Source organism: Trichosurus vulpecula, chromosome 6 (assembly GCF_011100635.1).
Source record: "Trichosurus vulpecula isolate mTriVul1 chromosome 6, mTriVul1.pri, whole genome shotgun sequence".
Taxonomy (NCBI): Eukaryota; Metazoa; Chordata; class Mammalia; order Diprotodontia; family Phalangeridae; genus Trichosurus; species Trichosurus vulpecula.
Genome location: NC_050578.1, coordinates 194,166,164 through 194,307,493, shown reverse-complemented (window position 1 = coordinate 194,307,493; position 141,330 = coordinate 194,166,164). Strand labels below are relative to the sequence as shown.

Below are 141,330 nucleotides of genomic sequence, written 5' to 3'. Positions count from 1 at the left end.
GGAACTAGTTAATTTCATCATGTTTGTAATCCACATTTCCCTTAAATGTTTATCTTTCTAATGCTTCTAACCTGTGATAAAAACATTGGCTAATATAAATTCCAGTTCTCTGTTGTATTTTAATTAGTGTTCATGTATCTAGGTGAAAGGATAAGGTATATGGGGAGGTAGAGTTTCCTTTTCAGAGATGAAAGACTTAGAGATGTCTAATTGAACTAAGCTGGGAGCTTGTAGTCAAAGTTCAGACTCACTGAGGGACAAAATGGGAAGGCTGAAATTATATTTGGCATACCTAACAAAGAACTTGAGACTAGGGCAAACAGTAAAATTTGAGTCTGTTAAAAGAAAGTCCCAAGAATGAACAAAGTTGGGGCAGTCATATTGGTACTGTGATTTTGAAAAGAAAACCATAACTCTATGAAAAGAGGGATGAGGGAATTCCCAAGCGTGTTCAGACAGGGCTTCTGGCTCAGGGCACAAAGGACAGCTCAGACTGCCTTGCTCACTGATGCCACTTGGTGGCTTATACTTGACACAGAGAAGTTAAAGCTCTGTTCTTACTTGATATGTTTTTTTCCTGCAGAGAATGATCTTTGGATAGGACCAAAATGGCTAGCATAATGTTGACACCTATAATGACACCTATAATGTTGACACCATAATGTTGAAATAATAAGGACATCCCTTGAGGAATTCACATATCCACGCCCAAGGTACTAAAAGAATCAGCAGATGTGACAACTGAGTCACTGGTAGTGATCTTTGAAAGCTTTTAGGAAATGCTGCAACACCAGAAAAGGACAAATGTCCCAACTTTCAAAGAGAAAATAATGGAGTCTGCAAACTATGGACCAGTGAACTTGACTTAGATTACTGGAAGAATTTTAGAACGTGTTATCAAACGGATGGTTAGAGAACATCTAGAAATGTTACAAAGAAGGATGAATGGAACAATAATGGGCGGGGAGAACTGGTTGTGCTGACAGGACAAAAGCTCTTCTTGGCTTCAAGAATAAGTTATGCCAAATTAATCCATTCCTTGGGCCTATAAACATGACTAGATCTGTTATTTTTTCAAAAACATCCTTCACTTAGGAAGAATACACACGCATACAGTTGGGTACATTTCATTCAACAGGGAAATAGGAGGGAAATGGGAGAAAGGTAGAAGGAAAATTAGGGGGATGTTAGATTAAGGGAGGGATCAGGCCCAGGCAAAATAAACTAACTGAGGAGGGAGAAAGCTATTTTTAGCTCTTTTGAGGTAACAAAGAACGAAAATCTGAGGGAGTGCCATAGACTGGAGAACTGATGGACAAATTACAGTATGTATATGTGATGGAATACTACAGCCTTATGAGAAAAGATGAAGGAGGTGTGGTTTCAGAGAAACCTGGGAAGATTTGTATGATCTGATACCAAGTGAAGTGAACAGAACTGAGAGAAAAATTTATACAATGACAGCAATTTGGTAAAGGCAAACAACTTCGAAAGAATTAGGAACTTTTGTCAACATAAAGACCAACCGGTATTCTAGAAGACTAATGATGAAACATGCTATCCTTTTTTTTAAAAATAAATTTATTTTTTATTTTTAGTTTACAATACTTGCTTCCACAAGTTTTTAGGTTTCAAATTTTCTCTCCCTCCCACTCCTTCCCCTAACCCCCCAAGATGGCATGTAATCCAATGTAGGTTCTACATATACCTTCACATTGAAATTATTTACATAATAGTCCAGTTGTATTGAAGGATTTATAATTGAATGGAATGAATCATGAGAAAGAAGAAATGAAACCAAAAAAAGAAGGGAAATGAAAAGGGAGAACAAAAAGTTTGCCTCAATCTGCCTCCAGACCCCATAATTCGTTCTCCGGATGTTTCTATCAAGAGTCTTTTGAAGCTGTCTTTGAACCTTGCATTGATGAGAGGAGTGAAGTCTATCAAAGTTAGTCCTTACAGATACTGGGTGTCTGTAATCGTGTATAAAGATCTCCTGGTTCTGCTTCCCTCACTCAGCATCAGTTCATATGTGTCATTCCAGGTTACAATGAAGTCCATCTGCTCCTCATTTCTTATAGCACAATAGTATTCCATTACATTCATATACCACAATTTGTTTAGTCATTCCCTAATTAATGGGCATTCCCTTGATTTGCAATTCTTTGCCAACACAAAAATAGCTGCTATAAATATTTTTGTACATAGGGGTTCCTTTCCCACTTGTGTGATCTCTTTGGGATATAGCCCTGGAAGGTATGCACATTTTTATAGTCCTTTGGGCATAGTTCCAAACTGCTCTCCAGAATGGCTGGATCAGTTCACAACTCCACCAACAATGTAACAATGTTCCAATTTTCCCACATCCTCTCCAGCATTTATCATTTTCCTGTTTTGTCATGTTAGCCAATCTGACAGGAGAGATGTGGTTTTTTGATTTGCATTTCTCTAATCTAAACAAGAGTTGTTTTGATTTGCATTTCTCTAATCAATAGTGATTTAGAGCATTTTTTCATATGACTATAGATATCTTTAATTTCTGCTATCCTCCTTTTGATAGAGGTGAAGGACTCAATGCAGAATGGGACAAACAACTTTTTTAGACATGGCCTATGTGGAAATTTGTTTTGATTGACAATATATGTTTGTAATAGGGTTTGTTTTTCTTTAGTACTCATCCATTAGCTGCCCCTTAATCCTGGGATGGGGGGGAGGGTGAGAGGGCAGATTTTGCTGACTGAAAAAATATATGATCAAAAATATAAAAATCTTTCACTTGACCCCCATCCACTAAAGCTATCATCTTTGTCCACCCTTTCCAAGCCAGCAACCAAGAGCCATCTTTGTGTTCATCCTAACCTGTTGTTTCTACTTCCTCACTTCCTAATCTCTTATCAAACTCTCACAAATCTGGTTTCTAATCACAACCCTTTCTTGAATCTGCTCTCTCCTAGATACAAATGATTTCTCAACTGCTAACCCTCAATTCTCATTCTTCTTTGGACGCTTTTTTCCCCCTCACTCATTCATTCTCATGCTTGTCTTTCTTCTCTCTCCACCTCTGTCCAGGTATTGGATGTTAAATTCTAAGGGTACAGTGACCAAAGAAAAAAATTTTTGCTGGAGGTAATTCTCCTTGACCACTTGGTAAATTTTTTATTTTTGGAGAGGGGAAGGCAGGGCAATTGGGGTTAAGTGACTTGCCCAAGGTCAGTAAGTGTGTCAAGTGTCTGAGGCTGAATTTGAATTCAGGTCCTCCTGACTCCAGGGCTGGTGCTCTAATCACTGCACCGTCTAACTGCCCTGACCTCTTAGAAACCTGGTGATGCTGACAACCCTATTTTTCTTGATACTCTTTCTTCATTCAGCTTCCAAGTCAGTGTTGTTTCCTGATTCTCCTCCTACCACTCTGACTGCTCCTTCTCAATGTTCTCCTTTGCTGGGTCATCATCTGTTGCCAACTTCCTAATCCTAGGTGTCCTTCAGGGCTTGGTCTTGGACTCTCTTCTCTCTATGCCCTTTCTTTTGTTGAGCTCATTTGCTCCTAAACTCTAGTTCTACCAACATTTGTATGCCCCGTAGCAACTTTAAATTCCAACATGTCTAAAATTAAACTTATCTTCTTCATAAATTCCTCCCTCCTCCAAATTTGTCTCTTTGCGTTGAGGGCACTATCATCATATGTCATAATTGTTCAGCCATTCCCCAATTGATGGGCACCCCCTTGGGGACCAGTCCTTTGCTACCACAAAAAGAGCTTCTGTAATATTTTTGCATAAACGGATCCTTTCCTTGGCGTATAGGGAAATAGGCCAATTTGGAAGGATTGTAGTGCTTGAAGGCGAGAAGGTGAAATACATCTGGAAAAACAAACTGGAGACCGATTTTGAAGGAACCTCTATATCCAATGACACCAAGACACCTATGTCTCAGTTAAGAAGAGAGGACTGGCACAATATAGAAAACTTTTGCCCATTGAAACTTAGATATGTTCTTTGAACTTTTGTAATAGCCTATCTGTGAAGGTGTGTTTACAAGAGGTAGAAAGTTCTGCTGAACTGCTGGTGGAGAGAGGGACAGGAATTTCACTCTCCCTCCTCTACCCCATCTCCATATTTGGAATGTGAGTATCTTTAGTCTTTTTAATCACTCCCATTCTGCTCCCACAGAGCAGTCACTGAACTGGCCTCCACTCCACAGAGGAGTTTCTCTGAGCTTACCTGGAGTAGGACAATGAGGGAGAAGCTAACAGCGAGGAACTCCACAAGCCCTACCACCACACAGTGTGAAAAGGCATGCCACATTCCATGAGAAGATGCCCTTTTGTTGTCTTCAAACTATGGCTCACCTATGTAACCTCATCGGGTAGACTAGGGAACCATTTCAAATAATTAATGGCTTCTCCGCTAACCTCAACTTACAGAGAAATTAAGTGACTTATGTCAAGTCACAAACCTAGTAAGTAGCAAGCTAAGACAACTGAGAGCTTCTGACTTTAAGCTCCTTCCTCTTTGCAACTACATCCTTATATCACAATAATAGGGTTAGAAATCATGATTACAGAGATGTCATGGACTCAGGATACAGAATGAGACACATTTTTGGACAGGGCCAATACCTTTTATGCTTAACAACATACTTGTTATAGATTTTTAATAGGGAAGGGGGAAGGGATGAGGGGAGAGAGAGAAGAGAGAGACAGACAGAGAGAGAGAGAGAGAGAAAGAGAGAAGAGGAGAGGAGAGGAGAGAGAGAGAATAAATGCTTGTTAATTTTTTTAAACCAATAAGCTGGTCAAATTTATCATTTCCTTCTATGGCCAGTATATTTCAGAGGATACTGAATTTGAAATATAACATAGTAATTTTTATCCTCTTTGATGGTACAAAACACTTCTCAGAGTCTAAGCTGGCATCCCACTGTAACTTCAAGGTTAGGGTTGCCTAGAAAAATGCTACAAACAGAATGATTCCTAAACAAATACTAGTTGAATTTGAGGGTTATTGAGAGGTCCTCCCTGTTCCAAAGTAACTCCCTCATCAAGCCATACCCGAATTTGTTATCTTGGAGGGGATAACATTAGTAATTTACTGGATCTGGGTCACAAGAGTTGAGGCAGAACTAGTTTCAAATTCTGCTTCTGAAAATTGATTGTTAATTTCGTCAACTGCAAAATGGGCACAATTAATATCTAAATATCTAGAAGACTTCTTTGATAGGACTGTCATTAGGACCAAATTTAGAAAAAAACCATAGAGCACTTTGCAAGCCTTAAAGTGCAACATAAATCCAAGATGTTATGACTTTTTCACATACGTAGCTATTGTGTCAGAAGTTTTCATGATATGAAAGGTGTGGGGTTTACTTTAAGGAATTTGTTTACTTTTGACAGGTAGCCCTCATCCAGAAGATTCAGAAAAGTCTTTACCTGACACCAGCCAGTAGGCTGGCATAAATCCCCCTTACAAGCACCAGTTCACAGAAAGAACAAACTGACTACAGATTTCCTGGACTTTAGCAGCACTTTTCAATGAACCATTGATTCCTATTGTTTTGTATGGTCTCAGTCAGAGGAACAACTAAGAAGGTCCCAGGGGAGCTGCCTCCTCATTGAGTTCAGTTATGTCTGACATTGCTCCCTTTGCAACTCCTTCTGCAGTTTCCCATAGTTCACACAAGGTGGCATCAGGCATCACTCATAGACGTTCCAGCCTTTGCCAGAGAATATTAGGGGTTTGCATCATGGAGTTTTGCTCTGTCCAGTGCAGACAAGATCTCCAGAACACTCCTGCCTTTGAATAGAAACTTCTTCCTGAATCACAGTTTTCAGGTGTTTAAGAAGGGGAGGAGGGCACCTTTTGCTATTGTGACCTCTCATTCTCTCCTATTCAAAAGCCAGAGCTTGGTTTAGTGGTTGCAAGTTCACATAGCCCAGTGCTATTCATGCATGCAAACATGCATGCATTTATTTATTCATTCTCCTGTTCCAATATCCCTCCAACACTCAAGGGACTTGCAGACATCATTCCTCTTCCTTCCAGATCACTCAGTTATAACATTTTTAAAATAGCAAATTTTTCTTTTTTAAAGTATATATTAAATTTAACAAGATAGTAACAAAATTTCCAGTTTGTGTCTCCTTGTGTTTTAAAAAATGTTTTATTGATACTTCTTCCTTCCTCCCTCCCTTCTTCCCTTCTTTCCTTCCTTCCTTCATATCATTATGCAGTCACCTCCTTCTTTTCCTTTTCTTTCTTTCCTTTATTCTTTTTCTTCCTTCTTTCCTTTATTCCTTTTCTTCCTTTCCCCCCCCCTTCCTTCCTTCCTTTCTCCCTCCCTCCCTTCCTCTCTCTCTGTCTGTCTTTCTCTACCACTACCCACTAACTCCTGTTTGCCCCTCCCCTCAAGCCCTCTCTTAGTTCTTCATATCATTATATAGTCATTTATATGCTCCAGAATCACTCCTGGTCCTTAGCTGGGCAAAAGTAGCCTATGGGAGACACCATTCATCTTTGAGTTCATGCATGTATCTAAAGCCTCTCTCGTTCTGTTGGCATCAGTTATGATTCTTCTGAAATGTTATTTCCCCCTGTCTTCTCTGGTTCATCCAAATTCCCAGGAAACTAGTTCCTAGATAATCCACCCAGGCAATGTAGCCACATCTCTTATCAAGTAAAGGGAAGGGAAAGACCAGAAATACAGTCACTGTTCCCAGCCTCCCTTAAGATACCAGGTGCAAAATCATACCAACCTTAAGCTACCAGGTGCATCATCAGACTCATCAGTCAATCTACCAGCAAACATTTAGTAAGCATCAACTACGTGCTAGGCACTGAGTTTGGAAATGGGGAAACAAAACTAGAAAAACAGCCTCTGCACTCAAGGAACTTATTTGTAGCAGGGAGGAGACAGCACGTATGTGCACCATGTACAGACATATCAAAACAGAAGTGAAATAAATACAAGGTGCCTGGAGGGCCAAGACACTTGGGCCTGAGACTGTTTTTCCCCAGAGCTGTATCACCCCAATCCTTTAGCCAGTTTAAGTCCCTGGCCATAACTAAGAACTAGCCCCTCTGGAGCTCATTTTATTTTAGGCAGTAAGTGGGAACAGTGGTTAGTGCTGGACTGGGAGTTGGTATAGACACGAGTTCAAATCATACCTCAAGCTTACTAGCAAGACATTTCTCTCTCAGCCCCATTTTCCGCATCTGTAAAATGGGGATAATAATAGCACCCACCTCACGGGGTTTTTGTCAAAGTGCTTTACAAGCCTTAAAGTCCTCTGTAAATGTTAGCTACAGCACCTAGCTAGGGATCATGCACAGAGTAGGTGCTTAGCAAGCATTTTTGAATTTTAGAGGGACCTCATCTCAGTGAAACTATCCCATTTGGGGACCACTTCTGTTGAACTATAACCTTACAAATTCTTACCTAGGGAATAGGAATACTGGCACAATCTCCCAGAGAGACCAAGTCACCAAAGCCAGGTTAGAATATGATGACTATAAATTATCCATTCTCTCTCAGTAACCCAGCAGGATGGCTCTGGCCCTTCCCCCACCTTTTGACCAGAAGATCAAATTTTCTAATTAACAATTAACTAATTTTCTAATTAACAAACATTTATTTTCTCTCCTACGTTTCCTCTCAACTGAGAAAAAAACAAACCCAACTCTTACAAATATGCAAAGTCAAGAAAAACAAATTCCTGGATTGGCTATACTCAAAAATGTAAGTCATCTCATTTTGTATCTTGAGAGATTATTTTCAATACAGTGATGGGGACAGAAACCTAGGTGGCAAGTGTTAAGTGAATGGGTAATGGGTAGAGGAAGTAGAAAGCACAGACACCATTTTCTAAGTGCTTGGTGGTGAAAGGGAAGAGAGAAATAGAACTATCGTCTTCTACAATCTCTGTACTCATAATGGCTATCTCTCATGCCTAAAATACACTCCTTTGATCATCTCTACCTATTAAAATCCTTGACTTCCTCCAAATCTCAGTTTAGGGGTTTAATGCCATCATTTCACCCCCTCCCCTCAACATATACACTTTAAAGTAATCTCTACCTCTTTGAATTTTGATTTAGTTCTATGTCTACACCATTTCTTTGCCTCCATTACACTTCACCTTATACTTTATTTGCCCACATCTTACATGCCCCCAGCCCCTATTTGACTGTAAGTTGCTTGTGGGCAGTTACCATCCTGTTTTTCATCTTTGTGTTGCCAAAATCTTGCATGGTACCTTGTATATTTTGCTATTTTGTTGATTAGTTGTGTCTGCCTCTTCATGACTCCCTTTGTTTTTTGTTTCTGGTTTTTTTGTTTTTTGCAAAGATACTGGAGTGGTTTGCCATTTCCTTCTCCAACTTATTTACAGATAAAGAAACTGAGGCAAACAAGGCTAAGTGACTTGCCCAGGGTCATTCAGTAGTAAGTGTCTGAGATCACATTTGAACTCAGGTCCCCCAACTCCAGAGCTGTCCCTAGGTACTTAATATATTTTGATGAGTTAAATTGTATGGACCCTTCATTTTACAGGTATTTTAGATTTATGTAGCTAGATGGCTAGAGCGAAGGCCCTAGAGTTGGGAAACACTGTGTTCAAATCCAGCATCAGATGCTTACTGTCTGTGTGATCCTTCTCATCTGTAAAATGGAGATTATAATAATACCTACTTCCTAGGGTTGCCTGAGGATAAAAGGAGATAATGTTTGCAAACTGCTTTCCAAACCTGAAAGTACTTTATAATGCTCATCACCACCACCATCACCACCACCACCACCATCGCTACTACCACTACTACCACCACCACAACTACTACTAGTACTACCACTACTACTACTACTACTACTGCTGCTGCTACTACTACTACTACTACTACTACAGAAGCACCAGTTAAGAGATATATTCAGTATTATGAAGGTGAATAAACAGCAAAGCATAAACTCAGAAATTAAATCTTCTAACTCCAAGTCCAGTAGTCCACCGCAATATAGGATAAAGATTGGGTAATTTTGTTGGATAAAAGGGAGATGAGGAAGAGGCGGCCCCTGCAGAGGGAGACCCTAGATGTACAGAAGGATAGAATCAGAGCATTGGGGAGACATAGAATACTAAACTTCTTTGACTCCTCAATTTTGCCTTGGACAAAACTTGCTTCCCAGAGCAATTTCCTGTCTGCAAATTGGGAATGAAAATAATACCATGGACCCAGTGAGGTCATGTATATGAAACACATTGTAACCATAAATGTATTATTATTATTATTTCTATTCTTGTTATTCTTGTGGTCTTTAAACAGGGGTGATAGGCTAGGAGGAATAGGGAACATACAAACATCCTTTGTATTTATGCTACCTAGGTAACAAGCAGGCTTGGGTCCAGATATTCATTCACTGTCTGCTGGGCTGTTGATTAAACAGTTGCTTTTTTGAGTTTGGTGAAATAAAAAAAAATTCAACATACTTCTGCCTTTAGAAAATCAGGATACAGTCCACTGATGAAATCACCAGACTTGATTCAAGGTAATTTCACTGTACATGACATCTATTTTTCTTGTCATTGTGACACCTGATTTTTTTTAAATAAAATTTTATCTATGTAATTTATTTTATATCACCTAAGTTTCCCTTTGCATCCCCCTTCTGACCCTTATTACACTGTTTTTTTTTAAAGAAGAGGAAAAAATCAGCAAAACCTATCAACATCTCAGAAAAACCTGACATTATATGCAATCTTCCATATCTGCTTTCCACCTCCACCTCTAAAATGACGTATTAGGTGGAGGTATGGTTTCATATCTCTTCTTTGGGACCAAGTTGGTTCTTTGTAAGTTTTCAGCCTTCATTTTCAGTTGGTTTTATAGCTGTTCTTTCCATTTTCATTGCTCCGTTTATCACGTATAATGTTTTCTTGGCTCTGCTTACTCCACTTTGCTTTAGTTCATCTAAGTCTTTCCATTCTTCTCTGTTTTCATTGTAGTCCTTATTTGTTACAGCACAGTATCCTTCCGTTACATTCATACGCCTCAATTTGTTTAGTCATGCCGCAGTTAACTGGATATCTATTTTGTTTCTAGTATTTTTTGCCACAACAAAAAGTGCTGCTATAAGTACTTTGGTGTACATGGAGCCTTTCTTTAGAGGTGGAATCTCTGGGTCAAATCGTTTGGACACTATAGCTGTTTCATTTGCATAACTCCAAGCTGATTTCCAGAATGGTTGCATTAATTTGCAGTATGCCAATTTTCCACAACACTTCCAACATGACACCTAAAATTAAGAATTCCTTTCTCACTTTTACCAAAGTGCTTTCTCATGTATAACTTTAATTTGATATGCTGTGGATTCTTTGGTATAGCTTCATCTGTATTAGAAATTGAAATAAGTGTAGGAGCCTCCCTGCTGGCTCACCACCCCCGTTCCCCCTCCCCCTGTCCCCCGTCCCCTTCCCACACTCTTAATAAACTTGAGTAGCTTACAATTATCATCAAGATCAAATATAAAGTCCTTCATCAGGCATTGAAAGCCTTTCATAACTTGGTATCTTCCTATCCTTCCAATCTTCTTAACATCTTTCTTCAAGTACTTTACAATCCAATTAGATTGGCCTACTACTGTTCCTTGCATGTGACACTATATTTCCTGACTCTATATGTTTATACTGACTGTCTCTCATGCCTGGAATGCTTTCTCTCCTTACCACTATCGAACTGTCTTGGAATCCTTCCAGATTCAGATCAGATACCACCTTCTATGGGAGGCCTTTTCTAGTCTTTCTGCTGCTAGAGCCTTCTTTTTAAGATTGCCATCCATTCACTCTGTACAGACCTTATAAGTCATCTCCCAGATTCATCTCCCAAATTTGATTGTGAACTTCTTGAAGTCACAGTCTGTTTTTGTCTTTCTTTGTATCCTTAGCATTTAGCACTGTATCTAGTCCATTGTAATTGCTTTAATAAATGCTTGTTGACTGTTATAGACCCCTCCTCCTATGCCTCATTTTGGTGGAAGTGGTACTGGGTTCTGGAAATCTATGACAGTTGGCATATTCAACAGTTCAAATTCTAATGAGTTCTCCCCTGCTGGAATGGTTTCAAGTATGACCCCAAGAACAGACTATGTCTCCTTTTCAAGGCCAAGTCTAGCAAAATATGGTGAGTATCCAGGTCCAGCAGATAGCAACCAGTGAATCAAAGAAAAAAAGTCCAATTAGCACTCAGTTATGAGTGCATTCTTTGCTTTGGAGATGACAGCTGCTTAATGACAAGGAAGGGAAAAGAGGGTACCGATAATCACCCAATTTTTAGACTCTCTATAACATTAACTGTTGGTGCTCGAAATCTGAGATTTTCATTCCATGACCAATGAGTGGATCTGCTATTAGAAGAAATGACATACCAATCTTGACATTCTCAATGAAACCCTAAGACAAAAGAAAGTTCCATTTAAGGAGGAGGATGACTCACAGGTTCTCTTTGGAGTAGCAAATAAAGGAGTCTCTTCACCTGTACTACTTATTGTGTTCAGTGGTTTCTTTTGATCCCTATATTCAGCCTCAGTACCTGGTTTCAGACTTTGTGCCAAAACAAGGCTCCACCTCCTCCCATACCATTGGATGGGGCTGGTCAGGCACCGATTAGTCCCTATCTGATTTCCAGGGTCTCTTGCTACTGTTTTTCACCACTTTTGGCTTATCTTTCTTCGAAGTCCTCTGTATCACTGGTCAGAGATATGTAGTTTTCTTGGGTTCCTGTGTCATCCCCGGTCAGGGAACTGCAATCTTCTTCTTGCAGTGGTCATCTATGATGGAAGCACTTATGACTGGCCCAAAGTATTCCTGTTCAGAACTCTGCTGCAAGTGTCAGGACCTGGGTTCACATTGACTTTCCTCATGGTACCTCTCTTGTAGTATCCAATGCTTCTGGCTATCTTTTTATGCAATCCTGGGCTGGATCAAAGGACTTACTGTTGTTTCTATTCTAATTTCTTGATCAATATTTGTTCAGGTACCCTTTTAGATCTTTATTTGTGTATATGTAGGCAAGCTAGACTCCTCACCTTTTACATTACTCTCCTGACCAAAGGTCTACCATCTATTCTCAAGATATTTGAAAGAGGGAAGGATAGCATGTTTTGGGGTGGCCCAGGGTAGGAGGATACACAGAAGTTATTATTGTCCCAAAAAGGTAATTTAAAATGAATAACTACCACCCATATGACTCTCTCTGTAAAGTTTTTAAATGAGAATAATATACATATATTTCCTGAGCATCCTTGATGAAGGTATGAGAAAGAACAACGCAAATTTTTGCAAATGATGTTCTACAGCAAGTCATGTCTTTTAACTCTTAAAATTGACTGAAGAGAATACATGATACTGTGATAGTTATTGCTTGTTAACTTTTTTTTAGAATGCCTGTGATTTGATAGAGTAAATTAACACTTTAAAGGCTCTACTCCAGCAAGGTATCCCCTAAGCATATATCAAAGTCATACAAGATTCCTTAAAAGATGTAACCACAGAGGTAATTGTTCAACGATATTCTGATTATAAATATCATGCAAGGCATAAAACAGGGAGATTGATTCTCATCATAGCTATTTGCAACTGTCTTAGCCAATGTCTAACAAAGACTCCTAAATGAAGAAGGATTTCCAAAGGATATTTCTTTTTGTGGATTACATGGTACCACAACATTGGAGAGCCTCCTAAATGAGCTCTATAATTATCCAAAAGAATACAGACCCACAAGAGGAAAATCAGTGGATGAAGAGTCATAATTGCTCAAGTTGTAATGGAGTGCCCAACCTATAGACCTGGTCCATCAGTATCCCTAACTTGGACAGATGTTTATGAAGGATGATTAATTGGATCCAGATTTGAATAAAAGGAGGAGAGGAAGCTAGATTGCCACAATTACTCAGTTTTTTTATTAGCCCCAATCCTCTCCATGAAACCAAGATCCATCTTTTAACATCAGTATTCTTCTGGTGATGCCATACAACTTTGAGTCATGGATTACTACAGTTTCTGAAGAATTCAAATTTCAAGTCACGCCAAGGGCATGGAAAGGCTCATCACTGATGTGAGTAGGCTTCAGCATTTTGCCAAGGTAGATCTATACATGACCAGAAAGGGAGGTAGGTTGGTCATGTAGTAAGAATGAAAGATAATACAAATAGATGGCCACATGATCCATTGGTATCCATATCATGTCAAGAGATTAAGAGGAAGGCCCTCAGTATGTTGTATGGATCCCTGGTGGATGATTTATAGAGAAGAATCATACAGAATGAAAAGGTATGGATGAGTTGCAGTCTGTATGGCTGAAAGGCATATTCACATTGATGAGATCACAGATTTATGAACATAAGTTTGATGATCACCAGGTTCAGTGTCTTCAGACTTTCTTCTTAAAGAAAATAATACTGATATACTAAAACGAAGTTATTGGGTAATCAACAAATATTTTCCCCAGTTTAAATTTTTTCTTTTGTATTATTGAGCAATAGAATGAAAAAAAATAACTTTTAGATGTTAACATAGTTGTCATCTAGTAAAGTGTTCTAAAGGTCAGTCCTAGAGGCAACTTCAACAGGAAAATTTAAAGAAATGTTGGTAGGTTGCCAGTCTGATTCTTCTTGTACCATGTACATATTTGCTTTGTTTTTTTTCCTTCTTCCCTATCCTATGATTTTCTTTCTTTCATTTTTTTTAAATAAAGAAAAGCAGTGGTCATATTTTATAAACTACAATAGGATTCCTTGTGTCTGGGTAGGAAGAAATATTTTATGACTAGATCTTTGTGGTGGATTTGGGGTCAGAGGGCCAAGATTAAAATCCTAGCTCTCCTACTTACCATCTGACATATTGGGTAAGTCACAGTCTCTGAGACCTTCTGTTTCCGCATCTGTAAAAATGAGTGGGCTAACCTAGATGAAGTAAATTCCTTCTAGCTTTGTATCTATGATTCTACAATCCTTTGGCTTCTTTTGTTTCTTAATCCCAAATGTTATATATTTACACATATTAATTTCTTTTTTTTTTTGAGAGGAGAAGGCAGGACAATTGGGGTTAAGTGGCTTGCCCAAGGTCACACAGCTAGTAAGTGGGTCAAGTGTCTGAGGCCAAATTTGAACTCAGGTCTTACTGACTCCAGGGCTGGTGCTCTACTCACTGTGCCACCTAGCTGCCCCATACATATTAATTTCTTAACCCCAAACAACATATTATATATCTATCTATAACTATATATCTATCAATATCTATGTCTATCTATCTATCTATCTATCTATCTATACAGAGTGTATATATTTACAATCCTATCCTATCATAGTATATATTGAAAATGTTGATTTGGTTTGGAGGATCATGTCACATTCTTTTTAGAACTTTTCTACTTCTTCATTCTCTGTGGCAGGTGTTAGTGTATAAACCATAATGGTCATTTTGCCTTTTCTAATTATGAACAGGGTTTGTTGAGCTAGATGATCAAATGCTCCATGACAATGGGTTCGAAGTCATCTGAGAAGACTTGTAGGAACTAATACAGAGTGAAGTAAGCAGAACCAGGAAAATAATTTACACAATAAACATCATTATATAAAAGAAAATAACTTGGAAAGATTTCAGAATCTAAATAATGCAATGACCAACCATGACTTCAAAAGACTGATGATGAAACGTGCCTCCCACGTCTCTGAAGAGAGGTGAGGGTTTAGAGTTGCAGTTCAAGATGCAAATTTTCAGATTATAGTCAATGTATTATTTATTTGTGTTGCTTTGTCTGTATTTCTTTATCACAAAGGAGAAACTATGGGGGAGGGGAAGGACATGGACAGGAGATGGTATATAGTGATAGTAATATTTTAAAAAAGATGAAAAGAAATAAAAGTGTAAAAGAAAGATGACAATACACAGAAGAGAACAGAAGGAAGAAGAAGAGGGCACAGACAAGCAGGACAGCTTTGTTCAGTTTAAGGTTAAATTCAATATACATTTTAAGTAAGACAAACTGTAATAGAAGTTCATACTTTCATATACAATCCTCATTTCTTTTTTTATATTAAAATGTTCATGTTTGTTTAGTTCATAATAAAAAAAAAGAAAATTTATATTCAGAAAATGCTTCATGATGCAATGTTTCCTGTTGGCCTTAGGTGCCTGATGAAAACTACTCCATTAATTAGCTTCTCCACAGAGGATTTGAAACTTCTTTTTTGCCTCTTAATTTAATTTATAGCATTAATTCCAATTGTAGATTTGGTTTAGTTCTTCCAGTATTAGAATATAAGCTCATTGCTAATAGGGATTGTTTAATTCTTTTTATTTTATTCCCAATTTCTAGCACAGTTCCTGTTAGGCCCATAGCAGGTGCTTAAAAATATTTGTTATTTGGTTCTAGTAGTGTATCAACTCATGGATCATTGGAGAAAGACCTCACATTTAGAGTCCCAACAGTTAAATTAACATTCATAGATAATTTTAAAATCTGTGGGTTTTTTTTTTTACATATTCTCCCCCTTTTCCGTCACTGTCATTGTGAAAGACAAAGGAGACTATCCATTTTGAATTTTGATCTGTTTCCTTGGCCAAAGAATCCATCGCTTAGTAGCCAGACTTGTGGTATTGAGTCTTTCTATACTGGTTCTTGGATAACAGATATAATATGTCACCAGGATTACCCAAAGCCTTTCTACCATGGTAGAACTGCATGTATTATCCTCTTTTTACAGAGCAAAACATTGAGGCACTGAAAAGTTAAGTGGTTACTTAATGGTTACTTAATTAGCAAATGTCAGAAGCAGGATTTGAATCTAGGTCTTTCCAGATTCTGAGTCCAGTATTCTTTCTGCCACACCACCCTGTCTTTCACTTTCTAGTACATCACATTGCCAAGTCAACAGAACTTAGCGAGTCATTGGATATGGGAAGAGACGGAGAGTGAAAAATCAAAGATGACTGCCAGGTTTTGAACCTAGTTGACTTGGAGAACTGTTGTTGTCATCCAAAGATATAGGGAAGCAGAGGAGTACAGATTTCACAATATTTTTTGAGCAAATATCCATCCCTCATCTCCCATGTATCCAAGAATGGAAGTGATTATACTTCCAATTTTTTTTTGCATTTTTTGTTTTTTCTCAAGTACATGTAAACAAAAAATTGTAACATTCATTTTTAAGAATTTTGAGTTCTAAATTCTGTCTCCCTCCCCTGTTCCCTCTTTGAGAAGGCAAGCAATTTAATATAGATTATACATGTGCAATCATGCAAAACATTTCTATATTAGCCATGTTGCTAAGACTCCCCCACCTCAAAAAAAGAATAATAAAGTAAAAAAATATATATTTCGATCTGTATGCAGACATCATCAGTTCTTTCTCTGGAGCTGGATAGTATTTTTCGTCAGAAGTCCTTTGGAAGCGTTTTGGATCATTGCACTGCCGAGAATAGCTAAGTCATTCACAGCTGTTGATTGTACAGTGTTGTTGTTAATGTGTACCATGTTCTCCTGGTTCTGCTCATTTGTCTTTGCTTCATTTTATATAAGCCATCCTAGGTTTTTCTGAAAGCGTCTTGCTCATCATTTCTTATAGCACAATAGTATTCCAACATGGTCATATACTACAACTTGTTCAACTCTTCCCTAATCGCTGGGCATCCCCTCAATTTACAATTCTTTGCCAGAAGTGGTTGCATTTTAAAAAGAAATAAAGATTTTACATGAATATTCTCCAATTTTCCGTTTCCGGTTCATTCCAAGTCACCTTTATGGGCACTTCAGCGTCTACATCCAATTGGGAAAGCCACCAGGATCCTCCCTGTGATGGGAATGGCTTGTTTGCTAGTGTTCTATTTGCTTATGATTTAGGTTGCAGATGCACTCAGGAAACTCTGCCCAGAGGAGCTGCAGGGAACATTCAGGAGGTGATATACACTCATGAATTGACTTAGTTCTAAATACTGCCAGAAATGGAATACGGCCAACACATACCTCACTGCACAGCTGGCTTTCCTACTAAAATCTGAAACTGGAAGCCCTTCAAGGTTCTGTGTTTTTCCAGATGTTTTAACTTGGACTGTCACATGTTGGCCTATGTTGTTGTTGTTCAGTCTTTTTTTAGTTGTGTCCAACTCTTCATGACACCATTTGGGGTTTTCTTAACAAAAATATTGGAGAGGTTTGCCATTTCCTTCTCAAGTTCACTTTATGGCTAAGGAAACTGAGGCAAGCAAGGTTAAGCGACTTGTCTAGGGTCACATAGCTAATGAGTGTCTGAGGCCCGATTTGAACTCAGGAAGATGAGTTTTGCTGACCCCAGGCCCTGGCTCCAGGCTCTGACTCCAGGCTCTATCCACTGTGCCAACTAGCTACCCCTATGTTTGTCTACGGCTTCTCTCAAATGAAATGGTTTATGAACAGATAACAAGTATCTGTACAGCCTGGTAATTACATCTCAGATTTCTATGGCATTTTTTTTTCTAATTTAAATTTATTTATTTAACATATTTAGTTTTCAGCATTGATTTTCACAATAGTTTGAATTACAAATTTTCTCCCCATTTCTACCCTCCCCTCCACTCCAAGATGGCATATATTCTGGTTGCCCTGTTCCCCAGTCAGCCCTCCCCTCTATCACCCCTCTCCCCTCTCATCCCCTTTTCCCTTCCTTTCTTGTAGGGCAAGATAAATTTCTACACCCCATTGCCTGTGTATCTTATTTTCTAGTTGCATGCAAAAACTTTTTTTTTTTTTTGTTTTTGAACATCTTTTTTTAAAACTTTGAGTTCCAAATTCTCTCCCCTCTTCCCTTCCCACCCACCCTCCCTAAGAAGTCAAGCAATTCAACCTAGGCCACATGTGTATCATTATGCATAACCCTTCCACAATATTCATGTTGTGAAAGACTAACTATATTTTGCTCCTTCCCAACCCATCCCGCTTTATTGAATTTTCTCCCTAGACCCTGTCCCCTTTCCAAAGTGTTTGTTTTGATTACCTCCACCCCCATCTGCCATCCCTTCCATCATCCCCCCCCCTTTTATTTTTTTTTTTTATCTTCCTCCCTCTTCTTTCCTGTGGGGTAAGATACCCAATTGAGTATGCATGGTATTCCCTCCTCAGGCCAAATCTGATGAGAGCAAGGTTCACTCATTCCCCCCTCACCTGCCCTCTCCCCTCCTCCCACAGAACTACTTTCTCTTGCCACCTCTATGTGAGATAATCCACCCCACTCTATCTGTCCCTATCTCCCTCTCTCAGTATGTTGCTTTCTCATCCCTTAATTTCATTTTATTTCTTTTAGATATCTTCCCTTTATCTTCAACTCACCCTGTGTCTGCTCTCTCTCTTTTATATGTGTATATATATACACACACACACACACACACACACACACACACAGAGATATATACATACATACACATTCACCTATATATACATAAACATATATATATATATATATATATATTCATATTCCCTTCAGCTACCCTAATACTGAGGTCTCATGTATCATACACATCATCTTTCCATGTAGGAATGTAAACAAAACAGTTCAACTTTAGTAAGTCCCTTGCAATTTCCGTTTCTTGATTACCTTTTCATGCTTCTCTTGATTCTTGTGTTTGAAAGTCAAATTTTCTATTCAGTTCTGGTCTTTTCATTGAGAAAGCTTGAAAGTCCTCTATTTTATTGAAAGTCCATATTTTGCCTTGGAGCATGATACTCAGTTTTGCTGGGTAGCTGATTCTTGGTTTTAATCCTAGCTCCATTGACCTCCGGAATATCATATTCCAAGCCCTTTGATCTCTTAATGTAGAAGCTGCCAGATCTTGGGTTATTCTGATTGGGTTTCCACAATACTCAAATTGTTTCTTTCTGGCTGCTTGCAGTATTTTCTCCTTGATCTGGGAGCTCTGGAATTTGGCAACAATATTCCTTGGAGATTTCTTTTTGGAATCTATTTGAGGAGGCGATCGATGGATTCTTTCAATTTCTATTTTGCCCTGTGGCTCTAGAACATCAGGGCAATTCTCCTTGATAATTTCTTGAAAGATGATATCTAGGCTCTTTTTTTGATCCTGGCTTTCAGGTAGTCCAATAATTTTTAAATTATCTCTCCTGGATCTATTTTCCAGGTCAGTGGTTTTTCCAATGAGATATTTCACATTGTCTTCCATTTTTTCATTCCTTTGGTTCTGTTTTATAATATCTTGATTTCTCATAAAGTCACTAGCTTCCACTTGCTCCAATCCAATTTTTAAAGTCGTATTTTCTTCAGTGGTCTTTTGGACCTCCTTTTCCATTTGGCTAATTCTGCCTTTCAAGGCATTCTTCTCCTCATTGGCTTTTTGGAGCTCTTTTGCCATTTGAGTTAATCTATTTTTTAAGCTGTTGTTTTCTTCAGTGTATTTTTCAGTATTTTTTTGGGTCTCCTTTAGCAAGTCATTGACTTTTTTTTCATGGTTTTCTCGCATCCTTCTCATTTCTCTTCTCAATTTTTCCTCTACTTCTCTAACTTGCTTTTCCAAATCCTTTTTGAGCTCTTCCGTGGCCTGGGACCAGTTAATGTTTTTCTTGGAGGCTTTTGTTGTAGGCTCTATGACTTTGTTGTCTTCTTTAGGCTGTATGTTTTGGTCTTCTTTGTCACCAAAGAAAGAATCCAAAGTCTGAGACTGAATCTGGGTGTGCTTTCACTGCCTGGCCATATTCTCAACCAACTAACTTGACCCTTGAGTTTTTCAGTGGGGCATGACTGCTTGTAGACTAACGAGTTCTATGTTCCACGTTTGGGGGGGAGGTGCCAGCTCTGTCACACCCGCACTTCTCCTTCCCCAAGAACCCCCAGTCCGGACTGGGCTTAGATCTTCAGCAGGCTGTTGCACTCCTGCTCTGATCCGCCACTTAATTCCTCCCACCAGGTGGGCCTGGGGCCAGAAGCAGCAGCAACTGTAGCTGCCCCACCTCTGCTGCCCCCGGGGCTGGAAGCCCAACCGGGAACTCCTTCCACTCCCGCAGCTTTTCCCACTAACCTTCTCCACAGTCTTTGGTGTTTGTGGGTTGAGAAGACCGGCAACTGCCACAGCTCACCGACACAGGGCACCAGGGCCCACTCCGCCCGGCTCCTGGTCTGGTTGATCCACGCTGCTCAGGCTGGGCTCTGCTCCACTCCGTTCCCAGCTCCCAGCTCTGTGTGCAATAGACCTCACCCAGAGACCATGCATGCTGTCCAGGGCTGGAGCCCTGCTTCCCTCAGCTGTTCTGTGGGTTCCGCCGCTCTAGAATTGGTTCAGAGCCATTTTCTATAGGTTTTTGGAGGGACTCGGCAGGGAGCTCAAGCTGGTCCCTGCTTTCCAGCCGCCATCTTGGCCCTATGGCATTTTTTTTAATTTAATTTTTTTATTTTTAGTTTACAACACTTGGTTCTACATAACTTTGAGTTCCAGATTTTCTTCCCTCCCTCCCCCCCTTCCTCCCCAAGACGGCATGGAATCCCATATAATTTCCATGTATAAGTTTGCATTGAATTAATTTACACACTAGTCAAGTTATGGAGAAGAGTTATGACCAATGGAATGAATCATGAGAAAGAAGAAACAGGACCAAAAAAAAAAAAACCCAACCCAAAAACAAAAACAAAAGAGAGAAAAAGAAAAAAAAGGGGGAGAAAAAAGGCTAGCATGAAGTGTGCCTCAATCTGCATTCATACTTCAAAGTTCTTTCTCTGGTTGTAGATAGCATTCTCCATTGTGAGTCCTTTGGAGTTGTCTTTGTACTTTGTGTTGCTGAGACTAGCAAAGTCTGTCAGGGTTAGTCCTCACAGAATCTCTATGGCATTTTTTACAAGGCATTTTTCTCAAAACATCCCTGAGTGGTAAGGAAGCTCAAATTAATTTCCCCATTTCAACATTAATATCCCCATTAATTATTAATTAATAATTAATTAATATCCCCATTTTACAGGTGAGGAAACTGATGATCAGTGGGATGAGGGTGGAGCAATTTTCTGGCATTCACAGCATCACAAATCTAAAGCTAGAAGGCACCTCAGTGGTCATTGAGTACCACTCCCTCATTTTAACAGATGAAGAAACGGAACCTTGGGAACTTATATGCATTGCCATAGGTAACCAAGGTAGGAAGCATCAGAGACAAGATTTGAACCCAGGTCCTTTAATTCCAGAGCCAGACCTTCTTCTATGGATCTAGGTCGGGGGCTGGATGTCCAAGTTCAGGTCTTTATGCCAGATCATAAGGGAATGGTGAGGAGAAGGAAAATAAAGGCTAATGAAGAGCTGGTGGGCAGCTCACTTAGATAGGGGGAATAGGTCCCAGATTCCCCTTCAGGTGCAATAGTAACTCAAAAAGTTGTTTTTACGGTGTCTTTAAATGATTTTAAGTTTAAAAAAAATTCAAAGAATTAAGTGACTAGTAAATGAACCGAAATTATAGCAATTCTGGCCTCTATTTATTTTGGCTGAGGCATCTGACCTACAGTTTGTCTCATTGCTAACAACTCTGAAGACTGTCAGGAAAGCAAGAAGAAATCTCTGCCGAGTCCAATAAGGTTTTATGGGAATAAATTCCCTCTCAATGTTTTCTGTAAAGTAATTGACGAATTGTAACTCCCACAGAGTATTTATGAGTTTTCTTAGCTCGAGGATCCAAGTGGCAAGTCGATCCCAATAAGCTTCTCCGTTGTTTTTTTTTAAAATAGTTCTCTGTTCTGTTATCTTTTCCTCTAGGAAGATAAAGGCCAATGAATAAAACAAAGGGCTATGTTGCCCCTGCGTTTAGTTCTTCTCATAACATCATCTTGCAGGTTTTAAAAATAGACTCAGAGCAGCTGAACATGATCTGCAAAATCATTAAAGATGGAACAGTGTTCCAGGAAGAACATTGTTATGCAGCCTGCTCCCTCCTTCAGCTACACTCCTGGGATTTTTAAAGTGGGGAAACCAGGCTAGCAGGCAACACTGTTCCTAGGAGCCAATATCATTGGAATGCTTGACTTTGAGGCTGTTCTGCTTCGTTTGGGATTAGTGTGGTATGACAGAGACAGCTTGGTCTGGCTAGGGAGTCAGACCAAGGACACAGGTTTGTATCCCAATTCTGCCACTTATTATGGACAGTTAAGTGGCACAGAAAATAGAGTACTAGGCCTGGAGTCAGGAAGACTCATCTTCCTGAGTTCAAATCCGGCCTCAGACACTTACTAGCTGTGTGACCTGGGCAAGTCACTTAACCCTGCTTGCCTCAGTTTCCTCATCTGTAAAATGAGCTGGAGAAGGAAATGGCAAACCACTCCATTATCTTTGCCTAGGAAACCCCAAATGGGATCGTGAAGAGTTGAACACAACTGAAAAGGACTAAACAACAAAAACCTGCCATTTATTTGTGTGACCTGGCATAATTCTCCCAACCACCTGGGCCTCATATTTTTCATCTTTATGGCTTTGGACCATATGCTTTTTGAGACCACTTTCAGCTGTAGATCTTTGATCCTATAGACATAAATACAAGCACACAGTCTTTCTGCCATATGAATGAATGAATAAAAAGATAGGTAGATAAATAAAATATTTGTTAAATAGTTAACTATGGGCCAGGCACTGTGCTAAATGCTAGAGATACAAATACAAAAACAGAGAGTCCTTGTCTTTAAGGATCTTACATTGTCATGGGGAAAACCACATATATGGGATGTGGTGACCAAAAAAGGGAGTTATGATCTAGGTCAGAAAAGTCATGAAGATGTTGTTTGCTGTTGTTTAGTTGTTTTCAGTCTTGTCGTACTCTGTGACCCCATTATGAGTTTTCTTGGCAAAGATACTGGAGTGGTTTGCCATTCCCTTCTCCAGCTCATTTTACAGATGAGGAAACTGAGGCAAACAGGGTTAAGAGACTTTACTAGGTTAAAGCAGCTACTATGTGAGGCTAGATTTGAAGTTAGGAAAATGAGTCTTTCTAACTCCAGGCCCAGCACTCTATGTACTGTACCACCTAGCTGCCATCATAAAGATGGGGTGGGAGTGGGGGGAATAAAAATAGTCACCTGTTAACATACTGTTACACAGATGTTAATGGTAGTGGTGATGTTATTATAATTCTTAGAAAAAAGAGATGGAAAAGGGAGTAGATGGCATATACAGGCCTTTAAATGGTCTGGGTGAAGATGAGGTCCCATTGAGGCTTAGCTTTTCCTGGGTATGGTTTCTGTCAGTTCTGCTTGGAAGGCTGATCAGTAATGGCATCAGGGGCAGGGCAGAAAATGGTTGAGATGAAGATGAGGAGGCATGGTGCCAGGGAGAGCAGAGACTCTCAGGCATGGCCTTTGGTAGCCCATGGAATGGATAAGTGATGAATGAAAGAATGAATGAGAAGGCATTTATTCAGCGTATTCTATACACCAGGCACTGCGGTAAGTGAGGAAGATACAAATCACAAATAAGTAAAAGAATTTCTGCCCTCAAGGACCTTACATTCAAATGGGAAAATAATGCATCAAGGAAGGCTAGAAAGGGGGTGGGATGGTAGGATAAGAAATAGCCAGAAAGTGACAGGAAGTCCTGGTTCTAAGCACACTTACCCCAGCCCAGAGGTCCAGGAGCTTGGGCCAGGGAGTCCTTGTGGGAAGCGAATGAGGACGATGAGGATCATGGTTTGGCTACATCCAACAGTGCCCTTTGGGTTTAGAAATATTCCTTCCCTCAGAGAACCAAACTCTGCTGGAGACAAAGTTAATTGGATATCAGGTCCTGCAGAACAGAGGACAGTTTCACTATGGGAGCAGCTGGGATGGGGGAGGGGTCTCAGCCCTCACCCCTAGGAATTAGGGAAAAGGAGGAGGCAGTCACTGGATGAGAGAGCCCTGAGGATGGCAGTTGTGTGTCTGCCCTCTGAGCAGACTGAGAAGACTGTATTATGATGTGTCTTAATGTCCACCTCTCCGTATCTGTAGCTAGGACAAAGCCCCCAGCTTATGGCTCTGCTTTCCACTAGCCCACATAGTCCCATCCTCTAGAACTGGAGGATGTCACACAGGATGATCTCATAGGAGCCTTCCAAAACTAACATCCTGGGCTTCAGAGTTCCTGCATTTGTTTTTGTTCTGAGATACTCACAAACAAATTTAAATGGTTGATGATTAGTATTTTAGTCCTACTGCGAAAGAATTTGCTTATGGGTATTAAGCAGGAAGTACAGACTCTTTGCAGAAGCCTGACATCTATTACTGCCCATGTACCTCAAAGAATGCGTGATCCTTTCCCTTTTATTCCCTCTAATGCTCCAAACCAGCACTTCTATTCACTTTGGATACTGTCCATTCCACCACCCCACTCAAGACTGTTTATTTACTTACCTTTTTCTAAGGGATAAAAGAGCATATTGCAACTGGTAAGAAGTAGTTTTGAATTAACGTTCAGAATTGTTTGTTGAATGTACATTATTCCCTTTTCTTTTGCTGGGGGGCCCTACGGGAGTCAGGAGAGCCAACGGTAGTTAACTCCTTTTAATAGAAAGGGTTCATTTTGTTTCATGTTATGTATTATCCCCACTGAAACACAACTAGGCCAGAAGCAATTTGTTTTTGATGGAGTTACAGAAGGAATAAGAAAGGCTCAGATCAAAGAAATAAATGTTGGTCTTCATTATTAATATTGGACGCAAGTGTCTGTTGGGGGAAGTATATGTTGGATTCCAATTCCTTCCATAATCTGGCACTCTCCTGCCTCTCCCGCCTCATTACTTCATGCCAGCAATGTGGATCCGGTCTGTCTTCCTCAACACATATGCATTCTCCTGCCTCCATGACCTTTATTCCCAATGGCTGGAATGTTCTTCCTCTCCACCTCCAACTACTGCATTTCTATGCATTCTTTAGATTCTATTTCAAGTGCTTCCTCCCCCCACCCCTGGGGATCCTCATAACACCCCTAAAAGGTAGATGCTATTATCATCTGAATTTTACAGATGAGGAAACTGAGGCAGACTGATATAAAGTAACCTGCCCAGAAATCAAATAGCTTGATAAAAAAAAAGTTTGCGGTAGGATTTGAACCGAGCTCTTCATGACTCCCAAGTCCTGCACTCGATCTGGTACACCACCAAAGCTGTCCATTTTATAATTTGCCCATGCACTTATATTTTATTTCAGTGGCGTCAAACTCAAACAGAAACTGATCCTTTCAGCTCGCTTATTGACTTGGAAAGCCACACATTAACATTATTTATGTTGTATTTTGATTTATTTTGTTAAATATTTCCCAATTACATTTTAATCTGATTTGGCTCTGCACTTGCAAGTTTTGTCTGTCAGGAGTTTGATACCTCTGTTTTTTTTATCACATATTATATTTATGTTTATATGGTATCTTTAAAAATATAATGAGAGTTTGATCTTGTATTCCCCATATCTTTCAGTTAAGGTTGTGATGTTAAAGGTGTGATTTCCTGGGGAATATCACCTGGAAAAGCCTGCCTGTTTCCTACAAACATCCTCATTGAAGAGGATGAAGAGATTATGTGTACATAAAAAAAATTTACGTAGTTGAGAAAGTAAGTATATAAGTAAGTAATGACTTCTCAGTCACCCTTAAAAAGTTTTAGGTATTAGTAAAGTCTGAGATTTTTCCATGTCTTTATTATCTTCTTTAGATCCCTTGACTGCAAGATATGCGATGTTATACTCTAAAGATTGACTAGTATCTTTCAAATACACACTTGGCTTCACCTATTCAGCACATGGTTAACACACTAGAACCAGTTACGGAATGTCTATCTACACACGCCCCAAAGTCTGTCTAAAACTCTTCCATTTGATATCATCATAACTTTCCAGGGAGCAGGCTCTCCAGTCTCTTTGACATGGGGCATGGCATCAGAGACACTCTTCCTATGCTCTTAAGGTCTGGGCTCATTGGCCAGTCCCCTGTTATATGCGTAAAGCACAGTCTAACTGATGTACTATTGATGTCAGCTGGTACAGTATCCACACCTGTTGCTTCATCACTTGCCTGTCACCATAGGACTTTGAAGTAGGGGTCAAAATGGTGGGTGATGCCTTTTGATTTGCACATAAAATAGATTTAAGTGAAGCAGAGTTACATAAAGTCATTGGCCTTACTTTCTCTCCCAAAGTCACCAAAGTCCAGTGACAAGACAAAAGTCAAGACAACTGGAATGGCTCAGAATGGAATGGATGACCTTGGCGTCTTTGATGTCTGACCAGGCTCTAAGCACTCCACAATGCCTGCTTTGGCTACCTTTATGGCCCATTGGAAGAGATTGTTCACATCCGCCCATCCTGCTGGGGGAAGTCTTCATGTGCTTGGGGTAGACACCTCAACTCACCAATGGGTTTGAAGTCTGTTGGTTACCCTCAACCTGGTTTAGCTCATCTGCTGAAATGGTTTACTGGGGTGTGGCCCCTCCACATGCTACAGCTTCTTGGAGCTACAGGCAAGAGTTGGGTGGCAAAAGGACACCAAAAGTGGAAAGCAGTCCTGTAACGGGCTCAGCAGCCCTCACACCAGAGGTACTAATCTTTCCTGCCACCCAACACCCCACAATTAGAACTACATCAAAACTCAATTTCAATCAAGTCAAATCCATAAACATTTATTATCCACTCTATAATGCCATTATAATTTATAATCCTTCAAATCCACATTTAATAAATCATGCCGTTAAGAATTCTAATGAATAAAAATGCAAAACATAGAAAAAAGGTTTAGAAGCATGACCATGTTTTGCCAAGCCATTTTCTTATCTAAAAGGATTTAAATTGCCTTTGTCACCAAACATATAGGGCCAGGATGAGATGTAGACGGGGAAGGAAGCAAGGAATCCTCTGTCCAAAGCAGGCAAGCTAGGAAAGATGGGGGAGGCAGGAATGGATAATTGTTGGAATATCTGTCTCTTAAGTTAGTTCATCCCACCTTGGAATATTTCCAATAGGAAGTTTTTCCTGACATCCTAATTTTACTTCTTCACCTTCCCCACTCATCGCACAAAGTTCTGCTTCTAAAGGCCAGAAAAAACAAGTCTAATCCCCTTTCCACATGCCTGCTCTTCAAATACTTGAAGATTGCTATCACATTTCCCCTAAGCCTTCTCTTGTCCAAACTAAACAGTTTGGTTTCCATATCCATTTGTCCAATGGCACATTCTCCAGAACTCAGAATCCTAGTCATCTTCTTTTGTCCCTGTTCACACTTACTGGTGCCCTTCTTAAAATGCAGTGCCTAGAACTGAGCTAGAATTCTAGACAGGAGCTCGCTAGAGCAGAGCAGAGAAGAATTAGGACCTCTCTTCTTCCGGACACTGGTTCCCTTAACACAGCCTAGAATCCTAGAATCGATTTTTTTTTTGGTTGCCATAGTGAGCTGTTGAGTCAGACTGAGCTTTCATTCTACTAAAATTCCCAGAACTTCTTCACAGGGGCTATTGTCTAGCCATGTCTCCCACATGCTATACTTGTGCTGTTTATTTATTTTTACTTAAGTGTAGACTTTTATATCTATAGTGATAAAGGAGTGAAGTAGGTCTGCAATCTGTTTCATCCCTGCGGGGATTGGAAGGGCCCTGAGCCTGCAGGACATTGAAGGCAGGAGACTCAATTCAATATGGTGATAAAATCATACAAAAGATTGGGAGACAGGACATGAATGCTGTTTTTCAACTTGGCTCTTTCATCTTTTCTGTTTCTGGGTTTCAATCTGGAGAGAGATCACCAGTTCAATATTCCATCCAAGTCTTTCCATGTTGATGGTCCATCATTCCATTCCATTCCTCCTCCTCCTCCTCCTCTTTCTTCTTCACAACTGGGATTAAGTGACTTGCCCAGGGTCACACAGCTCGTAAGTGTCTGAGGCCACGTTGGAACTCAGGTCCTCCTGACTCCACTGTGCCCCATCATTCCCTTTCTCGCACATACCTGGGAGCAGAGATTGAGAGCTCTCACTGCCCCTCTTTGGGAGATATTTGCTACATGTAGCTTCTGACCTTAGTACTGAGGCTCTGCATGGTATAGACAGAATCAGACAATAGTTATGGGCTGAGATGGAGACCCTGGAATGGTGATGGGGGTCAAGGCTTTGGGTCTTCAAACTAGTGACCAGAAACAGAGATGGAGCAGGATTGGTCTACAAGCTCCCGTAAAAACTGAACCAATGGTGACATCAGTCAGGAGAACAATTCCCACCCCTGATGTTTCCCTCTTTCCCCCTCCCCCCTTTATCTAATTATCTGCAGAATCAATTTCTGCATTTTGCAAACAAGCGGGCCTTTCCCTTTTTCTCTTCCCAGATTCACCTGTTGGGAGGATGGTGGAAAAGATCAGGTGAAACAATATCTTTATAGGTTCCCTGTATTATGAAATAGAGTTGGACAGGTAAGAGTGATTGGGTCCTTGTCTAGATCCCTTCACAACACCATTCCAGCTAGGAATTCTGTTACCGCCTCCTCACTTCTCTTCATCTAGTTTTTAGAGGTTTTTGTTTTTTAACCTTTGCTGGTAGGAAGATTATCTTCATTGGTAGAGAAACCTCATCATTCATTATTATTGCTCCATCTGACCTTTCTGATTTTATTTTCTGTCCCCCACTCCCCTGATATAAGTCAAAAGGCCTTTTCTTCACCTTTATCACTCCTTCAGTTCGTTCTGAGATTTAGTGCCTCTGACACTATTCTCTCAGTATTATTTTGCTCTTTTAGACTCTTCCTCAATCACCTGCTCCCAAATCAATTTCTTGTATATGTCCTTTTAAAATTTGCAACTATTTTTGAACCTCCATCGCAGCTGTATTAGTCTCTTTAGCTGCCTCCTGTTTTTCTTCCTCAATGGATTTGTGCAATGGCCTCATCAGGCTTTTGCTCCTGGGAACCTCACCTCTCTCTGAGGCTCAGATCATGGGGTCCTACCTATCTTTTCTCTGAACCCTTCGAACTTTCATGCCATTATAATAAGTATTGGGGCAGCTAGGTGGTGCAGTGAGTAGGGCACCGGCCCTGGAGTCAGGAGGACCTGAGTTCAAATTCAGCCTCAGACACTTGACACACTTACTAGATGTGTGACTTTGGGCAAGTCACTTAACCCCAATTGCCCTGCCTTCCCCCTCCAAAAAAACCCCAAGTATTCTCTGGCTTCCTCTGCCAGAGTCCCTTGTTGCTGTACTTGTTCCTCAGATTTCTTGGGTATGCTGAGAGGCTAAGGTGTGTCTTTTCTTTTACTATCATTGATTCAAGTCTCCAACTGATTATGTTCCCCACCCCTCCCCATTGTTAGGGACCAATGACTAGCACCCTTAACTTCATTTAACCACTTAATATCGATTAGCTTTTACAGCAAGAACAGAAGGATTGACATTTACTCCCAACATCTCAAGGGCAATATACACCCCTACACAACCCTGCTTTCTACCTAGTGGGGGAGGAGGCTCAAACCTTAGCTCAATTCCTACACAGCATCAGTGCCACCAAGTTCATAACCAAAGGCAGCATCACTGCTGGATGAGTCCTTTTCTCAGGTAAAGCTCGGATAGGGTCCTGAAGTCACTCCTTGCTCCTGGAGCCATCAATATTGTGCAGACTCCAAACTCTGAAGTGCTAGAAGTTCAGCTACCATATATATCATTCGTACTCACAAACTCATAGGTTTCACTACGTTTTCTGGTTGCTATTAGCAAAAGAGCCCCTGAGCTCCCGCAAGACCACAGTTGCCAAGCGGCTAGAGGCTAAAGGGCTTTGTGAATGCCTCTGTACCAAGCAAATAAACTTCTCTTTGCCAAATGAGAGACCATTTACAAAATGTCTCGGCATGCTGCTCCACATTCTATCCAAATTCCTTCCTTCCCACATCACAACTGTCCAAGAAGTAAGAAGCTGACCTCTCAGAGCCTCAATGCGGTATGGTGCCAGTAGAGATACTCTATCCATGCCCCATACACTCACAAACCACATGACCTTGGGTAAGTCACTTAACCACTGCTTGCCTCTGTTTCCTCATCTCTAAAATAGAAATAATAATAACACCCCCCAGGGTTGTTTTGAATATAAAATGAGATGATTTGGGGTAAACATTTTGCAAACTTTACAACTTTATAAAAATGCTAGTTTATTATTATCTTTGTTTATTCCATAATAAGGGCTTAAATGGAGGCAGAACTCAGAGTTCTTTAGTAAAAAAATAAAGAAACCCATAGAAATGAAACTGTCCTAATTTCCCCTTCTCTTTTAACTTCTACTCACACTGCAATCTTCAAAGAAGTCTTTGTTTCTAAACAGTCAATTTGAAATAGAAAGCATTTGTGCCTGACCTTTATATTAGTTATTGAAAGAAGTAGAACTTTGCAGGTTACAAAAAGTCAAAACACAAAAACTAAACTACAACATAGACTCAAATTCGTTGCAATAACCAGCCTTGGTCCCAGAGAACAGATGATGAAACACTTACCTTCTCTTGATAGTGATAGGGGTTGACAGAGATGAAATGCACATTCTGTCAGATGTGATCGCTTTGTCCGTTGTATTGGCTCACTTTTGCTTTGTCACAAAGGAGGGTTCAATCATGTGAGGTGTGGGGGTGGGATGAGTCAGGGATTATATTGGGAAATGACTGTGATGTTCAAAAATGATCAATAAAACTTAAAAAGAACCCAGTGCCAATGACCAATTAGTGAGGGTGTTCAGTAATCTTTTTCAATATTTTCACAGTTCACTAAATTCTTACTGTATTGCTTAGCATGAAGTAAAAAAAAACTGTAGTTTCAAAAAGCTTCACACAGTTGCCTCCTGAATTGTTAAGAATATGTCCCTTTCCCTGGTAGAGTTATTTGATTTTTATTCTCTTTGTAAGAAAATAAGAAAGGAAAAAAATCACACAAAATAAACCAAGCATACTATTTATAAGATAATTTGCTCAGGAAATTCTGATCTTAAATGTATAAAGTGTGGTAGCTGGAAAGAAATCCAATGATTAACGTCCACATCTTGGCCATATTAGTAGAGGGGAAGAGAAGGAAATGAACATTTATATAGAGCCTATGATGTGCCATGCACTGTGCTAAGTGATTTTTACAAATATTATTTCACTTTATCCTCACAGCAATAGTGGGAGGTTGGAGTTATTATCATCCCCATTTTACTGTTGAAGAGAATGAGGTAGACAGAGGTTAAGCGACTTGCCCAAGGTCACAATTAATAAGTGTCTAAGCCTGGATTTTAACTCAGAATACTGGCAAATTATTTGTCTTGTCATGTACCACATTTAGTAGAAGATGTCTTTATGATCCAGAACTCAGGATTCTCATGGGTAAAGGTGAAAATTATATTTAGGTTATGGTTAGGACCATCTTTCTCCTTTATCACTTCTGGTTTTTGGTCACTCAGTTTGTTTAATATTAGCATTTGTAAGTTTTAAATTCTTGTGTTAATATAACATTTAATAATAATAACAATTAACAGTTTATATAGCACCTACAATGTGGTAGGCACTGTGCTAAGTGTCGTGATAATGATGACAGCTAACATCTATATAGTACCTACAATGTGCTAGGCACTGTGCTAAGTGTCGTGATAATGATGATAGCTGACATCTATATAGTACCTACTATGTGCTAGGCACTGTGCTGTCATAATAATGATGATAGCTAGCACAGTGTTAAGCACTGTGCTAAGTGTCATAATAATGATGATAGCTAGCATCTATATAGCACCTACTATGTGTTAAGCCCTGTGCTAAGTGTCATAATAATGATGATACCTAACATCTATATAGTACCTACTATGTGCTAGGCACTGTGCTAAGTGTCATAATAATGATGATACCTAACATCTATATAGTACCTACTATGTGCTAGGCACTGTGCTAAGTGTCATAATAATGATGATACCTAACATCTATATAGTACCTACTATGTGCTAGGCACTGTGCTGTCATAATAATGATGATAGCTAGCATCTATATAGCACCTACTATGTGTCAGACACTATGTTAAGTGCTTTACACATATTATCTCATTAGATTCTCACAGCAACACTGTGAGGTAGGCATTAATATTATCTCCACTTTACAGATGAGGAAACTGAGGCAAACAGAAGTTAAATGATTTACCCAGAGTCACAAGCTAGTAAGTATCTGAGTCCATATTGGATTCTGTTCAGATTTGCCCGTGACACATATGTGGTACTGTGTGGTCCTGGGCAGTCACTTAACCAATCAGTACCTGAGTCAGCTACGCAAGACTGTAAGCTCCAGAGGAGGTGCTGACTTGCACCGATAAAAGAAATTTCTCCCTAGCATCTTCCTTCGCCAATATAGGTCCAGTCCCTAGCCCGGTATCAACGCTACTTGTTATATTTTAATCCTTCAAGGATCTGTGATTTTGTTAACACAGATACTTTCTCCACCATTGTAAATTACCTGTCTATAATATAGTAGCCAGTCTTCAAGAGTGACTGTGGCTCACTGATCCATCCTGTGGCTCATCTTGCGATGATATGAATTTAGCTTTGGTCCTCGAATGACATACTCAAAGGCTCTCCAACTTGGTGGCATTTGTCCGAGATTTTGCTCTGTCTTGGAGACCTCAGGGCCACACTACGAGAAAGCATCAGAGAGGTGTGGATTATACAGAGTTTTCAAAACTTGAGGTGAAAATCTGCAGAGGGTGTGAAGTGAGGGAAGAGGAAAATTTCTTCCAGTTTCCTCTAGTGTACATGGGCAAAATTCATTCATTCAGTACATTTACATGAGAGGTACCATGGAACACAGTCTGCATACTTAGCATTGGACCAGAGGGGCCACCCTTTGGCAAAATTATGAAGTCTGCAAAGTCAGTTTCTAGTTACACACATACACACCCACGGTTTCCCCATTTCTGCTGCTCTTTGTCATTCTCTCTTAAGAAACGTGCAACAACTTCAGGTGACCTCCTGGATATTATGTATGGCATGTATACTCCCAACTGAATCAAGGGGAAAGCTTGTGAGTCATTCCAAAGGACACAGGTAGGTCCAAGTAAAGGCCAGTCTATGACCTTAAATCTTCAAGTAAGCAAATCCCCTCAATTCCTAACAAGTCAGCAGAGCAAAGAACCTCATTGTTTCTTGCCTAAGCTATGGGAATTTGGCTGCATCTTTTGGTTCTGAATCACAATTTCTCTCTGAGCCCACAGCTTCATTGCCTATGACTGAGCAGGCTAGAGCTGATGTGACTAGCATGCTACCCACCCTGTCTTGGACTCGAGGCAAATAGCAAGATCTCAAAACTCCTTCTCCCATCATGTTTTTCCTGACCCTGCCCTGCGGGTCTCCAGGTGCCTTTTGAATCTCTGTTTGGCGCTTATAATCTGTTTTGTTCCTTCGCCTTGACAAGTTTTGGTGATCAGGATTTGCTGATAGGCTGACTAGTAAATTCCTTAATTCGATCTTTGGACCACATTAATGCCCATCATTGATTTATTGCTTCTACTACTGCTGAGGCTCATGCTTAATTCCTTGACAAGGTAATCTATTCTGAGAAAGGAGGCAGGTGGTACAATGGAAGAAGCAATATATTCAGAGTCAGAGGACCTGGATTCAAATTCTGCCTCTGACACTCACCATGTATTGGGCAAATTCCTTGACCTCTTTGATCCTCAGTTTCCTCATTTGCAAAGTGAAGGGGTTGGACAAGATGCCCTCTGAGGTTCCTTATAGCTCTAAATCTATGATCCTATGAACTCAACAGGCTGTTTTAACTTGACTTCCCTGTACATTTATACTACACTTAAGTGAACAGCTTCAAACTGCACTAAGACTTTTGGGACACCCTCTATATATGCACTCCATCTCTCAACTCTGTGCATTATCACAGTCTGTCCCCCATGCCTAGAATCCTCTCCTTCATTGCCTCCACCTCTTGGCTTCCCTCAAGTCCCAGCTAAAACACCACCTTCTAAAGGAAACTTTTCCTGATGTTCCTCAATGCTAGTGCCTTTCCTCTGTGATGAAGTCCAATTTATCCCATATATCTTGTATGTACATAGTTGTTTGCATGTTGTCTCCCCTTCAGACTGTGAGCTTCTTGAGGGCAGGGACTGTCTGTTGTCGTTTCTTTATATCCCAAGCATTTAGTATAATGCCCGGCACACAGAAAGTGCTTAATAATTACCTGCTGACTTCACTTAACTTGATATATGTGTGTGCATGTGTGTGTGTGTATGTATGTATGTATATATACACACACAAAGTGCATGACTACTGATAAGAAGGGACTGGAGCAGGTACAAAGATAGTCATGTTATCGATGAAAGGAGCTGAGGAACTCTTTCCTGTAGGGTTTTAGGGAAGATAGGGACAAGAATCACACAGCATGGAAGATGTTGACAGGTTCTGGAAGGACTAACCACGTTCACAATGTCAAGGATCTGCTGAAGCTCTGAAGTAATGCTTAATATTTGCTAATGTTATAAATACAATATATATATATATAATATGTATAACTAATCTAGGAGCTCGAATCATATTAAGAGATGTAATATATGTACACATATAAAGCCTTATATGTGTATAACTATGTAACTAAAATTTTACCTATCTATATAGTTACATATTATGTATATTTGTGCATATATTACATATGATATATATATAATATATTCATGCATATAAGGCTTTATATGTGTATAACTATGTAACTAAAATTCTATATATCTATATAGTTCTATATTATGTACATCTATAGTGTATATATGTATATCTAATACATGCATACATATAAAGCTTCATATATGTATATATGCACATATATATGTATATATAAATAAAATTCTATATCTCTATGTGGTTATATAGTATGTATATTTATAGTGTGTATATGTGTATATATATGTATGTATGCCTATACACACATACACGTATATATCCATACAATGCATATACACATACATGCATATGCATGTATGTGTGTGTGCGTGTGCGCGCATGTGTGCGTGTGTATATCTCACTTTCCTCACACATCTGTGAGCTAGGTACTAGATCTTCTTTTCAGTGATAGAAAGAATTGAGCATATATACATCGCTAGGGAACTCCCATCATTCCCATTTTGTGCTCTTTTGTTTCCCAGACTCAATGATGCTCTTTTCTCCCTTGGGCTCAATTTAAGCTCTATATGAGGCCTTTCCTGAATTCCCCAGCTGCCAAGGTCTTCATCACAAAATTATCTTGTATTTTCTTATGTATGTGGTAAATAAATGACAGATAACAGTTTATTTTTTTTACTTCTTTTTTTAAATTGACCTTAAATACCAGAAAAAGAACATTTCTACAAAAAAGTGGAAAAAATCAAGAGGATTATATTTAAAAGTATAAATATCTTTTATTTTTTGATTTAAGTTTTATTTCATATTCTGAACTTTAACAACAATAAAACATACATTTCTATGAACACAGTGTAACATCAAAAGAGGATTATATATAAAACCGTGAATCTTTATTTCATACCTTTTGCTTCTTAAATATGTATATATATATATATATACATATACATCTGTCCATCTATATCTATCTATAAAATAAGTTATATCATATAACATATACATAAATATACACATATATATACACATACATATCTATCTATTTATCTATAAAATAAATTATTATATAATATCACATCCAGGTGCGGGGAGCCGGGGAGCCTGTTGCCTTGAGGCCCCATGTGACCTTCTAGGTTCTTGGGTGCAGCCTTTTGACTAAGTCCAAGTTTTACTGAGCAAATCCTTTTAAGGGGATTTGTTCTGTGAAGTTTGGATTCAATCAAAGGGCCACACTTGAGGACCTGGAGGGCCACATGTGGCTTCAAGGCCTCAGGTTCCCCACCCCTGAATATACATAAATATGTATATACAAACATATATATCTATTTAAAAAGTTACTTTCAAAACTGCAGTGCTTGTCCGAGTTTCCTTCTGAACTTCCTTCTATGCTCTTCTGTTCATTAAAAAAATGTTTCCTATGTTCTGCATGACTGCACGTGTATAATCTAAATCAGAGTGCTTGTCTTCTCAAGGAAGGGAGAGGGGAGGAAGTGAGGGGAGGAATTTGGAACTTTTTATATGTAATTGAGAAAAAATAAAACAAGAACATTCTTTGAAAAATGTTTCGGTGATCCTCTTTTTTTTTTGGCATCACTGTTACTAACCCCTCCTTTTCTTTCCTATCACCCCCTTAAAAAATTAAAATGTATAAAGTGCTTACTATAAGTGCTGGTGATATAAATACTAGTAAAAAGATAGTCCCTGACTTTACGGAGTTTATATTAAAAAAAAAAACATGATGAAGGGGAGGGAAGAGGAAATAAAAGGGGTGTGGTTTTGAAGTCCAGAGAGTCAAAAACAGGGCAGGGAGGGGAATAAAGACTGGTTGGTCTGCACCTCTTCGTAAAATGGAACCCTCCGATGGGAGAAGTGGGGCAGGCCATGTGGACTGGTATCCTAGCATGAGCAGTTTGCACGTAGAGTAGGACTGTTTCAGGGTGAGAAGGCCCCTGGAGCTAAAGGAAGTTCTAGAATGAGAGCTCATTAAAGGCAATGGTTTTGATATTCAGAAAGGAGGCTCCAGGGGGAACTCACCAGTGGGCCAACCTTATGGTGGGAGATTCCAAGGCGAGCAGGCTGTTTTAGTTCATGGACAACCCAGGTTCTGAGGAAAGAACAGAAGCCCAAATAATCATAGTCAAGCAAAATGAATCGATGCAGCAGCCATGTCCAAAGACATATGTCTCTTTCTGCACCATGGGTCCTTCACCTCTCTTTCAGGAGAGAGATGGTGTGCTTTGCGATGGGTTCTCTGGATCCATAGCTAGTCATTATTTTGACCAGAGTCCTTGGGCCTTTCAAAGTTTGATTTTTTTTTTAAATGTTGTCCATGTAGAAATTTTTCTTTTGGTTCTGCTCATTTCACTTCACATGAGTTCCTACTGCCCAATACACTCTTAAATCGTCATTCCTTACGGCACAATGCTATTTCATTACCTTCACGGATCACAAATTGTTCACTCATCCCTCAATCAATATTTTCTTTCCTTTCCTCTTGTATTTTAATATTTCCTTTGAGATTAGTAAGTTTGTTTTGCTTTTGACTGTTGCCTCCTTGATACTTTCCTCCCTCTTCCCTACCTCCTCATGCTCACCACCTGTTTCCTTGTTGAATTAACTCGTGTGTGTGTGTGTGTGTGTGTGTGTGTGTGTTCAACTCTCTTTCAGATGAGAATGAGGTTCACCAGGTGCTCATTCTCCTCACTCTTTTATTATGTTTGTATATTCTTCCTTCTCACCTAATTATGAGAAATAACAGGTTCCGCCCCTTCTTCCTCCTTTTACCCTCCCTTCTCTTTCCCTTCTTAGAGCCTTTAGAACAGAACCAGTCTACCCCCTTCCCCACCCTCTTTTCCTTAACTCCCTCTATACTCTTTGAAGACTTTAAGGTTCCGAGGGGGCACAATTTCTCCTTCCCCATAGTAATATTAGCAAAACAACACCATACTTCCCTTTCCAATTGTTCAAATAATTTACCTTTCTGGGTTTCTCTTTCCTCTTTTGTTTGTATTTCAGAGTTCCCACTCAGCTCATCAGGAATGCTTGAAAGTCCTCTAATTCAATGAAAAGTCTGTTTTTCCCCCTGTGGTATTATATCCCACTTTGCAGTTTTAAGTTATCCTCAGAATTTGTCTTTTGGAATTTGCCCTTTGGAATACTATGTTCTTAGATGTCCTCTCTATAGTAGAAGCCACTAGGATGCAACTGTGATCCTGATTGGTACTTAGACTCTTTCTTTCTAAATGCTTGTAATATTTTTTCTTTAAAATGAAAGCTGGATCTCAGTTATGATGTTCCTAGAACTTCCCCATTTGAGGTTCCTCCTAGGAGGTGACCGGTGGGTTCCACCTGTACTTTATCCTCCAATTCCAAAATCTTGACATTTTCATTTATGATTTCTTCACAGTCCAGACTTGAGGTGGTGCAGGAGATAGAGTGTTGGGCCTACAGTCAGAAAGTCCTGAGTTCAAATCCAGCCTCTGACACTTATTAGCTGTGTGACCCTGGGCAAATCACAAACTCCATTTACCTGAATTTCTTCATCTGTAAAATGGGGATAATAATAGCTACCCTTTATGGGAAGTCTGAGGGAGTTGGGGTAGAGAATAGAGCCTTCCCCACCACCTAAATTATAGGGGGTCACTTGGTCAACTTGCAAGGCCAAGTATGAGACACTGCAGAATGCCGAAGAATGGTTTACATTTCTAAAATACTCTCCTCACAACAACCCAGTGAAGTAGGTAAGTTTTTTGATTTTTATTCTTTTAATCTGGACCTGGAATTTTATCAGGATGGTAGAGTCTGGGTGGAGAGCCAACTGATCAGTGGCGACTGTAACATCCAGTCTGAAAGCGATGAGAATCAGCTTGACTAGCTTAGGGTCACAGAGCCAGTATGTTTCTGAGGTTGTATTTGAACACAGGTCTTTCTGACTCCAAAGTTTACTTTTATCACATCAAGCCATATGTCTCTAAAGAATTATTACTCCTATTTACAGAGGAAAAAATTAAGACTTAGACACTTGCCCAAGGTCGTACTGGGCCCAGGTAAATTGGAAAGCTAAGATTTGAATTCAAGTTCCTCAACTCCAAGACCAGAGGTCTTTCCAATAGGCCATGCTGCCCCTTCAGAAGTAAAATATATGTCTTCCAGGAGCTTTAAGCCCAAGTAGATGGTATGACCTAGGCTAGAGTGGGGGCTCTTAATTTTTTTAATCATGGCTCCTTTTGGCAGTCTGGTGAAGCCTATGGATTCCCTTTTAGAACAATTTTTTTTAATTAAAAAATTTTTTTTTGTGTTAACATTCACTTTTATAAGATTTTGAGTTATAAATTTCTCCCCTCCCTTCCATCCTCCCTCCCCATGATGACATTCAATCTGGCACAGGTTATTCATGTACAATCATATTAAACATATTTCCACATTAGTCATGTTGTGAAAGAAGAAAGAACAAAAGGGAAAGACCACAAGAAAGGAAAAAAAAGAAAGAAAACAAAATAGTATGCTTCAGTATGCATTCAGACTGCATAGTTCTTTCTCTGGAGATAGATAGCATTTTCCATCTTGAGTCTTTTGGAACTGTCTTAGATCATTGCATTGCTGAGAAGAGCTAAGTCTATCAAAGGTGGTCATGGCACAATGTTACTGTTACTGTGTACAATGTTGTCCTGGTTCTGCTCACTTCACTCAACATCAGTTCATGTAAGTCTTTCCAGGTTTTTATGAAATCTGCCTGTTTACCATTCCTTATGGAACAATGGCATTCCATTACATTCATATACCACAACTTGTTCAGCCATTCCACTACTTGTGGGCATACTCTCAAATTTTAATTCTTTGCCACCACAAAAAGAGCTGCTATAAATATTTTTGTTATGTGTGAGTCTTTTTTCCCGTTTTTATCATCTCTTTAGGATACAGACCTAGAAGTGGTATTGCTGAGTCAAACAGCATGCACAGTTTTGTAGCCCTTTGGGCATAGCTCCAAATTGTTCTCCAGAATGGTTAGATCAACAGAACAATGTTTTTAAAAGCATAAAATAAAATACATAAACTTACAAAGAAAACCAATTATATTGAAATTTATTTCTATATGCATAAGTATATATGTATGTGTTTATGTAGATGTACATATACAAGTATATATGTATACATAAATGCGGGCAGCTAGGTAGACCTGGAGTCAGGAAGACTGCTCTTCCTGAGTTCAAATCTGGCTCACACTTACTAGCTATGAGACCCTGGGCAAGTCACTTAACCCCATTTGCTTTAGTTCTTCATCTGTTAAATGAGGTGGAGAAGGAAACGGCAAAGGACTCCAGTATCTTAGCCAAGAAAACCCCAAATGGGATCAACTGAAAAATGACTGAAGAACAACTTACATATATAAATGACCACTGCTGTATAGCATCATTTTCTAGCTCAGAGGTTCTTAACCTGGATTCCATGAACTAGTGTTTTTATATGTGTGTATGTGTATACATACATATATACATACATACATGTATATATGCATATATACATACACACAGGTGTATGTGCATTAGCATATGTATATACATACACATATATATGCATACATATAAAAACAAATTCATAGACTCTGGGTTAAGGACCCCAGGTCTAGAGTATGATGCTATAGAGCACGGCCTGATGTAAAGTTTTTAATTCTCCTGGACTTTGTCTCCAAGGGCACGATAAAGATAACATATTTCAAAAGCTGGAAGAATATAACCTGAGGAAGTGACAGAAATGTTTAGTTGTCACTAACTCGGTTCTGTAGTTAAAGTTCAGAACATCTGAGAAGCAAACATCTGCCCAAAGAGTGTGTGTGAAATATTCCCCGACACTGCCAGCAACCATTTACTCTTCAATTCACAATACTGAATGAGCCGTCTGTACATCATGAGCCTACTTTCTGTCATCCTTTCTTGTTGTCGTTCAGTCTTCTTTTTTCAGTCATGTCCTACATTTTGTGACCCCATTTGGGGTTTCTTGGCAAAGCTACTGGGCTGGTTCGACATTTCCTTCTCCAGCTCATTTTACAGTTGAGGAAACTGAGGCAAACAGGTTTAAGTGACTTGTTCAGGGTCACACAGCTAGTGTCTGAGATGAGATTTGAACTCACAAAGATAAATCTTTCTGATTCCAAGCCCAGTGCTCTATCCTCTGCATCCTAGTGGAAGTTATGTGTCTAGAGTGTGGAGTAGGGGTCTCTCTTCTTCTACCAAATTGATTAAGAAGATGAATACAAAGATGCTGCTTGTGTTTCTGGAGGTTGGGGGGAGAGAAGGGTCAGTGTTTCATAGAGTTCAATTAGAGCTAGAGGTGGTCCATTTTTCACTTAGTGCAGAACCACCACTGGGTCTTACTGGTAGTTGTAGAGAAAACTTTTCAGAGAAAAACACAATCAATTTTTTGTTCCCCAAAGAACCTATTACTGAGTCATGAAACATGGCCAGTATTTAATAGCCAAGTCAACAAACTCTTGTTGCATGCCAGGCTCTGAGCTAAATAATAGGTTGATGGATCCTGGTTAGTAATGCTGCAAGAGATGCTGTCTTAGCATAGCAGAATTGCATTTTTTTTATTCAGCACTCAATAACTGGAGATGTATACTCTGGGTCTTCTGTGTTCGGAAAGATCCTCTGATTCCACAGTTACACAAATAATAGATCTCATTGCTCTAGCTAAGGCCTTTAGTGTTTACATAGTGCCTTCTCTCCAATTCCTGATGTAGGTGTACGCTTTATTCTTGTTTTACAAATGTGTGCATCGAGACTCAAAAAGATAAATAGCTTGTTCCACAGCTAATAAGCCACAGAGGTAGGATTCTAAGTTGGTTCTCCCGAATCCAGGAAGAGTGCTTTTTCCATCATCTTTGCCTTTTATCCCAAACACAACATACTGATTCCTACCCTCTTATCTTTTCTTATGCTGTTTATTGGATCATAGAGTATGTGGAGGGGAGTCAAATGAGAGAAGATTCGAAATATAGGAAAGAGCTAGGCTCTGAGAGGCTGTAAAAGCCAAAGAGAGGATTTTCAGTTTGGTCCTGGAAGTAACAGGAAGCCAGTGGAATTTCTTGAACAGTGATATGGGGCAGACTTGTGCTTTTGGAAGATCACTTTGATGGCTGAGGGGAAGATGAACTGTGGTCTAGAGAGACTTGAGGATTGAGGTCATCCCCTCCCACATTTAGCTAAATGATAGATCCATGCTCTTGGTCTTAGACCCAGACTTCTACCTCCCTTCAAGGCTTAGGTCAAGTGCCAAGTATTTCAAAAAGTCCTCCCTAGCTCCCCAGAGTGTTTAAAGTCTCCCCAGGTCGATCATTTTGTATTTACTTTGTATATGGTCTATTTATTTTTCTGTTCACCTAAGACATCAAAAGTGGCATAGTGTCTCCTTGAGGGTAGGGACTGTTTTTCTTTTGTATTTACATCCACGTCACCTGGCCCACAGGGATTAGGAACTGAACCTGTGATTTTACCAGTACAGGAAACTCCTTGGAAAAGAAATTTTCTCTATCCAGTGGGAGTGGGTATCTCATCTTCAACTTAACAGTATTAGAATATGTACTTCTTGTCTCCAATAGAATATAAGTTCCTTTCTGAATAGGGATTGTTTCATTCTTTGAACTTAGAGCCCCAGAGACCTGTACAGTCAACCAAAAAGCCTTTATTAAGACCTACTATGTGCAACAACTTGTCAAGCACTCATTAAGCACCTACTATGTGCTAGACAGTAGTCTAAGAACTGGGGATACAAGAAGGGCATAGTCCCTGGTATATAGTAGGCACTTACTATTTTTTTTTTCATTTTATTTATTTATTTTTTTGTCTGGGTATTTTTACAGCTGTTTCAAGGAACTAAATTACCTGTGATTATGCTGGTATAGGAAGTGATACCTCTCAAAATGTTGAAATTTCCCCCTTTTTCCCTCCCCTTTTAGGCTCTGATTCTGGCTCCTCTGATTATCAGCTTATGTGACTTGGGCAAGTCACCACTTCATATCTCTGGGCCTGTTTCCTCAACTGTAAAATGAGCAGTTGGATTATTGATCTCTTTAACTTTAAATATGTGATTTTATTGCTATAGAATGTTCTTTTCCAAGTTAAATTGTATAAGAGAAATAGTTCTTTTACGTCTCTCCCCTTCTTCCCAAACTCCTTTTCCTTCAGAGGACTTAGGCTGGGCCTGCAACAAGCAGGCCTAAACAAGCACAAACCATGATCTTCTACGCCATAGGCAGACAATGAATCTTAACCTACTTCTTGCTTTAAAGCAACTAACTAGTTTGAAAGTCTTTCTCCACCACCTCATCACAGCGAGAGCAAACTGTGGATTCTCAAAAGTTCTGTCAATGGAATCTCAGTTCTGCTAGGTCCCATCAAGATGGAATGGCTTACAGTCAGGTAGTCAGTTGAAATATAACTGTCCTATGACAATTTAGTCAAACTCTGTTGGAAAGGCTCACAACCAGAATGACCACAGAATAGGTGGCGAAATTCTGTACCACATAGCAACTCTTTTTTTTTTTTTACGTAAGAAAGTACTGAGGATTTATTATGCAGGTGTGCTACATTTAGCCACAAGGAAAACAATCAGTCCAGAATGACAAAAGTCCCATGACACAGAGTCAAGAGTCAGGCTGGTGGAATTTTCATTAAATGATGGCATGTCCTTCAGTCAGGTAGGTGGTAAGATGGTGGTAAGAGTCCTTTTTCCAGATGGTGATGTCTCCTGATGGTTTCTGCTTTCCTGAGAATGTCACCAAGGGTCATTACATCTCTGCTCCCGTGGTTAGCACAGTCTGGTTACTTGGACCTCTGCCTCATCTTTCTCCTTTTGCGTTTCAGCCTACGCATTCGCTTCTTCCTCCACTTGGCTCTCATGGCGTAATGGAAGTCGACAAGATGGCGCTAAGAAGAAGCCACATAGCAACTCTTAAAGATACTCTACTCAGTCCCAGAGGGGCTACAATCTGCTTGGGTGAATGCACACACAAGGATGAAATCATAGATTCCTCAAGTATTCAGATAACAGTAACGAAAGATCATCAATGGTGAATGTATGAGAAATGAAGCACATGTCTATGCTGGTTCAAATTCATCGAACAGGGCAAGGACCATGTTTTAAATTTCTTTTTGTGCTTTCAATATGCATCATTGGAGAGAACTTTCAAATCAATGTGATCCCACAAGAATTTAAATATTTAATTAGGTCCCATATTGCTTGAATCGGCCTAAGCAATTCAATATAACATTTATTAAGTACTGGCTGTGTGTAAGATACCGGGCATAGAAACACAGAGAGTGAGCAACAAATACTTGTTGAATTAGAATTTGAAGGTGCTGCTTCTTCCAGCAAGTGGAATATCTTTCATGTGCCTAGGTGTGAAAAATCAAACATCATTTGCGGGGCTGTATTTTTTGACAGTATCTGATGACTAACTGGTGGTGATGAGGATTCTATAGCAAAGGAGAAGTTATGCTTGAAAAATGAAAATTTAGGAACAGGAACTGAAGAAGGAAGGGAGAAGCAGGGTGGACTGGATAAGGAACTGGGCCAGCAGGTGGGCTCCCTGAGTTCTAATCTTAATGCAGTGATCCTTTGCTTTGCCCCTGCTGTGAAATGAGGAGGATAATCTTTGCCAAGTACCCTAAGTTCCTCCAATGTAAGATTTTATGAGCCTGGTTCTCCTCTTGCTCCTAGAAAAATCATCTGTTTTGGCACTGCTCTAGAAAGTGAGTCAGAGCTAGGATCAATGTGAACTTTCAGTCTCTTTTGCCATTCGCTATTGACCTTTCTTGAGGTTCAGTGGTGTTTTAAGAAAAAAAAGGAGGAGGAGACCCATTCAGTTTGCTTATGATCATGAGAATGTTTGTTTAGACCAGGGTTGTTGGCCGGTAAGCCAGATCCTTTAAAGGAAAGAGGGGAGGGGCTGGAGAGAAGGGAAGAGAAACATAGGAGATAAGGCAGGGGTGAAGTTTCACACTGGCCAAATTGCTTAATCCCTCCTTCCCCCTCTTACTGCCAGAGTCTTGGGGACAACCAGGTTCCCTCTGCTTCACTCACCTTTCTTTTCCTCACCATGGTCAGAGAAAGAAGCTCACACTGGAATCAGAAATGTAGGTGTCTCCTGCTGGGACTCACAGTCATCCTAATCCTTGGGGCTGTTGTGGTCTTTGCTGCTGTGATCTTGGCCGGCAGGAGGGACCCACCAGCTGAGCTTCCACAGTGGAAGGGAAGAGGATCCACAGCCAATTTGGAAGAAATCATTCTGGGGAGATGCTTCATTTATACCAGGATAGTAAATCCAGAGCTGAGGTAAGTAGGGGGACCCTGCTTTTAGCCATTGGCAGAACCTCAGGCAAACAGCTCTGGCAAAGGAACGGTGCAAACTTCTTTGAACAATCAGCCTACTGTTTGGGATCAGCTGGAAAGGAGGAGGGGAGGCAGGCACCTCAAACGTTTAGAATTCTGCACTGGACATTATAAATTCTTGTCAGCCAGCTTGAAGGTGGAGGGAAGGAGGGCGGAGGGAGGTGTGTGCCAGTGTGATAAGGCATGCCTGCTCAGGGGATGAGACTATTCTAGATTTTACTCACGGAAACCGCCCCTCTTCCAATCCTAACCATGTGCTATCGGCAGAAAACCTGAGTTCAAAACCTAGCTCTGCCACTTACCGACTCTATGAACTTGGACCTTCACCTCTGGGGCTCAGTTTCCTCGTCTGTAAAATGAGGGTGTTGGCTGAGATTCTTTCTAAGGTCCTTTCTAGCTTGAAAGCTGTGATTCTGAGTTCTGAGTCACTGATTTGCCTTTCACGTAGCATCAAGAAGCTTGATGGAGGTGTGGGATGGGGGTAGAGGGCCAAAAAGGAGAGTTGCTTCATTTTGGGTTGTTGTCCAACACCATGTTTGTGTTCAGAGTGTACATGTGTGCGTGGAGTTGAAAATGATGTACACATACTGAAGTTTGGTCACTTTGTCCTTGAGTGTGTTCCCATTTTTTTTGTTGTTGGGATTCAGTCCTTCAATTGCATCCAAATCTCCATGACCCTGCGGACCGCGGTATGCCAATAGTTGTCCATGTGGGATTTTCTTGGAAAAGATACTGGAATAGTTTTCCATTTCCTTCTCTAGTGGATTAAAGCAAACAGAGGTGAAGTGTCTTGTTCAGGGTCACATAGCTAGTGTGTACCTGAAGCTGGACTTGAACTCAGATCTTTCTGACTCAGGGCCCATTACTGTATCCACTGAGCTACCTAGCTGCCTCCAAAAAATTTTTTTTTCAGTTGTGTCCAACTCTATATGACTCCATTTGGGATTTTATTGGCGAAGATATGGGAGAGGTTTGACATTTTCTTCTCCAGATCATTTTACAGATGAGGAAACTGAGGCAAACAGGGTTAAGTGACTTGCCCAGGATCTCACAGCTAGTAAGTGTCCAAGATCAGACTGGACTTTTGTTTTCCTGACTCCAAGCCCAGTGCTCTATCCACTTAGCTGCCTGTATTTTTCACAGTTAACATTAACCAAAATGCTCGGAGCAGTGGGGAAGTAACATGAGATTAGCTTGTATTGTCAAAATGCTTCCAGGGCTCCTGCAATCAGGAAAAACTATATGTGGAAGATGCTTATACACCTCTGTCCACTAGGAAGTGGAGGGAGGCTTAGAGTATCACCTTCCATCCCAAACAAATATGAGCAATTGTTATAGAAAGCAGGGTCTTCCTCTTCTTTTTTTAAATTAAATTAATTAATTTTTAGTTTACAATACTCAGTTCCACAAGCTTTTGATTTCCAAATTTTCTCCTCCCCCCTCCTCTGCCCAAGACAGCATGCAATCTGATATAGTCTCTACATATACCTTCACATTAAACATATTTTCACATTAGTCATGTTGTGAAGAAGAATTATAACCAATGGAATGAACCATGAGAAAGAAGGAACAAAACAAAACAAAAAAGAGAGAGAGAAAGTAGTTTGCTTCAATCTGCATTCAGACTCTGTAATTCTTTGTCTGAATGTGGATAGCTTTTTCCAATGCGAGCCTTTTGGAGTTGCCTTAGAACCTTGCGTTGCCAAGAGGAGCCAAGTCTATCGATGCGTGTATCATCACAAATACAATGAGTCTGTAATTGTGTACAATGTTCTCCTGATTCTGCTCCCCTCACTCAGCATCAGATCATATTAAGTCTTTCCAGGTTTTTCTGAAGTCCGTCTGCTCCTCCTCTCTTATAGTACAATTGTATTCCATTATATTCATATACCACAACTTGTTCAGCCATTCCCCAATTGACAGGCATCCCCTTGATTTCCAAGTCTTTGCCACCACAAAAAGAGCTGAAAAGCAGGGCCTTCTTTACCTGATTGACTGGAGGCAGTGTGGTGTATTGGACAGAACACTGGACTTGGAGGCAGGAAGACCTAAATTCGTATCTCGTCTCCCTCAGGCTCCAATTGATCATCTTACCCAGGACAAATCACTTAATCCCTCTGTGCCTCAGTTTACCAATCTATAACACCAGGGAATTGAACTCAGTGACTTCTGAGGTTGGTTCCAGCCCTAACTCTCCAACTGTTCACCATGCTATATTGCTGTGTGCCGTATCACCCCCTTTTCCAACTTCCCATTATGTGTCGTCTTTCTCCATTAGGATGTAAGCTCCTATAGCGCAGGAACAGTTTTGTTTGCTTGTATCTGTTTCCCTAGGGCTTATCACAGTTACTACCACATAGTTAAGTGCTTAATAAATGCTTAGAAAACTCTATCCTATAATCCTATGTTTTTAGTACTACATAACATTGGGAAAAATCTAATTATCTGCACCAGTTAGTTCATGGTGTCAGGGACCTTGAGACAGTTTCCCTGGACCAGGACACCCACATATGGCCTCCAGGCCACAGGTTCCCAACCCCTGCCTGGACACTGACCCAAGAAAATGAATTGGACCGACATAAATATGAGGTCACAGGGGAGGTTACATCCATCTGGTCCAAAGAGGAGCCCTCTTCCTATTCTGATGGTGGAACATTTCCTCATAAGACTCTTAAGCATTGGGATACACTGTAGGTAGCCCATAACTTAACTTCCTCATTTCACAGACAAGGAAACCGAGGCCCAGAGGGGTTAAATAACTTATTGTCTGAAGTCACACGTTGGGACTGCCAAAGCTAGGTCTCCTAATTCTACATTCAGTGTTTATGAGACCATATAGTGCTTCCTCCCTAACCTATAGCAGACTTAGATGATTTAGAAACAGTATGGTGGATTCAGAATAATTGAGTCTGGGTTGGAATCTTGGCTCTACTACTTAACATCTGGGTGACCTTGGTCAAATGACTTAAGATGCAAGGGTTAATGATTCCAGGGAACTAATGATGAATTACACTACACACCTCCTAACAGAGAGGTGATGGAGTCAAGATGCGGAGAGAGATACATGGTTTTTGAACATGGACAATGCAGAAATTTGTTTTGCTTGACTATGCACATTTGTTATAAGGATTTTGCTTTAATTTTTTTCTTTTAAACTTGAGGAAGGGGTGAGAGAAAGAGAAAATAAATGTCAGTTGAAAATAAAATATAATGTGATTTAGAGAAATAAAATACAAGGATTGGACTGGATGGTCTCTGGAATTCTCCCCTCTCTCACCACCCAGCTTTAACTCTGTGAACCTACCCAGCTCTGGAATGCTGGAATGCTCTCTTCTCACTTCTGCCTCTTGGAACCTGTGGCATCCTGTAAGACTCAGCTTCCATGCCACCTTCGGTAGAGGCCTTTCCTAGTGTCTCTAGCTTCTAGTGCCTCCCTATCTACTTTATATGTATATTGACTATACCTATTTATGTAAATATTATCTCTCCCATTAGGCTGTAAGCTTCTTGAAGGCAGGGACTATTTTCACTTTTAAGAAAAAGTGCATTCCCAGGGCTTAGTATGTTGCCTGGCAGAGAGCAAGCGCTTAATAAATAATTATTGGTTGATGTATTAATTGGTAATTCCTGAGCTAAGCAGAACAACCCTAATGCCTTAGTGGAACTAGACTCCTCTAGGCAGTTCAGAATCCTTTCCAGCTGGGATAACCACTCCCCACTAGGTAAAGTTGGAAAGTCTTAGATAATCCAATTAAAAAGATTAAGTCTTGCGTTGGCAGTCTCTGATCTGGGTCAAGAGCCTGCTTCTCTCTAGGTTTTTATTCCTTGACTGAGGTGTTGACTATGAGTCTTCTCTTCCATCCACACAAGTCTCTCACGTGAGATGTAATCCAGGAACGGTTGGTTATACAAAGAGTAGTGATTGTTCCCCTTCCCCTACTTAAAGATACTGAAGCAGCTATTTGAGGAAGTGACAATGAGACCCCTTCGGGGAGCCAGCCAATTAATCAACCAGAATTTCTTAGAGCAGAACGAGTTTGTACAAAGACACAACACGGTAAAGAAAAACAACTTGAAAGACTTAAGTCTGATCAAAGCAATGACTGGCCACGCCTGCAGGGATGCTATGCTGAAGTGTACTACACATTTCCTGAAAGAGAGGTGACGGACTCAAGGCACAGAAAGGGATGTGTGTCTTTGGACATGGTTATTGTGTGGATTCATTTTGCTTGGCTATGAAGATTTGGTAAAAAGCTTTTTTTTTCTTTCTCTTAGTTTTTAATGGCAGGGATCTCAGAAGGGAAAGGTGGGGTTAGTAATTGTGATTAAAAAAAAAGAACCACTGAAACTTAAAAAAAATACACAAAAGAGAACAGAAGGACATACAGCAGGAAACCCAAATAAGCAAGACATTTTTTAAAGTAATGTATGGAATTTATTATATAATGTCTTTAAAGCAAAAGTTATAAAATAGATTCCCTGTTTTATATACAATCAGGAGTGTGATGGTAAATGTGTAACAACTGGCAAATACTCTGGGAAAATGTACATAACAACACACTTTTAAGGTAAATCTGCATTATTAACATTTTCTCTTTCACTTTCTGAAGTGTAGACAACCAATAATAAACCAAGCCCTGATTTGTACATTCATTCTGATTTCTGAGGTGTGAATGCTCACCCAGCATGCCCCTTCCAATCCTCTTTTTGGATTGATTGGACAGAAATCAAGGGAATTCTTTAAATATGAAAAACAAACGGGCAAATGGGGGAAGCCTAGGGTCTAGGGAGAAAAAGGAATAGGTTTTTGCAGATCAGAGAGGGGAAATATGTTTTTCAGACTTCTCATAGGATTGGGGGTCTAGGAGGTTCAAGGCCTACACGGTGAGTTTGCAGTGACAATTCCTTGAAGATCTACTGACAAAGTTTTGAAGCTGAACAGCTGAGACAAGGCCAGGGACCCGCCACTGCAACTGACACCACCACACTGTCATTATTTTGTCTGGCCACATTGATCTCAAAGTAATCCTTCTATCCCTGGTGTGTGTGTGTGTGTGTGTGTGTGTGTGTATTCTGCTGTGTATATAAAAATGCTCCTTATTGGTGTTAAGAATTAAACATTTTTGTCTGGTGTCAGAAGTAAACATGAAAATTAAACCCCTACCCCTAAGCATCTATTAAATGCCTTCCATGGGCACAAAGACAAAAAAAGAAAGAGATGTTTCCATTCTATGACAACACACACATAAATATGTGCAACATTCATTTTTTTTAACTAGTTTAGGGATGGAGGCCACTAATAGCTGCAAGAGTAGGGAGGGCATCAGCAAAGGCCTCATATAGAAGGTGGTTTTTGAGCTGGGCATTGAAGGCAGTAAGGGACTCTATTGTGAGACAGAGCAGGGCATGCATTGCAGGCTTTCAAGAAAACTCATGCATGACCAGCAAATACATTCTGGCAGGGGAGAAAGTGCTCACTAAAATTGGGAACTCCCTCTTGATCATTTTGAATGGGGCCAAGGAAGAGAGGGGAAGCCTCCAGCTGGATACTCATCTTATTCTGGGATTCTCCACTAAGACCATCAGAACCATCCTTGCAACCCTGAGGGTTGGGGGGATAACTAACTGCCCACTCTGGCAGGGTCAGCTCCTTCAGTTAGTGTGTGATGTGTGCCCAGCTACTTCCTCCCAGCTCCACAGTTAAAGAAAATCAGTCTTATGGCAATAACATGTCATTTCCTCTTTGGTCCTTTGTAGCACATCCTTCTAGCTTTATCTGAAAATAGAATGGTGGGAATGCTGATTCTCACTCTCTCTCTCTCTCTCTCTCTCTCTCTCTCTCTCTCTCTCTCTCTCTCCCCCTTCCTCCCACCCTCTCTTTAATATATTTTTAAAAAATGTTTCCTAATTACATATAAGATTTTTTTAACATTAATTAAAAGTTTGAGTTCCAAATCCTCTCCCTCTCTCCTACTCCTCCCCCACCCCTTGAGAAAGCAAGCAATATGATATTTATTATATAGGTGAAGTTGCGCAAAACATTCCACATTAAGCTACCTTCTCTTAACCTCAGCTAACATCTACTTAAGACTTTGGATGCCAGCTTCCTGTCCGCTTCTCTGGCCAAAGCAGCTTTAGGCTGCAATAATTCATCCAAGTAGTCAGTTGTGTCTCTGAGTCAGTAAGGCACAATTCTGCCTTTTTTCTCTTGACCTTTCTCTTACTCCCCATCAGCAATTTCTAGGCTGTTCTACGGCATATCTTGAACATGTCTACCTCTAACCACCTTAACCGAGAAATGAAGTAGTCATCAATTCTCAGTCAAAGTGGAAGTGAGTAGGGGAGATAGACATAGTGAAGGGGCTTAATCTGATAAAGAAATTCAAGATCCCAAGGTGACTATAGTTTTACTAACTATACTTTAAGCCAAGTCATTGAAACTCATGGTGATTTTATGTGGCAGGGAGATGGTGATCTTGAGAACCAATTAGATCATAATGGAATGAGGTAAAGGTTGGTGAAGGTGACATTTTTGATGGAGTACTGAGTGTCCAATTGGCAGACAGGTGATGCTATTGGAAGTGACAGCTGGTATGTTATGTCCTTTGTTGCCTCCAAATTTATGCATATCTTCATAAGGCCAACTTTCTCTGTGGCCCATGAACCAGATGCTTTAAAGTCCTGCTCTGTAGAGATGGTAGCTGCCTTCTTCCTTCTTTTACCTGGCTTTTTCCACTATAGTTTTTCCCTCCTGCTTCCTGCTGAATAACCTTTATGTCAAAGATCTGATGTGTCACAAAAACCTGGAATGAGTGCCCAAGGTCAAAGCTCTCTCCATGAGGTCATTGCTCACCTGCCTGAGACTAGTTCCCTCAGGATGACCTGGATTCAAAAAGATTTGAGGATTTCGTTGATGATTGATGATAACACCTGTTTTTCATCACAAGCCTTGCCAACTGAGGAGAATAGTGCTAGTAGTTCAGGACAGATGTTGACACTCTTTGGGGGTGGGGATTGTTTTATTGGTGCTTTTTAAAAAAAATAATGCTGTCACATCCCAATGATTCCCTCCCCCATCCCCATCCTCTCAATCAAACCCTCCTTTGTAGCAAAGAAGTACAGTTAAGCAAAACAAATCAACACATTTGTCCACATATGAAAAGATATCCTATATTCCACAGTTATAACCCACCACTTCTCTGGCAAGGATTGGGAGGCATACTTCCCCATCAGTCTGCTATGGTCATGATTGGTCTATATGTTGATCAGAACCCTAAAGTCTCTTTAGTGCTGCTTTCCTTCTCGTGATTATAGTCATCATGTAATTTGTCTTCCAAGTTTTGCTTTATTCAACACAGGATCAGGTCACTCAAATCTCAAGTTTCTCTGAGTTCTATTTATCATTTTTTATGGTGCAATAATATTCCATTACATTCATACTTCGAAATTTCCCCAATTGATGAGGACCTACTTTTCTTCTAGTTCTTTGTGACTCCAAAAAAACACTGCTATAAATACGAGAGACCTTTCACTCTGTCTTTAACCGCCTTGATGGATATGCCCAGCCATGGTATTACTGATATATATTTTCCTAATATTACTTCTAGAATCTTGATTCCATGTTGAAAAGGGAGTCCTTATCTCAGTTGTAGATGTCGGGTTTGTTGAACACTAAGCTACTATGTTCAATTGCTTCTGGGTCTTACTTACATTGTCTGTTCCAATGACCATGATATTGACATTTTATAAATCTTTGTTATCAGTGATTACTGATTTGTTCCATGGCTGGAAATGGTAGTCAAAAAATTTAATTTTTGGACTCAGTCTCTTTCTATAAAATGCCTTGCTCTCATGGAATCAGTCAAAAGTTATATATACACATATTTTATATTATGATATAACTATTACATTGTAAGTATATAATTATCTACATGTATAATCTGATATATTTTCAGGAACCCTGGACTGTCCTAGGATTTTTCACATAGGCATCTTAATTAAAAGTCCTCTTTATTCTTAATTCCTCATTAGAATGCAACCTTAAGTTATATATGAAAAAGTAATTGTTTTTAGAGGGTAGCTAGATGGCACAGTGCAGAGGGTGCCAGGCCTGGAGTCTAGAAAAGCTGAGCTCAAATCTAGCCTAAGGTACTTACTAGCTGTGTGACCCTGGGCAAGTCACTTAACCCTGTTTGCCTCAGTTCCTCATTTGTAAAATGGGCTGGAGAAGGAAATGGCAAACTACTCTAGTATTTTTGGCAAGGAAATCCCAAAAGGGGTCATGAAGAGTTGGACATGATTGAAAAATGACTAAAATGCCAAAAAAATCATTTTTAGAATGAAGGCACATCTAAAGTATTATGCTAAGTTTTGGGAAAACACCAATGAGATGGAACATATCCGGAGAAGGGTGGTTAAGGTAATGAGAGAATTAGGGACTGTGCCATAGGAAGGAACTAGGGATGTTTGGACTGGAGAGGTAAATATTTTGTAGGATGGGATGGAATAGGAGGAAATAACATCAATCTTTTTTTAAAAAATGTTTTATTAATGTAATCTTTTATCCCATAGACACTTAGCAACAAACATCTCCTTCTGTTCCTTTATCAGAGTGAAAAAAAATAAAAAGTAAGTAAAACCATTAGCTGCAGAGACTGTGACTGACAGAGCCTATATCATTTCATATCAGCTCTACTTTGAGAAAGGCAAAGTGTTGCAAAAAATCATGTATCTATCAGTCTTTAAACATTAGAAGGTCTGTCATATAGAAGAGAAAATTGATTTGATTTGTGTGGTTTTAGAGGACAGGGCAAAAGGACAATGGTCTTAGATCACAAATCTAGAGCTGGAGGGGCCTTGGAGGTTATCTAGTCTGACTATCTTATCTTGCGGGTGGCACAACAACAATCAAGAGATAACTTACTAAAATATAGAAAAAATACATAATATATGTATATATGTAACTATACACTCATTATATACATATGTATACACACACACACACACACACACACACACACATATATATATATGTATAATAACTCGTTCAAAGACAAACAAGTAGCAAGCATCAATGTCAGGGTCCCAGCCCAGGTCCTCTGAATTCAGATTCAGCATTCTTTCTTTCTTTCTTTTTTAATTTTATTCTTAATAGTATTTTATTTTCCCCAATTACATGTAAAGATAATTTTAAAAACTCATTTTAAAAAGATTTTGAACTCTAGATTTTCTCCCTCTCTCCCTCCCTTCCCCCATCCCTAAAAAGGTAAGAATTTTAAATAGTTCATATATGTGCAATCATGTAAAACACATTTCCCTATTAATCATGTTGTGAAATAAGAAATAGACCAAAAGGAAAAAAAATCAAGAAAAAGATAAAGAAAGTGAAAATAGTATTCAGCTTTTTTTCCTGTTGTACCTCACTGCCTTCCTGGGATCATGAAAACAAAACTTGGTCCAACTCTTGCAGGTGGTGGTTGTGGTAAGTAGAAGACCACATCATGGATCTGATTAGGGCCTTATGGATACACTGTGATGCCATTTGAATGACAATGCACTTGGCAATATATCAACAAATGATGAAGGATATCTTTGGAGACCTGCTTTCCAGATCAATTTTGATAAAACTTGGTCTCAGCATCAGATCCAGCATGTTACCCATGACTGAATAACCCTACCTCACTTCTGTCTACTAAATTATATGCCAGGCTTAAGTATATGTTTAACCTGATAGAAATTTCTTTGGGATCACAATCCCTTTATAATGTATCCAGATGGGTCCCCATCAGGATCATATTGTCCTTTGCTGACAAGTCCCTTCAAGCCTTGAGAGCTCACAGCACATACTTGGAGCCACAGGACACTGCCAGCAGTTCATGCCTTTAATTTTTTTTCTTTGTTTTTTCTTTAAACTAAAATTTTTTCAATTAAATGCATTTTTTTTCTCCTCTCTCCCTTGACTATTAAAAAAGAGGGAGAGAGGGAGGGAGGGGGAGGGAGGAGAGAGACAGAGAGAGAGACAGAGAGAAACAAACCCTTGTAACTAATATGCATAGTCAAACAAAACAAATTCCCCCATTGTCATGCTTTATCATTCAATCCAGCTTCTACCTGCCATTGAAGAGCCATGCCTTCTCATTTGCCAAACTTTCTTTTAAGCTCTAACAAAATAATTTTCTTTTGCCCAGGTCTTAATCTTTACACAAGTGACTTTTTACAGTAGAAATAGATGTTTTAGATATAGCAGTAGGGCAGTACTATCCTCCACTAAAACCAACCAAATTATATGTACTGTCCTAAAAACTGACCCTTAGGGAACACAATTATACCTTATGGAAAGAACTCTTACCCATTAGGATGAAATTTTGAACCTCGTGGAGGCAGTGAACCAGACACCTTTGTTATTGGGCTGGGCATGGATCACCACATTTCAGTACATATCAGAATACTTATAGTTTTTAGAGATCAGATTTGTGGGCCACTCGTCTTCTTTTTTGAGTTCACGATCTATAAGAGACTGAGGTCCTATAACTCCTAGGAGGCTGAGACCCTTTCATAGAATCCCTAGTATCAGATCCAACCTGAAGCAATTCAATTCGATTAGCATTTACTACAACCATATGTCTCAGGCTTCAAGGGTCTCCAGATGCCATTTTGTCCAGTTTCCTCACATTGCAGATTTACGCTTTACAGATTAGGGGACCGAAGGAGGTTGTTACTTGCCCACAGGCGCACAATTAGGTAGGCATCAGAGGTGAAATTTGAACCCACATCCTCTGATTCCAGAGTCAATCCTTTTCCACTTTATCATGCCACTTCCCTAATATGTACCATGAACTATATGAGGTGCTTCCCCCCTAGTATAGGAAAGAAAATGTAGGCACTACCTGACATGCACTCTAGATTTAGGGGAATCGATTTCGAAAGATTCAGAGGAAAGATTAGCAGGATTCCACAAACTAAAATTCTAAAGGGGAAGTCAGCCTTGCAAGGGATGGGAGATGCTCAATAATTAAATTGAAAGATGTCTACATTTAGAAAACTACTCAAATGAGGAATTTATAAGTGTAATGGAGATAGCTGCAAACCCTTTCATGGAGCACGTGTGAAGTCGAACTGAGCTTCTCTGGCTACTTCTGGCATATCACAAATGCCGTGACCCAGCACTGAAGGATCTGGCCCTTTGGGGGTAATATAGTAATTCTTTGGCTTCCATTATAGTAGCAGGGATGGGGGAGGAAGCGCAGAAAGAGATAAGCTAGGAAGAGCTGTCTATTCAGTGCACTCCAGCACTGAAGGATTTGGCTCTTTGGGCTCATACAGAGATTCTTTGGCTTCCATGATGGCAGCATGGGAAATGAGATGTGTAAAACGGGGATTAACTACTTAGCTAGGAAGAGCTATCCACTCAGTGCACTTAAAAGGGAGAAATATTTTCTCTTCCTATCTTTCCCTTCCCATATACTAAGTATGTAGGAACTCTGTGAGGAGGGGTATGAGGAATTCTTCTTCCACTCCTCTCCCCCACCTATAGTGGCTACTTGCACATGCTCATTTAGTTGAGCCTCAGTTGAAATCTTAAGGACCTAGATTTTTGTCAGGACTTTGTCAAGGTCCTCTGCTTAGTATTTCTTCCCCTGAGCATAGATAGGTGACCAAATAGCAATCCTGAGATGGACATTTCCAGTCTTAGAGACCACTGTGAGTTTGAGATTAGGTGCTCAAGTCCCTTAGCTGGAAGCAGCAGGAGCTTTCTGCAATTACCCTTTTGTCAGAGAAAATGACTGCTACCTGAAGGATGGGTCCAACCACTTACACCTTTGTGGAGTTGTTCAGAAACTGCAAAGCCAACATAAAGGTGAAACGGTTATTTGGCAGTTCCACAAAAATGCTTCATTTTTTGATGTGTTAAGTGTCTGCCTCCAGGAAAGTAAAAGAGGAATAATGAGTTAATCATTAATGCATGCTTATTCAGCTTTCGTGTGTTATGTACTTTTGTGTGGAGGAAATAAATGACTATCTATGTCTGATCTCCATTGTACATTGGGTACCTTTTTAGTTTCTTTCGTGGGATATATGCAAGAAAGTACATGGTGCGTAGAGAAATCACCATATTTGGTAACTTATTGGCTATGTGGGGTGAATAAGAATGAGGAGTCAAGAACCCAATATAAAACTCCTCTTCCGTTCCTACTTTTCCTAACCTTAACCTTGTCCTTATACTCCTCTACATAGCACTTGATCCAATGACATGGGCCTCCTTGCCTCCCTCATTCCTGGGACACTCTCCTTCCTCATTCCTGCCTCCCAGCTTCTCTGGCTTCCTTCAAGTCTCATCTACGAGAAGTCTTTCCCAATTCATTTTCATCTTAGTGCCTTCCCTCTGAGTTTATCTCCAGTTTACCCTGTATATATCTTGTTAGTGAAGAATTGTTTGCCTCTTGTCTTCCTCTTCAGATTGCGAGCTCCCTGAGAGCAGGGGCTGTTTTTTGTCTCTGTACCTCCAGTGCCTGGCACCTGGCTGGCACTTAATAAAGATACTTGACTTGACTAGGTGGTTTGTGATTTGGTACTGGAACTCAGTGGAAAGACTAGGGGTGGCTATATAGGTCTGGGAATTATTGATATAAAAATTATAATTGACCCCCTGGGAGGTAAATGAGGAGAGGATGCAGGGCAGATGTAACTTAATAGTTACAACCACACTTGGTGGGTACAATGTGGAAGCAGATCCAGCAAAGAAGACTGATAATGAATGGTAAGAAAAAAGAAAAGCAGTGACCCAAAAACTCTGAGGAGGGGAGACAGTATTCAGAAGGAAAAGAAATGATCAATGGGAGCGAGATCCTGAAAAAAATTGGGAGAATATGGAATCAAGGGCACACGGAGAGGAGTAAATGGGATGTTATAAAAAATAAATTTGACAGTCAAGCCAGGCTCCAAACATCAATGTCCTTCTACAAGAAGCCTTTCCCGATCTCTCTTAATTCTAGCACCTTTCTATTGATTACTTCCTATTGATCCTGTATATAGTTTGTCTATACATATTTGTTTGCATGTCTTCTCCCTCGTTGATGTATAATGTCCTCAAGGGTAGGGACTGCACCTTTTGCCTTTTGTTGTATCCCTAGAGCTTAGCATAGTGTCTAGCATATAGTAGGTACTTAATCAATGCTTATTGACTGACTTTTCCCAATTCAATCACCTTTGCCCACATCCAATCAATCACTTACTACATCTTGTTGATTCTTCCTCTGAAATACCTCTGGTATCTATTCTCCTTTCTTCTACTTCCACTGCAACTACCCCAGTTTAGGGACTTTTTTTTACTTCTCAGACCATTTTAAGAAAAAGAGAAGATAGTTTCTTCCCTCAAGGAACTTACATTCTAACTGGAGAGATAAACTATACATACATAGGTGTGTATATATATATGTATATATGCATGTGTGTACACACACATATACATACATGTACACACACATATACGCACATACACACACACAAATACATACATACACATACACACATATACATATATGTACATACATATATACACACATACACATACACATACACATACAAGCTACATACAAAACAGACACAAAGTAACCTTAGAGGCACAGGCACTGGTAGCTAGCTAGAAGTACTAGGAAAGGCCTCCTGGCTTGCCTTCCTATCTGTAGTCTATCCTCTTTAGTCTTTCACTATGATACTTAAATTATTTAATATACTGTTTTGATTAGATTACTTCTCTGTTAAAAATATTCAATGGCTCCCTACCTATTGAATAAAGTATAATTTCTTCATTCTGACATTCAGCCCCTCCCAATCTCTCTCTTTCTCTCATCCCCCAAACCAGCTGCAGTCTAATTTTCTGATATCTCATGTTACTGCATTTCATTTATTCAGAATACTAGAAAACTAACTGTATTAAGGCATGACCTTTATAGATCTTATTGTCCCCTATTCTTGCCCCGTTCCATTTCCAGGCCTTTGTTCCCTGTGTTTCCTATTTCTGGAATGGATTTCTTCCCTTTGTGATGGCAGATACTTGATGTGAGTAATGCTTTTTTAGAATAAACTATCATTTCATTATAAACAGGTAGTCACATCTAATCCCTCCGTTTTTGCCTTCCTTTACTCCAATTTTTATGCAAGGACAATCAAAAGACAGAGGATGCCTTGTCCGGAATTTACATTATTTAGCTTGTCATCTAAAGCCCTTTAGAATTGGCCTGAAGCCCACCTTTCCTGGAATGTTGTACACCACTCCCTTTCATGCCCTTTCTGTCCAGCCAAACCAGGCCACTTGATTTTCCCCTAACTCAGTGTTCATCTCTTAATCTCTGTGCTTTGCACAGACTGTTGAATGCACTGTTTCTTTATTGCTACCCTTTAGAAAATCTAGCATCTCTCAAGGCTCAGTTCATGTGCCATCTCTTCTGGGAAGTCTTTCTTGATACCTCTGTTTGTTAGGACTATTTCTCTTCTTGAAATATCACACATACTTATCTATTTATTTCTTATATCCCTTCAATAGAATGTAAGTTTCTTGAGGGCAAGGGCTGTTTTGCTTTGTCTTTGTATCACTAGAGCCTCACACAGTGCCTTGGGCATAGTGGTGTTTAATAAATGCTTATTGGATTAGAATGGAATAAGATTTGTACTTTATCCTAGTGGTAATATGGAACCATCAAAGATCTTTGAGCTGAGAAGTGATATGGCCATATATGTGCTTTATGAAGTTATTTTGTGCAGAAAGAAGCATACTTTTCTTTACTTTACTTTTTTTTGTCTGTATTTTCTTTCATACCATGACTAACATGGAAGTGTGTTTTTCATGACTGCAAAAAAATTATTTTTTATCTGTGTATAGGATAAAATGGAGAGGGGACAGACTGTACAAAAGAACATTTAGGAGCCTAGGAAAGAGGTGGCTATTAGGGAGTTGGTACCCAAGATAAGCAAAGTACTAATAAGAGGGTATCTCACTATTCTTGATGGAATTCACGTCCCCTGGCCCAGAACTCATGGAACATAGAGTACGTGAAGGAGAGAGTGTAAAATAAGTGTTGAAAGGTAAGTTAGAGACTCATGATGGAACTACATCCTTGGAGACTTAAAAGAACTGATGGATATGAATACTGAGCCATCTTTGAAATATCATGGAGAATTGAAGGAGTGCTGCATAATTGGATAAAGTCAAATATTGTTCTGAGTTTTCAGTCTAGAAACCAGGGAACTTGACCTAAATTCCTGAAAGCATTCTGTAACATTAATCAAGTGATAGGGATTTAGAGTGGGGCAGAGAGGTGGCATAGTAGATAGACTACAGGACCTGTAGTCAGGAAGAGCTGAGCTCAAGTCCATCCTCAGACACTTACTAACTGTGTGATCCTAGGAAAGTCACTTAACCCTGTTTGCCTCAGTTTCCTCACCTGTAAAATGAGCTGGAGAAGGAAATGGCAACCATTCCAGTATCTATGCCAAGAAAACCCCAAATGGGGTCACAAAGAGTGGGACATGAGTGAAAACAACAGAACAACACCAACAAGAAGTGATTTAGAGAAGGCTACAGTAGTCCAGTCCAGTCTAATGCAACAACCATCTCTTACACACTTCATACATACAAAACACTGTATCATATAAGAGACAAAACAAAAATAGTTTCTGCCCATAAAGTACTTATATTCTACTGAGGAAATGCAGCATGTCATTAGATACATATATACATAATAACAAACAAGCATGTCTTATTTTTTTTCCCCTAGATCAGTGGAATGGATGCTGTCAATAGAGTTTATCTAGATTTTTAGCAAAGCATTTAATAAAATTTTGACTATGCTTGTGAAAAAGATGGAAAGATATGGGTTAAACAATTGGGGTACAAATTGGTTGAATGACTGGACACCACAAATGGTGTTTGTTTTTTTAATTATTACTCATTTATTTTTAACATTTCTTTTCTTTTCAAATTTTGAGCTCCAAATTCTATCTCTCCCTCCCATTCCTTCACACACCCACTGAGAAGGCTAGCAACATGATATCAATTATATATATGAAACCATGTAAAACATATTTCCATATTGGTCATATTTTCAAACAGTAGGAAAAATAAGGAAAGAACATTATATTTCATTTTCCACTCAGAGCTCGCCAGTTCTCTGGAAGTGGATAGCATTTTTTCATCATGAGTTCTTTGAGATTGTCTTGGGTCATTGTGTTGATCAAAGTAGATAAGTCTTTCACAGCTGATCATCATTACAACATTGCTGTTACTGTGCACAATATCAGGTTCTTCTCAGTTCACTTTGCATCAGATCATATAGGCCTAACCATGTTTTTCTGAAATCACCCCCTTCCAACAAATGATCATTAATGGTGCAGTCAACTTGACATAAGGTCTCCAGTGAAGTGCCCCCAGGAATCTGTATGCAACTGTGCTATTTGACATTTTTGTCAATGACTTGGATGAAAGCATAGACGGTATGCATATCCAATGTGAAAGTTATTACAAAGCTGGGAGGGAAAGCTAATGCTATGAACACTAGAATCAGGATTCAAAAAGATCTTGTCAGGCTAGAACATTGGGATCCATCTACCAAAATTGAATTTAAAAGGAATAACTTTGGGGATTCCAAAAATCAACTTGGTATCATTTGCAGTATGACTATGTAGCAGCCCATCTAAAAAAGATCTGGGAGTTTGAATAGACTGCAAACCCAGTAACGACGAGTACGGTGATGTAGCAACCATAACCTCTATGAATGAGGCGGTGATAGTCTCAAAGGCTTTGCCCTGGTCAGATCACATCCGGGGTATTGCATTCAATTTGGGGCAATACATTTTAAGAAGGACATTGGTAAATTAGACAGCATGCAGAGGAAGGCAGGCAACGTGGTGGAGGACTTTAAGATCATGCTCTGCATGGATTACTTGAACGAACGAATGGGCTGTTTGGCTTAAAAGGATTAGAAGCCTCAAACTGGCTATGATAATTGTCTTTAAGTACTTGAAAGACCATCATGCTGGGAGAAGACTTTTTTGTTGTTCTAGAGGACAGAATTTAGAGAAATGGGTAAAAGTTTTAAAGAGGCAAATGTATTTATACTGACATAAGGAAAAAAATTTCCTAACAATCTGAACTCTCCTATAACAAAAGTGGAATGGGGTCCCTTGAGAGGCAGTGGGTTTCCCATCCCCTAAGTTGTTGGAGGCCGGTTTGGAAATTCAGGTTTGGGATTCTAATGGAAGAAAATGCCTTATGGTTCTGACAGTTAACATAAGGAGGTTTTCTTAGTCATATCAGGGAGAGTATTTTCAACAAATATTGATTCAGCTGAATGTTTGCATTGGTTAAACTGTTCTGCTGGACAGAGGGATGGGCTTCTGATTCCTCAGGAACTGCCCTCTGGAAGTCCCACTATCCCCACCCAAAACAAAATGTATCAAGCTTTAATAAAGATACTTTTTATTTAAAAAATCATGGTAATTCAGGTAGGATAAGGGCTACAATTGTCACAAGTATACAAATTTCAAACTCCCGTTCTCCATGGATTACCAAAAATGTGATCACTATAAAAGCCAATAAAGAATCTTCATTTTGTACCTTATACTATGGGAATGCTTAGAATGAGGGTAAACACTTGGGCATTGAGCAAATACAACTTTTTACAAGCCTACTCTGACTTTGAGGAAATGAAATAAAAACTGCAATATTCTTCATTGGAAACATGATCTCCAACATAAAAGGAATAAAAATTGTTCTGGGAAAGTGATCTCATTTGGGGAAGCTATTATTGAAATCCAGATTGCCTGAAAGACAATGGCGGAGGGCTGGGAAAGGGAGGGGGGTGGAGAAGTGTCCTTTGTCTTTGAAGGAGTAAAGTGGATGCTAATGGCAGCCAGGGAAGGAAAAGTATACATTTTTGAAGTTACCCACTCCCATCTTCACTAGACAAGCTGTTTACACCAGTGCTTACGCCAATGCATCTCATATGTACTCTATATGTGTAAATGTCAGAGAACTATCTCTTTGTATTTAAGAGATGTCCTCTCAAAAACTGGGAGGAGAAGAAATTCCCACCAATTTCAATTCAGATTCTAAGACATCCTATCTGTGACATCTGTTCAGTCCCTTCAAAACTATAAAGTGTTTAGTGTATTCACAATGTAACTTTAAGAAAAAAAAGGAAAATGAAATTCTGCTTTTTTTAAAAATGTGATAGAAAAAAACAGAACTGTAAAGTCATCAGAAATATAGTTATTAAAACTTCACACACAATTTACTTCTCATTTCTAGCACTGTCAGTTTCCTATTCCTGATCTGCTCTGGCTTCTTTTCCTGTGGATTTGTTAGAATCTTTACGAGCTTCAGTCTTTTCCCTTTTCTCTTTCGGCTTCTCTCTTCTTTGGGTTTGGGTTCTGAATTTCAAGAGACATGCATAGCAGATAACTATACCAATATCTTCTGTGGTTCTTCCTTGGCCTTAATTTTATCTCCCTTGGCATCTTTTTCAGACTTTTTTTTTTTCGCAATACGGTGGTGATGGACCAAGAGCAGTGACAGCAATGGAATTTGGGCTGAGGATGTAGGGTAGCATGTGGAGGGACATTCCTGCCTCTTCTTCCTCATCAATTACATCTTGAAGATAGTTTCAATATGTTTTAAGGAGAAACTAACCTAGCCTACATGGCAGATATTGCTTCTACCCCAGAGGTCTTCAAACAAAAGCTGAATGATTACCAAGTGTTGTAGTCAGTTGTAGTAAATGATTTCTGAGGTTCCTTCCAACTCTGAGATTTCATGAAGGCAAGGTGATGAAAGCCTCAATTAGGATGGTAGCTGTGTGAGTGGTGAAAAGGGAATGGATAAGAAAAATGATGCGGACAAAGAGTTGACAAAACTTGGCAACAATTGCTTATGAGGGGTGAGGAAGAGTGAAGAGTTGAAAGAGGCTTCTGTTGATATTAGTTGAGGTTAGTGGAAAAATACTAGTGCCCTTAAGAGAAACAGAAAAATTTGGAGGAGAATCAGGTTTATCAGAGAAGAAAATGGGGTCAGTTTTGGCCATGTTGACTTTGAGAAAGATGCCTAAGCTAGATCCAGTGGCAGGTCATAATATGGAATTTAGCAGAGATTAGACCCTTGTCTGAGAGCCAAAGGCATGGAAATGATTATTGAGCCTATGGCATTTATTGAGCTTATTTAGGGAGAGTGGGGAGAAAAAGACAAGAAGTGGGCCCAAGAAAGAGCCTTGGGCACACCTACTATAAAAGGCAGGGGATGGATGTTGACTTAGCAAAGGAAAGTGAAAAGCAGTTTATCAGAGAAGCAGAAAAAGAACAAGAAGAAAAACAGGGCAGGTTAGCCTTTAGACTTTCATATATCAAAGTAGCCATACATCAGTTTATTGGTGCATCATCCATGCCTTTATCACTCTATAAATTCTCCAAAGAGAATCTGTGAAAGATACTGGAGACCTTCCTTTAGTTCTTTTAACAAATGCTATAGATACGAGGGTAATATGGAGGCTCTGTATTTGTTATCCTTCCCTCCCTTGATATTTCTGTCCTGCCCTTGTTGATAGATTTTATGACTCTTTTTATCTGCAAATCATCATTGGCAATAGGCTGCGGCCCACTTACATCCGCCATTTTTGTCTTTCCATTGCCCTGTGGGTCACTTGCAATTTTGACCCTTTAGAGATTGTTTGTTCTGTGATCATTGCCCCTTCACCTCCTACTCACTTCTCATTCTGCTGTAATCTCTCTTCCAATCCCTTCACTCTACTAAAATTGCTTTCTCTAAGGCTGCCAACAAACTCATTCACCATTACATCTATTGGCTTTTCATCAGTTCTCTTTCTTCTTGAACTATCTGTACCTTTCGGATCATATCAGCCACCCCCTCCTCCTGGATAGTTTTCTCTATCCCAATCTTTCGCAATATTGTTCTCTGCTTATTTCCTCTCTCCCTTCCTCCCTTCCCTTTTTTTTTGAGGAGGCAGAAGGGGAAGGTGTGAAATTGCCTTTATTTTGAACTAGACAAAATGCTTAAGATGCTATGGACTCACCAGAGCCCATGAACAAATAGAGAAATTCGAAGCACTTGAAAGCCCATCAGCTCTCCTCAGATGGGAACTGAATTTGGAGCTGCTGTCACGATAACCCTCAGTCAACCTCTCATTCCCACAGTGTCCTTCCTACACAATCTCCTCCAGACTTATGAAACCATCTTGTGAGTTAGAATCCCTCTGAAACGCAAGCATTGCAGCTGCTGAAAAAAGCAATTCCCCTTTTCACTAGATCTATGCTGTCATTAATTTTTCAAATTGAATTTTATTTTTTCAATTAACAAGCATTCATTTTTTTCTCCTTTCCAACTCCCTCTACTGCAGAAAAGAAAAATAAAACCCTTGTAATAAACATGCATAATCAAGCAAAACAAATTGCCACATTGTCCATGTCCAAAAATATATGTTTATTCTGTGAATACACTACATCACTCCTCTGACAAGAGAGAGGTCGCATTCCTATCATGGTTAACCATTTCATTTCCCCGAGTTCTTAAGATTTTCAAAGACCAGTATAGACTAATATCTTTAATTTTCTTTGATGCAAAAATTTAAATACAATATTAGCAAAAAGGTTACAGAAACATTTAAAAAGATTGTACACTATGACCAGGTTGGATTTATTGCAGGAATGCTCAGTTGGTTCAATATTAGGGAAATTATAATTAACCATATTATTAAGAACACCAAAAAATGATTAATATTATCAATAAATGCAGAAAAAGCTTTTGACAAAATGAAAGATCCTTTTCTGTTAAAAAAAACCCACTAGAAAGCATGAACAATAAATAGATATTTTCTAATATTTTTCAAACTGCATTTAAACTATATTTCAACTGGCCCTCTCTTTCTGAATCCCCTTGACTTCCTCTGTATAAATTTATCTTTCTTGCTATGTCTGCTAAAAGTTCTTCATCTTCGTTTTTTATCTTGGTTTTTCATTAATCACTCTTGCAGGTAGAAATATCCATTTTTCTCTTTAAAGCTTTTGGCTTTCCTTCTTCCCGTAACAGACTTTTTTAAATCACTCTTTAATGGGTCTCACAACTCTGATCTCTTGAAAGGAGAACTGAGGTTCTCTCCCCTTGATCCCATCATTTTTATCATACTTTTAAAAACTTTTTCCAGTTCCGATAGGAATTTGCTCATGCTCCATAAGTCTCTGCAAAATTTCCAGGGTTGTGAAAAGCAAATTCCAGCTGTTTATCCTTGCATAATCAGAAAAAGGTGGTATTCCACATAATAATTGAAAGGCATTGAGGTAGAGCAGTAAATAGAGTGCTAGATCTGGTCAGGAAGACCTGAGTTAAAATCCAGCTTCAGACACTTACTAGCTGTATGCTCCTGGGCAAGTCACTTAACCTGAGTCAGTCTCAATTTCTTCTACTATAAAATGTGTGTAATAATAGCACCTACCTCCCAGGGTTACTGTGAGGATCAGATGAGATTATATTTGTAAAGTGCTTAGGCCAGAGCCTGGCATATAATAAGTATTTAATAAATGCTTGCTTCCTTGCTTTCTTATTCTTATTAATTTCACTGATATCACTTCTCTTTTTTTTCTTAGAATCCTTTATCCCCTCTTCCCCAAAACAATAATCTTGCCCAGACTTATCTTTTGCTACTTCTCCTACTTTACATTTTAGTCAGATGCAGTTACTTCTTGGCTCCTGTCTGTATCCTCACATCTCTTGACTTTGCCTTGTCCTATTCTTAGAATAGAGTCCTTTCCTCCTTTCCCCTCTTCCTTTAAGGCCCAATCCACATTCCACTCTCTCCATGAACAAAACCTTCCCTACAAGCTAAAAATTACCTTCCTCAAATTTCTTCCCTAAATTTCTTGTTGTTTAGTCATTATTTAGTTGCACCCAGCTCTTTGTGACTCCATTTGGGGTTTTTTGGCAAAGATACTGCAGTGGTTTGCCATGTCCTTCTCCAGCTCATTTTACAGATGAGGAAACTGAGGCAAACAGGGTTAGGTGACTTGCCCAGTATCACAAAGCTGGTAAATGTCTGAAGCCAGATTTGAACTCAGGAAGATGAATCTTCCTGAGTTCAGGCTAAGTACTCTTTCTACTGTGCCACCTAGTCATCTATTCCCTAAATTTACCCCTCCTCAAATTCCTTCTAGAGCACTTTCTCCAGGCACTTTGCACTGATCTTACTCTATAACTGAGTCAGTTTTTTGGCTACCTGATCTTCCTTCCATTACATTGTGAATCCTTTGAGATTGAGTCTTTGTAGGGCTGATTAGGAGGGGACTACGCTCACCATGATTAAGGACATACCTTCAGAATGGGTTGTGGGGGCTGCCTGTGGCTATGTCTGACAAATGATCTTTTTTCTAACACTGTGCCTTCAAATGTAGACCTCCTTTGTTGGAAATCTCCAACTCAGATTTTCCCCCTCCAACATAACCAATGTGGAAATATCTTTAATACGATTGTACATGTATAGCCTGTATCAGATTGCACGTCGTCCTGGGGAGGGAGGATGGAAGGGAGAGGGAGAAAATTTAAAACTCCAAATCTTACAGAAGTGAATGTTGAAAACTAAAAATAAATAAATAAAATTATTTTTAAAAAGAAATAAATGTTGAAAAATAAAAATAAATAAAAATATATACATATTTAAAAGAGATTTTCCACCTCAATGGTCTGGCCTACCCTTTGGTTTATACTTTCACTTAGATATGGATTTGGACCCAACCTCTCTTTCTACAGGATGGAGTCTGCCCCTACCCAGCAAGTGTTCTAATCATCAATCTGTCAATTAATAAGCAGTTATTAAGCACCTACTAACCACTGTGCTATGCACTGATGATTCAAAGGAGAATACAAAGGAAAAAAAAGGCAGTGCCTACCCTCAAGGAGCTTATATTTTATCAGTAAAGTAATGCATTCAGGATTTTCCTCAGCCATCCTGAGAATCATTGTTTAAGATTAGGCTGCTTTGTAGCAAAGACTTGGGTCGGCTGAGGTAGCATACATGTTGGTTGTCATATGTAAATCCCTCTCATAGCTTCTGGGAGCAAGCCCCTTTCCCCTGCCCTGCCATGGGAAGTCCCAAAGAGAATTCTTGGAGACAGGCTCAAGAAAAGAGTGGGTGAGAGTAGGTGTTCAACCTTTTAAAATCTCCTGAATTGGTCTTCTTGGTTCAGTGGCTAATTGTCTTTGACACAGCAACATCCTTCTGCTGCACTCATAAGGATTAAGGGATTGCTTTATCATCCCATAGTGCTTCAGTGCTGGGCACATGGACCTGGAGAGACCATCGATGCTCAGCTCAGTTCTACATGGGCTCCTGCCTATGGTGAGCACCACGGCTATTACACATATACTTCCGTTTTAAAGATGTAAAAAGAGTATGCTCTGGTCTTTTCACTGAGAAAGCTTGAAAGTCCTCTGTTTTATTGAAAGTCCATATTTTGCCTTGGAGCATGATACTCAGTTTTGCTGGGTAGGTGATTCTTGGTTTTAATCCTAGCTCCATTGACCTCCGGAATATAATATTCCAAGCCTTTCGATCCCTTAATGTGGAAGCTGCTAGATCCTGTGTTATCCTGATTGTTTTTCCACAATACTCAAATTGTTTCTTTCTGGCTGCTTGCAGTATTTTCTCCTTGACCTGGGAGCTCTGGAATTTGGTGACAATATTCCTACGAGTTTTCTTTTTGGGATCTTTTTGAGGAGGCGATCGGTGGATTCTTTCAATTTCCATTTTGCCCTCTGGCTCTAGAATATCAGGGCAATTCTCCTGGATAATTTCTTGAAAGATGATATCTAGGCTCTTTTTCTGATCATGGCTTTCAGGTAGTCCGACAATTTTTAAATTCTCTCTCCTGGATCTACTTTCCAGGTCAGTGGTTTTTCCAATGAGATATTTCACATCATCTTCCACTTTTTCATTCCTTTGGTTCTGTTTTACAATATCTTGATTTCTCATAAAGTCACTAGCTTCCACTTGCTCCAATCTAATTTTTAAAGTAGTATTTTCTTCAGTGGTCTTTTGGACCTCCTTTTCCATTTGGCTAATTCTGCCTTTCAAGGCATTCTTCTCCTCATTGGCTTTTTGGAGCTCTTTTGCCATTTGAGTTAGTCTATTTTTTAGGGTGTTGTTTTCTTCAATATTTTTTTCAGTATTTTTTGGGGTCTTCTTTAGCAAGTCATTGGCTTGTTTTTCATGGTTTTCTCACATCCTTCTCCTTTCTCTTCCCAATTTTTCCTCTCCTTCTCTAACTTGCTTTTCCAAATGCTTTTTGAGCTCTTCTGTGGTCTGAGACCAGTTAATGTTTTTCTTGGAGGCTTTTGATGTAGGCTCTTTGACTTTTTTGACTTCTTCAGGTTGTATGTTTTGGTCTTCTTTGTCACCATAGAAAGATTCCAGAGTCTGAGTCTGAATCTGAGTCTGTTTTCACTGCCTGCCCATGTTCCCAGCCAACTTACTTGACCCTTGAGTTTTTTGTCAGGGTATGACTGCTTGTAGAGTAAAGAGTACTTTGTTCCAAGCTTGAGGGGATGTGCTGTTGTTTTCAGAGCTATTTCTATACAGCCAGCTCTGCCACACCAACACTCCTCCTTCCCCAAGAACTGCCAGCCACGACCTGACTGGGATCTTAAGCAGGCTGTGCACTCCTGCTCTGTTCCACCACTTAATTCCTCCCACCAGGTGGGCCTGGGGCTGGAAGCAACTGTAGCTGTAGTTCTGTAGCTGCACCACCTCCGCTGCCCCCGGGGTGGTGGCCGGACCACGAACTCTTTCCACTCTGTCCCCTGCAGCTTTTCCCACTAACCTTCTCTGTTGTCTTTGGTGTTTGTGGGTTGAGAAGTCCAGTAACTGCCACAGCTCTGATTCAGGGTGCTAGGGCCTGTTCTGCCTGGCTCCTGGTCTGGTTGGTCCTGCCGACGCCCATGCTGGGCTCTACTCTCCTCCGTCCCCAGCTCTGTGCGTGATAGACCTCTTCCAGTGACCATCCAGGCTGTACTGGGCTGGATCTCTGCTTCCCTCTGCTATTTTGTGGGTTCTGCAGTTCTAGTACTTGTTCAGAACCATTTTTTATAGGTTTTTGGAGGGACCTGGTGGGGAGCTTATGCAAGTCCCTGCTTTCCAGCTGCCATCTTCAAGGAACTTATATTCCAATGAGAGAGCCAACACATGCAGGGGAATAGTGTCCAGGGAAGGATGTTTTGGTCTGAGAAGGCACAGGGTGAGTGGAGCAGTTAATCTAAACTAATTTATTTCTTGAATCCCTTCCCACTCTCATGAATCTGTGGATTTATAGTAATAGTAAGAAGGGTTTAGAGGTGGCAGATGGAGGGGGAAGGAAGACGGGAATGGGGGAGTAATGGGAAAATGGCTTTGTTAACTAAATATTTAGAGGAAGGTTGACCAAACTAATCAAAGGTGGGAATGTAGAATTCACTAGTGTCACAGAAAAAAAGTACAGGCACTTTTCCCCTTTCGTTTTGGTGCTAAACTCATTTAACTAGCAAAACATTTTTCTTGAATACTGGTTGGTTAGAGCACCCTCTACTGTCTCATTGTAATATTACTTTTAACAACAGACCCAATTTATTCCCAGTGGCCACTCTTTTCTTCATGCTTGCTTCAAGGGTCCCACATCAAGGTCTGAAGAGTCATATCTAGTCTTGGGACACTGGGTTGGCCACCCCTGAGTTGGTACATGGGTCAGCGACGTCATGGCTACAGATTCAGTTCCTGTATAGGTCAGTTATCTCTGTTTGATCTCTTCCACAACCCCTTGATCGGCTGTCTCACAAAGGCTGGTTTTTTTCTAAGGTAGACTAGCCCAGGAGAATGGGAAAGTCTCTCTCTGATCATTCCTGCTATTGCAAACATTGCTCGATGCACCCGTCAGAAGGATGGTGGTACCACCATAAATTCTAAAGTCTGCAAAGTGCTTTATGTATTTTATTTCATTTGACAGGTGTGTGGTACGTACAGTAGGCATTGTTATGCCCATTTTACAGATGAAGAATTTGAGGGGACCAGGACACGGTCACACGGCTCATCAGTGTCAGATGTGGAGGTCAAACAGGGGTCTTTACAGCACCAAGCCCAAGTCTGCTTCCACTTTACGTGTTGCTTTTCATTCTGTTATATTACTGGCCCTAAGTGAAGTATGGTATGTGCACGTGTGTGTGCGCACGTGCTCACATGCATGCATGTATATCATCAGCGACTTGTCTTGCTGCATAGATCACTGGAAAGAACACTAGTAAGGGGACCTAGATTCATATCTCACCCCTGACACCACCTCTGTGACTTCGGGCAAGTAGTTTAACCTTTGTGGTCCTCAATTTTCTCATCTGTAAAATGGTAGAGTAGAACTAGATGGTCTCTGAGGTCTCTATCAACTTGAAATCTGTGATTCAATGTTCCTATGATCCTTAAGGGCCTTGTATTTAGAATTAGAAAACCTGGGTTAGAGTCTCTCTTCTTTCACCTGCTACCTGGGTTGGCCTTGATCTCTAAACGCCTCACAAAGGGTGTTAGCAATACTTTCATTACCCACCTCATTAGCAAATGAGCTAATGAATTTGAAGCATAAATTGAAGTGCAAAATATTCATTTGTGTTATTTTTTGCAAATTTCTACAAGGCAAGTTGCTTAGTTCCCTTCTGGAATAATTTCTCCAAACATAGGCTCATCTCAGGAATGCCTTGAATATCACAACATAACAAAGTACACATTCTCCTTCTCCGGAAAGAGATTCCTCCAGAAATAATAACACTTCCAGTGGTCAGGAATTCTTCTTGCCATGGGCGTCCTGAGGGATGGATTCTTTGTAAAAGAACACAAAAGACAAGTTGATGCAAACAAGATGACCTCAAAAAAAAAAAAAAAGGTCTAAATGAGTGAAAACCAAATCACAGATAAAATTAGGACTTTGTGTCAACTATTCCAGAGAATGAAAACAAAGTTTAAACTGTTTTATTAATATTTCCTCCATCATTTTCTCAAAATCGAAACAATCAACAAAGTAAGAAATCAAACCCTGAATTGTACCACGGCAATTTCTTAGTGGTCACACTAAGAATGTGACAATCACTTCTCAGGATCTGCCTCCAGCATATTGAAAGGGAGCTTTAGGAACCACCAAGTCCAATTGTTTTATACTGCAGATGAGAAAGCTGAGGTTCAGAGGAGGGAATAACTTACTGTTACTGCAAGTGTAAATGGTGGGGCAGGGACTAGAATCTGAGATTCTTTTGCTGAAGACAATGAAAAACTGATTCATTGAAGCCCGGAAAGAAAATGAGAGATGTGCTAATTATAAATAAGATACAGAGACTTGTAATTATGAGGAAGAGTTGAATTTTTCTTGTAGTCCAATAATTTTTAAATTATCTCTCCCAGATCTATTTTCCAGGTCAGTGGTTTTTCCAAGGAGATATTTCACATTGTCTTCCATTTTTTCATTCCTTTGGTTCTGTTTTATAATATCTTGATTTCTCATAAAGTCACTAGCTTCCACTTGCTCCAATCTAATTTTTAAAGTAGTATTTTCTTCAGTGGTCTTTTGGACCTCCTTTTCCATTTGGCTAATTCTGCCTTTCAAGGCATTCTTCTCCTCATTGGCTTTTTGGAGCTCTTTTGCCATTTGAGTTAGTCTGTTTTTTAAGCTGTTGTTTTCTTCAGTGCATTTTTCCGTATTTTTTTGGGTCTCCTTTAGCAAGTCATTGACTTGTTTTTCATGGTTTTCTCACATCCTTCTCATTTCTCTTCCTGATTTTTCCTCTACTTCTCTAACTTGCTTTTCCAGCTCCTTTTTGAGCTCTTCCATGGCCTGGGACCAGTTCATGTTTTTCTTGGAGGTTTCTGTTGTAGGCTCTTTGACTTTATTAATTTCTTCTGTCTGCATGTTTTGGTCTTCTTTGTCAGCAAAGAAAGAATGCAAAGTCTGAGACTGAATCTCCATGTGTTTTCGCTGCCTGGCCATATTTCCAGCCAACTAACTTGACCTTTGAGTTTTTCAGTGGGGTATGACTGCTTGTAGACTACAGAGTTCTATGTTCCACGTTTGGGGGGGAGGTGCCAGCTCTGCCACACCAGCACTGCTCCTTCCCCAAGAACCCCCAACCCGAACTGGGCTTAGATCTTCGGCAGGCTGTGCACCCCTGCTCTGATCCACCACTTAATTCCTCCCACCAGGTGGGCCTGGAGCCGGAAGTAGCAACAGCCGTAGCTGCCCCACCTCTGCTGCCCCTGGGGCTGGAAGCCGAACCGCCAACTCCTCCCACTCCCGCAGCTTTTCCCACTAACCTTCTCAGCAGTCTTTGGCATTTGTGGGTTGAGAAGTCTCCTAACTGCCGCAGCTCACTGGTTCAGGGCGCTAGGGCATGCTCTGTCCGGTTGCTGGTCTTGTTGGTCCACGCCGCTCAGGCTGGGCTCTGCTCCACTCCATTCCCAGCTCCCAGCTCCCAGCTCCGTGTGGGATACACCTCACCCAGAGACCATCCAGGCTGTCCTGGGCTGGAGCCCTGCTTCCCTCTGCTGTTTTGTGGGTTCTGCCGTTCTAGAATTGGTTCAGAGCCATTTTTTATAGGTTTTTGGAGGGACTTGTTAGGGAGCTCACGCTATTCTCTGCTTACCAGCCGCCATCTTGGCTCCACCCCCCGAGTTGAATTTTTCTTAAACCACATTAAATACATATAGGGAATTTGGACTTGGAATCAGAAAACCTGGCCCTGACATATGTGACCTTAACAAGGGTTGGGGAGGATTTGTTTTGATCTCATCCGGACATACCCTCCTCTTATTTAGATCTCTTTAATATTAAAAAATGATTTCTGTCTTTGGCTTTGAAAAAGTAGGTGGAATTCATCAGAAGTTGTTTCACTGACTAACCTAATTCCCTGGAGGAAATGTTGATTTCTCAGACAAAATTCTCCAGGAAAAAAAAAAAAAACTAAGTAGGAAGCTAGTGGTAATTACAGCTCTGTAGGGTGACATCAAGGGCAGAGCAGAGTTGAAAACCAGCATATGAAACTGAGTTAAAATTACAAAGGAATCTTTGAGGCCTGGATCAAAGCAATTGATTACATTTTCAGTGCAACTTCTTTCATGTTTTGAGACTTCAAGGTGTAGTTTCCTCAAAGATGTGGCTGAACTGAAGGATTACAGCATTACCAAATTCCTGCCACCAATGCAGTCTGATTTTTCTCTTCTCCTTAGTTCTTTTCTTCCTACTCTCTTTCCTCTCTCCATTCCACGTCCCCAGGTTCACATCCCTAGACGTTTTCTGTTCACATTTGTTCTGTATTTTCCTGGTTTCCTGTCTTAGTTTTTTTTCTCTTTCCATTTAAGATTTATCCTGTTTCCTATTCTTGTTTTCTGATCTTTTTTTGCCACCTCCTTAATTATTTTTTCTTAAGTAGTCCAATCTACCAAGAGAGTAAAACCTAAAGTGGAGTGTGGAATTCACCCAGAATTGCTCATAACTTTCCCAGAATACCTGGCACAGGTCTCCTGACATTCTTTTTTGTTTCTTTGTTTTAATTTTTTTTGTTTTAGATTTTGTTGATATCTTTTGTTTTTATATCACTTAAATTTCTCTCTCTCAGAGAACCATCCATTATAACAAAGAACTTCTAAAGAAAAAGAAGAAAAATTTCACTACCTATCAATCCACTGAAAAAAATCTGACATTTGATTGACTGGCTACCATTAGTCATTTATAACATCTACTATGTGCCAGACACTGGGTTAAATACTGAGGATACAAAGAAAGGCAAAAAAATAAAAGAAAGAAACCAAATTCCTGCTCTCAAGGAACTCATTCTAATGAGTTACATGCAATGTTTTACCCTAATGGCCCTCAACTGTTCCTGACATTCTGAATGTGGTCCCTCTTCCCAGGATAACTGAGGGTAGGATAGAAAGGAGATCTTGGTCCCTCAAGGTAGGTTTTAGTCTCTGCTTAACTTCCTGGACAGCAGCTGTAGATAGAACACTGGGCTTAGAATCAAGAAGACTCATCTTCCTGAGTTCAAATCTGGCCTTAGACACTTACTAGCTGTATGACCCTGGTCAAGTCACTTAATACTGCTTGCTCTGTAAAATGAGCTGGCCCCTGTAAAATGAGCTGGAGAAGGAAATGGCAAACCACTCTAGTATCTCTGCTAAGAAAACCCTAAATGGGGTCACAAAGAGTCTGACACGACTGAAATGACTCAACAACAAACTTCAAGGACAGTCTTAAGGTCTTTAAACCGTCCTGAGCAGAGGGCAGAGGTGGATATAATCTGTACAGATTTCGCTGTGGTATACTCTGGTTAGTATATTTCTCAGAAGGACAGAGGAAGAGATTTATATGGCAGCCATTATGGGAGTAGGTGGCATGGATTCACTAAACTATACTTCCTGAATTAGAAGTCTCCAGGGGTTCACCAATGAATTTTAGCTAAAAAAAAAAGCTAATTAAGCTAGTATTTAAGGGCAGGTTCTTTAATCTGACTCTGAACATTCTTTCCATCCTTTTCTTCATTCTTCCTTGGCTCACTCCAGTCAAATCACTAGACTGCTACAGTGTTACTGTTTCCCAGTCTTGTGTTCTGTGGGTATTCGCAGGGGCCATGCCCAGCAAACACTCCCCCTTTGGTCTGCTGAAATCTTTTTATTCCTTCAAGGCCCAGCTCAAGTGCCACTTTATCCATAAAACCAGCTGATTTCTCCCCTCCTGCTGAAAGTGATCTCTTCCTCCTTCAACTTTGCTGCAGCACGTGGTCTCTTACTGGGTTGGATTACTCCCTTCTCTTATCGGATTCTAGCTTGCAACAATAATTAAAAGCTCCATTTTGGTGGTACCTTATGGTTTGCAAAGTGCTTTATGTATGTTATTGTCTCACTTGAGCATTACAACAGCCTTGTGAGGTAGGCAATATTATTATTCCTAAGAGACAGGTTGAGGGGCTTACTCAGAGTCCTATGACTAGTAAGCATCTGACACAGGATTCACACTCAAGTCCTCCTAACTCCAAGTTCAGCACTGAATCTTCTCCATCCAGCATCTTCCTTGCCATATATATATGTACATATTTAATCACTCCTAACTCACCCCTATAAAGTTATAAGCTCCTTAAGGGCAGGAACTGTGTTGTTGGTGTTTTTTTTTTAATTCCTTTTTCTCCTTATATCACTGAACATAATATATCACGCACAACAGGCATTTAATTTGCTTTTTGAATTGAATTAAGTGAAAAGTATTCTTTTTTAATTTATTTTTTATTTTTAGTTTACAACACTCAGTTTCACAACTTTTTGAGTTTGAAATTTTCTCCCCTTCCCTCTCCTCCCCCTGCCCCCCAAGATGGCATGTAATCTGATATAGGTTCTACATATACCTTCACATTAAACTTATTTACACAATAGTCAGGTTGTAAAGAAGAATTATAACCAATGGACTGAACTGTGAGAAAAAGAAACAAAACCAAAAAAGAGGGGAAAAAAAAGAGAGCAAATAGTTTGCTTCACTCTGCATTCAGACTCCATAATTCTTTCTCTGGATGTGCATAGCTTTATCCATCATGAGTCTTTTGGAGCCGTCTTAGAACCTTGTATTGCTGAGAAGAGCCAAGTCTATCAAAGTTAGTCATCACAGATACCATGTGTCTGTAATCGTGTACAATGTTCTCCTGGTTCTGCTCCCCTCACTCAGCAAGTAAAAAGTATTCTTAAATTTAAAGTATGCTTTACATAATAGTCACATAGGGAAACCTGGAATTATCTCTTCTTCATTTCTTTCTCTTTCCTCCATGTGGAAAAATTACACTGGGATGTGGGTGGCAGTAGGGTGGAGTTGCCAAGAAGGGGCCAGGACCAGAAGTCTGTGTAGTCAGGAGGGGTCTAGCAGGTCCTTGCAAGCAAGAGGCTGAGTTAAAGGAAGTGAGTTGAGGCACCAAGGATCAAACAGGTACCTTAGGTGTAGGCAAGTAGCGTTCAAAGCCTGAGAAATTCATCACAGAGCAGTGCTAGTGACCATGGGGTACCAAGGTGACATTTCATTTTAGGTCAGAGATCATTAGTTTTTTGTTCTCTTTTATATACCCTTCTACTGTGGCTTTTCTACCCACCACTCCACTCCAACTGTTCTTTCCAAGGTTACTATGAGCTCCTTATCACTAATTCCTCCAGTCTTCTTTTCATCCTTTTCTTTCTTGACCATTCTGCAGCATTTGACCCTGTTGCCTACCCCATCCCTGATACTCTCTCCTCCCTTGACTTCTGTGATATTGTGCTCAACATACAGTACTGCTATCTTTGTGACACTTCCCATCTCCTCTCCTAGCCTCTCAATTGTGGGCATTCTTTATACTTCTTTTTTATCTACTGTCTTGTTCTCTCCCTTGATAATCTCATTCATACTCTCAGTGATCACTTCTGTGATGATAAAATCTCTTATCATCTCCTTCTGCTTAGGGCTCCAATCAGATTTCAATTGTCTTCTGTGTATCAGCACCTAGATGTTTTCCACCTCAAACTCAACACATTCAAAATAGAATTTCTTATTTTCCATCTCAAATCTGCTTTTCTGTCACCTTCCCTACTTCTGTTAGTCATCTTTGGCTCTTTTCTGTTATTCCAGGTGCAATTGGATGCCACGTTCTATGGGTTTTTGCCTGTGCCATCTATCCCCTCCTTTCCAGTTGGTCACTCAGCAGGTATAATTAAGTACTTGGCACACTTTGCTGGCCTACCATTGTGTTTCATGCTCTTGTGTTTTCTTACCTAGATTACTGTCATAGGCTCCTAACTGATCTTCTTGCTTCCAGTTTCTACCTGTTTCAATTCATCCTTCAAATCGCTGCTGGTCCCAGCCTCCTAATGCACAATGCTGGTCATGTGACTCTTTCCTCTCCAATTCGCAAATCAAAAATGGAAGCCCAGAGAGGCCAAATGATTTTCCCCAAAGTCACTAGTAATTGATGGAACCAGACATTGAACGCAGTTCTGTTCTTCTTGCTTAAGGTCCAGTGTTCTTTCCAAAGGCTCTTGAAGCTGAAGAGGCTTCACAAGACCCAAATATGTCATTAATTTTTTAAAAACATGAGTTTTTTTTGAGATTCTGGTTTTATACCACTTACACTTTTCACTGTATCTTGCTCCCCAGCCCTCTAAGAGAGTAATCTCTTAGGATTTTTAAAGAGGAAGAAGCTTCACAAAACTAACCAACATATTTTAAAACATCTGATGTGCATTAAGTGTTTTACATCTATGGTTCTCCACCTCTATAAAGAAGGAAGGGAACTGTCTTTTTATGTTTCTTTTTTGGGGAAAAGTTAGGTCATTACAATTTTGTAGCATTCAACTTTAGTTACCTTGATGTTGATGGTATTTTATGATTTATACTGCTGTAGAGATTACGTATATGGTTTTAAAATATCTTTTTATCCATCCCTCTTGTGTTTATACTGCCTACATTTTGCCTTGTATCCCTTCCCTCTTTCTCCCAGAAAGCGATCTCTTACAACAAAGAATGTTTTTTTTTAAAAGGCGGAATAAGAAAAAAAATCAGCAAAACAATTATTACCTCAAAAAAAAAAATCTGACGTTATATGTAGTGTTCCAAATCTGCAGACCTCCACCTCTGCAAAGGAGTAGGGAAAGATGTCTTGTCATGGCTCTTCTTTAGGGCCAAGCTTTTACTTTATAATTTCACAATATTATTCCCTATTGTTTAGTTGTTGTTCTGCCCATTTATCTTGCTGTAGTCATTGTGGATATTGTGTTCCTAGCTTTGCTTTCTTTGCATCAATTCATATAAATCTTCTCATGCTTTTCTGTGTTTATCATGTCAATCATTTTTTTACATCACAGTAACACCCCATTATATTCATATGCCATAATTTGTTTAGCTCTGTTTTGTTTCAGTTTTTTTCTATGCCTAAAAGTGCTGCTATAAATTTTTTTTTGTCTGTGAGGCCTTATCATTGACCCTCTTGGAGCATATATCTATCAGTCCTCCACTAATTTGATAAAAATGTTTATGCAATATTAACAGAAACCTAAGTCTCCATAGATGGGATATACTCTAGCTCAATCCTCTACCACTCCAAAAAATGCTTTTTCTGAATGAAGGTTAAAGTATCATAAGGTTTAGAGCTGGGAAAGACCCTAAAGATGATCTAATCCAATCCATTCATCACACAGAAAAGGAAACTGAGGTTCACAGAGTTAAGTGTTTAGCTCAGTCACACAGTTAAAAAGTGGAAGATCTAAGATTTGAACTTATTCTAAATAAAAGGCTCTTCCTACTATATTATGCAACCTTAGTTACTTAAATTATTTGGCACTTAATTATATACTATCATACAATTCTTATTTCTCTTATTGGCGTGTCAATCTGGTTTCACCAATGAAATTATAACCTGTTAATGGGCAGAGATTACTTTTTTGTTCATATCCATAATGGTACCTACTAGTGTTAGGTTAATTATTGGATGAATGGATGGATGAATAAATCAAGGGGTGAGTGCTAAATGAAAATACTGAAGGTAATGGAGAACAAGTTAGACTCAGCCAATGAAAGTGTCCGTTCAGTTGTGTTTTTTCTCTTGCTCCAGTTATTTGAACTGATCAATTTGCTATAGAATTGTGGGTCGTGGGTAGGAGGTGGGGAGAAGTACTGGAAAATTCTTTATTATACATAGAACAAAAAGTAAGGGTGTTCATCACTGCTAAGAGACAGCTGTCTCCTCAGAGAGCAATGCTGTCCAGGTGTAACAAATTTAAGGGAGCTTTTAAATTAGGGCTGGCCTAACACTGACATGATACATACATGATACTCACAGGAAACCACATGTGGCAAACTGGGAGATTTCTTTGTACAACTCAAATCTTGTTGGTGATTCTAATATTGCACTTCTAACTTTTTAAAATATATTTTTATTAATTTCATTAAATATTTCCTAATTAAAATTTTTTAAAAATTGTAACATTCATTTAAAAAAAACTTAAGTTCCAAATCCTCTCCCTCCCACCCCTTGAGAAGGCCGAAATATAGGATAATGCTGAAAGCCACCTTAGAGGTCACTAGTCCGGTCTGGCAGCCTCATTTTTCATATAAAGAAACTAAGAGTTTAGTGACTTTCCCAGGATCATGTTGGTAGCATGTGACAGGGCCAGGATCAAGCCCCCAAACTCCACCATACTGCTTTTTCAGAGCATATTCTCTATGTTGCTTCTCTTAGGCAATTATTTTTTGGTAATGTGTGGTAGCCCACTCACATCTGTATTGCACTTTGGATGTCCTTCACTTTAATTTTTCATGTAGCATTCTGTGACTGACAGTTATGTAGAAAAGCTGAATGAGTATTGCTGTTAAAATGATGGGTTTTTATTTTAGGAAGAAGCTGAGCATCATTAAGGGGACTGTACAATTTTCCAAAGGCATTCTAACCTTCTCTCCCCCTCTATTCTGGGTCCACTTCATTGTCTGTCTTTGCTGTCTGTTCAAGATAAGTGCACTATTAGACCAGCTCTATGGGTTGTGTATCCAACTCTATCTCATGGTCTAGAAAAAAAGGACATTTTTTATATACTTGTTTTTTTATAAGTCAATGTAAATTTTTTTAGATCAAATTTTTTTCCAGTGGTTATAGATCTCATTTAGAAAATTCTGCAATATTCTGACTTGAAGGAAACTGTAAAATAGTATCTTTTTGTAAATAAGTTTCACCATACAAGATGACCAAAAATGTTCCAAAAATAATGTTTCTTATTTCCTTTGGACACATAATAAAACTACTCCTGTCAAGACTTTGCATTTATCCCTATTAAATTTCATGCAACATTCTAGTTTGTAGATATGGTTTGGTATCAACTCCAAGGTTGGTATCATCTGCAAATTTAATAATTTTGCCATCTACGTCTTTATCAAAGTCATTGAGGAAAACTTCTGAATGGCACACGGCTAGCCGCGGGTCCCTGACATCGAATCTTTGGCAGTAATTGAAGTCACCGTTACTAGTTTATACAGTGCAGATTCTGTGCTTTTCTAGTTTTTGAACAACAAGATGGACATTTACTCTTGCCCAGTTCTGAAGTATCTCCTCTATTTCCCCCATCTTTCAAAGACCAGCGGTAGCAGCTCAGTAATTACACCTGCTAGCGTCCTGGGCTACGTTCATCTGGGTCTGGTGACATCGAGGGCAGGTGAGCACTCTCTTACTGTCTCCCTGCTCACCTTGCGTATCAACTCAACTCCCTCTTAGCCATTTTTGTGTTTTTTTCCAATCCAAAGATGATTTCCCTTGACAGAGAAATAGAAGCAAAATAAGAGGTGAACTGTTAAATCTCTGTGTCTCCAGTTATCACCATCCCTTTTACCCCAGACTGAATTACAGAATGGAACTTCTGCGCGGAATATTTTTGTATGGAACTCCAGAAGTCATAGAATACCCAAAAACGAATCCCTTCAACAACACCCCTAAGAAGTGATCAGCCTCCATCCATTTGAATAATTCCAGTGACAGGGAATTCTCTACTCTTCTTTGATTCTAGTTCTGTCCCCTTACTCATGTAGAGAAATTATCCCATATTAACAGCTTTCCTCTCCAGGCTGCTCTCCAGACTTTCTCTACCATGCCCCACAAGTCTCTTCCTCCTGGAAACTCACTCTTACCCTGGAATTCACCTGTTCTAAGTACCCTCTGCCCCTGAGGCCTCTCCTTCTGATTGGACAGCTCCTCCCAGAACCTCCATTTAAAGAGGGCACTTCATTTCCCTCTACACTGTACTCCAGACTTTCTTTCAATGCCCCCTTAATGGATTGTCCCCTGTCCCAGGTCCTCACCTCTCTCCCCTTTTAATTTTCCTTTTATGTGTTATCTTCCCTCATTAGAATGTAAACTCCTTGAAGGCAGGGACTGTCTTTTTCTGCTTGTATTTATATTTCTAGCACTGAGGGCCTGGCATGGAGTAAGCATTTAATAAATGTTTGTTAACTGATTTGCCTTCCCCACATACAACCCTGAAGGTTGACCTTTTAATTTTTCTTCTTCAGGACAATCCTGGGTGTTTATTTTAGCTTGATTTCACCTGATACAAATTTTGGGATTTGGAAAGAAATGCAGAAAGGACATATGATTTGCACATATGTATGTCCCTTCTCCTCTCTTCCCCCATGGTACTTTGATCAATGTGGTATAAGGGAAAGTATGCTATATTTGGAGTTGGAAGGCTGTGAAATGTCCTAGCTGTTAGTTGTTTCTTCTTCTTCTTCTTCTTCTTCTTCTTCTTCTTCTTCTTCTTCTTCTTCTTCTTCTTCTTCTTCTTCTTCTTCTTCTTCCTTTTCTTCCTCTTCTTCCTCTTCTTCTTCTTCCTCTTCTTCCTCTTCTTCTTCCTCTTCTTCCTCTTCTTCTTCCTCTTCTTCCTCTTCTTCCTCTTCTTCTTCCTCTTCTTCCTCTTCATCATCATCATCATCATCATAGCTAACATTTGTGTTAGGCACTTTACAAATATCTCATCTGACCCTCACAACAACCCTTAGAGGCAGGTACTATTAATATTCTCATTTTATAGTTGAGGAAACAGAGTCAAGCAGATGTTAAGTAACTTGCCAAGGGTCACACAGCTAGTAAGCATCTGAGGCTGGATTTGAACTCAGGTCTTCCTGACTTCAGGTCTGGAACTATATCCACATAGCAGCACTTTTTTTGTGGCAGCAAAAACAGGAAGGAAAATGCCTATTGACAGGGTTTTGACAGGACAAATTGTGATATCTGAATGTGACTATTACTATACTAATAAGAAAAGACAAATAAGGAATTCAGAGGAAAATGGGAAGCTACATGAACTGATGCAATCAAATAAGCAGAACCAAGACGATGATACGTGCAACGATTATAAATGGTATAGGAAAACAATACTTATGCACTCAGATTAGTTTCAATAATCAATTTGTGGTCATGGAAAACAGATGATGAAACACATTTCCCTCTTGTTGGTTGAGGGAGCAGAATATTGCATTTGCTGGCAGAAGTGGTTTCTGTATTGATTGTTTTCACTTCACTGTTTTCCTTTGTTGCAAAGACAGGTTCAGTGGGACACTATGTTAGGGAATAATTGCTGTAAAAAATAAAAGGCTTCAATTAAAAAAGAAAGAAAAAATGAAGTTGGGCTAGAGGACCCTTAAAGTCTTTTGTGGTCCAAATCCCATGCCCCGTATTCAACAGCTTTTATGGGATGGATGTCTTTGAAGGTAAAGTCAGTTGTCTTGGAGTTACTCAATGAAACATTGAATAGAAAGCTCTGAGGCTGTGGATTCCCATCAGCTTCTCCTTAGTCCCACAAGGTGGCAGTGCGCGCCTGAAGTAAAGTGTCTTGTAGCTGGTACAAACTGGAGGAAACAAGAAACTTACTTTCCTGGCAAAGACACCCTGAAGGAAGTGATAATATCAAATGCCACAAAAAGAATGCAATAGCTACACAGAGCGCTTTGGGTGGTGGGTGAGGGGGAGAGGGTTTGAGGACCAACAAGATATGAAGGTCAAATTGCTTTATTGGCTGAGGCTTGGAAAAGTAATTGTTTCATATGGGGAAATGATGGGAGTAGGGGAGAGAGGAAGCACACCAAAGTATTTTGGCTTATTGACTTGGTTTAGGCATCATTTTGAATTAGTATTTTATATAGTGCCTACTATGCATCATCCACTGTGCTAAGGGTTTTACACAGATCCTCACAACAACCCTGGGAGGTAGGTACTGTTATTATCCCTTTATTTTTTTTAAATTTCTAATTAATTAATTATTTCATTTTATTATTATCCCCTATTATTTTTACATATTTTTACAGTTGAGGAAATTGAGGCAAACAGAGGTTAAGTGATTTGCCCAAGCTCACACAGCTAAGTGTTTGAGTTTGCATTTGAACTTGAGTCTTCCTGTCTCCAGGGCCAGAGTTCTATCCACTGTAACACCTAGCTGCCATTTTGTATTAACATAGATTCTTTTAGGTCCTGTGATGTGAAGGAAGCTCAGGGTCATGTTTTGGGCAATGAGTTCTCCACCCCTGGGTTTCTTCTAGCAGAGAGACTGGATGTCCACATCTTATCATGAATTTTGTAGACATGAATTCCCAACCTGGCATGTGAGGAGCTTGTCAAAGGGGCAAGGGAAATTAATTAATCCTTTAATTTTTTTTCTTATGTGCACTGGCACAAAAGAATTTATTTCCTATTGCATTGAATAGGGTATTATTGGAAAAAGACTAGATCTAGATTCACTGTTGTAAAGGAAATTCTTTGTTGGGGTATAGCTTGGACTAGGTGCCTTCTGAGATCCCTTCCAGCTCTAAGATTCTGTGATCCTATGACTGACAGAAATTCTGGATCTATAGAGTTTGCTTCATCTCAGTCCAGTGCTATCTGCAGAAATGCTTGGAGGCCCCAGAAATAGTTATCGGGCATTTAAAATGAAGAATGAGAGGAACGAAGCTTACGTGGCTGTATTTATTCATTGTGCATTCCTGGAAAAGTGATATATACCTTCTGAGCTCCTGTTTTCTCATGTACAAAATAAGGATGTCGAAGCAGATGATTTCTAGAGTCTTTCATAAATTCTGTGATCCTAAGGGGGAAGGATTCTAGGATCCTAAGAGGAAGACCTTCCGCACCCCTTTCTACCACTGTCATCATTGGCTGGCTGAGCTATCTATCAGCAGCTGCTGCTATATTGCCTATTGACTTTATTTGGTTATTATATCAAATTAGAGCCCTGACGCTGATTGATGGGTAAGCCAACTTATGATAGGGGATTCAGGAGGACTGGGATCTTCCTCATCCAACATACATCTGTGCAGAAGGATCAGATCTAAGGAAGAAGGGAAGAATAGGAGAAATTTTCTGTCTGGTGTTAGGGAATTTGGAACAATTAAGAATGGAGAATGCTGGAGTTCTGGAGCCAGATTTAACCAGCTCCCAAGACCTGATTGTTCAGTTTTCATTGTGAGCATTTATGCTTTGGAAATCAGCAAACACTACAAATCAGGGTGGGATTTACTGTTTTGTTGATTGTCTAGACTTAAGAAAGTGATGGAGGAAACATTAAATAATGCAGATTAACTTTGAAGTGTGCAGAGCGGGCATTTGTTTTTGAAAGCCAGTTGTTAAATCTTGAAGAACATAACATTGCTTTAGTGCCACTGATTCAGCATTGGAAGGTCCAAGCTATGGGCTGAGACTGCAGTGTGCACTGATGCCCCATAAACTCTGGACTACAGCCAACGGACATTGGAGATAGACCCTACAGAAGCCTCAGACTACTGCTCGGTGCTGCTTAGGGTCTTACTAGTAGGTAATAACTAGTGCTCAGATCAACCTGATAACCACTCCAGGGGCAGTCTCCCAACCCATTTTTACATGCCAGGGTGCTATTCTCCCATTTCCCGCAGGCAGCTACTCTTGCTTGTTCTAAACTCCTAAGCCAGTCAGAAAATTTCTCCTATTCTTCCCTTCCTTCTTAGGTCTGGTCTGCCTTGGCAGATGGCTTACGGTCCCCTGAGAATGCTTTTCATTTGGCCCAATCAGGCAGCCCCTCCCAGTCATGCCTTCATATCTTTGTGGCATCTGGAGACAAAAGAGAACACAGGTGTGTGTGTGTGTGTGTGTGTGTGTATGTATGTATGTATGTATGTGTGAGGCCATGGGGTAAGGGTGAATGAGAAATTATGAAAGCTATAGGGAAAAGAGTAGGGGTGGGAGGGATGAGAGAGGCAAGAAGTGGGAAAAGACTCTGACTGATGGGAGAGAGAATGCTCCACAGCTCTATCACAAAAATTTATTAGCCTGCTCTATCAGCAACCTGAGGACCCAGTAAGGAAGTAGGACTCAATCTGACCTTCTAGTCTATATGGGAAATTCTGCTAATTTAAAAGGTTTGAAAGATCAAAAGTCATTCCATCCTTTATCCAGAAACTTGCCTGAAAAACCAACAATGCTCCAGGCATGTATGTTTTCAAATTATTTGTGGTTTAGTCATAAGCCCTTCACCACTGCTTGTTCCTGGCATCTTCATGGGCGGCCTGGTGTGCTGTAGGTTCACAGTCAGACTTGTCTTGCAAGGTTCCCTTAAGGGAAGAGAAGGGATGAAAGGAAAGGACGACTCAACACTCAAACATGCACTCAAAGCTTCAGAACTCCTAGATCCATTTCCTAAATGGAGCTGAGGGTCAAGAGACAGATCGTGGGCCCAGAGGATTAGGTCCTAAAATCCTATCTCACAGGTTATATGCATAATATAACTGAGCTTACCAGGAAATAATCAGAGTAATAATGCTGATAAACGTGTTTCTATAACACCTTAAGATTTATAAGTCACTTTCCTTACAATAAGTTTGCACAGCATGTAGGGGCTGGAGGGGGGGGTTGCTTTTTTTTTTCCAAGTTTTTTTTTATTAGATTTTTTATCTTTAGTTTACAACACTCAGTTCTACAAGTTTTTGCGTTCCAAATTTTCTCCCCCTTCCTCTCCTCCCCCTTGCCCCCAAGACGGCATGGAATCTGATATATTAAGATATATGTGTGTATGTGTTCTACATATACTGTATTCCCCCATGTATAAGACGCACCTTTTTTCAAAAAAATTTGGGGTCTAAAAACTGGGTGCATCTTATACAGTGGTTGTAGGTTTTTTTTACTTGCATTTCCCGCTTTTTTGCGCTTGTTGTCTTTGTGCTCATTGTTTTGCATCTGTTACCGGTATATTAGGTTGTGTTTTGCCATGTTCTGCCCAGAAATGGCTCAGAAAAGATTTTCGTACAGCTGCCATGAGAGATGAATGGAACCAATGGATGAAGTCTTCTGGGGATAATTTGACACCAGCAGGAAGAGTGAAGAAACCAACTATAGGAGAAGTTTGTACCTGGGTGAAAAGATCCTGGGATAATATCAAGATTGAGATTGTTGTCAAGTCATTTAAGAAGTGTGGTATTTCAAATGCCATAGATGGAACTGGGGACAAGGCAATATATGAAGACAGTGATTCGTCATCAAACACAGATGAGGACAAGCAAATGGATGGAAGTTTTGACAGTGACGAAGAGTTGTATGAATTTTATGATAAATAAAACTTGAGTTCAACAACTTTATGTAATACATTTTTTTTTCAAATTTCGGGCTCCAAAAGGGGAGGAAAGAAAAGAGGGAGCAAATAGTTTGCCTCAATTTGCATTCAGACTCCATATTTCTTTCTCTGGATGTAGATAGCTCTTTCCATGAGTTCTTTGGAGCTGTCTTTGAACCTTGTATTGCTGAAAAGAGCCAAGTCTATCAAAGTTAGTCATCACAGAAGCAATATGACTGTGGTTGTGTACAATGTTCTCCTGGTTCTGCTCTCCTTACTCAGCATCAGTTCATATAAGTCTTTCCAGGTTATTATGAAGTCCATATGTTCCCCATTTCTTATAGCACAATATTACAGTCATATACTACAACTTGTTTAGCTATCCCCCAATTGATGGGCATCCCCTTGCTGCTATAAATATTTTTGTACATACAGGTCCCTTTCCCACTTGTGTGATCTCTTTGGGGTTCAGCTCTAGAAGTGGTATTGCTGGGTCAAAGGGTACTCACATTTTTGTAGCCCTTTGGGCATAGTTCCAAATTGCTCTCCAGTATGGCTGGATCAGTTCACAACTCCACCAACAATGTAACGGTGTTCCAATTTCCCCCACATCCTCTTCGGCATTTATCATTTTCCTGTTTTGTCATTTTAGGCAATCTGACAGAAGAGATGTGGTTTTGTTTTGCTTTGCATTTCTCTAATCAATAGCGATTTAAAGCATTTTTTCATATGCCTATAGATATCTTTAATTTCTCCCTCTGAAAACTGCCTGTTCATATCCTTTGACCATTTCTTAATTGGGGAAGGACTTGTATTACTATAACTTTGGCTCAGTTCTGGGGAGGGGTTGTTTTTGGTCCAGACTTGTGGTCTCATCAGTCTGGGTAATAATTCCCAGTATGGAAATTCCATTCTTTGATGCAGGAACCGCAGCTCTTCTATAATTTATAATGTTAGAGAATGGTCTAGTCCACTGAGAGGTTAAGTGGCTTGCTCATGGCCCCACATCCAACATGTGTCAAAAGCAGGAATCTATGTCTTCCTGACTCTGAGGCAAGCCTTCTGTTCATTACACCATGCTGCATTTCACTACATAGCATCACTTATTCTACAGATGGGGAAATTGAGGCCCAGGGCCATTAAGTGATTTTTCTCAGGTTAATTTAGGACCTAAGTCTTAGGTAGTAAGGGTAAGAGTTAAGTCTAGAAACCAAGTCTATTGCCTGATGTTCAGTGCTCTCTCTGGTGCAAAGAGATGTTGAGGCACATTTAAAGGGCCCCATGCTCAACATGAGTCATGTCTGGGATTAGGGAGGTCATAGTCTCCACGTTCTCTGTCCTGGTCACTCTTCTTCAAGTTATTCAGTTCCATTACATCATCACATATATGCAAAAATATATAGGTGTATATTTTTTGAAATCTATGTAAAAAGAGTACTCTCGGTATCCATTGTTTTGATTAGGGATTCTTGATCTTTTTTGTGTCATACATTCCCCTCTGAGGATAATGTTTTTTAAATACTTGTAGGAAATGCTAAATTTCAGTTAGAGGTTAACAAAAATAAAGGTGCATTTTTTTTCCCCATCTAAGTTCATAGACTCTGAAATAGATCCATGAATCCCTTGTGAGTCTGTGGACCCTAGGCTAAGAACCCCTGATTTAGTTAAAGCTTTGTGTGTGTTATCTCATTGTATTCTCACAACAACCAAATGAGGTTTGTAGGAGATACCTATTTCTCATTTTGCAGATGAGAAAATCTGAGCTCTCAGAGACAATGTATTCTTGGAGATCATTACATCAGAGAATGATTTGATCTGGGACTCTGTTCCAGGTCTTCTGACTGCATGTAAAATTCTCTGAGTCCTCTTTTCACATCAGATTTGGTCTGTGGATTTGGTTCAGTCAGTCAGTCAACAAGCATTTAATAAGCACCGACTATGTTCCAGGCATTGCTCTAAGTGCTAGGGTTACAAAGAAAGGCAAAAAAAAAAAAACCAAACCCAAAACAAAACAGTTCCTGTTCTCAAAGAGCTCACAAGTATAATGGAGACAAAACAAAACAAAACTATGCCAACAACTACATATAAACAAGATGTATAGAGGATAAATTGGAGATAATCAACAGAAGGAAGGCACTGGCAATAAGAGAGACCAGGAAAGTTTTCTTCTGGAAGGTGGATTTTTTGCTGGGGAAGGAAGCCTGGGAAGCAGGAGATAGAGATGAGGAGTGAGGGAATTCCGGGTGGAGGACAGTCTGAAAAATTAGAGTTGGGAGATGCAATGTCTTCTTTGGGGTTTGGTTATGAAGGACTTTAAAAGCCAAACAGAGGAATTTAGATTTGATCCCGGAGGCAATAGAAGCTTCTGGAATTTATTAAATGGGAGGAGGAGGGATGTGATATGGTCAGGCATGACCTTAGAAAAATCAATCTTCAGTCCCTCAACACCAGCATAATAAGTAAGGGGACATTATCATCATATTTGAGAGGCATGCATTGGAACATTCTAATCCAGGTTCAATGGATTAACTTTTCTCATTCTGTTCTGAGTGCATATACCCTCCAATCCACCCCACTTCCACTCTGTTGCCTTTCTTCACTTTCCCCACTGGTGGTGGAGGTGAAGAAAGAGAAAAGTAATGAGGGGGCTGGGAGAAGAAATAAGGACTGAGGTTAAGTTTCCTGGTCACTCTCTTAATTTCTCTGCCTCTAATTCTACTGATGTTTCCAAGAAGAGGTACAAGAATATTGGAAGGGAGTTAAGAGTCAGAACAAGAAGTCCTGTAAGAACCTATTGAATCTAATTACAGGAACTAAAACTTGCTACTCTAATGACAATAGCTGCCAAAAGCTTCTCCTCTAATCCACCTATCAAGATGCCTCATAAATTTTGACTGATGTAAGATTAAGTCATATACATTTTTCTTCTTTCTTTCTTCCTGTTGTCCTTGTAGGTAATATAAATGTTTCATTCTTTCTTCTTGTCTTCCTTATTCTGCCTTCTTCCTTTCTTTTTCCTCCTTTCACTCCTCTCTCTTTTTTCCTTCCTTCCCCCCTTCCTTCTCTTCCTTTCTTCTTCTTTCTTCCTTCATCTCCTCTTTTCTCTCTTCAATTCTTCCTCTTGTTTTTCTTTCCTTTCCCTTCCTCTCTCTCTCCTCCCTCCTTCCTTTTTCTTTCTTCTTTCCTCCCTCCCTCCCTTCCTTAACCTGCATTTCTTTGATTATTAATGATTTAGACCATTTTTTCATGTGGCTTAGATTTCTTCCTCCGAAAGCTGCCTGTTCAAATCCTCTTACCATTTATCAACTGGGGAATTGCTCTTATTCTTATAAATTTAAATCTGTTCCCTATTATATAGCTTAGTAATGAGATCTTCATCAGAAAGTTTGGCTGCTAAGATCTTCCCTCCCTCATTTACTTATCTTCTAATTTTAGACTTTTTTTGTGGAAAAACTTTAAAATATTTTGTAAAAAAATTTTTCCATTTTACCTAAGGTGATAAGTCAGCCACAACTAGCATTTAATAAGTACCTACTATGTGCTAGGTACTGGGCTAAGCACAGATCATCTCTATTTCTTATTTGATCATCAACTCTTTCCTTATTCATAGATCTGAAAGGTAATTTCTTCCTTGTTCCTGACTTGTTTATGCTGTCACCCTTTAGGTTATGTATTCATTTGGATTTTATCTTGGTAAAAGGTGGAAGATATTGGCCCATGTTGCTGTCCTTCAGTCATTTTTCAAGTGTGCAGTGTCTTGGCAGAGATACTGGAGTAGTTTGTCATCTCCTTCTCATTTTTATAGATGAGGAAACTGAGGTAAACAAGGTTAAGTGACTTGTCCAGGGTCACACAGCTAGAAAGTATCTGAGGCTGAATTTGAACTGATGAAGATGAATGTTCTTGATTTCCAAGCCCAGTGTATCACCTAATTTTCCCAACAGTTTTCGGTGAATAGTGAGTTCTTGTCCCTATAGCTGGGATCTTCGGGTCTCTCAAACACTAGGCTACTGTGCTCATTGGTTTCTTTTCCACCAATCAGTTTCTTTGTTTCTTGCCCATTACCAAATTGTTTCAATGATTACTGCTTCATTGTAGTATGGTTTAAGATCTGGTACTGTTGGGTCAGATTCCTTCCTACTTTCTTTCATTAATTCCCTTGATATTCTTTGTCTTTTCATTCTCAAGGTGACTTTTGTTATTGTTTTTTCTAGTTCTACGAAATAATCCTTAGGCAGTTTGATTGGCATGATACCAAAAATGTAAGTTAATTTAGGTAGCATATTCATTTTTATTATATTGACTTGGCCAACCTGCCCCCATTGAATTTAAACCAGTTGGACTGTTTACGTTAACCTTTGTCTTCACTTACACCATATGTTTCTCCCTCAGGACAGAGGAGTGGGATGTGTGTGTGTGAGAGTGTGTGTGTGTTTGAAATAACATAGGAGCGTTCCCCATCAGTGAGCTCTCTCCTCTTTTGTCTTCAGTCATATGTCCTTGTGTGAGCAAAGACCAGAGGATTACAAACTCTCCTTCTGTACTTCCCTAACACACAGGTGACCCTATTGTTTCTTTACTTGAGACTTCGGTGTCATCCTATTATCTCTAGGACAAATTACAAAATTTTAAGCTTGGCATGAAATGTGTCTGGCAGTAGGGACTTTAATGGTGGTGGTGGTGGGATCAGAGGAGTCCTGGTGAAGAAGGCTATTATTTATCAAATCAAATGTCATGTATGTATTATGCTAATTAAATTCAGAAGATTGTCACTCCAGACTTCTTGTGGCACTTAATGTTGATTTAACGTTGATTTCATTCTGATCTGAGCACTGTCTACTATGGATAAGATTAATTTTTCCCTCTAGTTCTTCAAGTTATAGATTAAAATACCTTTTTTAAAATGTTTTCTCAGTGGTAATCAAGAAGTAATAGAATGCACACAGAAAGGACATTTGATAGTATATTCATATGTTTATGTGGGAGGAGATTTCAGGGGAGGAAAAGAAAGAGTAAAGAAGGAACCTGAGGCTGAATGATGAATAGAAGGAAAAATACCCTGCTCCAAGACTAGGTGGTACAGTGGATAGAGTGTTGAACTCAGAGTCAAGAAGACCTGAGTTCAAATCAGAAACTTCCTAGCTGTATGACCTTAGATAAGTCACTTAAACTTCTGTTTGCCTATGAATTGGTGATCCATCAGAGAAGGAAATGGCAAACCACTTTAGTATTTTTGCCAAGAAAACCCCCAAAGGGGTCACAAAGAGTCAGACACAACTGAACAACAACTACATTCCACTGTGTTTCCATAAGCAAAATGCTGTTAGGTGTTGCTCTGTCCCTTGTGTTGCTTAGCTTACATTTATAATAAGGTAGCATCATATCAGATGTGTTAAGAAATAGTCTTTTCACAGTTACCAATGAGGTTAATGCTATGATGTTAATAGCTTGAATTGATTGCATATGGTTGGGGCTTCCCTGCCTCCAGTCTTTCTCTCCTTCAATTCTCCCTTCATATCTGCTCAAACATTTAATGGATCCCCATTGCTTACTTGGTTAAAAAAACCACTTTTTGTGTGGTATTCAAAACCCTCTTAAATGTGACTCCTCTTTCTCATCCTCATCTCTCTCCCAATACTCCAGGTTGATTTAAATTGATTTGAGATGTGGAATGTTATAATAGAAAACATACTGGGTTTAGATTCAGAGGATCTGGATTTAAATGCATCATGGGACCCTGGGCCAGTCATTTAACTTCAGAAGGCCTTGGTGTCTTCATCTATAAAATAAAGGGGTTAGATTATCCTTTTAGCATCCTCAAGGCCAGATGAACTCTCACTCTAAATCTGTGATCTTTGATTCTATGATTTGATTGGGTTTGATTATAAAGCAGTATGGCATCATGGATAGAATGCCAGATGTGGAGTCAAGAAAACCTGGATTCTGATCCCACCTCAGACACTTCCTAGCTCTGTGACCCCAGGCCAGACACTTAACCCCATTTCACAGGATTATTGTGAAGATCAAATAAGATAGTATCTGTAAAGTCCTTAGCAAATCTTAAAATGCTATATAAATGTTAGCCATCCTTCTTATTATTATTCCACATTACCTTCCTCTCAAGCTGTTCTCTGAACCTGGCATTCAATCTCCTGCCTCCAAGCTTTTATCCAGGCTGTGCCTCATAAGTGGAATGCAGTCCCTGCTCATTTCTGTCTCTTAAAATCTCTGGTTTCCTTCATGATTCACGTCATATTCCACCTTCTACTGGAAGACTATCCTCGTCTCCCTCATTGTAGGTGGTGTTCTATCCATTCTCAAATAATTATGCGTGTATATATGTGTGTACACATAAATAATACAAATTATATAATAAAAAATAAATGTCATACATATATTTGTTTAAATATATCATCCCAGTAGAATTTTAGCTCCTTGATGGTAGGGATGCTTTTTGGTTTTGTCTTTGTATTCTTGTTACAGTGCCTTGTACATAGTAGGTGTTTAATAAATACTTTTTGCATTGGATTACTCCCATGACTAAGGAGCTGTAAAATCGTGTCGTGGGAAGAGTACTGAATTTAGAGTTAAGAGACAACTGAATCCACATGCCAGCTTTGATGCTTACTAGTTATATAGGCAAATCTTTCAATCTCTGTGAATCTCTGTGAGTCTCTCCTGTCAAGTGGGGATTATACTTGCAATGTCTACCTCACAGTGGTATTCCAAGGCTAGCCCTTTGCAAACTTTAAGGTTTGATAAGTGTGTTATTACCTTTCTTTGTTTTATCTGACACTCTAGGCAACCTAAATCACCTTTTCTCCAGATATGCCCCACGCTTTCCTACCTTACTGCCTTTACTTACCCTGTTACCTTTGCCTGTTATTCTTTTCCAAACTTCAAGTTCCCTCTGCTCCTAGTTTAAATGTCATTTCTCCAAGTTTTCCCCATTTCCCCTAGACAAAAGCGATGTCTCTATCTCCTGAAACAACAAAGCCCTCTGTCCTTCTCTTTGCATTTCCACATTCTGATTTCTATAATAGTCATTTGCATTTGCCTCTTGTCTTCCTGACCAGTTGAAAACCTTCTGAGGACAGAAGCCATATCTCAGTCTTCTTTGTAGCTTCCACAGCTCTTACCTAGATCCCTACAGGGTCTTACAGGTATTAGCTCTCTCAAAAAATATTAGTGAAGGAATGAGTGAATTACGAATTCTTGGAAAAAGAGATAAAATAAACTTTTAAAGCATTAGATGAATTTTAAATTTGTGCAGAGCTTTTTCAAGATCAAAGTACAATGAATTCTTGTTGAAGTGCTAGGTACCATGTCACAGTGACATGGCCAAAGGGCTGTGTCTGAACATGAGGCTTTCCAGAGGAAGAGGGGAAGAGATGGTTCTTTAGCTATCCTGGAAGATCTCCCCTTCTTGCTGCCAGATTAAAATCCCTTATTGTTTCTAATGTGATTGGTTTGGTGTTGGAGGGGATGCCAAGCATCAAAGTTAGAGCCAGAACAAGAATGACCAAGGAGAGGCATTTCAATAAGGCAACATCAATGATTATCATGAATATACCTATGTAGTTCTGTATCACAAAGTATTAGAGACTCTCCATATAGAAGGTAGAAGTAAACCATTTATCCAGACACCAGAGAACCATATCCCATAACCAAATGTTCAGCTCCCACAGCCAGTTAGCCCACTTTATCATAACAGCAAGGAACTTAAAACACGATATCACAACATGGAGCCTCACCATCCCAAAACCTCTCCGATCCCCTGCTGGGGTCTTCCTAAAAACAAACTTACAGTACAGCTAAGTCAGTCTGTTCAGCTATAACTATCATGATGGTGGCCATTAGCAGCAATCAGCAGTCATAACTGCTCTCTCTCTCTCTCTCCACCCCCCTGCATTTTCTGTGACATAACTTCCTTTTCCTGTCAGGAAGCTCCTCCCACCACATAAGCAGGTCACATGGCCTATTAATGGGTGGGAAAGATCTTCAAATCTAAATTGCTACTACAAAATGGGTTCTCATGACAGTCTAAAGAAGAAATGTCAAGATGGGAAAATAATTTTATTCTGATTTTATTGCTTATGTTAAAACTCACTTTCATTAGCTTGGCCATTTTGAAGATCAAGAAGAGGTATGGAAATAATAATAATAATACTTATATAGCACTTTAAAGTTTGCAAAGCATTTACATGTATTTTCTCAATTTAACTTCACAATAACCCTGGGAGGTTATTGCATCATGCTATGATGACAGGGATCCAAATCTTACTAAACTTTCTATCTCTGAGATGCTTAAGATAATACTCAGCACATATTAGAAACTTAATAAGTATTTGTCAAACTCAGCTGAACTGAATTGGCTATTAGAGCTGGGAGAAGCCTTAAAGATTATCTAATTCAATTCCATTTTACAGATGGAAAAACTGAGGGAGGTAAGTGATTTGTGAATTCTCTGGTAATTCCCCGGTCTTGTTTTCATCATTAGCTTTAATAATCTCTTCCACCAGTCTTTTTATTCTAGCAAGTGATAAAATTGACTGATATGACTTTCCCTTCTTTCCTATTTCCAATTACATGTAAAGATAATTTTGAATATTCATTTTTTATTAGATTTTGAGTTCCAAAGTTTTCTCTCTCCTTTCCTTCCCTCTCCCTTCCCTCTCCTCTCTGCTTTTCAAGCAAGCAAATCTGATGTAGGTTGTACATGTGCAATCATGTTGAACATATTTCCATATTAGTTGTGTCACATTCACCCTTTGGTGAAATACGAATGGGTTCAGGAAAAATGAGAAGTATGTCCCCAGTGTCTCTCCTCCCCACTCTAATTCCTGCTATACACCTCCTATACACTCAGCATCTTTATATTTTTTCCCCCTTCTCAAAATCTGCTTTCAGGCAAAGGTCTGTTATTATTCATTTACATCTTTGTATACATTTAAGCCAACGTATTATTATCTCCCTCAAGAGTGTTTGAATTTCCCCTTAAAAACAAACCATTTGTTGTGCAGTTAAAGACTCTTTTTCCGCCCAAGGACATCCACCAGCTCTGTAGGTGGACCACGAATGGGTTCCAGGAGTGAATAGGAGAAACATCAAAGACACAATCAAGGAGATTCTTGACCCAAAAAGGAGATGGCTTTTCTTGCTTGTGGGCCTTTGCTCATCCTGTTCCTTGGATATGGAATGTTCTCCTTACATTTCTTTACTTGTTGAATTCATGCTTCTTCTCCAAGGCCATGTCCAATATGATATCCTTCATGCAGCCTACTTTGACCCTTGGACTTCACATAACACTTTGCTCTGTAACTTTTTAACAGAAAGATCATAGAATCATAAGGTCTTAGACCTAGGAGTCATCTAGTCCAACCTCTCATTTTACAGATATGGAAAACTGAGGCTCAGAGAGGATAGATGACTAGGGCAAGGTCACATAAATGAATCATATTCCTGACTCTGAGGATTATCATCTATTATGCATTATTATTCATTATAGTCATCTGGTTAGTATGTCACCCCCCTAACAATTATGAGCTTCATAAGGCCAGGAACTGCATCTTCTCTAAACTTGTCATCTTCCCTAGTACTCAGCACCTGTAGTGTTTTAGTAAATATTTGTTGCTCAATCCATTAATTGATAAACCACATAATATGCTTCAGGTCTGCAGAGCTGGTATTAGACTCATCAATCACAGTCAAACACACCACACCTTGATGCCAACTTCATGTCATTGGTCTCTTCCAGTACAAAGAACAAACAACAACCTCAAACAATGGCTAGGTAGGCTGAATTCACAGACTCATAGATTAGAAGTGGAAGGGAAATTTGAGGTCATCTAACTTAGCTTCTTTTTCAAATGAAGAAATTGAGGCCTGCCAAAGTTAAGAGACATGCCCAAGGTCACACTGATAGTAACACAGCTGGCATGCAAACCCTAGTCCTGCACCTCCAAACCTGGCACTCTTTGCTCTGTCCTGTATATACATAGGCCAAGTTAACTTTGTGATTTGTTACCTAATCAACCAATCAACCACCCACTCAGGTACTACTTAATAAGAATTCATCATCAAAATTGAATTGGGCTAGCACCTACAGGAGGATGAGAAGTGTGCCAGGGTCTTGGCCCTTAAGGAGCTCGTAATCTTATAATCCAAAGGAGTCCCCTATAAATGTGCTAGAGTTTAGAGAAGGGTGAGACCTTGGTGGGTTGGGATCTCAGGGAAGCCTCCGGGGAGGAGAATAGTGTTTGATCTGTGCTCCAGACAGATGAGCAAAGCCATATAGTTCCACCCCTCCATGTTACTTACCTGAACCCAACGCCAGACGAAACATGTTTGTACTGAAAAAACTATTGCGTTCAGATCTACACAATCAAGTCTCTTGTTCCACAAAGGCCCTAAGCCACCCACCTCCTTTTTATCTGCAACATTGCCTCTGACTTCGGTGCCCAGGTGTTTTGCCAAGCAGGATGTTCTAGGACAGAGCACTGCAAAGAAGAAAGAAATCTACCTTTATTTGTAGCCAATTTTAGTTATAGAACTTCATGCCAATGGCAGCCTCTATCAACACTCACCAGTAATCTAAGCAAAACAAGTCTCTTCTTTCACAAGCACTTGTTTCTTAACATCTCCTGAGATTCCAGGGGAATTTATGAAGTTGTGCTGAGGAATTCCTACCAACCTTTAGTTTCCTTGCCACTAAGGTTGATCTGTTCTTGACAAAGCAGAGGGACAGGAGCAAAGTGAAGGGGTGCCTCCCTGGCTTGTAAAAGGACAGGGACTGTCATATCTTCCTTTTATCATTCCAGTTATATTTAATTTTAATTTAATATAATTTATATTTATATATATTTAATTTAATTTAATAGTTTTCACTCATATCCAACTCTTTGTGACCCCCTCTTGGAGTTTTCTTGGCAGAGATAATGGTAGGGTTTGCCATTTCCTTCTCCAGCTCATTTCACAGATGAGGAACTAGGGCAAACAGTGACTTGCCCTGGATCACACAACTAGAAAGTGTCTGAGGTGAGATTTGAACTCGTGAAGATGATTCCTCTTGACTCCAAGCCCAATGTTCTATCCACTGAGTCACCTTACTGCCTCATAAGTTAGGTTTAAGGATGGGGAAAATGCGAACAGATACAAACTTGAAGTCTCCAAGAGCCAACTGGCCACTGATGACTGTATGTTACAGGTTAGTGAAGGGGAGACAGCCTTAGTCAAGCATGCAGCTAATGAGTCTTTGCCCTGCCCCATGGCTTCCTGGGGGTATGGTGCTCTTCCTCTCAGGTCTGGTTCCTGTGACTTCCCCTGTGGTCCTGCAATCCCATCTCATATGACAACCTTGTGCATACTTTAGTGTGTATTTCAAACTCCAAATAATAGTAGTAAGTAAAATGGTGACAACAGGTTATTCTTTGTTCCTGAAGGCAGGTACTTTCCTTGAAGAATTCCAGACCTTTGAGCTAATAAAATAAAAATTACAATTTTACCTAAATCAATTTACTTATTCAGTGTCATACCAATCAAGCTACAAAAAATTATTTTACAGAGCTGAATAAAATAATAACAAAATTCATCTGGAAAAACAAAAGGTCCAAAATATCAAGGGAATTAATGAAAAGAAATGCTAGGAAAGGTGGCCTAGCCATACCAGATATTAAACTGTACTATAAAGCAGCAGTCATCAAAACTACCTGGCACTGGCTAAGAAACAGAGTCGTGGATCAGTGGAATAGGTTAGGTACACAAGACACAATAGTCAACGACTATAGCAATCTACTCTTTGATAAACCCAAAGAATCCAGCTTCTGGGCTAAGAACTCACTATTTCACAAAAACTGCTGGGAAAATTGGAAAATAGTATGGCAGAAACTGGGCATAGACCAATATCTTACACCATATACCAAAATAAAGTCAAAATGATTCAGGAATAAAGGCCGATATTATAAGCAATTTGGGAGAGCAAGGAATAGTTTACCTGTCAGATTTATGGGAAAGGGAAGAATTCATGACCAAAGAAGAAATGGAGAGCATTACAAAATGCAAAGTGGATAATTTTGATTATGTTAAATTGAAAAGTTTTTGTATAAACAAAGCCAATGCAACAAAGATTAGGAAGGAAGCAGAAAGTTGGAAGAAAATCTATACAACCAGTGTCTCTCCTAGAGGCCTCATATTAAAATATACAGGAAACTGAGCCAAATTTATAGGAATACAAGTCATTCCCCAATTGAGAAATGGTCAAAGGATGTGAACAGGCAGTTTTCAGAGGGAGAAATTAAAGATATCCATAGGCATATGAAAAAATGCTCTAAATCACTATTGATTAGAGAAATGCAAATCAAAACAACTCTTAGGTACCACATCTCTCCTGTCAGATTGGCTAACATGACAAAACAGGAAAATGATAAATGCTGGAGAGGATGCAGGGAAAATTGGAACACTGTTACATTGTTGGTGGAGTTGTGAACTGATCCAGTCATACTGGAGAGCAATTTGGAACTATGCCCAAAGGGCTAAAAAACGTCCATACTCTTTGACCCAGCAATACCACTTCTAGGGCTGTATCCCAAAGAGATCACACAAGTGGGAAATCGACCAGTATGTACAAAAATATTTATAGCAGCTCTTTTTGTAGCAGCAAAGAATTGGAAATCAAGGGGATGCCCATCAATTGGGGAATGGCTAAACAAACTGTGGTGTATGAATGTAGTGGAATACTATTTTGTTATAAGAAATGAGGAGCAGATGGACTTCTTTATAACCTGGAGAGACTTATATGAACTGATGCTGAGTAAGGCGAGCAGAAACAGGAGAATATATATGATTACAGATACAATCTGTAAGGACTAACTTTGATAGACTTGGCTCTTCTCATCAATGCAGGGTTCAAAGACAGCTCCAAAAGACTCATGATGGAAAAAGCTAAGCTATGGAGTCTGAACGCAGATTGAGGCAAACTATTTGCTCTCTTTTTTTCCCTTCTTTTTTGGTTTTGTTTCTTCTTTCTCATGTTTCATTCCATCGGTTTTAATTCTTCTTTACAACTGAACCATTATGTAAATAAGTTCAATGCGAAAGTGTATGTAGAACCTATATCCGATTACATGCTGTCTTGTGGGGGAAAGGGGGAGAAGAGGGAGGGAGAGAAAATCTGGAACCCAAAAATTTGTGGAACTGAGTGTTGTAAACTAAAAACAAAAAATAAATTAAAAAAAAACCGAATTCAAGGCCTAGTAGTAGTATCATTGGTCAAAGGGGATACACAGTTTAGTGACTTTTTGTAACCCCCTCATTTTACAAACGAGTAACTGAGGCACAAAGGTTAAATGATTTGCCTGAAGGTCCAGGATATAGGATTTGAGTGCAGGTCCTCTGAGTCCAAAAATAGTACACTTTTTACTGTACCACAGAGGTTGTTATCATCATACATTCTACCACTTCTCAGATTGAAGTTTTGATTAATTTATGAGGACTTTTCCCCCCAAAAAACTAGCTTGGAAATAGGAACCTAGGGATAAATGAACCCAGCAAACTTTGACAGGAGAATAAAAGGTTGAGAGATAGGTTTAAAGTGTAGGGGGCACTGCATGGGGAAAGCTGGCCTGGGTTTATCAGGGGAGCGCTTCATTTAAATCCAATGAGCATCTATTTAACACTTAGTACATTCAAGGCACTGGCCTAGGAAAGGGAGATAAAAAGATTAAAATGAACTATGGCATTCATAGTTGAGCTGGGCCTCCCATAGCACTTGTTCTCAATCTGGATTGGAACCCAGGTTTATTGACTCCACGTCCAATACTCTTTCCACTACATCCTGGCTCTGACTGCATGACCCTCTAACTGCATGACTTTGAACAAGTCACCTTGGATCCTTGAGAATCATTTTCCTCATCCATGAAATTTTGTTGTTGTCGTTTAGTTGTGACCAATGCTTTATGACCCTATTTGGGGTTTTCTTGGCAAACTAAAGCAGTTTGCCATTTCCTTCTCCAACTCATTTTACAGATGAAGAAACAGAAGTAAATAGAGTTAAGTGACTTGCCCAGGGTAATACAGCTAGTAAATGTCTAAGGTCATATTTGAACTCAGAAGATAAGTCTTCCTGACTCCAGGCTTAGCATTCTACTGTACTACCTAGCTGCCCCATCTCTAAAAATGGAGATAAATCATTCTCATACTAATTATTTTGCAATGTTTTTGGAAGGAAAGTACTCTATAAAGATCAAAGTGCCTTATTAATGAGTTATTGTTATACCACAAAAGTCAATACAAACCTGACTGATTTTCTCCTTGAGAAAAGTGAGATCTCCATAAATCTCCAATTTTACCTAATATCTAAGTATTTATCCAACAAATAAGTAATGGACATTTAAACCCATTGCTGATGGTTGATGTTAAAGACCTGAATATTATTCTTTTTAAATATTTGGGCCCTATACAAAGACATTTTCTTTCTTTTTCTACAGAAAAGATTGTCTAAAAATATGGGAAACTTTTAAAAATGCATTCGTTTCCAAGAACCCGTGCAACATTACAGAACAAGATTATCAGCCACTGATGGAGCTGGCTGCTCATCCTATACAATGTAATAAGGTAAGTCACTGTTTGCACTTCGTAGACACATATTTGTATCCTGAATCACTCTGGTCAGATCTACAGGGTGTTCCTAAAGTCTGGACACATAGGCAAAAATGCATATTTTCAAGAAATGAAATGAATGAAATTTTCGACAATATTTTAATTGGAATATTAACAAATAACATTTCCATCATTTGTGATGCAAAGGTTGATGCACTTTGCAAGATTCAAGTGAACTCAATGCGATAATTCAATAACTCCATATTGCCGTCAATTTTAGCACATTCACTCTTGGAATATGAATATGAAATCATAAGATATTATTTGAAGTTGAAGAAGTTATTTGTTAATATTCCAATTAAATAAAATGTTGAAAGTTTCAATCATTTCATTTCTTGAAAATATGCATTTTTGCCTATGTGTCCAGACTTTAGGAACGCCCTGTACTTCTCACACTATTAATGAGGCCATTTTTTAAAAAGAAATCTTAATACTCAGCAACTAAAAAAAGCCAACGTCGCTGATGTGCGTAGGAGACATCCCACAGACCGTGCTTACCTTTCATGGGACAGGCTACTTTGTGCCAAACAAGGACTGGGGTGGATACCCTGGGCCTCCAGAGCAACAGGGACTTCCATGACATGATCTTACAAGGCATGTAATAATGTCCATCTATGGGAGACATTTTCTCCCACCAGGGAAATAAATCTGAGTTGTAGTATGGAGAAGACCACATTGATTTCAGTACCATTTCAGTGAGGAATTGCAATAGAAAAATAATCTCATGATCTGGTCTAGATATTACCTTTATCTATATGGAACTTATCTCCCCACTAGAGCTTAAATATCTTCAGGGGAGAGATAATATCTTATCTAATAATAATAATAACACACATTTGTATAATGCCTTAAGGCTTTCAAAGTTTCCCTGGGGTAAGCAGGAGAAATAACCTTTGTTTTGTAGATGAGGAAACTGAGCTAAAGGTTGCTTTTAGCTGGTGTTAGTCTCAAGGTTTGAACCCATCTCCTGAGTCCAAGGAGATTTTGTTAGACCATGCAGCCTCCCACAGAGAAGGACAAAGCATTAATTAGGCCTGGGGTGGCTTCTTTTTGACTTCCCTAATACTTATATGTAGTAGGGGCTTAATTAATGTTGGAAGGAGGGCAGCCTCTCTAAATTATCTCTCTAATTCCTGGCCACAGGATTCTTTAAAATTTCTAACAGCCATCTTTCCTCTGCTTCAGGTCCTAGCTATAGGCTCTCTATTCCTCTGTGATGTTCCCCTTGTCTGCCCTAGACCACCACCATCTCTCCCTCCTCTGAAGTCCCTTAGCATTTAGTGTCTACATCTCTCTTTTGATTTATTGTTAATTACCTCCCTGTTTGCATTTGTTTTGTTTTTTTTCCCTCCAGGTAGATTTTAAGCTCCATGAGGAATCACATTTTATACTTCTAGGGCTAGCCTCAACATCCAGACCAGTGCCTCCCACACAAGAAATGCTCCGTCAATATTTGTATACTTGTCATTTTATAGTGACCAGGGCTCCTACTAAGTATCAGAGAAAGCAGTTATAACTACATGTGATTTGAGGGTTGGCACAAGACTCCATTTTCCAGGATTTATTCCCATAATCATCCTAGGAGGAGCTCATCCTGCTCCTTGGCCTAAAATTCCAAGCATTAGCATTAGACCATGAGGAGAGGGTGACCTTCTCTAGAATGCATTCAGATGCATGTAGGTCCATCGGGAAAGGAAGGAGGACTATTTGGAGAGCAGTTGGGTCATCTAGCCCTCTCCCATCAGCGTAAACTTTATCACCTCCACTCAGGTAGGTTTTGGAAGCCACAAAAACACAGTGGAGACAAGATTAGAGGCAAATAAATTCATGATGGAGGGCTGAAGACAGTTTGGGGAACAATGTCAGGGAGGACAAGTTTCAAATGATGAAAAGCTCTTGTTGAGTACCTGGAAGAGGGTCACTAAAATGGGAGAGAAAGCTGAAAGATAAATTCCACCCACTTCATGCTTTTTTCTAGGGCTGTCCTTGTATCAACCTTTTGATTAGTCATTTATCCAATGTATGACCTTAGACAAGGGACTTAGCCTGTCTCAACCTCAGTTTCTTCATTTATAAAACAGGCATAACAGTATATTCACTATGTCACTGACAGGATGGTTGTGAGAAAAGTGCACTGGAAAGTTTAAAAGCACCATTCAAATGTGAGCTATTTTTATTATTGTTTGAAAAGGAGAAACGGATACTCCTCGTCTTCAAGGTTAACTCACAGGAAGGATTTAGGATTCCTATTTTCCTGACTAAGAGAAGTATAATAGATAGTTCTCCAGGCCAAACTCCTTCACTCTGGGATTAGGTTTAGGAAAATATCTAATATGTGAAGGATCTGTGATTTTCTTGTTTAGAGAATTCCTTCTATGGAAACATCCCTGACCAATATACAATGACCCATCTATGACATAGAAGCCAAGTCTTAGGGAGTTGCCTAAATCATTATGAGGTTAAATGATATGTCCAAGGCCACATAGCTATTAATTTTGAAGCCAGGTCTATGCATTGTGCCACACTTCCATTCTAAGCTCAAGAGGAGAGATCCAAATGTATTATCTTTGGTATATTATACCCTCCTAGGGCCCACAACTGTGCATTTGGTATGATTCTCTCTCTTAAAACTGTGTAAATCTTTCCTAACTCTCTCTTGTGATAAAGGGGAATTTGGAGGATATCCATAAAGTTCTTCTCCAACCACAGCCTCACTACTGTTGCAGAAAACTTAAATAGGAGGTAGGAGATCTGGGTTCTAACACCCCCTCTACCCCTTAACTACCCATGTAATCTTGGGCAAGTTATTTAATCACCTCTATTCTCGCAGAATTTTAGAGGACAATTGGACAGTAGAATTCATTTGGTCCAACTCCTCATTTTATAGGTGAAAAAACTCAGACTCAGAGGGGAAACTGAGTCACTCAGGACAGTACAATCAATTACCAGTAGAGGTGGCACTGAGCAGCGGTTGCCCAATTTTACAAATAATTTTGTCAAACAATGACAATAATAACATTTATGCAATACTTTAAGATTTGTAAAGTGCTTTACAAATATTATCTTATTTGATCCTCACGACAACCCTGTAAGGTAGGTGCTATCGTTCTTCTTATAAATGAGGAGACTGAGGCACAGAGAGGGGTTAACAATCTTATTTCAATCCAACATACAAATATCATTCACTTAGTTGAGGGGAAAAAGCCAGCACCCTGAACTTCAGAGCAAATACAAATTACAAACATACGTTATAAACAGGCCAAATACAATTCATAGCTACCAAGAAACCAATATCTGAGTTCAGGAACCGGGGAGCTCACAACACCGGCTGGTCCAGAGTCACATGCCACTCCTCCTGTGGCTCAGAGCTCCAAGCAAATAGTTCTGTTCTCTCTTTTTATACACTCTTTAGCCATCATCAAATGCCATCCGAGCAACCAGAACTTAGTCTCCTACTATTGACTCTGGTCTTGGCAGCTCCCCTTAGGACCCTGAGGGCTTAATGCCCACATAAGCTTAGCACCTTGTAGTGCTAAGGGTTTGTGCCTGAGACTTTGCACCTAGTAAGGCTCAAAGACACAATAACTTTATCATTCTAAAACAGTAAAAAAGTTGCAACTTAATTGATATTAAAGGTACTAAGAAAATTTTTCCTTAAATTGAATCCAAATCTGCTTCTCTATAACTTCTACTCATTGGTTATGTTTCTGCCTTCTAGAGAAACAAGTCTTTCACAAAGCAACCCTTTATATATTTCAAGACCCAAATAACATACCCTTAAGTTATCTCTGAGTTCAGTATTTCCAACTGTTCATATGTTTCCTCTTAGGATGTAGGTGATCTGGTCCCTTCACTGTCCTAGTCACTCTTCCCTGGACACACTATAGTTTGTCAATATCTTTCCTAAGAGATCCAGACCTAATGAACCTAATAATCTAGATGGGATCTGGCCTGAACCCAGTAATTTACACGGGATTGGTTGGTGGGGAGGACAAGATAGATAGGGATAGACCAAATGCCTCTTCTTTCTCAGACTCTCCTTTGGAGCAAAACCAATGAGCTGGCTCATAAGTACACCAAAGTCCAAGGCAATTTACTTACCCTGGAGGACACGCTGCTGGGCTACATGGCTGATGGACTCACATGGTGTGGAAGCCCTTCGAGTTCAGGTGAGTGTTTTAATATTTTAATTAATTTAGGAATATTCAGAGGGAATGAGATCCAGGCTCTGATTTTGTATGAGATCAGTTTGTGAAAACTGATGTTATGGGCCCATCTCTAGCAGTTTTAATACTTTCTGTGCCTCTTTAAGGTTAACAAGGCACTTTCTTCAAAACAACCCTGTAGGTAAGTAGTATAAGTATTACTGTATTTCACTGCATAATCATTGCAGATTTTATGCCAAAATTTCTTGCAAAAAAGTGGGGTGCAACCATTATGTGAAGCTTACTTTTTAAAAATTTTGCCAGTGTTATTTTAAAACCATTTCTTTCTAAATAATTGTCTTTGGTGCAAGACTGGGATGCATGGAATACTCGTGAATATATGTTAAAATTGAATAGTCCAAATCAACGCATGAGAGGAGAGATTTAGGATAAAGTCTTGGGCTATGCTTACAAATGAGGATGATGACCCAGTAAAGGTTACTAAGAAGGGCTGACTACAGAGATAATAGAAATGGTCTTAATGTAAGACCTGTTTTTGATGCAGTTCATTACTCTTCTTTATTCCACTTCCTTTCCTAGATGTTCCTTTTAATAATCCCTTTAGTAATATGTGCCACAAGGATACTAAATAATGATTTAGCAGTCATGTTTGCCATTTCCTTCAGGACCTAGGGCTATAATTTATCAGGTGACTTGAATTCACTGAACCTAGCTAGGTACCCTGTTATCATCTCCTTTAAGGATAGTAATCTTTGGTTTTAAGTCTCAGCCGTTGTGGCAGATGAACTGTACAGTTTAGGGGGGATGATGCAGGTCTTACCCTATCATGTGACTTATTCATGGAAGTTTCACCTGCAGATCTGCTCCCCTTGTGCCTACCATTTTTCATTGGGTTGAGTGACAATACTGTTAGTACTGCCGCACTCTAAACAAACCATGCAAGTCCACTTTCAGAAATACACTAACAATGTATGTGTGCTGAGAATTCTAGGCTCCCAATGTGCAAGAGGTAAATGAATATCCATATGCCACTGGTGAATACATTGCTGCTCTGTTTACCTTTCCAGTGGCGTGATGAACAGAATCATAACATGCAACGATTATGCGAAGAAAGGTTATAAACCAATTTTTGGACTGGGAAAAAAGCCAGTGTAATAATTATGTGGTGAAATATGGTATTAACCCCAATTTGCAAATAAGGAAACAAGATTCAGAGAAGTAAAACAACTTTCTCTCAATGACGCACTCAATGTTGGGGCTGAATGGTACTGAATCCAGGGTTCTATCCACTGTAACAGAGTAGTTGATCTTAGGTCTTTAAGTGACATCTGTTGCATATGCTCAGCTACCTGTGCTCTTGCAAAAAAAAAAAATTCCAAGTTTTAATCATTCCCAGAAGGTAGCTAGGTAGTTACAGAAGTAGAATTAGCATCCAGGTCTCTTGGATTTTCGTGCTGCCTGTCTTATCTTTTATATTTTTTTCCCATGATTTTATTTTTGAGCAGGTTAATGGGAGAAATGATGGAGACTGGCTAAGCAACATGATATTGTCGATAGAGTCTTGGACTTGGAGTCAGGAATACCTGGGTTCAAATCCCACCTGGGACACTTATTAGCTGTGTGACTCTGGGCAATTTATTTAACCTCCCTGTGACTTAGCTTTCTCATCTATAAAATGAGAGGGTTGTCCTTGACAGGCCCCAAGATCCTTTCTAGCTGTAATGATTTTTACCCCTTTTATATAAAATCAAATATTGAGCTTTGATGTGTTTTTGTGCTGGAACTTCAGCTTTTAGTTTGTTAAACGAAAGGTTTTTTAAAAAACCAGTCCCTAATGCTGGAGATTTGGAACTGGAGCCTCCTCACCCAGCAAAGGGTGGGAAGTGAGGAGGAGGACATTCATTATACATGGAAGGGAAAATGCAGCAGTCAAAAAGGTGAGATTTTCTGTTAAAGGAGAAGTTTCAGGTGATTTTTTCCTTTTTCATAGTTTAAGGCTGACATCATGACCCCGTATACAGCTAATCTGAGATTTTCCCATTTATTTCTGCATTTTAATTATCCTGATGCCTCCTTCATTTTGCCGGGTGTCACAGCTAGCGCCATTCTTAATAAAACCTTACAAATTAGAAAATCCCTAAAGTTGGCGAAGACAATTTACAGCAACAGTAAGTCCAGCTAACAAAATTGGGGATTGGAAAACATTTCTAAACATTTTAATGATAAATATTTCATGGTTGATTAAAAGTTCATTGAATTGCAATTATCTGGTAACACTTTCAGTTTTTTTTTCTGGTGTTAGGGAAATAAAAACGAAATATTTTGATTGAATGGTAAAGTTATTTATTTCACTACTTGAGAAATGATTGCTTTTATTTTAAAGGATATGATCATCAATTACCATTTGTCAATTGATGTTAAAATAATTTAACTTTATTTTTCAAAGATAGGTATTTCCATCTTCCTGTCTCACTTAAGTACAAATTTGTTAGAATTTGTAAGAAGAAAGTACTCTATCTCTGTTGGCAGGTCACATCCCCACATTTCTTCACTTGAGGTTTCTACTCCAGCTTCTATCATAGAAGATTTTGAGGTATTCTTTTGAATAGGCTCCTAGGAGCGAGAGCTAGCAAATACATCAGACATTATCTTGTTCCTTCTCCTCATTTGACAGTGGAGGAAACTGAGGACCAAAGAGGAAGAATAACCTGCCCTAGGTCACGCAGGTAGCAAGAGGCAGAGCTGGGATATTCTGACTCCAAATATCTTTCCCCTCCACATTTAATGTCTCTGCCTAATGTGAAGATGTGATTAAAAAAAAGGAACAACAGTAATTCACAGTTCCATAGACTTTCAAGGTTTATAAAGTACATTTCTCATGATTACCCTGTTCAATAGGTAATGTGTTATTTTTGTTGTTTAGTTTTTTTTGTTTGTTTTTTTTGGCAGGGCAACTGGGGTTAAGTGACTTGCCCAAGGTCACACAGTCAAGTGTCTGAGGCCGGATTTGAACTCAGGTCCTCCTGACTCCAAGGCCGGTGCTCTACTCACTGCACCATCACCTAGCTGCCCCCGTTTAGTTTTTTTTCAATCACATCTGACTATTTGGGAACCTTTTTGGGGTTTTCTTGTCTAAGATACTAGAGTAGTTGGCCATTTCCTTCTCTAGTTCATCTTACAGGCAAACAGGGTTTAGCGACTTAGCCAGGATCACACAGTTAGTAAGGGTCTATGATCTAATCTGAACTCAGGTCTTCCTGACTCTAGGAAGGGCACTCTATCCGCTGTGCCCCCTAGCTACCTAATTAACTTCACTTTAAAGAGGAGGAAACTGAGACACAAAATGGTTAACCACTTGGACCCAGTTACATGGCTGAGTGTTGGCATGCAGATCTTGGCACAGATTTTCAGATGCCAAATCTAGCAATCTGTCCATTACCCCATGCTGATATATGTTAGGAAAGAGGTTCAATGACTAATGACAACAGCTGGATAATGTCAACATTAAGTTAGCTGGAGTAGCCCTGAAGAAATTCTAAAAGGGTCAAGGAAGCACAGCATTTCATTCCACAGTCAAAGATTAGGCTTAAAATGTAAAACCCTAGGAGAAGTAACTGAATTCAGTTCCAACTGAGGTATAGACAACTAATACCAGAGTTTTTCTGAGAACATGATCTAGTAGAATGAGGAGGAAAAAGAAAACATCTGGCAACTGGGAACCTAAAAATGGGAATTGGTATAGACTGGTGAACAAAGTGTACAGAAAGGAGAGTCTGTGAATGACAGAGACAATGTTCACCTACTTCAGAATTATGTCCCAGGACAGCCCTGGCAGGAGGTCACGACAGCCAGGCTTTGTTCTTTTGATTCACTTAGGGGCTGGTGTGGGTGAGTGATACCCCGTGGCTAGTCCTTCCATTTCAAGCTTCCTGAAAGGGCATGTTCATGTAAGTATTTCCCAAATGATGACTCAAATATTATCACTGTGTTCTTGTCTAGATCTTGGGTAATAAATTGAATGCTAGGCCAGGGTTCCAGGAAGCACTTAGCCAGATTGGGCCACCATTTGTCCATTTTCAATATTCCCTTCACATCCACTTAGCAGGAATGTGGTCTGAAGTTTTCTCTGTCATTACTGCATTGTGGCAGTATCATGAAACATGTTTTACAACCTCTCCTTTCATCTACCTTATTCTGCACAAAATGTCTTTTTCAGAAACGAACTATCAATCTTGCCCACACTGGCGTGAATGTGCCAACAACCCCGTCTCCATATATTGGAAAATGGCATCCAAAACTGTAAGTACTTTGAATCATTGCTACAGAGGGTAGTAAATAGAGCCTTGGACTTTAAAAGTTAGAAGATTTGGTTTCTGAGTCCTGGCTCAGATGCTTACAAATTGCCTTGGACAAATCCCTTCAGAGCCTCAGCCTCCCCATATGTAAAATGGGGCTAATCATATTTACCTAACCCATCTTGAAAAGCTACTGTGAAATACCTTTGCAAGCTGTAAAGTACTATATAATTGTGGCTGTGAGGATCATAGATTTAGAGCTGGAAATGACCTTAGAGACTGAGTCCAGTCCCTTCATTTTGAAGATGAATGAACTGAAGCTAAGGGAGGTTAAGTGATTTGCCCAAGGTCACACAGGTGGCATAGTCAGTGGCAGAGCTTAGATTTGAATCCTGGCCTTCTGGCTTCAAATCCAGCTTGCTATGGCTTTCTCCTTCAAATGGCCATTCACCAATGACATCTGTCAGTCATGTCAATGAATTATTATCATGTAATCTTCTAACTTGTCTTACTGTTCCACCCCAATCACCCATAACCATTTTTGGTCTATCTTTCCTAATCCAAAGATCACTCTCCTTGGAAGAATAAAGAAAAGCAAAATGGGAGTTCAGTGGTTAACAGTTCTGCCACTGTTATCCATTACAATAATCTCATCTACTTTTTGTTGGGGTCCTATTTTTTCTTTAATCCTTCTGTTACCCACAACACAGCAAAAGCCAACAAAACAAGCAAGTAAAAACCAAAACAATACAAAACAAGCAAACCATAAAAAACCAAGCCCAAATCATATTTTGTTGTCTTTAGCATTCATTTCCAGCCTCAGTTCATCTTGGGATTTTGAGTTCCTGGTAACTATTCTTAAGGGAAGTACAGTATACTATTCTTTCATGTTCACCCTCAGTTTCCTTACTTTGCTTCCATTTTTAAGCATATCTTTTTACCAAATGGGTTTTCCTATTATTTTATCAAATTCCATGAAGTATCCGTTTGGTGATTTGATTAGACAGCCTTAAAAATATAAATATTTTCATCTTTGGTATATTAGCATGGCCCAGCCATGAGCACTAAATGTTCTTTCAGATATTTAAATTGTTCTTTTTATCATTAAGAAGTACTTTGCACATGAATTTATGCAAGTCTTTTGTATGCTTTGGTAGATTGTTCTCTAGATACTTTATGCATTTTGTAGTTATTTAGAATGGAATTTTCCTTTCTATTATTGCTTCTTGGATTTTGCTATTATTATAAAAATGCAGTTGACTTTTGAGGGTTTATTTTGTGGTTTGAAACTTTACTGAAGCTATTAATCATCTAATTAGTATCTTTGCTGACTGATTTCCTAGGATTTTCCAAGTATGCCATCATATCATTAGCAAATAGAGACAGCTTTTTCTCTTCTATACCTATCTTTATGCCTTTAATTGTTTTCTCTTGTCTCATTACTGCTGATAGTATTTCCAGAACTATATGAAATAACAATGGGGAGAGTGCGCATCATTGTTTTACTCTCATATTTGTTGGGAAAGGTTCTAGTGTATTACCACCGCATATGATACTTGCTTTGGGTTTTAGATCAATTTTTATTCATTCATTTATTTATTTTTAGTTTTCACCATTCACTTCCACAAGATTTTGAGTTCCAAATTTTCTTCCCATCCCTCCCCTCCCATCACTCCAAGATGATATGCAGTTCTATACAGGCTCTACATATACATTCATATCAAACATATTTTTAGATTAGTCATATTGTAAAGAAGAATCAGAACCAATGGGAGGAACCATGAGAAAGAAGAAACAAAAAAAAGAGAGAGCAAATCATATGCTTCAATTAGATCAATTTTTTATATTAATAAAAATATTTCTCTATGCCTATAATTTGTTGGTTTTTTTTAAAAGAAAACATAAATGAGTGCTGTACTTTGTCAAAGGATTTTTCTGCATCCATTGAAATAATCATATGGCTTGGGATGTCTTAGTTTTTAATGTGATTGTGTTATTTTCCTAACATTGAACCATCCTTGCATGCCTATATAATCTAACAGTCAGAATGAGCAATTCTTGGATAAATTGCTCTAACCTATTTAACGGGGTTTGGTTTAAATTTTCTAAATTGACATTCATTAATGATACTGGTCTATAGCTTTCCTTCCATGTTTTATCCTTCCCTGGTTTCAATATTAGGATTACATTTGTCTCAAAGAAGGATTCTGGTAGGTGCTTTATTTCCACATTTTTGAGAATAATTTATATAGTATGGGTAATAATTAAAAGTATAATAGAATTCTCCTATGATTCCATAAGTACCAGGAGTTTTTTTTCCTTCAATAGTTCCTTTACAGCTATTTCTATTTTCTTTTCTGAGATTGGGCTATTTAAGATCTTTAACTAGTCTTTTGACATTTTGAATATTTAAGGCACTCTATTGCTTTTGTACTCTCAGTTTTGTTAGCATGTAATTGTGCAAAATAGGTTCTAATTTTTAAAGTTTCTTCTTGTTATGATTTTACCTTACTCATTGGCTATTTTATTTCTCCCTCTTGTTTTTCTTGCTGGGTTTTTTTTGGAGGGGGGAAGGCAGGGCAATTGGGGTTAAGTGACTTGCCCAAGATCACACTGCTAGTACATGTGTCAAGTGTCTGAGGCCAGATTTGAACTCAGGTCCTCCTGACTCCAGGGCTGATGCTCTACTTATTGTGCCACCTAGCTGCCCCTCCCTCTTATTTTTCAATCAAATCAGCTAAAGATTTATTAATTTTATTAGTTTTTTCGAAGTTCTAATTTTTAGTTGCATTTATTATTTCTATGGTTTTTTGGTTTCTAATTTATCTATTTCTCCACTAATTTTTAATATCTTCTATTTTGCATTTATTTTAGGCTTTTTTTTGGCTTTTTATTTTTTAAAATGCATATTCAGTTCACTAGTCCTCTCTTTTTTCTGTTTTGTTAGTGTATATTTGTAGGGATATGATTTTTCCTCTGAGCACTGCTTTAGTTGCAGCATGTTTGAAAATGAGGGGGTCAACACATTCCCTCTAGAGCCGCCTCAATTTCTTTAGTTAGCTCCCATTTCTCTTTGTCTTCACAATGTCAGCCGTAAGAGCTTTCCATCCCTCCTGTGTCAACGTCCCTAATAGACTATTAGGACATTACATCCTACCCATTCTTTCTTTTTGACACTGTTCTCACCAAATCTAGGGTGCATGTCAGACTGCATCCAGATTTCCTCTCCTCTCCAGCCCAAACTCTGTGATAGAGGGTCACATGCCCTTTAGTTTCACTTCATTTCTTCTAAAGGAAGTAGTTCTACTTATTGGTTAGAATCAGGTCTAGAATAACAGCTCCCCTCATGGCAGCCTCTACGTTTTGAAGGATAAAATTAACAAATTTAAGTTACAAATATACTGGTAGCTGGGAATGGTGATGGGCTTTTGTAATCCCAGTTACTGAGGGGGATGAGGCTGGTGGGTTTCTTGAGCTCTGGAGTTCTGAGCACGAGTGGGTTAAACCAATCGTGTGTTTGTACATAAGCTTGGCATTACTGTGGTGAGCCTCCAGAAGGCAGATCAGTAGTGAGATCAGCCCTTGAGGAGCACCTACACCTCTACCCTGGAAGAGATAGGGAGACCTTGGTCTTTAAAAAACAAACAAACAAACAAACAAACAAAAAAACAAAACCAAAACTAAAACCTAAAAAAGAACAATTATATTGGTGGTTTAACTTTTGGTAGTGAGATGTATGTCCAGTTAATTGAAATCTCCTATCACTGTCATATTCTTCTTTATAGGGCATTTTCTGAACTACTCATCTGATTCATCCTTCTGTTCAAGCAGTCTGGATAATACAACTTCTTTCTCCCTCTTCTCTTTCTGAAATACTATTTACTGTGTTTCTTCCCTTGAGTCAGAGGTTCTCAAACTTATTTGGCCTACCACCCCCTTTTCAAAAAAAAATAGTCAGAGTGCCCCACCCCCAGAAATCTACTTTCTTTAACTTTTGAAAAAATTTGCATCATTCCAAAAAATATAATTTTTTTTTGAAAAAAATGACACATCTTAAGTTTAACATTGTGTGGCATGGATTTACGAATCCAAGAATTAAAAACAGAGGCATCTCAAGGTGAAGGTAGAAAGAAAAATTTATTACGATCCTGCGGGAAAGGGCAACTCCAGGCACCTCTCAGTGTCAGAGCACGCTGGACACAGAGAATTGGGGTGTTTATATAGGTCCCTAACCGCAATTCCCCCTCCCAACCTCCTTCCTCTCAGCTTGCAGACCTAAGCTTTGAGGGTACAATCTGGACGTGATAAATCTACCCGGTGACAATGGCAAAGAACAAATAGTATGGTTATTTTTGACAAGCAGGTGATGGACATAACCTTTCCACCATTCTTATCCCATTCTCCAATCAATCTGAAGTGATAAATCTATCTAAATGACAATGACAATGAACAAATGTTTTGGTTATCTGTGATAGGCAGAAGCCAGTTGTTGGTTACCTCATCTTCACATCTGTGGCAAACTAGCCTTTCCCACCACCACCCTGGCTTCTACAACGGATGCCTCCCATCACCCTTACATCTGTGACAGATATCCCCAGAACCCTTACACCTTGTCTCCCTTCATTCTTACATCTAACTGGTCTTGCACGTCTACATTGCACCTGGCTTTTCGGCTTTTCATCCATTCTTCTGCTGAGCTGAGGGTCCCTTATCCTGGGGTCAGTGCACAGGGGTGAGCATCCTGTGTCCTGTCCTTACTCTCAGAGGATTTTATGGTTACTGACTTATTCACCTCAACCCTTCTTTCTTTCAGGCCTCTCGCTCTTAGGTAAATACACAGGATGTGAGCATCCTGTGTCCTATTCTCATCCTCGGGAGCCTTTCGGTCACTAGCTTGGCTTATGGAGGGGAAAACATCTAAGCAGAGAAATGGCTTTACAGAAAGAAAAATATCTAAGTAGAGAAATGGCACTCACTATCCTACTTATTTCTATTTATTTAATTTGTCCCCTTTTATGAGACGTCTTCATTCATTCCACACAATGTTAAATTTGTGGGTTTTTTCCTGCATCAAAATTTTGATAGCACAATATATCAGTAAGGCAAGATTCATGACCTGGAGGATGACCATGAACAGGCCTATATGTTTCAGAATTGCAAAATATGAAAAACTCCCTAGGTAGAAGGCAGAGGAAATATAACATTTATTTAGGCACCGAACAATCAGATCCCAGAACCAGTAATTCCAATTTGATATAGCAGTAATTGTATTGCAAAACTAGTAAGCCCATGTCAGTGTAGCAACAAGGAGATTAAAACACAGTATTACAGCAAAGAGCCAAGTCATCCTGTAACCTTCCCCCCTGCTAGGGCCTTCCCATAAACAATCACTCACGAATCCTAGCTGTTTGCTTGCCTGTGTCCTCTCCCCCCTCAGTCCTCTGGTCTGCAGCTCTGTGGTCTCCACTCTCCCCTCAGCACTCTCTTCTGCAGCTCTGTGGACTTGGAGTTCTTGTTGGGCTGAATTCTGAAGTCTAGTTTCTCTTCTGACTTCTGAATTCTCCGTTCTCAATAGCTACCTTCTGGGTGTATATGTTCTTTCTAGGGACCGAGGGCTTCATGCCCAATAGGCAAAAGAGTGTGGGAAAGATCTTTAATCACTGATTGGCATCACAAAGGTATGGGCCTGCCTCTCTTAACTGGCCCTACCTGAGGCCTCTTGAATGGGTGGGAAGGATCTTCACTCACATTATCACTACACAAAACATTGAGTATAGTATCATATTGTAAACAAGTGATTACACACATATATTCCGGCCAATGCATGCTGGACTTCCCAACAATGCTTGACATGCTCGCCAGCCAATACTTGCTTGTCAAGACCTATCAACAAACTTTACCATTGATCAGTTATAACTTATATTTTCTGTGTTTATTTGGAAAATAATGAAATCACTACAACTTTAACTCTTTTACATAGCAGATGAAAGACGTTCGAATGGTTTTCTAAATTCTCTTCTTTTCTTATGTGTCCATGGCCCCCTTATTTTAATTTAATGACCCCCAATTGCACCCAAGGCTACTATCACCCCCCTGGATCATTCCAGCACCCCCCAGGGCTTGTATCACCCATTTTGGGAACCTATGCCTTGAGTTCTACTCCTTCTTTATCTAGTCTGTTCCTTTTGAATAAGGTTTCTCTTTCTGGAGGTATATTTCAAGCCATGAGTACAAATTGCCTCCTTAAATTAGAAAATCTAATTTTCTCTATTTATCGCCCATTTCCTCCTTGTTTGATTGTGAGCTCCTTGAAGGCAGGGATTGTTTTTGCCTTTCTTTATGTCCCCAGCACCTAGCACAGTGCCTGGCATGTAGTAGGTACTTAATAAATGCTTGCTGATTTGACTTGCCCCAGACCTTGTATGTAGAAACCTGATGCCAGGGGCTTTATTGCTCATTCTCTTCTCTGATATTGACTCTTGGTACCCTCTTCTGCTATTCATTGAATGTTATACCTGCTGCTCTCTATTGGCATAAAAGAAAAAAAGTCAAACATTTTGAGTTGGAGGGGATTTTAGTACTATGACATCCCTGACAAGTGGTGACCCAGTCTCTGCTTCAAAGATCCCCAGTGAAGGGGAAGTCATCATTTCCCAAGGCAGCCTGTTGCATTTATGAATTGCTCTAATTGGAAGGAAGTCTTTCCTTTCTCCTCAAGCCTAAATTTGCCCTTTTACAACTTTCACTAATTGCTCCTGGTTTTGCCACCTGGTGCCAAACAGAAAAGGTCTAATACCTTTTGCATATGGCAACCTTTCAAATGTTTGAAGATAGCTAGCATATGAAACTTCCTTAGTTCATTCAACCCAGCCTTGTAAGACAAGAACTCCAGATCCTTCACTATCCCAGTTGCCTTCCTTTGGATTTGTTCCAGTTTATCAATAGCCCCCTTAGGTTGTAGTGTCTAGAACCGAACAAAGTATTTCATATTTGGTCTGATGAAAGCACACTACAGCGAGGCTCCTTGTTCCAGGAATCTTAATGCTTAAGATTGTACTAGCTTTAGGGGCCGACACATGACATATCTTCATCTCACTAAAAATCTTCAGATTCTTTTCAAACAAAATGTTATCTATCCTGTAGTTAGGAAGCTGACTTTTTCATCCCTATTAAATATCATCTTACTAGATTCAGCCCAACAGTATAGCCTTGTCTATGTCCTTTTGGATTCTGACTCTCTAATCCAGTGTGTTAGTTTTCCTCCCCAGTTTTGTGTCATCTGCTAATTTGATGGGCATATGATTTATGCCTTTATTAAAATTACTGACCAAATTATTAACAGCACAAGGCCAAGCAAAGAAGTCAGGGGCATTCCAGTGGAAAACCTGCCAAGTTAACACTGAACCTTAATGAGTATTCCCTGACCAGAACTACTCATACCATTCAAATTTTTATAATTAGTACATTGTTTAGTCAACTTCTCTCCATATTTTTCTTTAAAAAAATTAATTGAATTGAATAATTACATTAATTAAAATTAATTTTTTTTTTGCAATTTGCAAGCATTTATTTTCTGTCCTTTCTCCATCTTTTTCACAAGAATAATATGAGAATTTGTAACATGCTTTTTAAAAATATAGTTAAACTACAGCTTTCCATTAAATGGAATGGAGCTATTGCTGGTTCTGTGTAATCATCACATCCTTTTCTAAATGTTTACTCATTACGCCTTTTTTCAATGAGCCATTTTAGGATTTTCCTAAGAATTAAAATCAAACTTATTGCAGTGCCTATAGAAACAGGAAGATAATACCTTTGTTGGCATTCCTTTCCTTATCCTTTTTTAAGTTTAGAAGTTTCTTGATCAGAATACCAAGAATACATGTAAATATGTTTTTGCTCACCCTTAGGTATACTTTTTTTTGGATAAGGAGTCATCACTCCCATATTTTATTGCATTCACCAAAAATCTTCTCAGATACCATAATCTTAGACAGTTTTTAATTTCCCGTATTTGCCTTTCCCTTCTCCATTCTCATCCTTCTATTAAAAGTAGTGGTAAAGGGGGCAGCTAGGTGGCGCAGTGAGTAGAGCACCAGACCTGGAGTAAGGAGGACCTGAGTTCAAATTCGGCCTCAGACACTTGATACACTTGCTAGCTGTGTGACCTTAGGCAAGTCACTTAACCCCAACTGCCCTGCCTTCCCCCCTCAAAAAAAAGTAGTGGTAAAAACATTACCTGTGCCCCTAAATTCTTCGGGGTTTTTTGTCCATGACTACATAGTTCTTAACAAAGCTTTACAGGTTCCTTTTGGTGATATAATTTTTCCCAATGTATGCCACCAGAAATGGGTAGCAGTCACCAGCATTAACAAGTCTGGGGAAGCTTTTCTCACTTACCCGGAGATGACAACAAAATTCCTTGTTGTCTGTTGTGCTGAGAGTAGCTGCCGCCCGGAGTCCTCATCAAGGTGTCACTAACCACTTCTAATTACTTCTACTTCCTGTAATCAATTTCCAGAGGACCTTTTACCTGGTACATGCAAATCATATTTCTTGGAGCACAAGAGATTGCTTCCTCCTAAGAGAGTATAGTTCTCTCTCCATAGGAAGAGGGTCATAACTATTACTTAGCTCCAATTATTCAAGGGTCTTTCTTCTTTCCTTCCTTCTCTGCAGTACATTCTTCTACCCTTCAGCTTTCCGATACATGGTAGAATTTTCCCCTGTTCTTTATTCCCTATTATTTAATTTCCTCATGGAAGCAATTTTTCTACTCATTGTCCCTGATGACCTAGAGAGCTGAGATTTATTCCTTTGAGCCTGTCACTTTCTCCCAATCTGCATAATGTTTATACATAGTGTTGGCTGGGTAACAGCACAAACATGCCATATACTCCTTAGGTACCAGATTCCCTCTGAATTTGCTCAAAGCAAAATCCAATTCCATCACTTCATTTCGTTAGCTCTCCTGACTAACTTTTGTGACTAATTGTTAGGGTATCTATTTTCATGCCTGTCAATTGGGCTGGGTCTTCAGGTAGTAGGGGTTCTAGAGCAAAGCTTAATTTACCTAGAGTGGACTCCTTGCCTTTTCTGGAGATAGGACAAAACAATCTGCCTTTCATTGGCAGTTTGCACGTTCTTGCAATTCTCTGACACAGACAAGAATAATCTGCAATCCAATTTTCTCTTTAGATCTCCCTAACCTTGTTTCACATTTCTCCCAATCTCTAGATATCTCCCCATTCTTTCCTGGCCACTATGCTCTCTAACATTAAACACAAACAAACAAACAAATAAATAAGCAGGCAAGCAAACAAAAACCTCTTCCATCACAAATACTATGAATTGCTACCCTTGGTTCTAAACATAAGTTGAGTTGGAAGGCAACAGTCAAGCTGTCAGTAATGTTCTCTAAAAGGCCATGAGAGGCTCCATCTCAGCAGGATTTTTACCTGATCTAGAAAGAAGGACAAAAACCCATCTTTCTATAATCCAGATCCTCATTCAATGATGAGCCTCCTTGTGAAAACAAACCTCACAGTAGAAAAGGTTCTAGACTTAGAGTCAGGAGAGACTTGTGTTTAAATCCTTCCTCCAGCACCTGCTAGATATGTGACAATGGGCATGTCACTTAGTCCTTTTTCTGAGTCTTAATTTCCTCATTAGTAAAATCTTAGTGTCTAACTCACAGGATTGTTAGGACCAAATGAGATATGAAGGTAAAATACTGTACAAATGTCAGATAATAATGATAATAGCAACAACAAATTCAATTTATTTATTAAGCTCCATATTTTGGGCAGAGCTGTCTTTCATTAAAGTCTTCCTCTGACGCATTATCATGGTGTGATGGTGACCATGGGTTCTTTTTTTTTAGCTTCTATTTAGCATTTTATTTTTGCCCAATTACATGTAAAAACAATTTTTAACATTTGTTGTTAAAACTTTGAGCTCCAAATTCTCTTCCTTCCTCCCTCCCCACCTCCCCACATTGAGAAGCCAAGCAATTTTATATAGGTTATATATGTGTAGTCAAAGAAAACATAGACAAGAAAAAAAACTCAAAAGAAATAAAGAAATTTTTAAAAGGTACACTTCAATATGTATTCAGACACCAATGGTTCTTTCTCTGGGGATGATAACATTTTTCATCATAAGTCCTTTTTTGTGAGATAATTTACCCCATTCTACCTCTCCTTTTCTCTTTCTCCCAGTACATTCCTCTCTCACCTCTAAATTTTATTTTTCAGATATCATCCCTTCATATTCAACTTACACCTGTGCCCTCTGTCTATATATACTCTTTCTAACTACCCTAATAATAATTGAAGTCTGATGAGTTACAAATATCATTATGTAGGAATGTACACAGTTTAACCTTATTAAATCTCTTATGATTTCCCTTTTCTGTTTACCTTTTTATGCTTTTCTTCAGTCTTGTATTTGAAGGTCAAATTTTCTCTTCAGCTTTGGTCTTTTCATCGAGAATACTTGAAAAGTCCTCTCTCTCATTGAATGTCAATTTTTTCCCCTGAAGAATTATACTCAGTTTTGCTGGGTAGGTAATTTTTGGTTGTAATCCTAGCTCTTTTGCCCTCTAGAATATCATATTCTAGGCCCTCTGATCCATTAATGTAGAAGCCCATAAATCTTATGTTATCCTGATTGTGGCTCCAGGATATTTGAATTCTTTCTGGTTGCTTGCAATATTTTTTCCTTGACCTAGGAACTCTGGAATTTGGCTATAATATTCCTGGGAGTTTTTATTTTGGAATCTCCTTTAGGGAATGATTGCTGGATTCTTTCAATTTCTATTTTACCTTCAGGTTCTAGAATATCAGGGCAGTTTTCTTTGATAATTTCTTGAAAGATAATGTCTAGGCTCTTTTTTTTTATTAAGCATGACTTTTAGGTGGCCCAATAATTTTTAAATTATCTCTCCTGGATCTATTTCCAGGTCAGTTGTTTTTCCAATGAGATATTTCATGTTGTCTTCCTTTTTTTCATTCTTTTGGCTCTGTTTTATCATTTCTTGATTTCTCATAAAGTCATTAGCTTCCACTTGCTCCATTCTAATTCTCAAGAAATTATTTTCTTCATTGAGTTTTTGAACTCCCTTTTCCATTTGATCAATTCTGCTTTTTAAGGCATTCTTCTCCTCATTGGCTTTTTGGGCCTCTTTTACCATTTGGCCAAGTCTGCTTTTTAAGGTATTATTTTCTTCAGTATTTTTTTGTGTCCCCTTTACCAAGCAGTTGACTCATTTTTCATTATTTTCTTGTATCACTCTCATTTCCCTTTCCAATTTTTCCTCTAACTCTCTTACTTGATTTTCAAAATCCCTTTTGAGCTCTTCCATGGCCTGAGATCAATTCATATTTTTCTTGGAGGCTTTGGATGTAGGAATTTTGACTTTATTGTCTTCTGAGTGTGGTGTTTTGATCTCCTTTGTCACCACAGGAACTTTCAATAGTCAGAGGTTTTTTTTTCTGTTGTTTGGTCATTTTCCCAGCTTATTAGTTGACTTTTAATTCTTTGTTAAAGTAGGGCTTTGCTTCCAGGGTAGAGGGTGCACTGTCCTAAATTTCCAAGTGTTTTTGTACAGTTGTTTTCAGAGATACTTCTAGGGACCTGTAAATTTTCAGTTCTTCCAAGGTGGTATGATCTAGGGAGAGGTGTTCACTATTCTTCTGGCCTGTGCTCTGGTCTGTGAGAAACCACAAGCACTCTTATCTGCCTCAGAAATGTAAGAGGGGGTCCCCCCTCCACTCTGGCTGCAAGCTCTGCTACTGCCACCCAGGACCCGGACCTAAGCATGGGCAAAGCAACAGAGTTCTGCCTCAGTGTTAACAAAAGACCCCTGTAATCTCCTTCTGACCAGTTGTTCAACGCCCTTACCATCTGTGGGCTGAGAGCTCATGAAGCAGCCACTGTCAGTACTGCTTCAATTACTCCCAAGGCCTGCTCCTGGTTTGCTAGGGTCCCTTCTGTGCTGGCATGGTCTGCGTTTGACTGTGCTCCTCTCTCAAAATGACACAACTGACCTTTCTTGTCAACCTTCCAAGCTGTATTGGGGTGGAAATTTGTTTCATTCCTTCTTTTTGTGGGTTCTGCTGCTCTAGAATTTGTTTAGAGTCATTTTCAACGCTATTTGGAGGGGTTTGGGGGAAAGTTCAGGTGATTCCCTGCCTTTACTCTGCCATCTTGGCTTTGCCTTGCCACCATGGGTTCTTAAAGGCTCTGCCAGCAGAACATGAACTCTGGCAAGTCCAGGCAAGCTGAAAAGGCTTTGAGGACAGGCCTGGGGTGGATTGTATATCTGTCATCCAAGAATGAACTTACTTCTGCTTAGGCAGGCCCATCACAGGGTTGGCCTCAGGGAGATGAAATTTTTGGCCACAGCAATCTTCAAAAACTATTTTAATAAGGCATCATTCATAAGTTTTGTGATCTGCTGTCGTTGAGGAAATGAGCACACTAATGAAATCAGACATCTTTGATGAAGTATACAGAGCATTCTGCTAAGTGATGCGGTCAGGGAAGGGAAAGAGTTGCCTTCAGTGAGCCTATAGTTTAATGGGTGGATTTCACATTCAGGAGTAACTATAGTACAAAATAGAACACGATAAATGCATGAGAATTAGGAGATGTTAGAGGAGAGTAAGGTCTGTTAGGAAAAAATGATTAAAAACTGAAGGGCGGCATTTAAGTCAGCTGTAGGGTAAATATCTTCCTTTGCACAGATATTAACATATCCTGGCAAAGTATCATAGAATAAAGGGTATTAGACCTTGGAGTAAGAAGACCAAAGTTTAAAGCTATGCTACTTGTTCACCATATGACTCTGTGTGCCTCAGTTTTCTTATCTATAAAATAGAAATAAAGCTTGTACTATCTTTAACTCAGGGATATCATGAGCTGTGAAAATGTAAGTGATAGTGCCCAAACCAGTGGCTCTTTTTTTATTTGTAATTATTGAACCTGATTAGATTCATAAAATGTAAGAGCTGAAAGGAAACTGCGAGGTCATGTAATCCAACCCTTCATTTCACTGAGGAGGGACCTGAATCCCAGAGAGGTTAAGCAACTTCTTTTGAGTCACACAGCTGTTTGGAGCCAAGTTATTTCTTCTGATTCTCAGTCTAAAGCTTTATCGTATATCACAAATTCTGAGATTCTGCCCATTCTCCATTGGGAAAGCCAAAGACTGATTTAAAATCAAATAAAATATTTCTGCAGTTGAGTATGGAGGTGTAGGGAGAGATGACAGTGATGAAGGGAGGGAAAGGTCGGTTTCACCTGGAGCAAACCTTTGTTGAGTTGTTTCAGTCATGCCTGGCTCTTCGTGACCCCATTTGGGGTTTTCTTGGCAAAGATACTGGAGTGGTTTTTGCCGTTTCCTTCTCCAGTTCATTTTAGAGATGGAGAAACTGAGGCAAACAGAGTTTAAGTGACTTACCCAGAGTTACACAGCTGGTAAGCATCTGAGGTCAGATTTGAACTCAGGAAAATGAGTTTTCTTGACTCCAGGCACAGTGTTCTATCCATTGCACCACCTAGCTGCCCCATTCTGGAGCTTAAATGGTGTTAAACATCAAGTTTAAATTCAGATAATACAAGCTGACTTGTTACAGGCAGGAGTAACCCTGTAGTGGTGAGCAATGCTAATCTCAATTTAAAATGCCCTGGGCTCTCCTGAACTTCTGTAGGTCTGGGGATTTCCCATATCATTTTGCAATGACTAGCCACATCCAGGATAGTAGAACCCAAGTGAGAAAAAGGTGATGAAGTGAAGAGAAAAGTCTGATAGGATTTCGATTTAAAAGAGACAGACATCTTCTGGTCCAACTTCCTCATTTTAGACATGTAGATCCTGAGGTCGTGAGAAGGAATGTTACTTGTTCAAGGTCATATAACTGGTAAGCGTAAGAACTGGCGTTCCAGTTCTGGTTTCAAATTCAATCTTCTTTCTACTGCTTCCCATTCCGTCTGTGTCTCAGTTTTTGATCTTTCATCTATCAGTTTCACTTCTTTCTAACTTCTGTTTGCCTTGTTTCTTCTCATCTGTATATCATCTGTTTTACTACCTTCTTATCATAGGTGGTACAGTGCACAGTGAGACAGCCCTGGAATCAGGAGTACTTGAGTTCAAATGTGACCCCAGACACTTACTAGCTGTATGATCCTGGGCAAGTCACTTAATCCTATTTGCCTTCTTCATCTGTAAAATGGGTTGGAGAAGGAAATGGCAAACCAGTCCATTATGTTTTCCAAGAAAACCCCAAATATGGTCATGAAGAGTCCCATGTTACCAAAAAATGACTGAAACAACAACCACAACCATAGCACAGAACATGGGCATAGCCCAAAGGGAATTACAAGGAAGCAAAAAACTGTAGACTAAAGTCAGACTCTTCATTTTATCGATTCAAATTAATATTCTCACTTGCTTTTAGGAAAGCTAACTAAATTTTAGCAGGTCCTTGTCAAGTCATTAAATAGCTTTTTTGATCCTCATAAAAATCTTGACAGAGAGAGAGGGAGGGATGGATGGAAGGAAGGAAGGAAAGAGGGAGGGAGACAGAAAGAGAGAATGAGAGAGAGAGCTCATTATTATCTCAATTTTACAGATGAGGAAACTAAGTTCATTGATGTTAAGTGTTAGGTCATATAGCTGATAAATAGAAAATTTAGGCCTCTCTCTCTCTCTTTCTCTCTTTCTGTCATACATATTTTTTGGGGGGAGGGGAGCCAATCAGGGTTAAGTGACTTGCCCAGGGTCACACAGCTAGTAAGTATCTGAGGCCAGATATGATCTCAGGTCCTCCTGACTCCAGCGCTAGTAGTCTATCTACTGCACTATCTAGCTTCCTCTCAGGGCTATATTTTTTTAAAAATTATTTTTGCATTAACCTTCTTATTACTGCTGTTTTATGGCTTAAAAATGCTGTCTTCCCACCAAAGTAAACTAGAAGTTGTTGAGAGCTTGTAAATTTATTTGGATTTCTCATCTATTTCTATCCCAGGAATCTATAATAAAAAATTGTGACTAGGGAGTTGGTTTAGAAGTAGAGTGTGAGGCGGGCAGATCATCCCTTGGGGATGGCCTATCTTCCTACCCCAAACTGCCTCAAATGTTAATTCTTGGAGAACCAGGAAATGCACATCCTATGTCTTCTGACTCTCTATCTCTCTGTCTCTTTATCTTGGTCTCTCTCTCTCATTCTTTCCTCTTTATTTCTCTCTCTCCCTTCTCTTTCCTTCTCTCTTTCTTCCCCTCCCTCTTTTTACACTGTACTATGTTGCCTTTAAATTCTGCTTTTCAACACTTCACCAGAATCCAGAAAGATTGGGAATATTGCTCTTCAACCAAATTAGAGTGGAAAAATACATTTGCTAATGAGTTCACACATTCATTTGCTAAAATAATCACTATTTTCTTTCCAGAATTTAAGCCATGATAAATGTTACATCTTTACATCTTCCCAATGACTTCTCTGGGGATGGGAAAACAGAAGTAAACTCAGCTATTATCATTCAGATGGGCTATGCTAGATTGGATCCGACTGTCATTTCCCCAGGTCTTGTGCATGCTTGTGTGTGAGCTTGGAGGACTGAACACAGACACCTGTGAATGTCCACACTCACCACAATAACACACAAAGGCAGGGGATCCAGGATCAAACACTGTAGGAACCATGGCCATATCACATCTTCCTTTGTTTCCTGCAAGCATCCCACTGACTCACCAAACACTCTCTCATTGCTCTGTTCTCTTACATCTAAATGTCGGTCGGTATCCACATAACCTCTTCCCACCTCTCGTCCATACAGCAGCCCCTTTCCTACTCTCTGGCATGCTCGAATCCCCTAAGGTAAGTGCTGGGACGATTAATTGCTCTTTCCTTCAGCTATTCCCTAAAACAGCACTATGCTTTCCCTACTGTTCCCTAATCTTGCAGCAGTTTTTCTTCCTGTCAATAAGAGATTTTCTTAATGTTTAAATCATCCAACTATTTCTGTATAATTGCCTAGTCAAGCCAAACGTTGTCACACTGAAGAATGGTGGGCATGTTTTCAGTTTGCAGAAGCAGTCTGTGGTGTTGTCCATGTGATGCTCAATGGATCAATCAACCATGCCTTTGGGAACAGCAGGTACCTGTTGTTGTTGTTGTGTCTTGTGTGTACGTGTGAGATTATGTATATGCACGTGTGAGCTTTATATTCTGGCTAGTTAAATTTCAGTCTTGAAGGATTTATGATTCAGTCTCTTTTGTCTTGAAGCTCTGGGCCAAAAAAAAGTTAAAATTCTGGGTCCTGTTACTAGACTAAGTCTCCTGAAGTGTTGTTTCATTATGTTCAATTTAACCAAGCACCTTTTAGCTACCAGGCACTGTCCTAGGGGCTGGGGATATAACTACAAAGAAGGACTAATCCCTACTGGCAAGGAGCTGACATTCTAATAGAGAGGTGACAAACACATGTGAAAATATATACAGCCTGAAAAAAGTAAATAGATACAATAAATAAAAAATAGAGTTTGGAAAAGAGGGTACTAGCAATTGGGGGAATAAGGAAAGGCTTCATATAAAAGCTGCTGCTTGATCTGAGTCTTGAAGGAAGAAACTCTATTAGGTGGAGGTGAACAAGTGTTTTAAAGGCCTACTGTGTGAACCAAAGCCCTCTGACTCCAAATCCAGGGCTCTTTAAAGATCAGAGTATCATATATTTTAGTGTTGGGACTATTGAGGTCATCTCATCTGGAGGTGTCAAACTCACCACCAAGGCAAAACTGTGAGTGCCATCAAACCAGATCAAAATGTAATGGGGAAATATTTAACAAAATAAATGAAAATGAAACACAACACAGATAATGTTAATTTGTGGTTTTCTAAATCAATATGTGACTTGCAGGGATAAATTTCTTTATATGTTTCACACCACTGCTCTAGTCTACTTCCCTTATTTTACTGATGAGGAAACAGACCCAGAGAAAGGCAGTCATTTCTCCAACGTCAAGGATGAAGGTAGTCATGGAAGGATCTAAATCCAGGCCCTTTTAAGTCCTGTACCTTTTCCACTAGACTACATAGCTTTCCTGTACTTAATTGTTCTTTAATTAACCCATGCGTATGAGTTTCGTTTGCATCTCTCTATTATGAGCATCATGAAAGCAGGGGCTATTTCTTAAACTTTACTATTATTTTCTAGCACAGTGCTGGGCACAGAGTAATCTCTCCTAGTACTTCCTTTTCCTGAACTCCCTTTCTCCCCTCGCCAGCGTGTAACTAGAGGTTTAAGATCAAAAAATATTTGATCTATTGATCAAATGTCTTTCTCAATATGAAGTCAATTCTGAGGTGAAAAATGTATTTATCTCTTATTTTATTCCCCTTGAGGGCCTTGGGTAAAAAGAAAAAACTCTCATGTTCCAGAGCACTATAGTCAAGTTGCTAATACATGGCACAAGTTCTTGCAAGACTCCCTTATTGGTGTTAGAACTAGTGTCTGCCAGTGATTAATGTAGCATTGCTTTCAGAAATGCCTGAAGAAGGATCATGGGAATGGGCTGCAGGCTAGAAATGAAGCGTGTATGTATGAATATATGTATATAAATATATATGTATGCATATACATATATATATGTGTGTACATATGTGTGTGTATACACACACATACACACACACACACACACACACACACACACATATATATATATATATATATATATATATATATATATATATATATCTGGATCGACAAAAGGACCTAGGAAATGCTCTCAAAAGTGGGACTAACTCTGAATTGTGACAATTTATAATGAGAAGGATTCACTCCATGACTTCCACTCGTGCTTCTGGGAAGATATTTGCTGATGTTTCGAGAGATCAGTCCCAGGGCATAGCTTGACATGCCCATTATTGGCTTAAGACGGAGGGCATTGTGGCGGAGAGAAAGGTCATATGGATGAATGACTAAACGCTGCATTTCAGCATAGAAATCGTGCCTTTTATCCCAAATGGTAGTTTATTGTCCCTTGTGCTAAGTGGGTAATAATTTCTAACAGCCAGTTAAAGTGTGCCAGCATCTTGAATTTGCTATTGAAAGCTGTGTTCTGTTCTGTGTCCCTTCTGCCTCAGCATTTTCGGAAGTGTGGAGGTTCACCATTTGAATCCAAAGAAAGTTCATTTGATGAAGATTTGGGTGATGCACAACATTGGGGAACAGCCAAGGTAATCTGAGTATTAAATGACAACAGTTTACACAATATCATTTCATGATGCATCAGTGAGATGTTGTGGTTGTCAGAATGCATTCAAAAGCAACCACTCCTAGGGAAACTGAGCCTGCATGGAAAATAGTCAGGAGTCAGGGAAGATTTGGATCTTCGGGGTTCATGTTCATCATCTCTTTTTTTCCCTTCTAGTGACTCATGCTCAGGGTCTTCCATCAAGGAGCTGAAATCTATTATAGAAGGCAAGAACATTACATTCTCCTGTGAGGATGACCACAGGTAATTGCTTTCTCTACAAACAGAAAGAAACTGCATCTTAACTTTCTGAGAAATATTTTCCCTGTTCTCCTCACTGACCTGGAAATATGTGCCAGTGAGCCTTCTACATCATGCCAAAGACTAGAGACGTTGTTTCTGGTACATTCAGTGCAAGAAGTCCTTGGTGCAGTGGAGATACTACTGGGTCTTGAGTCAGAAGACATGAGCTGGGCTCTTGGTTCTGCTACTTGCTACCCTCAGGTCATAGGATCATTCAATTTTAGCACTGGAAGGACCTCCAAGGCCATCTCATCCTGTTACTTCATTTTATAGGTAAAGAATTTAAGGCTGAGGTTAAATGACTTACCCAAGGTCTTACAGGTGAAGAAGGTAAATTTTGAATCCAGATCCTTTGACTCTGAGATTGATTTCTCATTTGAAAATGGGGGAATTATTAGTTGTACTGCCTATTTCAAAGGATGATTGTGAAAAATATTTGGAAGACCTCAAAGGAGAGCTATTGTTCTTGCTTTTGCAATGGCTATTTCCCATCCTTGGAATTCCCTCTCTCTTCACCTTAGCCTCCTGGGTTTGCTCCTTCAAGATTCAGCTGAAATCTCGCCTCCTGCAGGTGGCCCCTCTCAGTCTCTTTCATCCTCTTCCCTGACCCCCTCACCTCTCCATCTCTAATGCCATTCCTCTGAGGCTACCTTCCACTTACATTGTGTGTGCGTGTGTGTGTGTGTGTGTGTGTGTATACATACAAATATATACATATATATGATTTTTTCATGTGGTCTCTCCCATTAGAATGTGTACTTCTTGAGGGCAGGGACTGTGTTTTTGCCTTTCTTCATATCGCCAATGCTTACACAGTGCTGGCATGTAGTAAATGTTTAATAAATTAATAAAGGTTTGTTATCTGATTAATATCAGCCCCTGCTTCCCCTTTTTTGCATCTTTTCTTCTCCCTGTTCCCAGCCTTATTACTAAGAGGTCATTGTCTTTGCTCTAAGCACAGTTCCCCACAAGTTTTTTACTCCCACCTGGTAGATGGATAGGAATGAAAAGACTGAATCTGGATGTTGGCTAGACGAGAATATTATCTGAAAGCTTCTAAGGTAGGAAGGGCTGGTCCCAGGCAGGCTTTAAAATCAGGGATTTTTGGCTAATCTCATAGAAAAACATTCTAATTTTTTTTTAGGTGGAAGGGAGCTGAGAAATGATCAAAATTTAATGAGGCCAAACTGTAAGACCCTTAAAGGCTGGGACTGTGTCTTAATTTTCTTCCTATCTTCTAAAGTATCTAGCGCATTGCTTTGCACTTAATAGATGATGAATGAATGAATGAATGAATGAATGAGATCTATAAATGTTAGGGCTACTTTGAATGGATTCAATGAAATAAAATCCATTTCTCCAAATCTCTCCCCCTCCATAAAAATTTTTCTGATTTTCACAATTTGGATCAGAATATTTTAGTGGCTTTATATGTGGTAAACTGTCACTTGGGCCAATGGCATCCTATAAAAGAATCACCTGAAGACTGAGATCGTTGCAGCTTTTTTTTTTTTAACTTATCTGGGTCTCCTGATCTCTAGCAGAAGCATATCCAAGAGAACAAGGAAGGACTTAGAAGGAATTCTCAAGAATACAGCTCTCATTGACTGTGACATAGTTAATTGCTCAGTATCTTTCATAAAATCCCAGAATCCCAGAGCTGCACAGTCCAATGCACAAAGCTGTTCCCAGGGATGCTGATTTTAGGAGCACATAAACAAAAGCATGCTGGGAAAGCCACTTGGGTGACCAGACTCTCCAAACTGTAATATTCTGCCTCAAGGGTCCCTTGCATTTTCTCCCTTCAATATATGCAATTCTACAACCATAAAATAAAAATCAGTGTAGGGACACAATTTCAGAGGTGCTGGATTCTTCCTACTTTTATAAGCTACTTACAGGAAACCTCACAGTGGGAAAAGAACTGGTGCCATTGTTAAGTCTGATGGCAGCAAGTTCTGTCTTTTTGATCCCACAACTCAACTACCCTCTCTCCCCAATCGTGATCATTAAAAATAATATTATGTTTACTGGGAATTAGAAAATGTGGTTAGGTCAGTCTATTCCACATAGAGAAATGCTAAACTCAAATTCATCTGGAGTTTGGTTAGAAGCCAGCATTATGATCCCTTTCAATCTGAAATACTGTAGGGAAGGGTACAGATTCTGGGCGCAACTTCCAGCCACACCTCCCTCTCCTTTAGAAGTGGTTATAATTCCCAAGCAATGCTACCCTCTCATCCCTGAATCATGGACCTGACCATCAGAGCTGGTACTATAGTCACACTCAAGGTCAGCAACTGTCTAGGATACTACTCAAAGGGAGGCCTAAGGGATACTTTTTAATATTTAAAAATGCACATTTTTTTATTAGAAAATTTTGCTTTCCACAGTATGTAGGAATTTATTTTGTGATAAGTCAAGACTGTGTTTACAGCAAAGGGTCAAAACCTTTAGAGGTTAGGAACTCAAACAGAACATAATTTTGCAACCATGCCCACGGCACACAAAAGCCTTATTATTGGTCTGCTGGACTTTGATCTCAATGTTTCTTTAAGTAAATAAGAAAATTGCTATTCTCCCTCAAAAGGCCGGGAACATCTGGTTTACCATGTTTCCAGTTTCCTTTGCATTTCACTGTGGCAGCGTAGCTATTTCAGCAGAGTATTGCAGAAAGAGGAATGGCTGGATTTTGAGGACCTGGGTTCAAATGCTGCTTATAACCATATCTTTGTGACCTTGGGTAATCCACTTAGGCCTGCCTGAGCTTCATTTTCCTCATCTATAAAATGAAGGGGTTGGGCTGGACAACTTCTAAGATTCTTTCCTGCTCAAAATCCACAGTTCTAAGAGGTCAAATCCTTTGTGTAATACTTTTCCCTTTGAAACATCATCCCGATACTTTATCTAGTATGTGTCTATGGATTTACATTTGGCCATAAATAAAGCTTAAATTAGGCTACATTTAAAAATCATTCAATGGAGAGGAAATTGGATTTTTCAATGAACCAACATTAAGCATCTACTATATTCAAAGCTTTAGGGAAGACACACAGATGAATAAGATGAATAACAGCACACAGTCTTTGCCCCTCAGGTACCAATATCCTAGTATGAAGTTAGTTAACATTTATATAATGCTTACTATGTGTCAGGCACTGCACTAAACATTTTATAATTATTATCTCATCTGATCCTCACAACAACTCTGAGAGGTATGTTCTTCTGTTATCTCCATTTTACAGATGAGGAAACTGAGGCAAACAGAGGTTAAGTGACTTGCCCACGGCCCAACAGTTAGTAAGCATCTGAGGCTGGATTTTACTCAGGTCTTCCTGACTCTAAGCCCAGCACTCAGTCTACTGTGTCATCTTGCAAATGACTAGGCCATCTGCAGAAATAATTATAATATGATTCTTTTTTTCCCCCTTTAGGGACTATTTTATGATTGTGTCTAGAGAGGTACTGAGTATTCTTTGATTTGTTGTTATTCAGTTATTTCAGTCATGTCTGACTCTTTGTGACCCCATTTGGGGTTTCATTGCCAAAGATACTGGAGTGGTTTGCTCTTTCCTTCTCTGGCTCACTTTACATATGAAGGCAAACAAGTGACTTGCCTAGGGTCACACAGCTAGTAAATGTCTGAGACCAGATTTGAACTCCCAAAGATGAGTCTTCCCTATTCCAAGCCCAACGCTCTATCCACTGCTCCTCCTAGCTGCCAGAATGGCTAGTGACTCTCAGATATTTCATGCATGTTGTTCTTTTAAATGAGACTTAAAGTATGGTAGCAAAGAGAGTGTTTGCTGGCTCTGTAACAACTTTAGGTTCAAATCCCACCTCTGATGCTTCCTACTTGTATGATTTTGGGCAAGTCACTTAACTTGTCTGGGCCTCTGTTTCCTTATCTGTAAAATGAAGGGGTTAGACTAGCTGGCCTCTGAGATCCCTAAGGTCTTTTCATTTATTTGCTCCTAGATTGTGTCACTACTACGTAAAAATGCTGTTCACATCTGTGGGTTTTATTTTGTTTCTGAAGCTATTGTCCCAATTACTTTAAGTAACAATACAAAACAGAATAGAAGTGTTTGGGAGAGGAACAAATAAAGTGTTATGAATATCTGAGGAGGGAGAGATTCTTTTCTGGGTGGAGAGCATTGGGAAAAAGCTTCTCAGACAGGTAAGAATGGAGCTAGGCCTTATGGGATGGCTAAGATCTCAAAGGAGTTGGATAATGAGGTGTTAGGGCACTAAAGAAGCCAGGGCTGCTAAGCAGATGGGGCAGAAAGGGAGGTGTGCTGTTTCCAGAAGTTTTGAAGAATGTACTAGTCTTTTCTCCCTCTGGGGCTGCCGCAGGTTGTGGATAAAAGTGAGGAGAAGCAGAACTTATGGGATGGTGTTTCTATGACTGGTCTATACTGCTGTTGCAGAAGTGATTTTTTAAGAAAGAAAGGGGAAATTGAGTCAGGGGCAGTGGGGGTCAATGTTCCTCAGTGGACTCCCTGGGTGTTTCTGTGCTCCTTGTGTTATCTATGTCCCTAAGGAAATCTTGTGGGCTCAGCCATGCTGTGAACCACCATAAATCTCTACTGCCTGCAAATACAGAAAGGTTTATTGGTGAAGAATCTATATTTCAAAATCAGCCATAGACTCGACCTTCCTTGATGAACAGTTTTTGAGTTGTTATTTCTATTCTAAGGCATTTATTTCTCTGTCATAGATCTCCAGGCCCTCGTAGTCAGTGGTCATTCTAGGCCAGGGGTGGGGAAGCTGCGGCCTTCAGGCCACATGTAGTTTTCTTGGTCCTTGAGTGTGGCCTTTCAACTGAATCCAATTAGATAGAAGGCCACAGGTTTCCCATCTCTGTGGAGTTGTAGGGGATAGGGTGAATGTGAATATGAGTGAATATGAGTTTGGGACATGACAATTCCTTTGGCAGGATTTTTAGAATTTCTGATGGGGAGAAATTTGAGATAAGACTACAATGTAAAGTTGAATCCCTGTCATGGATACCCTTGCACGACAGGCTAAAGTTTTCATTCTTTAGCACATCCCCACAAAAACAGAAAATTTATGTATTCTAAACTTCTGCTCCTAGACTTGGGGCCGCTAGGTGGCTCAGCAGATAGAGCCCTGGGCTTGGAATCAGGAAGACTCATCTTTGTGATTTCAAATCTGGCCTCAGACACTTAGTCACCTTAGGCAAGTCACTTCACCCTGTTTGTCTCAGTTTCCTCATCTGTAAGATGAGCTGGAGAAGGAAATGGCAAACCACTCTAGGATCTTTGCCAAGAAAATCGCAATGAATAGTCGGAGACCACTAAAACAAGTGAAAAATAACTCTTAGATTCTGACTGTCATGTAACAATCAAGATATCCCACTTTGGACAAGCTCAGGGGTAGCTTCAAGGTCACATGTGGCCTTCTAGGTCCTCAGGTGCAGCCTTTTGACTGAGTCCAAGTTTTATAGAACAAACCCTTTTATTAAGGACATTTGTTCTGTGAAGTTTGGATTCAGCCAAAGGGCCACACTTGAGGACCTAGAGGGCCACATGTGGCCGCAGGTTCCCCATCCCTGGACAAGCTATTCAATTATGACCTTACTTCTAAGATGAGGATGATAATACTAGCATTGCCCAGCTTACAGCATTAGAATGAGGAAAGTACTTGGCAATCCTTAAAGCCCTATGGAAATGTGAGTTGTGTTTGCTATTACTACTATAACTAAATGCTTTTTTTTTTCTCTTGTCACAGGGCTGTTCAACTCATTCAGTGTGTAGGACAACCTGAGGAACCAGCCTGCAGAGTCTGTAGAACTGAATTTTGAGGTGTCTTTATTTTTTTTTTTTTTGCAGTATTAATCTGCATTTATCTAAGACAGTACAGAGAAGGCACACATGTTAAGGAGAAAATCTCTCAAAACTCGGACAACATTTCAAAAGCGAGCTGGTTTAATTTCAAAACATGGGCACTCTTAAGTCTCATAAAAATTTTATAAAAATAATTTACAACAATTATGTTCTACTTAGGTGTTCTAATATTTAGCAATAAGTAGTTATTGAATCAAGTTAGAAATATGATATTCGTTGTAAATGAGTTTTTAATTAGTATTTCTCTGTGATGGAACACTAAAGTGTCATGTGTACATTTGTACCCTCTTTCTACTAAAAAAAAAATCCCAAAAATCCCAAGGAACATTGATTTACATCCTAATAAGGGCCTAAGATCTGGTCTTTCCAGAAAACATGATGCTTCTATTTCTATATGCCTGACTGCATTTATCCTGGTAGTATTTCCACGTCTTCAAATTGAACATTGCACCATTATTGGGAAAAATGTCTCCATTTAGATTTCAGGTCCTATTCTCAAGGGTGAATGAATATCATGTTGAACTTTCCTAAAACAGAGTGTTTTGTTTCCTCTGGGAGGAGGCGTGGATTAGTTAATTAAAATCATCTTGTTTCTCTTTTCATTCTGGGGACCTTTCCAACACCTATGAAAGTTTGAACAGGTCCACAAAATGTTCACCAGCTCTTTTTGTACTTCCTAATGGTACAATGATAATGTGTGAGATGGAAGGGATCTGACAACTTCAACATAGACATGGGGATGGGGTAGGCTCCCAGATTGTGCAGTGGATTGAACACTGGGCCTAGAGCAAGACCGGAATTCAAATTTGACCTCAGATGCTAGCTGTATGACCTTGGACAAGTCACTTAACCTTTGTTTGCCTTGAAGTCATCTAGGTAGCTCAGTGGATAGAGTGCTGGGCCTGGAGTCAGGAAGGCTTGAGTTCAAATATGACCTCAGATACTTACTAGCTGTGTGACCCTGGGCAAGTCATTTAACCCCTGTTTGCCTCCATTTTTCTCTTCTGTAAAGTGGGGAGAATGATTGCACTTAGCTGATATGGCTCTTGGAGAGATGAAATGAGATAAAATGTAAAGTGTTTTGTAAACTATACAGAGCTAATGCAAATGTACATTATTATTATGAGCATTATTGATATCTGTAAGTATAGATCATATCTTCAACTGACCCATAGTATACTTTTTTTAAAGCCAAGCTTGATTTTTCTCATGCTAGGCTTGTTACGGAGGATTTGGACATCTGTCATCCAGTGTTTCTTCCCCATTTCCATTAGCTGCTTTACTACTCACATGCCGGACAAATGATCTGGCCTCTGCTCGCAGACCCCCAGTGAAAGGGGTTGTGCCATCTCCTTGGGAAGCCTGTTCCGCTCTTGCATAGCTGTCATTGTTAGGAAGTTTTTCCTGGCATGGACCCTAAATGTGCCTCCTGGCAGCTTCCACCCACTGCTGCTCACTCTGCCCTCTGGGGCCCCACCAAACAAGTCTAATCCCTTTGACAGTTTCTGGGCATCCTAACTTGCATACGTAAGCAATTGTTCCTAGAACCAACCTTCTCGCATGAAAATCCCAGTCCCAGAATGCCCTCTTCTAGTTCACCACCAAGCCTTCTCTTTTCTCGGTTAAAGACTTTTTGAAATTTTGCTTCCTCCAGTGAAATGGTCCTCCAAATATGTTAACTTCTTTAAGTCAGTGCTTTCTACAGCAGAGGAAGCTTTTACATTTATTCTTCTGCTAAATTCTTTAGCAATCTGTAAGCCATGTGAAAGTGGGACATTCTGATCTTAGTAATTAGGAATGGAAAAGCTAGGTGGCACAGCCAATAGAGCACTGGGTCTGGAATCAGAAAGATCGGAGTTCCAATCTGGCCTCGGACACTTTCTGGCTGTATGACTTTGGGCAAGTCACTTAACGCTGTTTGCCTCAGTTTCCTCATCTGTAAAATGAGCTGGAGAAGGAAATGGCAAAGCACTACAGGATCTTTGCCAAGAAAACCCCATGGACAGTTGATCCACCGGGTCATGAAGAGTTGGGCACCACTGAATAACAACTATTTACCAGGTACTGTTAAGTACTGGGGATAGAAATACAGCTGCTCCCTTCAAAGAGCTTATTTTTAATTTGGGAGAGACAACATATCCAGGAAGGAGTGTTTTGGTGGGGCTGATTTCGCCACAGGCTTCAGGGTGGAGGAGGGGGAGAAAGGAGCCCGTAGGGCTGGGTCAGAGGTGGAGTCGTGTGTCTTAAGATTGTCAAAGGTAGGAGGGACCTAGGGGTCATCAACTCAACCCACACATCCCATTGAGAACATCCCTAACGAGAGTCACCCAACCTCCACTAAAAGACTCTCTAGTGGGAAGGACAATTCACTCCCTATGGAGGCAGGCTATTCTACCTTTTTTTTTTTAAGTTTAATCTATATTATTATAATTTTCTCCATCGAGGAACAAGAAATGAAGCCTTGATTTTTGATGTTTGCTAACCTTTGCTAGTACTTTGGGAAATGCTACTAGAGGTCATAGAGTCTAACCCTTTCATTTCACAGATGAGGAAATTAACTGACTTGCTCAAGGTCAAGAAAATCCCAAGAAAGCATTTGCTCAAGAAAGCAGGTTCAATACTAGTGATAGCAGCATTTAGATAGCACTTACTATGTGCCAGGCACTGTGCTCTGCACTTTATTTATATATGATTTTTATATATGATTTTTTTCCCCTGGGATCCTACTAGAGTCTGGGCACATGCCCCCAAAGACCCTGGTCCTAAAGTCCATCATTTTGCAATGGATGAACAAGGGGTCCTGAGCAGAGCTGCCAGGGACCTGAGAGCCCCCAGCCACTGAGAGAGAGTCTTGCTTTTGTTCTTCATTTTGATATTTTCCTCCCTCCTACCAACAGTTCCCGACCTCGGGCCCATTCAAGGCGCCGAAGGCCCCTCCTAAATTCTATGGTACCACGAGAGAGAAGGGAGGGAAACAGGGTCTTAAGTGGGAATTGGAACATGATGTCTGCTCTAGGGCTTTTTATCACTGCAGTTTGGGATACATTTTCCCACTGACTTTTTGTCCTTTCTCTCTTGTTTCGTAGGGAAGGCAGGACAGTACAATCATAAAATGACCTTTGGTTCTGGGGTCTGAGGACCTGGGTTCAAGTCTCATCTCTGAAACTTACTACCTGGGGAACCTTGGGCAAATAATTTAACCTCCCTAGGTCTCAGTTTCATCAACCATAAAATGAGAGAGTTGTAGTAGATAGCCATCCCTTCCAGCTCTCGATCTATGATCAAATGAATTCTTCCCAGGCAAGTAGGTCTGACTAGTTATTAATGACCTGCCTCTCCTCAAATTGCCTTATATTTAATCTACTTAAAATTGCATATCGATTGCAAGCTCTTTGAGAATGTTGAGCCCATGAAATATATGTATACACATATGTATAGATATAATACACACACATACGTGCGTGTAGCTAGATGGTGCAGTGGATAGAGTGTGAGGCCTGGAGTCAGGAAAAATCATCTTCCTGAGTTCAAATGTAGCCTCAGACACTTACTAGCTATCTGACCCTAGGCAAGTCACTGAACCCTGTATGCCTCAGTTTCCTCATCTGTAAAATGAGCTGGAGAAGGAAATGGCAAACCCCTACTGTGTCTTCGCCAAGAAAACCCCAAAATGTGTTCACAAAGAGTTGGATGCAACTGAAACAACTGAGCAACAACAAATACATACACATATACACACATACACACATATGTATTTATATACATATGTAGATACAAATATGTATATAAAATATTTACATATATACCTATATACACACTGTGTGCATATATGTATATGTACATAAATGTATATACGCATATATATACTTCCCTATATACTGTGTGCATACACACACATATATATATACATACATACATACATACATATATATATATATATATACACACATATAAACACAAACATAAAATAGCACAGAAAGACCTTATGAGAAAGAATGCAGAAAAAAAATCACACAGAGAGACTGCAGTCTCACTTGGTAGAGTGAGTGCCGAGCAAACAAGAACACAGATCCATTGTACTCACAAACTGTCATGGTTTTAGAGGAAAGCCCCCCACCCCCACCCCTGCCCCACCTCCAAAACAAGAATGGTCCTGAGCAGAGCTCCCCTACCTCACTAAAGGGAAACAAGCCCAGACTATATAAAACCCATGCTGGTGCTACCAGAGTCATATATTCATCCAGACCACACACCCTGCCCACTTCTTCATGATGGAGAAAACACAAGTGAGGAAGGTTTCCTAATGACCTGAGGCATAAAAGGCCCAGTCTGTGAGGAGTTGGTGTTCAAAGTTTTAATGGGGTTCCTATTTCCTTTCTAACTTGGCTGCCAGCTGTTGTGGCCAATGTACAGATGTGGAGGGTAGCTGTTTTATCTGAATTACTACTTTTTTAACCTTGTGAATTGTATCCTTTTTATCTTGTTATAAATAAATACATATGTATATAATAAAGTCATTTTGTTACATTAAATGATCCATGAGTGCCTCATTGCATTCAGATCTCTCTAACCCTGAGCCTGAATCCCTAGACAGGTCTGTGTTAGGCTTGGCTCCAATTCAGGAAATTCAGTCAACATTTGTTAAGCACCTACTATGTGCCAGACACTCTGCTAAGTGCTGGTGAAACAAAAGAGGCAAGAAAGAGTCCCTTCCCTCAAGGAACTTACAATCTAATGGGGGAGACAGCATGCAAACAAACATAGAGAAAACAAGTTATATACAGGACAAATGGGAGATAATTAACTGAGGGGAGGCACTGGAATTAAGAGGGGTTGGAGAAGGCTTCCTCATGGATCGTTTGTTTGGTGAAGAGGGGCGTGTGTCATTGACCACTGGCTGGGTGATCAGTTAGGCAAGGTTGCAGGCATGGGGTTCAGAAGATGTCGAGCTATAACACACCTTGTAATCCCACTTGTCAGGATGCTTAATGTCCTTCAACACTCAGCCCAGTTAGACTATAAAGCTTTCCCTGAACCTTCAAGCTGTCCATGCTCCCTCCAAATTACTTTGCATTTACTCGTGTGCCCATGTTATATCCCCAAGTTTCTGCATAAAGTTAAATGCTTAATAATGTTTATTGAATTGAGCTGAGCTAAGTTGGTCTAGTTTTTTGTTGTTGTTTCATTTTGTTTTGTTTTTTTTGAGAGGATTCCATTTTCTAACAGACCAGAGAAAAAGAGATGCAAGGTGGGACCTCATTAGGCAACTCCTCACCTTCTTCCCCCTTTCCAATTTAATCCTGGGTCATTGGAAAAAGCACAAGGATTCGCTACAAGGAGGAAACCCAAGGTGAAGGTTATGGTGGTTTTATGACCAAACTAGGAAGTGTGATATCATGAAAGAGACTTGGAACCAGGAAGCAGAGAGCCCAAATCTGGTCTGGACATTGACTGTGTAGCTTCACCTCTAGGGGCAGCTAGGTGACTCAGTGGATAGAACATGTGGGCTTGGAATCAGGAAGACCCCTCTTTGTGAGATCAAATCTGGCCTCAGACACTTAGTGACCTTAGGCAAGTCACTTTGCCTTGTTTGCCTCAATTTCCTCATGCATAAAATGATCTGGAGAAAGAAATGGCAAACCACTACAGGATTTTTGCCAAGAAACCTCAAATGAGGCCACAGAGAGTTGATCTCAACTGAAATGACTCAACAGCAATACCTTCACTTTGGGTTTCTGCCTGCCTAGTACTTGATTTGATGCTTAGCTTTTTGCTAGTCTCAAGGCCCTCCTACATCCTAGTCCCAAACCAAACCAGACTCTATCCCTGCACAAGGAAGCTGATAGCAGCATCCCCGAAGCTGATCTCATTTTGTATTCTGCAGCAACCGAAGGACAGGGACACCAAGTTCCCATGCAAATAAATCCATTTCAGAGATTAAATTGACATTAAAGAAAGCCAGAATTTGCCACAGAGGACATAATGATACAATGAGACAATGACAGTGCAGTCCCTTTATTTTCTTACCCTCCCAGTATTAGCAAAAACCCACAAGACTTGACAAAATGTCACATTTCCAAAATCTGGAATTTAAAGAGTTTATAAAATGTCACAGGTAAGACATTCCCTGGTGCATCGTATCACCTGAAATTTTAATAAACTATGTGAGAGGTGACATTTAACCTTAATATTATATTATTGTGTTCTTATGTGCACAGTGTGATATCCATATTTTATCATTTCTTTTCTATTCTCAGTAGCACATTAACTCAAGCGCTCACGAGTCAAATATGAATTCCTAAGACCTGACTTCTTTTATGGACAGCCATCCTCCTAAAGTAGAGGTTTTTAACCTGGAGTTTGTGGCCCTGGGGATAGATTTTTGGGAGTCCATGACCTTGGATGGGAAAAAGTTTATCTTTATTTTCACCAACTTCTAACTGAATGTAGTCATTTCTACTAATTAATATAACTAGTGTAGCACTTCCTTCTAACTGAAACATAATATTTGCTTTACTTATTTAAAAACATTATTCTGAGAAGGGTCCCGTAGGCTTTACCAGATCTTCACAGGGGTCTAGGACACACACACAAATATGAAGAACCACTATCTTGGAGGTACTTTCTGTTTTCATCTCCCTCT

At 39.6% G+C, this 141,330-nt stretch overlaps 1 protein-coding gene across 1 annotated transcript; it reads left to right on the top strand.

The window, feature by feature from the left end:
- Window positions 1-44,489: 44,489 nt before the first annotated feature.
- Window positions 44,490-139,219, top strand: CD38 (CD38 molecule). Its single transcript, XM_036763632.1, has 8 exons — window positions 44,490-44,924; window positions 101,626-101,752; window positions 105,831-105,966; window positions 110,180-110,262; window positions 126,346-126,419; window positions 128,405-128,497; window positions 128,692-128,778; window positions 134,572-139,219. The coding sequence occupies exons 1-8, from the start codon at window positions 44,689-44,691 to the stop codon at window positions 134,642-134,644; spliced, it is 909 nt and encodes a 302-aa protein (XP_036619527.1). The 5' UTR covers window positions 44,490-44,688; the 3' UTR covers window positions 134,645-139,219.
- Window positions 139,220-141,330: the final 2,111 nt, after the last annotated feature.

Excerpts from the sequence above, each read along its gene's own strand:
- CD38 (XM_036763632.1), top strand. The coding sequence starts at position 44,689 with ATGGTCAGAGAAAGAAGCTCACACTGGAATCAGAAATGTAGGTGTCTC. Across the intron at positions 105,967-110,179 it reads TGGAAGCCCTTCGAGTTCAG|AAACGAACTATCAATCTTGC; the intron begins GTGAGTGTTTTA and ends TGTCTTTTTCAG. Across the intron at positions 128,779-134,571 it reads TCCTGTGAGGATGACCACAG|GGCTGTTCAACTCATTCAGT; the intron begins GTAATTGCTTTC and ends CTCTTGTCACAG.